The sequence below is a fragment of the Canis lupus genome, chromosome 27 (assembly GCF_011100685.1).
Source record: "Canis lupus familiaris isolate Mischka breed German Shepherd chromosome 27, alternate assembly UU_Cfam_GSD_1.0, whole genome shotgun sequence".
NCBI lineage: Eukaryota > Metazoa > Chordata > Mammalia > Carnivora > Canidae > Canis > Canis lupus.
The window spans coordinates 44,173,152-44,304,726 of NC_049248.1; the positions used below are offsets into that span (position 1 = coordinate 44,173,152).

Below are 131,575 nucleotides of genomic sequence, written 5' to 3' on the forward strand. Positions count from 1 at the left end.
CTTGCAATGTGCGCACCCCCTTGTTCCCCTCTGTCACCGCTCACCTGACATTTGCGCAAAGCCAAGTTCTCCCCATTCTCCGAGCAAGTCTACCACACTACACAGGACGGCTCCCTCTCCCCAGGCCTCCTTTCCCCACCCCCATCTGCCCCCATTCATGCTCTGCTACCCCACTCACTGACACCCTAGTGGGCTTCCCCTGCTCCCTTGTGCTCAGCAAGTCCCTATTTCCAAGGCTCTGCTACCCCTTTCTTCCTCAGGGGTTCTCAAACTCAAGGGGACATCACCCTCACCCGGGAACTCTGGGTCCCTAACGTGCATTTCTATGAGTGCCCAGGTGATCCTATGCTGCTAGTTCCAGGAGCACATTCGAAGACCACAGGGCTAGTGCCTCACTGATCCCCATCTGCCTCACCTTATACATCGGGGGTATTATATATAGGCTTTGAGTCTGTTTTTCAACCAGAATTTGAGCTGGTCTAGGTCCCATGAGAGGAGAAACTGAGTTTCATGGCTTTATAGATATCCTAGGCTGCCACGGAGCTCTCCTTTGTCCAGCTTCCGAGTTGCATAGACTTACTCTCCTACTTCTACCTTGAAACCACTTGCTCTGCCTCCTGGAAACCTTCTCACACGAAGCTCCCTGGCTCTTCCTGCCCCTCTGACCACCCCCCATCCGTCTGCACTGATTTCAGGTTTGTCCAGTTTCTTTCCTGCTCTGTCCTCACTGTGTCTGCAGCCTGGGGAGTGTCCAGTTTTCCTCTGCTTCAGACAGGGAGGTCTCTGAGGGCAGTAAAGGCAGAGGAAGGAAGAAGCTCTAGGTTTGGCTTGCTCCAAAAAGTCCCACCTTGTCGATGAAGGAGGCGAACTTGTTGTTCAGAGCCTTGATCTGCTCCCGCTCCTGGGTGCGCACTTTCTGGATCTCGGGGTCCAGCTCCACGTTGAGGGGGGCCAGGAGGTTCTTGTTGACCGTGACCTGATGGATTCCCCCCGGAGGGCACACGGACGGGCACACGGGCCCCAGGGCCACACTGCCAAACATGCTCCCAGCAAAGCCACTGGCCCGGCCTCGACCTAACCCATAGCCACCCACCCGCCCACTGCCGCTGGCCATGTTGAGGGAGATGCTCCTGGTGCCCCCCAGGCTGTAGAGGCTCCGGCTTCCAAAGCCTCCGCTGAGCCCTTTGCCCCCTGCTCGGTAGGAGGATGAGCTGCCCCCGGAGAGCACTGCCGAGCAGCCGCTGAAGCCCCCCTTGGAGGCAGCTCCCGACTTGTAGGTGAATTGGCGATTCATGCTGGGGAGGCCAGAGAGATGGAATAAGATGCTAACCCTTAGCTGAGATGCAATTGACCAGCCTACAATCACAGGCTCCCCCTTTATAGGTTCAGGAGGGAGCCACTGCCCTAATTTGTGGGTTTAGTTTGCCTGGGAGCAAGAAATCATTTTCTCCCAGCAAAATCAGAGACACCAGGTAAATAACTTGAAAACCTCCAAAATGCTGGGCTTGCAAGCCTTGCTCATGTAATTTGAGTCTTATCTAATTAACATGGGATAATTAGGCTGGCCAAATTATCCCTGGAAAGATCTTGGCTGAGAGATTTGTCACAGCCTCAATTGCCCTTCCGCAGGGAGGGGGGAGGCTGCATTGCAGGGGGTGCAGAGGAAGGCCTTTAATTGACAGCCTCATCTGTGAGAGATCTCAGGACTCTACCAGCATCAGATCAAGGACCCGGGCTAAACTGCTTTTATGTGGTTAAGAAAAGGCTCTGTAGACTGGCTTCCCAGGGCTCCTGGAGACAGGAATCCAGGGCCTCTGCTGGGCCCTTCCAGACAGCTCTTCTGCTCCCCTGTGCACCCGGGCTGCCCAGCACACACCAACTTCTTTGTTCTTGTGCTCTCCCACCACCTCTCCCTTGACCTTGAAATACCACCAGACATGATAGCCGACACTAGTATAGCACTTTACAGCATTGCAAGAGCTCCTTGCACACCAAAGCTCGCTTAATGCACTCTGTCAGCCTAGGGAGCAGTATGATAATCCACATTTCACAAAGGGGAAAACAGAGGTTCAGAGAGCTGAGGAGAGCAAATATTTCACGAGCCCTCTTTTTGTATGAGTCCCAGAGGATGCAAACACCCAATAAAATGAAGGCCTCAACATTGAGGTTCTCTAGGCTGGTCTTCTGACCCCACATACAAAGCAATGAAGGCTGTATTTGCCCATCTGTCCACTGACCTATGCATTCTTTCATCCATCTTTCACTTAAGAGCCTTCTGTTAAGGGCTGACTCTGTCCCAGGTACTGTGCCAGTCTCTGGGGTCATAAAGACAGAAGCCTAGCTCACAATTCTAAGAGGAAGGGCAGACACTTGAATTTCATTAGAGCCTTGTCAACACCAAAGTATGTGACCCAAGTGTTTCACAGTTTCCAAATCCCAAATATATTCACCATACATAATACCCTTCACAAAAAGATGCAATTATTTCACCAGAGTGCTTGAATGAAGTTTGCCAATCTCACTTTTCTATTTCTGTCCAGAGATTGTAGCCCTATTCTGTATTCTGTATTATAATACAGCAGTATTTTATGCTTCTACTATAGAACGAAACAATTGCCAAATTCAACCTCCCCTGCTCTTTTTATACAAAACAGCTGTTTTCTAGTTAAGAATAATCATTTTCTTAGATGGTCTCAATTTCACTACCAGCAACAACACTTGGCACAAAGTTTTTAGCTTTGCAATTTCTTCATCAGGCGTGATGAATGAAGACCAACAAAGCTGTGTTGTGATGAGAATGCAGAGTGTTTCAGCCAGAATCACTCCCTAATTGACTCCTTTCAGCACACCAGCATCAGGGTGAACATGATTCAGACCCATGTCTCAGCAAAACTACAGACTGCTGTCACAGGCCCTGAGATCACTCCCTAGAGCTGACAGTCAGTGGTCACACTGTAAATGCCAGCTCTGCAGTGCAGTTGTATGAGTGCTAATGCACAGCCAGCCCTCACTCTGCAAGGCCTTCACTACCCCTCTCCCAACCCAGGCTTTCTTCCTTGTAAACCTGCCATATGGGCACCCCAGGAATCTTCTCTGGTCACATCTCAATCCAACTCTCCTCTCTGGCCAGCATCCCCAAAATGTACCTATTTTTTTCTCTAATTCAATGTTTCCTGTGTTTTCAAGTGTGTGCCATTCTTCTCCAACAGGCAGAAAGTTTCCTAAAGACGAGACCCACACACTACCTTCCCTCTTCACTGCCCAGAACCACAGGAGGGAGGGACTCTCAGGAAGTCATGGAGGGACAAAAAGATTTTTTAGTGACCCTTGAAATCATTCCCTCTAAGGACAAGATCCTTGGTATCTGTCTTTAAAAATTCCCCTAAGTGGGCCCCTTATATTTCACATCCTGCCACTGCTTTTGCTAGAGGAAAATCTGATCTTCACCCAGTTGCTAAATCAGCCCCATTTCCCACCAAAGGCCAGTGCTGCCATTAGCCTTTGCTTAGGCCTCTAAGCAGGCATCTATGATGGGTTCAGCACACAGAAGGCAGGAAAGCAACCTCCCATCACACCCAGAAGCAATAAAATCATGCTGTAAAAGAATATTTAGTATTTGTCATCCAGGAAGTTAGAGTAAACCTACTTTTCCCTTCTTTTGACACTGCTTAGCAGAAGAAATAGCATGAACGCTATTCTTCTACTTACTACAACTAAGAATCGAGATATTATATATAAAACAAACATAAGAAGACTCTGAAAGGTGGAGAGGAAAAGTCACACTGGATTGGGATCTTAGGAATGACATGGTGGTGAGTTCCCTGGGTTTCCTATTTGTTTCATATATCCCAGACTTAGGGCAGACAAATGCAACAGCCTGGAGGGTACAGATTTTTCAGAAGCTCTACAGAAGTCTAACCTTTCCAGCCAAATATCTAGGAATGGGGAAACCTAGAAACAGAAAACTTATAGACAATAGCCACTCTACTCTAGCCAAACATTACAAAAAACACTGAGGTCCTTTACCCACCTACTCCAGCAAAAGTTGAGCAGGAAGCCTAGACTCACCAGATTATAATCAGGCACCCTGGGTGATGCCAGAGAAGGCCAAGGCAGAAGCTGGGACTTTTATCCCCACCAGCCAATTGTCCCAGATCCATCCAACCACATGAGGAGCTCTGACTTCCACTTCCACCTAGCAGTAACAGGGTGGCACCCAATCCTTTGCCCTATTAGGGCAACGTCAGAAGAAGATGGATAAAACAGAAGACTAAAATAAGATCCAGAGTCTTATAATAGCCAAAATTCCAGGTTTTGATAAAAATTACTTATAATACCAAGAACAAGGAATATCTCAAACTGAATGAAAAAAGACAATCAATAGATACCAACACTGAGGTGACAAAGATGTCAGAATTATCTGATGAATATTTTGAAGCAGGCATGATAAAAATACTTCAGTAGCAATGAAGAGCATACTAAGCAGATGGAAAAATAGAAATCTCAAAAAGAAATAAAATATCAAGAAGAACCAAATGGAAGTTTTAGAATTGATAAATACAATAACCAAAGTAAAAACCTCAAAGGATAAGGTTAACAGTAGAATAAAGGGGCCAGAGGAAAGACTCTGAACTATACGATAGAACAACAGAAATTACTCAATCTGAACCATAGAGAGAAAAGTAGAATGAATGAGAGAAAGAAAGAAAAGAAAAAGAAAAGAAAAGAAAAGAAAAAAGAAAAGAAAAGAAAGAAAAAAAGAAATGAACTGAGCATCAGAGACCCATGCAACTATAACAAAATATTTTACATCCATGTTATTGGAGTTTCATGAGAGAAGAAAAAGGACTGGCTGAAAAAAGTACCCAAAGAAATAAGAACTGAAAATTTCCCAAAGGACAAAAATCTAAACATTCAAGAAGCTGACAAATCCAAACAGAAAAAAATTCCAAAACATCCACACCAATTCTGGTGTAGATATATCACAGTCAGAATTCTGAAAACTAAGGATGAATTAAAATTGTGAAAGTAAAAAAAGAGGAACAACACCTTACTTATAAAGGAAAGGATTTCAAAGGGTAGCCAAAGTCTCATTAGAAGCCACAGAAGTTAAAAGGGACTGGCACAATATTGTTCAAGTGCTTGAAGGCAAAAACAAAAAACAAAAAACAAACAAAACAAACTGTCAACACGGTTTCCTATACCCAGCAAAATTATCCTTCAGGAATGAAGGGGAAACCCTAACACTCTTAGATGAATGAAAACTAAAAGCAGCATTTGTTGTCAGCAGACCTACCTTAAAATGGTGAGAGGAAGTTCTGTAAACAGAAAGGACATGATAAAAGAAGAAACCTTGAAACTTTGGGGAAAAGGAAAGAACATGGTAATAAAAAACAAGGGGAAATATAATAGACGTTCCCTCTCCTCTTGAATATTCTCTAACTGATGTTTGATTGTTGAAGCAAAAATTATAACACTGTGGTGGTTCTAAATGAGTTTAGGGGAAGTATTTAAGAAATTATACCATAAAGGAGGAGGGTAAAGGGATGTAGAGAGTAAGGGTTTCTTCACTTGCACTGGTCAAATGGCAATAGCGGTAAACTGTTAATGTTCCTATGGCAGCCACTAAAAATGGTATACAAAGACATATGCTCAAAAACACTATATATATATCAAAATAGGCTCTTAAAAAGGTTTAAGCAGCCACAGGAAAGCAGGAAAACAAGGAGAAGTGAGAAACAGAATAGGTACAAGAATTAAATTACAGACTTATCCCTTAACATATTAAGAATTACATTAAATACAATCTAAATACATCTGTTAAAAGACGGAGTTTGTCAGGGCTTATTAAAAACATTTAAAAATAATAATAAAGATTTAAAAAATAAAAAGTATTAGCCCAAAAATAAAATAAGTAAAAATAAAAAAACATTAGCCAACTATATGCTATCCACAAAAAAAAAAATGACTCACTTTAAATATAATAATATATGCAGGTTAAAAGTAAAAGGACAGAGAAAGATAGCATCATGCAAATATTAATTAAAAGAAAATAGGACTGGCTATATAAACATCATATAAAGTACCTTTCAGAGCAAAAAAACCTATGAAACACAGAGAAACATTATAAAATATAAAAGGCCTGATACACCAAGAAGACAGAGCAATGCTAATGTGTATACACCAAATGAAAGAGCTGCAAAATATGTGAAGCAAAAGCTGATAGAACCAAAAGAAGAAGTAGATGAATCTACAATTAGAGTTAGGGACTGCAATATTCCTCCCTCAACAATGGATAGAACCACTAGAGAAAAAAAATCATCAAGGATATAAAAGATCTCACTGATGCTCTCACAACAGGATCTAATTGGCATTATAGAATTCCCAACAAAAAGCAGAATAAATATTCTTTTCATGTTAATGTGCTCAGAACAGTACCTGGCACATATTAAGTGCTGGATACATGTTGCAAGATCAACCAACACTTATTACAGATAACTTTTTACAGAAACTGAGACACAGAGAGGTTAAATTCCCTGGGCAAGAAGACCACACAGCTGGAAACTGGGAATGGAAGCCAGGCAGCCCACTGCAGAGCCCATGATTTAACTACGACTGCCTGAAATCTTTTTAAAACAACTCAGCCCTATGAAACTAGACCACTCTCTTTCACCATACACAAAGATAAACTCAAAATGGATGAAAGATCTAAATGTGAGACAAGATTCCATCAAAATCCTAGAGAAGAACACAGGCAACACCCTTTTTGAACTCGGCCATAGTAACTTCTTGCAAGATACATCCACGAAGGCAAAAGAAACAAAAGCAAAAATGAACTATTGGGACTTCATCAAGATAAGAAGCTTTTGCACAGCAAAGGATACAGTCAACAAAACTCAAAGACAACCTACAGAATGGGAGAATATATTTGCAAATGACATATCAGATAAAGGGCTAGTTTCCAAGATCTATAAAGAACTTATTAAACTCAACACCAAAGAAACAAACAATCCAATCATGAAATGGGCAAAAGACATGAACAGAAATCTCACAGAGGAAGACATAGACATGGCCAACATGCATATGAGAAAATGCTCTGCATCACTTGCCATCAGGGAAATACAAATGAAAACTACAATGAGATACCACCTCACACCAGTGAGAATGGGGAAAATTAACAAGGCAGGAAACAACAAATGTTGGAGAGGATGCGGAGAAAAGGGAACCCTCTTACACTGTTGGTGGGAATGTGAACTGGTGCAGCCACTCTGGGAAACTGTGTGGAGGTTCCTCAAAGAGTTAAAAATATACCTGCCCTACGACCCAGCAATTGCACTGTTGGGGATTTACCCCAAAGATACAAATGCAATGAAACGCCGGGACACATGCACCCCGATGTTTCTAGCAGCAATGGCCACGATAGCCAAACTGTGGAAGGAGCCTCGGTGTCCAACGAAAGATGAATGGATAAAGAAGATGTGGTTTATGTATACAATGGAATATTACTCAGCTATTAGAAATGACAAATACCCACCATTTGCTTCAACGTGGATGGAACTGGAGGGTATTATGCTGAGTGAAGTAAGTCAGTCAGAGAAGGACAAACATTATATGTTCTCATTCATTTGGGGAATATAAATAATAGTGAAAGGGAAAATAAGGGAAGGGAGAAGAAATGTGTGGGAAATATCAGAAAGGGAGACAGAACATAAAGACTGCTAACTCTGGGAAACGAACTAGGGGTGGTAGAAGGGGAGGAGGGCGGGGGGTGGGAGTGAATGGGTGACGGGCACTGGGTGTTATTCTGTATGTTAGTAAATTGAACACCAATAAAAAAATAAATTAAAAAAAAATGAAAAAAAAAAAAAAAACAAAAAAACAACTCAGCCCTATGATTCCTATTCAAAAGGTTTGGGATAGGGCCTGAGTTTATAGTTTCTTAAACTTCCTCACGATTTTTTTCTCCAGATACTGAACCCACTCTTGGGGGTCTGCCTTTTAAGGGCCCAGTCAGGAGCACAATATGATTCAACTCACATCCCATTGTCCAGAATTTTGTTTCATAGCCACAGCTATCTATAAAGGGGGTTTGAAAATGTTGCCCATAACTGAGTGGCCATAAACTCATCTGTAATTTCTATTTCTGTAGGAGAAGAGAAGAAAGGATATTGGGGGACAACTGGCAGGCTTAGGCACATTCTGTCTGCTAGATGAGCACTCTTGACCCTGTATCACTCTACTGTTAAACACCATAGGATGGAGTCCGAATCGCTTGAGGTAACAAAGCAGCAGGATGACCAACCTGGGACCGAGTGGGTTCTCAGAACATAGGATGCTCAGTTTTTGTTTTTTTTTTTGTTTTTGTTTTTGTTTTTGTTTTTGTTTTTGTTTTTGTTTGGATGCTCAGTTTTAAAACCAGGGATGTCCCAGGAAAACAGAACAAGCTAGTCACTCTGCCCAGAAAAGTCCTCATCAACCTCTCCTGCTACACCTCTCTCTCAGGTACACCAGACTATATTTCTGGGAGAGAGACTAAAGAGTCAGGCTTTTGTCAAGCTCTTTTTTTCAGTCCTCAACAAATCTTTATTAAGGACCTACTGTGTGCCAAGCACTGCTCCCATCTCCGGGAGATAGCCTTCTATCCCATCCCCCTGGCCAACTCTTCCTCAATGTTTAGGTTTTAGGGTTCAGTTTGAAGGCTCTTCATCAAGGAAGTTTTCCCCCATCCTACTAGTCTGAACCCTTGCTCCTGATAGGCACTTCCCCTAAACAGCACTTATATCCTGTACTCTGTACATTTTCTTTCCTGCCTTCCCAGTAGACATAGGTCTTGGCCATCTTTTTGTATTAGTGTCAAGGACAGAATCTACCATATAGTAGGTGTTCAATAAATGATTGTTGAATGAATGGATGGCTCTTTAGAAACCTAGGGCTTGCTCAGATGAGAAGCTATGCCTGTCCTCCCCCTGGTTGGCCATGTTCCCTCCTTTCAGCACTCCCAACAGCACTCATGACACAGGGAGCTGATGAGACCTCTCCTCCCAATCCCACACCGCTGGACTTCATGGGGTGCTATGCAAGGAACTACTTTCTGAGCCAAGTAGGAGACAAAGCAGCGGAGTTGCCCTTGTGAACTGAGCCCCCAGGCTGCTGCTTCCCACTCCACACCTGCTGGCCATGACCTGATAATAATTCTTGTAATGAGAATGATAATAAAACTATTATCCCTTAATTAGGCAGTAATGACACCAGCTTGGCTGCCAAGTAAGGCTGGAGGGCCTGCAGTTAATTTTTTTTTAAAGCAGAAGCTTTTCAATAAGGTGGGAGAAGAAGGGCCATTTTTGCCCACTTTCCAAAGCGAAGTAAAAATAACATGCACTTCGGTCAGCCCAGGTAAGTGAACATGGGGGAGAACAGAGGGTGAGCATGTGTTTGTATACCTACGTGTGTGTTACAGGATGGTGACTGAGAAAGAGCAATACTCAGGACCCATCTGGGTAATGCGTATTTTTGAAAGTTCCCAAACAAGTAAGTTTCTGATGAAGTTTATTGGAAAGTATGGGTGGGGGGCAAAGAGTAGGAAGGTAGAAGGAGGCAGCTCTTCAAAAGAAAAAATAGGATACACGATCTTCTCCTTAGATAGTAGGGCCCAGGGCTTCCACACCCCTTCTAGCCTAGCAGGTCACACTAGATATGTGTTTTTAACTGGACTTTACCTGGAGTGTGATCCTAAGATATATTTGCTTCTATTATATTTTTATCCTCATCCTTGGGAAAGAGGAAACTCATGAACTCAGCTGCTGTCATATGTACCTCCAGGTGATGATGCACACAGACTGTCTCAAAGGAGTGGGTCAGGTTGGCATGCCCACAGAGATCTTCCTCTCAGCTCCTCCCTTTGGTAGCTATCCTTTAGAGGTATAGAGGGGGGGAAGAATTTGTTTTGACCCAGAAGCCTGCCTCCAAATTGCAAAAAATTTAAAAATTAAAAGGTGGAGTACAGCCAGAGCGGGCATGTACACTGTGAAACACTCGGATTGATGGACACCATGAAATCAGGGCCAGATTTTATTTTGCCTCTGAGAGGGAAACCTACAAGTTTCTGTGCCCTGAGCTGGAACCCTGGTTAATCATTGAACTGGACTCCTCATTTTCCACACCAAAGCTGGTATCTCCAGAATTCCCAACTTGAGGTCTGGACCCGCTGGAGCTCCTACTGCACCCTGTAAACCCTGAAGCACCCACAGATGCTACACTGGATCCTCTGAGGATGTTGCCTCCCCTTGCAGAGACTCTGCACCCTGGGCTGAAGCCAGATGCAACCATACGAGAAGCAGAGACTATCTTGACACTACAGCTATGGGGAGACAGAGAGGAAGGCTTCAGGGCAGCTTTGGGCATCCCCATACACCTCCTACATCTCTGCACACCCATCTCACACATAGCATTGAGGGGCATCTTCCTGAAGTGGTCCAAGGAACAATGGCCATCAATGTTGTGCTCTCACCCCACCCATTCTTCTGGACCATCTCTCCACACCAGATTCAGGGGGTCCTGATGGCAAGATCTCTGCCTCCCCCGCCTGGAGACAAGCATGAGATTCTAGACACAAAAGGAACCTTGACCTCCTCTGCTCAAAGCCCCTCCTGGTCTTGTGGCCTGCAGGACAAGACGCAACCAGTGCAAGACTGCATAGCCATTGCCCACATAGTGAGGTCATGGCCATAGGTCCCCAGTCTCCTAGCTAAGAGCTCATCCCTCCTTATCTCAGGAAAGGTCATGGGTGATTCCTGACTTACCAGCAAAGGAGAACCCCTCATTACTCACAGCAGCTCACATTTTCGATGACTTCTCCAGATAGCCTGGTATCTAGAGATATCAGATATCAAAATAATCAGTAAATCTTCTAACAGGGGCTCAGAGGAGGATAATATCCTGAAAGAAGGATACCCTAGGTATGATTCATAAAATATGTAATTTAGTCTCACTCTGGAAAATACCTGGGCTCCAGAGCTGCATCAGTTCCCACCTGGAGTAACAAGGGCAGCTGTCCTCAGTTTCCCCTGACCACAATCTTGACTTTCGGTGGGCTTATTGCCACTATTCCTGGGATCTCACAGCTGGTCCTCTCTCTCCAACCCCCTTGTTGCTAGAGCCCCTCTCTACCCTTTCCCCAGCTTAGGCTCAAGCCAGCCATGCCTAGACTGAACAAAACTCAGGAAAACTCTTTTTCTTCTGTCTTTCTCAATGGCAGGGAAATCTCCCCATTTCGCCCTTTGGTCCACAGGTTCAGAAGGAAAGTTTGGAGGAGTTAGGGCTTCCAGCCTACAGGGCAGGGACCTGCACTACTCACATGCACTCTGGAAATGGGCCTTGACCAGATACCCCTCTTCGCCACCACTGACAAAGCTCAGGTGATGTTTCAGGAATAAATGAGTTAATTAATTGTCTATCACAGATGGAAAGGTGACACAGAGTCACCACTGATGGACACTCACACATTCTCTGCCCTCTGGGTCACCTCCCTGCTCTCTTCGCCCTCTAGCAACTTGTGGTAAGTGATGATCTTCATGTCCAAGGCCAACCTGGCTCCCAGCAGCTCCCAGTAGTCACCTAGCATCCAGGCCAGATCCTCCTTGGCCTGCTACAGGGCAGCCTCCACCTCTGCCAGCTTATTCTGGGTATCTTTGAGGGCCTCCTCACCCTTCTGCTCTGCCCCCAGGACGGTGTCTTGCAGGGAGCAGTGCGCTGCCAAAAGCCATCAGCAGATAGTAAGCGGGGCACAGAAGACCATTTACCTACCACCTTGCTGTACTTCTCTTTCTCCCACCTTCATAATTTATTATGGAACATATGCTAATATAGAAAAATAAAGAAATAAAATAATCTTTATTAACTCCATCCCCTCAAAAGCTACCACTGCCAAGTTGGTTCCCTACCTGTTTCAAAATTGGTGATTTCCCCTTAAAGTCTCTGAAAGGCACGGTTCAGCTCTGTGATATCCATCTTAGTCACTTTGAGGTCATCACTCTTTCTTCCAACAGTAGCCTAGAGCTTCTGCCACTAGAGCCAGGAAAAGGCAGCAGTGAAAGGTAGCACCACAAGGAAAGCCTAACCTAGAGCAACTTGCCCCAGACTTCTAAGCTTCACTCAACCAGGACTCGTGTGCCCTGCTTAGTCTGGTCATTGTGGTCGAAACCAACCCATAGAGGAGACACATTCCTATCTGCTGGGAAAGCAGGGTCTGAGTAAAGAAAGAAAACATTCCTACCCAGCATAGGTATGCAACTACTAAAGATCACAGAATCAAATTTGGGCAGGAATACACTTCTGATCTGTTCTTCCCAGCCAGACTCTGACAGGAGAGATAGCCAACAGGCAATCCACAGTAGGAAGAATGCAGCAACTATTTTATGTGTGGATCTGGAATCATTATTCCTGTTAAGAACTGCCTTCAACTATATTCCACTCAGGTGGGTATTGGGAAGATCAGGCTCCCTGAAGATGTGCCCCCACACATATGCAGGAAGGAAGGCAGTGGGAGAAGGTGCTGATAGAAGGAAGACAGCCTGGGTGACACACTGGCTACCATGATACATGGATTGAAGAGCTGGCTGTGCAGGTTTGAAAGCTACTGTGGTATCTCTAAACTCATCTGGGTCTTCAGAATTAGGTCAACTCCCCCAACATAGAAATGGCAAGACCCCAGGAAGCCAGAGCCCTAGTAACTTCCAGTAATGGCTGAGCCAGAGACTTTCACAGGTTCCTTCCCCCCTAATAGGACATATGAGGTCAGGTGGCCATATCAAACACAAGGCCAGGGAGCATGCCAATCTCTGTTGGCAGGAGTGGGGATCCTGTATGCTCTCTGGGCACAGCCCAGCACAGGAGAGTTCTCCAGGTGGGCACCTTGGCCTGGTACAGGGCCTTGGCCTCAACCTTGCTCTTCTGGGCAACCTCCTTGACACTAGAAAGGATCCTATACAGGTCCAGATGCCAGCTGTTGTCCATGGACAGCAGCACATTGGTGTCATTGACTGGCTGCTGTCCTGGGTCAGCTCCTGTGCAGCAGAACAGGAATAAGTCCTCTGGAAATGCTCAGTACCCACATTTAGGGGTTCCCAGAGCCACTTCACCAGCATCCATGCAGAAGCTCAAGGTTAGCCCCGAGGAAGCCTCTCTCTCTTTCTCAGTTTTCTAACCATCCCAAGAGCTCCCTGGGAGCTTAGACTCCAAACTAAGAGCAGCATAGAAGACCTAAATAACTCACGTTCCTGCTGCAGGGTGTCCACTTTGGCATTGAGGTCCACACTGACCAATTAGGCACTGCCCACATCCTGAAAGAAAGGAGGCAGTGCGCCCAGGAGCCTCAAGATTCCAGGGAGAGAGTGATATCAATAGGGTAGGCCCTGGGGGAGACTAACAGAGTGGGGACAATGCCAGGTGGATTCGATATCATTAAAAAGTTGAAAAACAGAAATTTGGAGCCAGAAATCAGGGTAGCCTTTATTCTTACTACTTCTTACAGTCTTGCCCACAGCCCAGCAATGACTTGGCAGTTAGTAGGGGCCAGGGATGCTTCACAACTGGAAACTGAGCCAGGTAGAGAGCAGACTGGAGACAGCACCAGAACCAAGACCTAGGGGACCTTCCTCAGCACCACAAAGTCCGTCTCAGCCTTTGTTCTGCTGTTGACCTCTACTTCGTATCTGCTGGCAGCTTGTGGATAAGGAGACTGTTATGTCTCAAGACATTCCCTTTTCTCTGCTTTCATACACTCTGAATGTACATCCACAGATTCACAAGAAGAAAAACAAACAGAAAAAGATCCCACAAGTTCCTGGAAAGAGAAGCCAAGTCTATGCCCTAGCACTGCTCTCACACCAGACCCGGGAGCCACACATATTTTGGCCCAACACCAACTGTTCCACCTTCCCCCACTACTCACTTCTTCTTGTATTCCTGCATGCCATCCTGGATGATCTTCAGTTCTACTTCCTGCCTCATCTTTTCTGCTGTGAATCTGTCCACCTGCCTCCTGAGGTTGCCAACATAGCTCTCAAAGTTGGACTCCAGGCTGGCAGAGCGGGTGCTGACACCCAGCCGCAGCGACTCCCACCTTGTCTCCAGCACATGGTTCTTCTACTCCAGGAGCCACACCTGGAACCAGTAAATCCAAGGGCTCAGCCTCAGGGGACAGCCACAGTGAGCTTGGGCCTGGCGAGAATGACAAGTAACTCCAATTAATATCAATTCTCAACATGCTATTAAAGTGATTAGTTAGCCTTATTATTTGAAGAGGTTTTAGGCATATCTATACAGAGGTCCAGATTTCCTAACATAGGATAAGGTCTGGGCCTTTGCATTTTACCAAGTTCCCTCCTTGATTTTTATTTGCACCAAAGTTTGAGAACCATTGACCTGCGTCTTTTGGGAGGGGGTGTCAGGAAGAGATTTATCAATGAGCCCACCAAATAACTCACTCTTAGGATAATTCTTTTATCAAATAGCTCAGCTACTTTATGTGGACAAAATGTCCCTTTTCCCATTCTTCTCTCTGTTTTCATGACATTGCAAGCGACAGTTGCAATAAATAACAAAAGAGAAGAATTCACTGATAATCAGTACCTTCAATTTGTTGAGTATCTTCTTGCTAAAGCTCATGAGACACTGTCCTCCTACAGTGAACCTCTGCCCCTACTCGTCCCTCAACTCCTTCCCCCACCTCTTAGCCCAGCAGCTCTTGCCAGGCCATGAAGGAAGAGCAGAGTTTAATTTTATCTCGAGCTGGAGCTTCAATCAAGCAGGAGCCCCATATAATTTCCCACATTTTCCTCAGCTTTATAGAGGTATAATTGAGGTATAATAAATGGTAATATATTGAAAGTGTACAACATAATGATTTGATTTATGTATATATTGTGAAAGAGCTCCCACAATTGAGTTAATGAACACATCTATACCTCATATGGTTATCGTGTGTGTGTGTGTGTGTGTGTGTGAGAGAGAGAGAGAGAGAGAGAGAGAGAGAGAGAGAGAGAAAGAGAAACAGAAACTTAACTTCTACTCTCTTAGCACATTTCAATTACACAATATAGTGTTATCAACTATAGCCATCAGGAAAGAACATAGCTACTTTAAAAAAAAAGATTTTATTTATTTATTTGGGAGAGAAAGAATGAGCATGAGTGGTAGGGAGGAGCAGAGGAAGAAGCAGACTTCCCACTGAGCAGGGAGTCAGTTGCGAGGCCCATCCCAGGACCCTGGGATCATGACCTGAGCCGAAGGCAGATATTTAACCGACTGAGCCACCCAGGTGCCCCAAGAACATAGCTCCTTAGTACACCGTCTACAGTGGTAAGACGGTCCTAAATCCAGAGCTCTGGGCACATTCACCAATTCTACTTTCCTTCTTACTGGCTTCTCCTTATTTTTTTCCCAGCTCTGAGTCTATGCAATAGTGCTAGTCCATATTGCCCCTCCCTAAGAAAGAGCACCCTGAGAAGGGTTGGGTTGGGCAGAACTACAACATTCCTCCCAGACAATCTTGAGCATTCCTTTGGCACAAATTCAACATGCATCCTTCCTGCCCACCTCACCTTCCCCAGGGCTACTCAGAGTAAGCCTCAATCCAAGGCTGCTCCAACAGCGCACTGTTTGGTGCAGCTAGTATAATAAATCCAGCCTCCTTTTGGTGCTAGGACTAGATGAGATCTGAAGGTCAGGACGTCTCCAGGCTGCTCACCACTCAGCCTGGCCAACAGAATTTGAAGCTCGTCTGATCAAATCATCTGCATTGGACTCATGCTTCTTTTCCAGACCCCATCAATTGAACAATATCTGGTTTTTGTGGTCTCTACTTACCGTCTTTGAGAGTGGGAATGCCAGTCTGCTGGAGAGAAACTCTGAGACCCAGAATCATGTGGCAACTTATGGGGAAGAAACCATTTGCCAAAGTCAATGTGTCCACTTACAAGATACCCATTGGCCATTTTGACTTCTTTGAGACTGAACCTATCAGCCTGTTCTGATTTACTATACATGCAGAATAAATCACTTTTATTTCTGGGTGAGACTATAAAGCTCTAGTTTGACTTGGTGGTGAGAGATAGCTGAGGGTCAGATCCAGTCTCCTAGGGAGGCTTGGAGAACATGAAAAATAAAGTGGGCGCCTTATACCGAGGGCCAATTTTAAGCGGCAGGGACTAGGCTAGTTGACCTCAGATAATCTAGACTTGCACTGTCCAATGTGGTAACCACTAGCCCATTTCCATCCTGGAAGAAGACTCACCTTGTCGGCGAAGGAAGTGAAACTGTCATCGAGTTCCTTGATCTGCTGTCACTCCAACTGCTTCACCTCCTAGACCTCAGGGCCAATCTTCACATCTAGTGGCTCCAGCAAGCTTTGATTCATTACAACTTTTTGGATGTTCCCAAAGCAGACTGCTGGACATACAACCTCAGCCCCCTGAAACTACCACCAAGGCCAAAGCTAACTCTACTGAGGCTGTCCACCCCATAGCTCCCCAGACTGTTGCCTTGGCCCAGACCTCCAGCTATACTGCCAGAGAAGCTCTTGCTCCCACCAAAACTAACAACACTCTGGCTACTGTAACCTCCCGGCCTGGTGTGGCCTTGGCAGCAGCCACCACTCTTGTAGACCAACGGCGAGCTTTCTGCCCCTCTCCAGCACCCTCCCAGCAAGATGGCCAAGCCATTACCAAAGCTCCTGCTCTGACACCTTAAGGCATAGACCCGCCTGCTCATGGTGACACAAGGGGCATGCGTGACACTGAAGAGGTGGGAGGAGGCTGTCTCAATGTTTCTCTGCTAAGATGCAGAGGGATCCCCTCATATATCTCCTGCAGTCAGCAGATGGCCAAGGATTGTTCTTGGTTCGACTCTCTTGAAGGTGAAAGTGACAAAACGAAACAGTACCATCTACTTGGGAATGGTATGTCAAATAATTATCATTTTTTAGCAGGGTTTTCATAGTATTATTTATCTATCAACTATCTGTGACCTAGGCAGCACAAAGTGTGTGTAATTATATCCCAAAAGCTCTCAGATAAGATGTTTTCTGAGACACTGGTATTTTAACATTTTAAAATTTCTACCAGGGTGATATTGAAACTTGAGGTACATCTTCCAGAGGCTTTAGACTGTGACACTGATGAATTAGAAACTGATCTGGAAAGAATGGTGATTCAGAGAGACCCATTCAATAGAGTTCTCTATAGTTGGTGGAAGTTGCTTCTGCTTCTCTACTCCTCCCAACCAAATATGTGTGTGTGAGTGTGTGCGTGTGTTTCCAAAACAGATGTTCAATAAAGAATGGAAAATAGTTAAATAAACTGTACCCGTAAATGGAATATTATATAGATAATTTAAGTGATGGTTAGAAGTTTTGCAAAAACATTACTTTTTTTCCTATTTTATTGTTAACAGAGAAAAAGAGAAATCAAAACTGAATAATCAGTACAACCGTGAAGTCCAAGGCACAGTAAAAGAATAAGATTGGAGATTGAGTCTGAATGTAGCAACATATTTTTTAAAACTGACTAAAGCTAAATACTTTAGAAAAACATGTTCAAAATATTATACATCTATATCCAAGTGTCAACAATAATTATTTCACTAATGAAATAATGGTGGTTGATTCAAAATTGTTTTACCTTGGGATCCCTGGGTAGTGCAGCGGTTTGGCGCCTGCCTTTGGCCCAGGGCGCGATCCTGGAGACCCGGGATCGAATCCCACATTGGGCTCCCAGTGCATGGAGCCTGCTTCTCCCTCTGCTTGTGTCTCTGCCTCTCTCTCTCTCTCTGTGACTATCATAAATAAATAAAAATTAAAAAAAATAAAACCCATTTCAAAATTGTTTTACCTTACTTTATTTCTAAGCTTGAAATAATGAGATATTATTTTTATAATACATGCAATCAAGTCCTGTAATGCTCCAAACCCCTCTGCAGGGAGATGAAATGCCTCTTCCTTTAGGAAATGCTCAGGCCAGCCAAGGACACTGATCCCTTCTTTTGGTCACCCCATAATTATGAGGGCAGCTGCCTGAGGGAAGTTTCCAGACTCAGACTCCTCTCACTCCCTATCATTCAGGCGGGGAAAATGAAGGTTACCACACTGACCAGTGGCCCCACCACTCCTCTTCCCTCTGAACCTGCAGGCCTGAGAGAAGTCCCCTGGCATCCCTGAGCATTCACACATGCACTGGCTGGCCTCGGTGATCTCTCCCAGTTGGGCTCCTACTCCAGATCCAAGCTGAGAAGCTGAGATGTTTCCCTCACCCTATAATCCTGTACCCTCCCTGCTCAGCCAGGCCTAATGGGAGGCCCCACCCACTGTACAAACACCCCTAATCCAACCCAGGCAAAGGAGGAAAACAGAGTGGGGTATAGTGGAAATGGTATGGGATGTAAGATCTCTACCTTTGATTCTTCGTTCCAGCTCCGTTACTTCCTAGTTCCATGTCTGTGGGCTTTTCAGCCTCAGTTTTGTCATCTTTCAAATAGGGTGACAAATGGGGCAAATGACATCTGTCCTTGCTACTCAACTAGGTTGTTATATAAACCATTCAAGAAAACAGAAATAGCTACTAATTTTCACATTGGAATTTTAGAAGGACAAGTGTGGAGTCCACATCTTTCTGCAGCAGCAATAGCACCAGCAGCCCTAACATGTACTGCCTAATTGCTGTGCTCCAGCGTGTGTGACGTGCTTTACAAAGATAATCTCATTTAATCCTCATGGCAGCTCTACGAGGTAGGTATCACCATTATCTTCAGTTTTTAGAAGTAGAAACTAAGGTTCAAAAGATTAAGGGCTTTGCCAAATACTGCAACTAGTGAAGAGGTAGAGGCAGGATTTGACCAATGCTGATTGATTCTAGAACCCAATATGTAAATGTTGAATTGAATCAGATATTGAATGGGTAAAACCTGTGGTGGCATGGATTGGGAGCCCTGCTGGGAAGTGGTGCACTTTGGCCACTCGACCAGCCTAGGCCCATGGGGAGAGAGGGGTTCTGAGGCAGAGGGGCTGCACTTCCCAGGTAGAGGCAGGACGTGCTTGCACAGTCCTGTCTGTGTTGTCCTCTTCCTTCTTCAGCAAGGCTGGGATTCTGGTGAAAGTCGTCACTATTTTGTAAATCATTTTCTTAAAAATTTTCTTGAGTACCCCAGGTGCATTTGACCCTGGACCAATCTCTGTGGAAGGTCATGAGCCAGAGAAATTGTTGTCCCAGTCCTCAGGAAGTTTCCAGTCAAAATCGGCAAAGAAAGTGTCTACAGCAGATTCTCAAACCCTCTTCTGCTCCCAGCCTCTCCCTCTGCACCTTGGAGCAGCCTCCTCTGAACCTCCCAAACTGAAACCCAATCCTTGCTCCAGCCCTTTTCATGGGGTCACTGGCTTCATCTCCCTTCAGACCATGCACAGAAACCTCCATGTTCTCAAGCTCCAATACAATGGATATTTGGAGGAATATATATCTTCTTAGTTTGTTTTTTTAATTATGAAAGAAATGTATGCTTTGTGCAAAAACCCAAACAACAGAACAGGATATAAAATACAGGGTAAGAAAAAAAAAAATACAGAGTAAGAGTCAACCCTTGTCACACCCTTTCACTCTCTCCTATCCCAGGGCCACTGCTAGCCCTTAGATCACATCGTGAAAATTAGACACCCCTTTCCTCCACAGCATTGTACAAATTCTCAGCAAAATAGCAAACTGAATCCAGTAGTATATAAAAAAGGCTAATATAGCGTGGCCAACTGAGGTTTATTCGAGGAATACAAGATTGGTTTAATGTCTGAAGATCAATCCGTGTAATTCACCACATTAAGAAAAAAGAAGAAAAATTATATGATCACCTGAATACATTTCAAAAAGGCACTTGACAAAATTCAATCCTCATTCCAGATTTTTTAAAACTACATTTAATATTATAGATAACAGTGAACAAATAAATCCTTCCCTGTATGATTGGGAACAAGGTAAAAATGTCCGCGTTGCTGCTCTAGTCAACATTACACTGTTGTGCTGAAGGTTCTAGCCATAGCAATGAAGCAAGAAAAAGAAATAATACCAATCTGAAAAAGAGGACACAAAATCATCTTTATTCATAGACAACATCACTGCATACATACAAAATCTTAAGGAATCTACAAAATAGCCACTGGAACTAATATATGAATTTAGCAAGGTCAGGGTCAATATATTTTTTATCGTATTTCTGTATCCTAGCAACTAACAGATAATAAACTTAAAAGTTTACATGTCATTTACTATAGCAAAAAAACGGGAAATACTTGGGGGTAGGTGTAACAAAATACGTATAAGATCCATACCTTGAAAACTATAAAACATTGCTAAGAAAAATTAAAGAAGATGTATTACTCACATGTCATATTTTCTGTGTTTTGACATCTGTAGGCTGAGGAGAGCCTGGTCCTCCTGAGCTTGGCCCAGAGCAAGTCTTTCATATGCAAACCAACCAATCCTGAGTCTACACCCCCTACCACCTTCTTTTTTATTTATTTATTAAAATTCAATTTGCCATCATGTAGTACATCATTAGTTTCAAATGTAGTCTTCAATAACACATCGGTTGCGTATTACAGCCGGTGCTCGTCACACCATGTGCCCTCCTTGATGCCCGTCACCCAGTTACCTCGTGCCCTCACCCACCTCCCTTCCAGCAATCCTCAATTTGTTTCCCAGAGTTAAGAGTTGCTCATGGTTTGTCTTCCTCACTGATGTTTCCCCATTCAGTTTCCCCTCCTTCCGTTATGGCCCCTTGCACTATTTCTTATATTCCTGGTATGAGTGAAGCCATATGATAATTGTCTTTCTCAGATTGACTTTCACTTATCACAGTCCTCCCCCCTTCCAGTTCCACTCACGTCAAAGTGAATGGTAGGCTCATCCTTTCTGACGGCTGAGTAATATTCCATTGTATATATGCAACACATCTTCGTTAACCATTCATCTGTCGAAGGACATCTCAGCTCCTTCCAGTTTTGCTACTGTGAACATTGGGGTGCAGGTGCCCTACCACCTTCTTATCAAACACTCACATGCCTAAGCCAATATTTCCTCTGCCCCAAATCATCCCAGGGCCAGGTACCAGCTGCACACCACCACTATGTCCGAAAGGCCACAGGAATCCCTCAAACTAGCCTCTCCGAAACTGTTTAATCGGCCCTGACTTGTGTCTCCTATGGAAGCTGTAATCCCATTGCCTTGCCTCTTCCTTTCTGCCTCCTGACTGACACTGGTGCCTTCTCCTGGGACCCTGTAGGGCCCACGGTGACCTCACCTCTGGGACCTGGGAATATAATCGACCTCTTCCTTCTAAGCTCCAGTCTTGTTTCCTCCATTAGGCTGGGAGGCCTACAATGAGCACTAACTGGCCAATGCAACAGCACAGATGGGGCTCTTATCACCTGAGCTGGAGAACTATGTAGAGATAATCTCCTTCTATCTCCTCGGGAAGAGAGAGGACTAGTCTGATGTTGCACAGCAATGCCCCCTAAGGTGGAGGGCAGGATTTAAGTTTCCCAACCCCTAGTGAGAGGCCTTCCTCTCCTCACAGCAAATAAGACCACAAGTGTCCCATTCACACAGGCTTTCTGGAAGGGGTGAACTGTCCAAGGACTCTTATTTGAGTTGACAGGGAAGAAAGAGGACAGTAAAGGGGTAAGAGGAGGAGAGAAGTTCATTTGAAGTCATACCAGGACTCACAGGCAGAGAAAAAGGGAGGGAACCGCAGAAGGGAGGGTGTCCCAAATATTCTACTCATCATCAGGATGTAAATACTTAGCCCAGTTCCCTATGAAAATGGAGCTTGCAAAACCCTTCTCCCTGTGCCCATGTCCCTTTTGAAGCCCAAGACCTGACAAGTCAGTTAGTTACCAGATTTGGTGGAAGAACAGGCAGAGATAGGAAGGGTTTGACCCAGACTCTAGACTAGTCTCCTGTGACACTTAGGAACAAAGGAGAATCCATCCCCCAAAGCTGGCCCTTCATTCCTTGACCTGCTTAGAGCCAGTCTTCTTTCAGGCTTCAGGCCTGTGAGCTCTGAGCTCATGTACAGGCTCATTTTGCTATTGGAACCTAACACAAAAGTAACGTGTGTCTGAGTAGATCTGGATTAAAGGGCTTCATCCCAAGTAGAGCAGAAGTGAGGAGTGTGAACCACAGAAGGGGTTGGAGACTCACAGCATCCATAGTCCCAGCAATGAAGGTAGCTGGGGATGAAAACTGCCACCTTACCTGCCTTACCTCCCTTCCCCTCAGAACATTATCAGAAGAGCACACCCTTCCTGAGGCCTTTAAACACTACGTGAATTGGGGAGTGGAGGCCCAGTTTCTGTGTCCATCTTGGACCTTATCTGTTTCCTTACCTAAATTGGGGATTCAAAATGACTGATGCTAAAGCTCCCTTCAAGCCCTAAATGCCTGGGATACTAGACCGTGTTTAAGGCCGCGTTCATGCCTGCATAGTAAATACATTCTAAGACAGCCAGCCCCTTACACCTCGCCTTCCAAGCTGGCACCCCTCCCCGTGGCACCTCCGCAGACCTATCCCACCAAACCAAGGCTGGGGCATCTCAGGGCCCTTCTCTGAGCAGCACAGCACCCTTGACTGGTCAGTCTCATGTACGGTCTGTCACCTTGCTGCCCACAGCCTTCAGAGCTCTTTCTGTCCCACACCCTCAAACCTGGAGCCAACAGGTCTAGGATCAGGTGACACCATCTCTTCTTATTAATGCCTCCTCTGAATTGTTCAAAGTCATCTCAACAGCCTCTAGTGATGCAGAAGAATCTCCCAGACTCAACTAAGGCCTCACCAAGGTTTTTTTTTTTTTTTTTTTAAATGTTTATTTATTTATGATAGTCACAGAGAGAGAAAGAGAGAGAGGCAGAGACACAGGCAGAGGGAGAAGCAGGCTCCATGCACCGGAAGCCCGATGTGGGATTCGATCCCGGGTCTCCAGGATCGCGCCCTGGGCCAAAGGCAGGCGCCAAACCGCTGCGCCACCCAGGGATCCCCTCACCAAGGTTTTGAAGCTAAAGTAAAATGAAAGGGAAAAGAATCCCACAGGACATTTTTTTTTTTTAGTTTTTTTCTAATTTATTCATGAGAGACACAGAGAGAGAGGCAGAGACATAGGCAGAGGGAGAAGCAGGCTCCATGCAGGAAGCCCAAGGTGGGACTCGATCCCAGGATCCCAGGATCATGACCTGAGCCAAAGGCAGAAGCTCAAGCACTGAGCCACCCGGGTGCCCCTTTCTCTGAGTTGTTTCAAGCCACATCTGCTGCATTGAACACCACATACATATAGCTTGACCTGACCCAACCAAATCTATCAACTCCCATTTGGGCAACTCTGGGCAGTCTAATCCCAACCCCAAGAGCCCAGTCCTTCCTGAGCTCCAGGAAGCTCCAGTGACATGACAGGCCTTTGTGGGGAAGAGGCTGAAATTATCACAACCACAGGGGAAGGCTGTCCTGATTGGGATGTCCAGGGCTAGAGGGTCCCAGAGGGCTGCTGGATGTGGGAGAAGAAAAGGATCCATTATCTGCTAAATGGGTTAAGGAACTTCTCTGATGGAAATGTGAAAATAGTGGGGTTTTTTATTTTGGAGATCACTTTATAGTCCTCCAGAGACTTTCCCAGATCTTCTCCTTCAGCCTTTGTTGAGAACTCCTGCTGGGATCTAGGGCTTCCAGGATACAGTGTCCATAACCTCGGTTGAGCTAAGGGAATTCCATCTTGGAAGCTCAGAGCTACGGGCAGCCTGGATGGAACTCAGGGGGGATCAGCTGATCTGCCCTGAGGAGAAGGGACCTCAGATCAGAGAGAAGAGGTCAGATCAGACAGAAGAGGGTTGGAAGAGGGGGTGGGGGGAGGGACATCTGTGGGAAAAGCTTTTTAACAAGGGTGGCTTTGATTTTCTGGGAAAGAGAATTTTCCACAAATCCCCCTGTCACCCTCCTGGCATTATCACAGTGCCCAGATCTGGCAAATACTTTCTGAGCAAATCACACCCACACCCTGACTCCAGGGCTAGCCCCTCCTGTCTCTGTTCTCAAAGACTTCCAGAAAAAGTACCCTTGGCTTCTCCTCAGGGCAACATGGCCCTGCTCCAGGAAGCTTCTCTTTTATCATTTCCCAAGCTCTCCCTTTTCTGGTATCTCAGATTCGACGGCTCCTGGCTACCCATTTCTGCCAAGGCTTGACATTAAACACACATCACAGGTTATAAATTGCAAATGAAGTTTATTGTGCAGACACCAAGACCACAGCGCTTTATATGCAGAGTCAGAAAGGTGGGCTATATACACAGAAACGTGTTTCCCTCGGGGCAGGGCCACCAGAAAGGTGCAGGCTTTGGGATGGGGCCCTCAACAGAACAGTCGTCTGGAGAAGGGACCCCAAATGTGTGACGCCAGGAGGGGCCAGGAGAGGGGGCATGGCTGGAAGTGCAAGCCTAGGCAGCGCAGACGCTTCCCCGGGGCACAGAGGGTGTGACTGGCTCCAACGAATTGGTTTGGAGAGAAGATATTTCAGACACAGTATGTGGGAATCCCTTTCCTCCAAAACACCATCAGAGATGGAAGACAAGGTTTGATTTTCTGTCGATTTGGATGAGTAGACACAGGATTCTACGTTCTAAAGCAGAAGAGTCAAGGGTGGAACTGATCCTTATCTAAAAGAGAAGGTCACACTGGAGCCTGAGCCAGAACCACCCTTTTGGGAGCTGAAACCTCCTCTAGAGCCACCTCCAGAGCCATAGCCTCCTCCAGAGCTGGAGCCATATCCTCCCCCAGAGCCAGAACCTCCTCTAGAGCCACCTCCCGAGCTATATTTTCCTCCACTGCCACCTCCAGAGCCAGAGCCTCCCCTGGAGCCGCCGCCAGAGCCGTAGCCTCCTCCACCGCCACCTCTGGAGCTCGATCCTCTGCCTCCAGAGCTGTAACTGCCACTTCCAGAGCTGAATCCTCCTCCTCCAGAACTGGATCCTCTACCTCCAGAACCATAGCCTCCAAAGCCGCCCCTGGATGTCATGCTTGAGGACATGGAGCTGCTGGTCACAGCTGCAGAGAGAGATGGCATCGCCATGGAAGTCCTGGGTGCCTTGGCCCGCATCCTCCCGACACACCACCCGCGGGAACCGGAATAACCCCACTACTTACAGACAGTCACGTTGCTGCTGAGGTCTCCAGACATCCTGTCAGGGAGAGAAAGACTAGCTCACGGCTGAGCCCTTGGGCTCTGACTGCGGGTTGTTCTACAGCTTTCGGCCTGCAAACATGCGCTTCTGCCATCGGCCACCAGGGCCTTCCAGGGCCCACTCACTCTGCACTGGCAGGTCACAGACGTGGGCAGGCCCCACATTTTCCCACATGGTGTAGCATCCCGATTCATCTCGATTTTTTGCTCAGATGAAAATGATCAAAAAGCAAATTCACTTCTGACCAGCAACCCACGTTTGTATTTCAATCTATGTGAGGGAGTCTGATATCCCAAATCCAAGCCATGCGAGAAATTTTGAAACGAGGCCACACCGTCAGCATTCAACTCCGAAAGAATTGCAGCTCTGTACAGCCTTCCCATCCTAGCCCTCTGCCCCCGCCTCCTCTGCTCCATCTGAAGGCTTTGCCACTTCTCCCTGCGGGCCGGGGGCGGGGGCCTGGCCTCCAAGACAGGTACGGAGCCACAGCCGAAGCAAAGCAGCTCCTTCTCTGTCTCACTGGCTGGCTGGTGGGTGACCTGGGGGAGCTTGGCCCCTTCCAGGTGCTTCAGCCTGATGAAACACGAGGATGCCGCTAACGCACACAAAGGGCTCAGACAGGGCCTTCAAACAGAGGGAGGACAGGTTCCCTTGTGGAGGGTTAGCAAATGATTCCGCTTGCCAGGCCGGAAATCTGCAAAGAACCAGGTCTGGCACCTGCCGCAGGTGAAGGGCCAGCCAGTCACCCCTCAGCCAGTCAGCGTGATCCAACACGTGGTCCCCTAGTTCTGGGTCACAAGGTGGAAGGAACAGAAGCTGTGTACCCCACAGACCCAATGTTTCAGCTATGGAACAGAAGCTGTGTACCCCACAGACCCAATGTTCAGTAAGCCAATGTTTCAGGCTCTCTAGGACTAGCCCGTTTTCACGACATTTGATTTTCTCTTTCAGAAAAGATAAAGATTAGCTTATTGCCTAATTTAATTTAATTTACTCTGGCTTGGTAGTCATTCCATATTGATAAATCTAATGCTTTGGGTCGAGAATGGCTGCCTAAGACACAGAGTGATACCAGCTTTCAGGTGTCAGAAGGCCCTGATTCACCTCCAGCTTTCCCTGCCTTCCTTCCAGCCCTGGTTCTAGGGGACAGGGGAGGGCGGACCACGTTACCCTTATGCTTTCCAGTGGCCCCCACCTGCACTCCTCGCCCTCCAGCAGCTTGCGGTAGGTGGCGATCTCCACGTCCAGGGCCAGCTTGACGTTCATGAGCTCCTGGTAGTCACGCAGCAGCCGGGCCAGGTCCTCCCTGGCCTGTTGCAGAGCCTCCTCCAGGTCCGAGAGCTTGCCCTGAGCATCTTTGACTGCGTGCTCTCCCTTCTGCTCAGCTTCTGCAATGGCTTCTTGCACACTCTTACACTGGGAGAGAAGGAGAAAAGGTTCCTGGGGGGGTTCCGAGTGGAGTCCTCTGTGGGAGCAGATGTGTTCAGGGTATGGGAAGCCAGCCTGGCCCTGGAAGTGTTGGGTCCCTCTGGAGTTAATGTGAGTCGCAAACAACGATGCCAAGACTCGCTGCCATCTCTGGGGCATGGTCTTCCAGTCGCGTCTGACTGGACCCTCGTGCTTTCCCCATAGTGACCTTTATCCTCACAACACAGGGCCTGAGGCATTATCCCACACTCCCATACACTCCCGTACACCACGTCCCACCCACCCAAGCCCCAGGCGACCCCTGGAGCCGCGCAGCCCTCAGGGTGCGCCCACCTGCTTCTTCACGTGGGCTATCTCCCCTTGCAGCCTCTGGATCATGCGGTTCAGCTCGCTGATCTCCATCTTGACCTCCTTCAGGCTGTCTCCGTGTTTCCCTGCAGTCACCTGGAGCTCTTCATACTGCCCGGGAAGAGGAGGACATTGACAGCTTGGAGGAAGCCTGGCTTGAGCCTACGGAAAGTCTAATACAGGGGGAGCCAACCAAGCTGCCTTCGCAAGACGTGGGGGACTGTCTCCCATCCCCAGAAGGACTCAGTGCCATTCTCAGTCGAGGGCAGCTGTGGTGCTGCGGACACTCTTGCTTGGGAATGGGCCCAACTTCCATGAGACAAAAGCACCAGCCATCTCACTGGACACTTTCTGGCCAAAGTGAACCCCAGCTTGTGAGACAGAGCTGCGGCTCTCTCTGCTCTCCTCCTACTTGCCTTGCTGTGGTAGAGAGCTTCGGCCTCAGCCTTGCTCTTCTGGGCGATCTCCTCATACTGGGCTTTGACCTCAGAGATGATGCTGTCCAGGTCCAGGCTGCGGTTGTTGTCCATGGACAGGGTGACATTGGTTTCGCTGATCTGAGTCTGCATCTGGGACAGTTCCTGCAACACACGAGGTGTCTGGCCCTGGCTTTCCCGCCCACAGCCAAAGGCCGTGAGGAGCATCCCCCTCCCCAGTGTTAGGGAAGCAGACTCTCAGACCAAGCTGGGTGGGCTACAATGGGCGGGATGCAAGCAACATAACCACCAATCCCAGGCCTCTGCCAAGGATGTCTAGAGAATTATGAGAGGAGAGTCTATTCCTGAGCCTCCTGCTGTATAGCCCTCACCATTTATGCAGTTTTGATGTGTTTGATGCCCCCAGAAAGAAGCCTGCCGATGACAAATGTTCCAGAAGATATTTGCACACATGGGCATGGAGGGGAGGTCTGTTACATTTTGACCTCTGACGTACATTAGACATAGGAAGGGGAAAAGGACCGGTCTCTTCCTAAGGGGAGCTGGACATTTGAGGAATGGAGTGAAGGGAAGTGGTCTCCGTGTTTCCTGAGCCTCACTTCTTGTGACATCAGAGGAGATAAGTTCCTCTCCTCCAAGACCTCAGGGCCGCAGAAAAGCCCTCGAGGCCTGGAATGGTGGCAAGTTGGAGTCAGCCAGTCCATAAGCCCCATTCGCCCCACCTTTTCTCCAGCTGGGAAAAGACTGGTTTGGTGGGAAGGGTGGGATGCAAGGGTCTACCCAGGAGCAGCCTCCTTACCGCATCAAAAAGGAATTTAATGAACTCAAGCTCCTGGGTCAGCACATCCGTCTTGGCCTGCAGCTCCACCTTGGTCATGTAGGTATTGTCCACGTCCTGCAGAAAACGTGAGGGGCTTCTAGCGAAACCCACGCACTGCTCATGTGAGGGCCCCACCCTCTCCCTGTCCCTCTCTTCCACTCAGTCCCTGTTAGCTGCTCTCCAACAGCTCAGGCACCTCAGTGAGCCATGTGTCCCTGGGCGTCATTTGGCGCAGAGTCCACCATGCGCCTCGACTAGGGGGCTCATGCCCTTGTTCACTGCTCACATTCCCCCAAAACCAGCAGAGCTCTGGTGGGATGAGCTCTGTCAACCGTTCCCTCCCTCCTGCTTGAGACACTGTGGTTCCCGCTGCGGGACCTAATGGCCTCTGTGGCTGTTAGCAGTTCCTCAACTCTCCCATCCTGTCCGTCCAGCCCACCTTTCCTGAATTTCCTCTGGATTTTACACCAAAGCTTCTGCAGGAACCAGGCTAAGAAGCCACACTTCGGGCCTTCTAGCCCAAACTTGTCAGCACAACCAGCAACACCTTCAAGCCAGCTTTCTAAGGGAGGTCCAGCCCTTCCTCAGCTCTTCAGAAGAACACTAAAGTGCTTCCTGTGTTTGCATCTTGCACGGCCCAATATAGGCCTTAAGGAGATTATTGATGAAAATGCTCTAGCAAATCTGCAGCCCAGCTCCAGAAGCTTGAACTGTAGAGACCCTTCTGTTCTCAACAGAACCAACCTATACGGCTGGTTGGACATGCTCCCCCCCCTCCCCTGGTGACTGCTGTTTCCACTCAGACCTGTTCTCCAGCCTGTCTGCTGGCGCCCGGTGGGCTTCTGCAGCCCCCTCTTTCCCACCCAGCCCTGACACCCTCCTGCTCACCTTTTTAAGTGTCACAAAATCATTCTCAGCAGCTGTGCGCTTGTTGATTTCATCCTCATACCTGTGGGGACCCGGGGACACAGCTGTTAGATTAGCTCTACTTTGTTCACTTTTTTCTTTTCCTTTTCCTACTGGACTCACCCCCAAACTCCCCATTCTCTGAGAGTATTAAACACTCCTTCGCTATCTAAATTGTAACTACAAGGTCCCAAATAGGTAGATTTTTCTAAAAGCTAAGTCTCAAGCAGGTGAAAAAGCATCCATGTCTAAGGCTCTGAGATGTCTTCCTCATAAATAATCACCACACAAATTATCACCACAAATGCGACAGGGACACAAGTGGCCTCCTGGGGGGACGATCAGATGGCTACGATCAATATCTTTCCGGCGTCTACTCTGCCACCTACTTCTTCTTAAAATCTTCGACAAGATCCTGCATGTTGTTCAGCTCTGAACCTTGCGATGTTCGTTCCGCAGAAAGCGTGTCCACGTATTTCTTCAGCTTGGCGATGTACGCTTGAAAGATGGGCTCCAGGTTGGTAGTGCGGGTGCTCACATCTAGCTGCTGCAGCAGCTCCCACTTGGTCTGCAGCACCTGGTTCTGCTGCTCCAGGAACCGCACCTACGGGGACCAGGGGACGAGCCCGTGAGCTCTGGATTGCCCTTCCCACCAGCCGGCCACACTCGGCCGGAGCCAGCTCTGATCCTGCTTCGGGGCATGAAGAAGTCTACGCGGCTTTGTGCTCACAAGCTGGATACTGCATCCAGCTCGGGCTCCCTGCCTCCACACGTGGAAAGTTCTATAGACTTCTAATGTTACATCTGGCACTTTCCACACAGAGAACTCTTTTTCTATTTCACCGCCTACTATCTCGTTTGCAGCTGCTCCCAAGACTCCAGGCCATTTCCCTCTCCCATCCTAGTTGGATTCCCGGCCAAAGTCCCACAAAGTCTTGAGCAAACCAAAAATAGGCATCCACTGGCACTGCTCCTAAAGGTGCAAGCGTGAGAGCAGTGCAGGGCAGGGCTCCTCAGTCTGATTTTTAAGAGCCTCATAAATTTCTTAGGCACGTTCATCGGCCTTGAAGTAGGCTGAGACTCCGTAATGCTCAAAAATGACACCAATAAAAGATTTTACGGGTCACAAAACCGAGAATGCTTCTCTTGAAGGCAAGAATTTCATTCATTCCCAAGCAAGTTCAGCTTCCCAGAACTGAAGAGAATAGTGACTCCCAGGGAAGGAAAGACTGTCTCAGAAGATGTCTTACCAATTTCGTCTAACACCTGCTGCCACTAGGCCTGAACTACTCCATTACTTGTCTATATCAGTTTTCCCATGATTTTCAGAGCTTTCCATAAATATTACTTATCTGGGCTCAAACTATAAAGCCAAAGGCATACGTAACTCCTAACTTTGGACTGTTTCAGAAGACGCAGCCCTCAAAGCTAGCATCTTTCCCATTTGGGATATAAGCCAGGCTGGTTTGACTACACCAAGGGCTCCTACAAGAAACGAATCTGTGCCACTTGCTTTCCAGTGAGTTGGAAGTAGGGCATCCTGAGCATCAGATGGAGCCAGCTTCTCGGGACTCACCTTGTCAATGAAAGAAGCAAATTTGTTGTTGAGCGTTTTGATCTGCTCCCGCTCCTGAGACTTCACGTTCTGGATCTCTGGGTCAACTTTCACGTTGAGAGGCTGCAGGAGACTCTCATTGATGGAGACTTCATGGATGCCTCCACCAGGGAATCCTCCGGGCCCAAAGCCACCAGGACCCCCAAAACCTCCAAGACCACCACCACCTCCAAAGCGGCCTCCGCCAAAGCCGCCTCCACCGAAACCACCGCCTCCAAAGCCGCTGCCTCCTCCAAAACCACCGCCTCCAAAGCCACCTCCACCGAAGCCGCTGCCTCCTCCGAAGCCGCTGCCACCTCCAAAGCCACCTCCTCTGCCACCAAATCCACCACCGGAGCCAAAGCTTCCGCCTCCTCCAGCCACACTAATGGAGATGCTCTTGGTGCCTCCGAGGCCAACAAGACTCCGACTGCCAAAGCCGCCACCGCCGGCGCCCCCTCCGCCACCGCCGTGGCGGCTCAAGCAGGAGAAGCTACGGGTTGATCTCCTGCTCCCACCGGAGACCACGGCTGAGCCACTGCTGAAGCTCCGGAATCCTCCTCCTCCTCCTCCTCCTCTTCGAGATTTACATGAGATCTGACAACTCATGATGCCTTTGCCCAGTGGGGAAAATTGAGGTTTCCGAGATGAGTTGAGGCTGGAGACTGCGCTCTGCTGTTGGGAGACCGTCAGGGTCCCCTTTTATACCTGCCAACTAGGTGTTGGAGCGCATGGGCGTGGGCACACGTAGGCATGGGTTTGGTCTGCCTAGAAGCTACGCCTGGTTAGTGATTATCAAGCTAATAGCCATTAAAAATCTACTAATCAGCTGCATCCCAAAACTTGCTTGGACTGCAAACCTCTCCTGTTTATCTGGGCATCTGTCATGCAATTCGATTTTTGTGAAATCATCAAAAGAGGAGATCAGGCTGTGGGTTTCTCAATCTGAGAAAAAGACCTTCTGCAGAATGCTGTTCCCTGCTCTGGACCAACCCAAAGGAGGGCAGCTAGCACCGGGCCTGTGCAGGCTTGCCATCCCGGCGAGGTTGATGAAAGAGACGACAGGTCTGGAGACTACAGGGGCCCCTCGGTGGCAGCTTTAGAGCCCTTGCTTCTCCCGCTGCTCCAGGAAGAGGGTCCACGAGGGCTCCTGCAGAGGGCAGATGTAGCGTGGGCAAGGATACATACTCTTACAGGAAGAAGTTGGCCTAGGATGCTCCCAAAGAGTTGTCATTTTTTCAAAGTATCTTGACTCCTTCCCGTGCCACACCAGGAGTACACGATAGCCAGTCACTGAGGAGAGGAGAATTTTCTTTCTTGTAACGAGAAATCCTCATAGTCCTCAACTCTTGTCATTTTTTGACATGAAAACCCAGAGGATGAGGGGCTTAAGGAAAGCATCTCTATTCCTGGGTCTGACTCTGGGCACCCAACAAGAGGTTGTAATCAAAGGCTTTCTAGAACTCCAATGTCTAAGTGTATATTGATTTAGCCAGTCATTAATCACATATTCTTGGGTGATTCTACTAAGCAGCCGGGAAGTCTGACCCCTCGATGACCACCAGCGACAGACGAGTATCAGAGAACCCATCGAGTCACCAAATGCACAGAGCACCCACTTGGCAGTCCTCCCTCTGTCTGTGTGGCCAGGCGCGGGAGCGCTGGAATGGGATTTAAGGGTCTAGGCGTGAGTCCCAGTTTGTGATTTCCTGGCTCCGTGACGTTGAATTAAACGTTGAATTAAACTCTGTACTCCTGGCTACAAAATGGGAAATCCACACCAAGCGTTTTGAAAACCGTGACACGATACAAACGTTCGGTATCCCTACTCTTTTGGGTGAAGCAAAAGTATCTCCTCCTCCGTTTGGCGCTAAGACCTCGCATTCCACGTAGGCCCTGTGAGTTATAGAACCAGGGCCCAGGACAGAGGGAGCATAAAATGACATCGAAAACTTAAGTTTCCGGTTTAAGTCTCAGTTTCATTGTATTTTAGTTAAACGACCCTGGATTAGTTCAAAATGTTTTTTGTTTTGTTTTGGTTTGGTTTTGGTTTTTTTTTTTTTTTTTTTTTTTTGAGCCTGGATTTCCTCGTTTCCAAAAGTGAACAAGAAGAAGAAGATGGCTATTGTAAGAACAGAGCATGCTTCCGACAGCTCCCAGTTAGTAGCAGACACTCAAGAAGTGTTGCTTCCCGCCTACCCTCCACCCAGTCTCCCAACCCTGTGCCCTAACTACATGGCCAGAGTGGGGAAGAGGGTGAAGAACGAACAGGGAGCCGGCTGTTGGTGCGACTTGCTTTGCAGTAAGACAGTGCTGAGGAAAGCAACCCCACGTGTCTCCTGGATCCCCCCTCCCACTCTGGCTTATATAAGCATGATCATGCAAATCAATCCTAAGGCTGAAAGCTTTGGAGAGAACCTCAATCCAGAGTCAAGCGCGTCGTTATCTGTGGATATCTGAACAACGCCCTAATTGTCCATTACTCTACCATGACTATGCCCAGGCCACGCCAGCTTCGGGAGCGGCTCTGTCCCCCTGTGAAGGAAAGGCCTAAACGTCGATGGAGCATCCACTCTGCCCCAGGCCTGTGCCAGGCACGCAATGTGCACGTGCCACGGCTCTAGGAGTCTGCGTTTGCTCCAGGTCTCCTTCCCGTTCTCCCCACTGGGCACCCTCCCTTTCTGGACCCATCTGCCAGCTTCTGAAAGTCAAGTGGAAGAAGGGGAGCCCTCCTCTTCTCTTGAAATGCGGAGGGTGGAATTAACACAACTTAGATGTCGTAGACCGGGGATCCCTGGGTGGTGCAGCGGTTTGGCGCCTGCCTTTGGCCCAGGGCGCGATCCTGGAGACCCGGGATCGAATCCCACGTCGGGCTCCCGGTGCATGGAGCCTGCCTCTCCCTCTGCCTGTGTCTCTGCCTCTCTCTCTCTCTCTCTCTCTCTCTCTGTGTGTGTGACTATCATAAATAAATAAAAATTTAAAAAATAAAATCTAAAAAGAAAAAGATGTCGTAGACTGTTTTACTTCCATTATTTTTAACTTTACCTTTTCCATAATCTCCACGTGCTTAGATATTATACATAACATTTTATTTCCAGACTCTTAGACTTTACCTTTTATATAATCTCAGCGTGCTTGTCCAGAGAAAATGTTCCTCATTCTCTTAAGGAGTGAAGTGGGAATTAACACTAGACTCGGTTCTGGCGGTTATTTTTTTTTAAGATTTTATTTATTTATTTATTCATGAGTGACACGGAGAGAGAGACAGAGACACAGGCAGAGGGAGAAGCAGGCTCCATGCAGGGAGCCCGACCTGGGACTCGATCCCGGGACCCCAGGATCAGGCCCTGGGCTGAAGGCAGGTGCTAAACCGCCGGGCCCCCCAGGCTGCCCCTCTGGCAGTGATTTTGCAGCTGACTTCCACTGTGATGCTCAATGTCTTCACCTATAAAATGGGGACACTTACCCTGGATCCCCACTATACCATAAGGATATTGACCCGTTGGTATAATGGGTTTTAAACTTTGCTGCCTCTGATAACAGAACAGGGATCATCCTGTAGGACAAACTCCTTCTTTCAACCAGCTGCTGGCAGGTGCAGGCCCCCAAGCACTTCCCCTCACAAGCTTTCAAAAGCATCTACCTTGGCCAGAGGAGCAGAAAGGCAAGCCCCCAGTGTGAAGTGAACTGTTCAGCCAGTGGGAAACACAGACTCTTCTGGCAGGAATGAATCCCCCTGCCCACACTCCCTTGTATCTCTCTCACAGCCTGTCACAGTCCTCCTTGTGCAGCAAGGAGCCTTGGCTCTGGACGCGAGCCAGGGTCACATTCAGCTTCACCCCAAACCTCCAGCCCCTCAGCCCAGAGCAGTTGCTCAGAGAATAAGCCCGGGATCCAAAACACATGATTAGGGCTTGGGATTGGGAATTGGCAGCCCTCCCAGACACGGGAAGGTGACGCAAGCGGCGCTTGCGTCTTCGCAGCCTGCCCTGCACCTGTTCCCCAAAGATCCCACCGGGACCCTGTCTCAGGTGTCTGACTCACCCCCTGCCGGGGAGGGGGTCCCCTCCACGGGCCAGCAAGGTCAGTCTCGCCTTCCAAGGACTCGACGCATTGCTGAACAAAGCGGCTGAAACTAAGTGTTTGGATTTCAAAAGCAAAACAAACAACAAACCCTCCTGTCCCAGCCCCTGCTGCCGACTCCAGGGTGCTCTAGGGGTAAGAGCCACGCAGAGCCCAAGAACATCAAGAAGTTCAGGAAGCACGCCGGCTGGAAACAAGCCATCCACAGGCCGGCCTGCAACGGAGACCTGTAAAGGCAGCACATGTCTTGCCCTGTCCCCGCACTGAATGCTAAGCGGGCGCACTCCGTCAGTGCCTAGACGCTGCTCCAAAGAGCTCGTGGCTCCAGGGGCCAAGGGCAGGTGGGACAGGGGACTCCCAGGCTCCCTGCAGGAGGTGCTTGCTCAGGATCTCCCCTGGGGTCACTTCATTGTGAGTGATGATCTTAACCCAGCTCACTCAGCCCCTAGTCCCAGGATCACCTATCACAGGCCTGAGCCCCTCCTTTCTTACCTGATATGTCCTTTTTTATTGTTTTTTTAATCTGAATCCTTTTTTTTTTTAAGATTTTATTTATTTATTCATGACAGACACAGAGAGAGGCAGAGACACAGGCAGAGGGAGAAGCAGGCTCCATGCAGGGGTCCCGATGCAGGACTCGATCCCAGGACTCCGGGATCATGACCTGAGCCAAAGGCAGACGCTCAGCTACTGAGCTACTCGGGTGCTCCCCCTTCCTTTTTTTTTTTTAACCACGAACTCCATGGCTACTGGTTTGAAGCTGTCCTGGCCAAACTGGTTGTAACTGAGAAGCCACAACAGGAAGTGCCCATCCCTCCACCGTGTGGACGCCACCATTCTGCAATGCAGAGTCTCTGGAACGTGCTTCCCAACAGGCTTATCAGGAAATCGGAGTGTTCCCACTGCTGGGAAACAGCGCAGACCCCAGAAATGGAAGAAGGATAAGGACAGGGACGCTGCCCAGGACACGGCAGGGCCGCGATGCCTGCTGATTGAACCAGTGACGCGCTCCAGAAATCAAGAGACGAAGCCTTCAGCGTAGTGCCGCACACACAGAGGGCAGGCCAGGGACGCCTCATGTGGTTCTCATTATCTAGTGGAGAATTTTCTAATTCCCAGAGACCGGGCCAGGCTGTGGGAGTCATCCACCCCTGCTCCGTTCTCCACGGGGTCAGCCCACGGCTGAATGAACTCAGCTGGACCACGTACAACCCACGGCGCGGGTGCCTGGGTGCTCCACGCTGTCTGGGTAATGACTCCGCTCCGTCGCATCTGCCTGTGGGTTCCCACCTGCAACATATCTTCACTCACAACAGAGAGAGCCAAGAAATGGATCTTCACGGAAAAGTCTTGCCATTCCCAGCCCCAGCCCTCGTTCCTGCCTGTTTCCCAGACCAAGTTCCCCTCCTGCGCCGGCACCAGTGCTCTTACTCTTGGCCGTTGACCATATCGCCACCCCGGCATGGAAGGAAAAGACAACCATCAGATGCTCGATCCCATCCTGGATCAGGTGTCCCTCACGGTTCAGGGATTCCTCTGGACTCCCCCAAATTTAACGCTCCCACCTTCCGCCCCAAATTTAACGCTCCCACCTTCCGCCCCTGCCCCTCACTCTCTGGGTGCCCCCCTGCTGGTTCCGTATTCCACTGCAGGCATTCCCTCTCCCTGCCTCTCCCTGGACACCTGGCCTCTCTCGAGCGGTGCCCCTGCGCCAGGCGGTCAGCCCTCACCCGTCTTCCCACCCTCAGCCCGCCTCACCCTTCCCCATCACTGAAGCTGCTCCCCATGGGACCTCTTTTTTTTTTTTTCTTTCAAGGCTTCCTGTGCTGGGCTGGCTGAGGATAATGGTAGGAGGCAGCAGGTGAAGAAGCATCTCCCACCCCCTAAAAGAAAAAAAAAAAGGGAGAGAGAAAATCATGAAAACAAATGGAATTGTGGAAGACCAAACAAATCACCTCTTATTGTAAGATTCTCTATTTCAACAGATTCCTGCTCCTCAGTGTAGGGACAAAAACCCTGGGATGCCTCATTTGGAAAGAATGGCCAAGGGGCTTGCTTCTGGATGACCTGCTTGCTGCAGGAATTTTTATTAAGAAAAAAGAGAAAAAATAAAAAAACATAATAAAAAAAAGAAGAAAAAGAAAAAAGAGAGCTGTTCAAAATTCTCCGGCCAGTTTTTTTTTTTTTTTTCACATCAGAAACCATGGGTCTTTCAAACTCCTTTTTTAAAAGATTTTATTTATTTATTAATGAGAGACACAGGTAGAGAGAGAGGCAGAGACACAGGCAGAGGGAGAAGCAGGCTCCATGCAGGGACCCTGATGTGGCACTTGATCCCAGGATCCCGGGGTCACCACCTGGGCCGAAGGCAGGCGCTTAAGCGCTGAGCCCCCCAGGAGTCCCCAAACTCTTCTTTAAGAACCTTTTAAACCTTAAAAAAAAAAAAGGAAAAAAAGCAAACAAAATCGTTGCTAATTAGACAGTAAACGTCCAGCAGGACGAAGGCAGTCGCTGTTTCTGGCTGTGCTGCGTGGCTGACGCCGACTGCAAGCTGTGGGGGCCTCGGGCACCCTCGGAGCCTGTCGGCGGGCGCAGCTGCAGATTTGTTTCCCTTCAGCAGCACTTTATAAGGGAAGCTGTGTGACAAACTGGGAAGAGCCTGTGGAGTCGTGAAGGTCGAGTCCCTGTGCCACAAAGTGGCTGCGCGGTGCCGGCCGTCACCCTCTCGAGGGGTGGGAACCAGGACAGCGGGGCAGCATTGGACACGGAGTGGGGGTGGGAGGGGGCCTGGGTGGCTCAGCGGCCACACCCTGGCCCTGGCTCTCGAACCTCGGGCGGCCCTCAACCCCTCGGAGCCTTGGTTTTCTCATCGGCAGGATGGACGCGTAGAAACGGCCCGAAGGGTCCACCCAGCTCGAGGCAGCCAGCACCCCTGAGGCCGCGAGAGGGGAAGGCCCAGGGCAGCCTGGAGAACCAGGGGCCTGCCCGCCCCCCCTCCGCCTCGTGGGTCAGCTCCTCGCAAAGAAGGAAGGTCGGAGGGAAGGGGGAGGAAGGGCAGGAGGACGGGAAGCCGAGCAAGGAGAGCCTCGCCGGGCGCCCCTGCAGGTGCGGGGCCCGCACCGCCCTTCCCCTGCCCGGCTCCGGAGCTCATATCTGGGTTTTCCAAGGACGCCGGCAGCCGCAGCCGGTAGTAAAGCTGTGTCTTTGAAGCAGCCTTTCACCACCTCCAGGCCCCGAGCACAGCAGCTAAGGCCTAGGCCTGCGGCTCCTCCCTCCACTCCCCGTCCTGGGTGTCGGAGCGCACCAGCACCCCTGGGAGCACCAAAGTACTTTGCCTCGTCTTCTGGGACCCCACATTAGCCAGTCAGAAAACCTTTAAGGAAAGTCCGTCTGTCTGAGCCTCGGAGCCCTGGGGACGTGACGTCTCCAGGCTCCCTCTCCTCCCCTGGGTGGAAGGACAGGTGCCGTTTCCGGCATTTGTGTAGGTACCGACTGGCCTGGGTGTGCACGGTCAGTGCTGTAGCTCTCCCACGCGGAGCAAGAGCCAGAGAGGGAAAAGTCCCGGGACGGCTCAACGAAGATCCTTGGGGGCGGAGGTGAGGGTGGAGAATCTGTATGGACCCCCACCTCCCTCCCCCGCCGGGGCCCAGACACCAGAGGACAATACACTGACAGTTCCCTGGGCCCCACCTCTCAGGGAGGACCCCAGGCAGCCACACCCTCTGGTCAAGGCCCGACCTCTGGAGACCCTTCACCATAGCCATGGAGCCAACGGGAGTCCCCAGGGGCCCAGGATGAGGTCTGTACTTCTCCTTGTAGGTTTAGCTCCATGCCGTTCACCATTAAGCAGAAATAGGGCTTCTCTGGTAAGAAATAAAGCTGAAAATGACAGAATTTTATGATGGGGCTGTTGTGGTAGGGTTGTCTGGGCAAGTTCATGAATTTTCTGTTGCTTTGCACCATGTGGACGCTCACCAGGCACGAGTCCTCCCATCCATAGAAAGCAGAAAGGAGGGCAGGAGTCACCAGGCAGGACTTCCTCGGGAGTAGTAGACACGGCAGCCGGAGACACTGACCCATGGAAAGGACAGGGGTGGCGTGTCTACCCTGTTTGGCCTCCTTGGCAGGACCTAAATATCTCCCATCTGCACAGCACTTGTACTAGGGGGACGCTTCCCATTCCTCCTTCTATTGGCCAGGGACATGGTATGAGACAAGGAAACCGAGGCAGGAAGTGCTTGCTATAAGGACACAGGTCTTGTGCACAGGACATTTGCTGTTGTTCATCACAGGGATTCCCAGGGTGTCTCCAGACACTAGCGGGCCACTGGATTGCAACAGCCACCGTCCCAGGGCTGCCCCGACACCCCCACCTCCTCCAGGGAGAGCCTGCTCCAAGTCCCCCTTTGCTAGGAAGCTTTTCTGATTGACCCCAGGCATGCCCCCATCAGCACCGAGCTCCCTCCCGCGGGGGCACCTATGCCTTGTACCCCTTACTTGCTTATTGCACCCCCCTCTCAAGCGGTCAAGCTATGTTCGCCAGTCTCAGCCCACGAACTCCCAAGCTGGGTTCTTGAACGTGAGTCTGTGGAGTTGTCCGTAGAGACTGTGGCTGGGCTCTGGGCAGTTCTTGCAAAACTGTGTTCTTACAAAACACCTGTACGGGGCTGTGCGGCTTCACTGAGGGAGACAGAGTAAGCTCTTTCAGAGTCTCTCCGGGGCCCGTGACCCAAATATGCTGACGCACCGCTGTCCTGAATTGGTCTCACCTCCTTGTGTCTCTTGCCACTTACCCCAGGCCTTGACTCCCAGAACTGGATTTGGCCCACGATGTTGCCTCCAATGTGCTGACTGACTCGTCCCTCTCAGGCCACTGCTCCCCAGCTGCACGTGGGGCCGCGGGGCGAGGCCTTTGCCGGGTCAGGATGGTCAGGGCTTCTGTTCACATTCAACGGGATGGAGATGCTGGGCAAGGAGCAAGGGGGGAGGGGACGTGGGTGTGGGGGAGCAGCAGCATGATAGATCATCAGATGCAGGGTGAGAAAGCGCGGTGGTCTCCTCCCACCTCCCAGAAGGTGGGTGTGTCTCAGGACGCATCTCAGCATCCTTCTCCATCCTCCACAGAGGGTGAGGTTCAGCTCAGAGCCCCTGTGCTGTGTTAGTGCAGGACACAGCAGGGAAGGACCAAGGGTCTCGCTGAGGACAACTGTCAGAGGCCCTCGAGCTGCTCTCTTTGGGCACAGAGGCGCTGTCTCCGCGGTGCTCCAGGAGCAGTGCTCGGGGGCGGTGGGAAATGAAGAGTCAATCAAGCATACACATGGGGAAGTGCCACCTGCACTGGATAGGAGCCACCGAACGCCCTGGCGGGATGGGTCCCAGCACCTGTGGGGAAGCTCGGAGCTAGAGAGCGTCCTGGGGACTGGAGGGCTGTCCAGGGACAGACACTGGGGTGGCCCTGACATGAAGGCTGAATTCCCCTGGGAGGCGCCGAGCGGGGCTGTAAGAAAGCAGGGAGTGAGGAGCCTGTCCTGCTACTAATCTCAATGCTGTTGAAAGAAGTGCCAGGCTGTCTACACAGTATTTTAATAGCTCCCACACCCTTGGGGTTTGATCTCTTACTCACCAGCCTCCCTCCTCCCATATTTTCCACTTCCCTCTTTCCCTAGAAAAGCAGCTGGGACATTGGGCTTAGCTTGACCCTCGGGACTACACTGAACCTTCCTAACCCTTGCTCCTGCTTAAAGTTCCTACATACAGCCCCACTCCCCCCACCCCCACCACACACACACACACCCCGGTGTGGGGCTGCTGTCCTGGCTTCCCTAGAAGCAAACTGCTTCCCAGAAGCAACCTGGAGCACATCGTAGTCCAGCTCTCAGCTTGCTCAGATAGTCCTGGAAAAGTAGGCTTTCCCTGTGCTCTAAAACCGAGACCACCACCTGCCAGGGGGAGCATCTCCACCAGCCTCTCCTGAGAGCTGGGAGGAGTAACGCCGGGCAGGGCAGGGCAGGGGAGGGGTTTAGGTCGTGCTGCCCATGAGGCAGGAGAGTCCTCACTGGGGTTTTAGCAACAGCACTGGGCTCTCTGCCTGGCGTTGGGGAAAGCAGCCTCCCCTCAACCTGGGCAGACCAGGGCCCTTCGGAGGACTGGGAGGGGGACACCTGGATGACTCAGTCTGTCGGGTAAGCATCTGCCTCGGGCTCAAGTCATGATCCCAATGTCCTGGGATTGAGCCTGCTTCTCCCTCTCCCTCTGTAGCCACCCCCTGCACACCCACTCTCTCTCTTTCTCTCTCTCTCTCTCTCTCTCTGATAATAAATAAAATCTTAAAAAAAAAAAAAAAAGGACAAGGAAGGCAAGCTCCTTATCAGCCTTTGTGGGGCTCTCGGCAGGGAAACGGCTTGAGAGGGAGCTGAGACTGAGTCAAGGCCAAGCTGCCCTGCTCTCCCTGGGTGGTAGAAACAGGCTTCCAGACCTGGGCCCTTGGGGGCTCTTCTTGTCCCTTCGGTCTTCTCCTCACCCTCTGTCTCCAGGGAAAAAAAATGACCACAGTCTCCCAACAGAAAAGATTCTGAAGGCTTCTGGGTTCAGGGGGGACCAAGCTATGATGACAAATGACCCTCACAGAGCGCCTTGTAATACACAAAGGCCGTGTCGCATGTGGTTACGGACAGGGAGGTGTGTCACACACCTGCAGTGACTCCCAGCCCCACTACTTACCAGCTCCATGACTTTAAAAGGGTGACCTACGCTTTTGAGGCCTCGATTTCCTCATCTGTAAAGTGGGCATGATGCTGCTCTTCACTTCAGAGCGTTGATAGGAAAATAAATGAAACAAGGCATGTTGCACTTAGCGCAGTGTCCAGCAGGAAGCACATGTGTCTGCTTTCCCATTGTCCACAGCAGTTGCAGACAATGTCTAGAAATGTCAACGTTGCGATAAAATAAAATAAATAAATAAAAAAAATAAATAAATAAAATAAAAATAACACCACCTCCTTGGCTGCATGTTGCCACCCACCCTACCTTGCACCTCTGCCGGAGGCTCTCGAGCCCACCCCAGTCCCCTGCTCCCTGCAGCTCCCTGTCCCTTTCCCAGGCAGGTCCCTGCTGGCTGTCGGGTATGAACCAGCCACTATGAATGATAATGGTTCTAGGATATGAACTGCCCCATGGACAAATATTTATTTTATTTTTTTTAAGATTTTTATGTATTCATTCACGAGAGACAGAGAGAGAGAGGCAGAGACACAGGCAGAGGGAGAAGCAGGCTCCATGCGGGGATCCTGATGTGGGACTCGATCCCAGGACCCTGGGATCATGCCCTGAGCCAAAGGCAGATGCTCAACCACTGAGCTACTCAGGTGTCCCAAAATATTTATTTTAAAAGGAAGACTCCTGAATGTTCCAAAACCCACAAGAATGTAGCCATGAGGAAGAATGAGGAAGAGGAATGCATCTTGATCCCCAAGGAAGCAGCCTTTTCCAGGGGCCCTAGCTATGTGGCTGCCCACCGTCCCCACCCCACACTCAAGGGCTTTCTCCAGGAAGAAGGACAGTGGCTGTGATGTGCCCTCCCTGTAACAGTTCTGCCCTCACAGATGTCGCTTCCCTTTCACAATCTCCTTCTGAAGTAAGTAGGGCAGGTGCTATTATGCCCACTTCACACACGAGCAAACTGAGCCTCTAAGGTAGTAAGAGATTTGCCTGAGGTCTCCAGGTGAGTAACGTGGCAGGCTTAGGACTTGTCCCAACGTCTTCGGGCTCCCCCACCCCGTGAGCTCCACGTCTGCTCACCCCCTTTTTGCCTAATGCCTGCTCCCCACGCAGAGATCTGGGGAGAGTGCCCTGACCCTCTGAAAGGCTCCCTGCTCGTTCTAGTATCTGGATTAACAGTTCCGAAACATGTTAGAGACCGCTCCAACTGATGCCTTCATCTGCAAGACGAAAGGGAGTTCGGTGACTTGTCAAGTTTGCTTGACAGAAGAAGAGCCCAGCCCAGCAGCCCTGCCACTGAACCACCTACCCCTGACAGCAAGGAACTTCCAACCAGTAAACCAGCTGTGAGGGCTTGATAGATACCACAATCAACGCTCAATTACCCACAAGGATGGAAAATAGGAAGTAAACAGGAGTTGTGTCCTTTCCAGGCTGTTAAATCTTTCATTGCGACACTTGCCCCAAGGCTGTGAAGGCATCCAACCACGTGCGCCTTCCTGTCCACACCTCTGTGGATGGTCCAGGAAGAGGCTAATAGGTTGGATCCAGGGCCAAGGTCGTCCAGTCCTCGCTCCATCAGACCTTCAATAACCACAGGCTGGTGATTGTCCGGCCATAGGATGGACTGCATTTCTTGTCCTGGTCCTGCCAGGTGCAGTCCTTCCTGTGGTGGCACATGGCAGGTGACAAGTGCCAGTGAGGTGGCATGAGACTCCTACCACACTGCCTTGCCTCAAATGCCGATGTCCTCACCATGGAAACCTTGTTTATGCATTATCAGGCCAAAGGAGAGGATTACTGAGGAGACGGCAGCCAAAACTGGGCGCTTCCCCTGGAGCCTGGAGGAGTTTCTCCAGCCCTGAGCACACCCTAGCAGCGAGCACACTGTGAGTGAAGGCTCTCAGATGTTAGTCTGCGAATGTTGATCGGGAATGGTTTCAACCGCAGGTGCATCTCAAGCTTTCTTCAGGGACACCGAGGTAGCACACTCTGTTTTCCGCTTGCCCGGAATGTTCTTCTAGTTCTATCAGGTGTAGCACAAAAGGGAATCAACTGTGCTGACAACAGGAGAAATTGAAGACTGGTAATAAAAGGGACCAATCAACTCCCCTGTTGGGTGCAGATAGGAATGAGGAGAATAAAAATGTATAGACTGTTGGATCCAGAAAGCTAAGCCAGAAACCTGCCCCTCCCTACACCCCTTCTCATCTTCCAAATAGCTGAGGTTAATTAAGGACACTCACATGTAGCTAGAGGAGGAGCAAGATGGCCTCACCTCAGTCCTTGCCTCATGCACATCTGGCCATGAACAACCCACGCTCAAGGATTGACTTCTGGCATTTTCTCAACTGAACAAGCAAAAATGGTCTCCAAATTACCTATCCAATCAGTGTAAACCAAGATCACACTTTTCTACTTTCTTAAATAATGAGATGAAATATTCTGGAAGTTGAGTCTGAGACTTGGGGGAGAAGAATATGGAAGATTGGGGAAGATTATGGGGGAAGGAAGAAGGAAGTCTTAAGGTTGGAAGTGGTTCCATTGACTGTTGACTCTCTCCTAAAGGACCCCGGCCTTGGGAAAGACCAATCTACTCATGTATCTCTGATGGAGATTAATTTACCACCATCAGACAGCTGGACAGGGGTGAGAGGTCTTCTTCAGAGAACTTTTGTCACTGCCAAGCAAGAACAAGCCTCACCCTCTTCCTTACAACACTGGTGTGGTCCATCCTCAGTGAAAGTGACCATCATGCCCACACTCGGTCATCTTTGGTCTCCTTTCAAGTCCTTCCTTTGCCCCAGTTCTTGCCCCTGAGTTCACACTAACTTTTCAAGGGGTCACTCAAACACTCTGAATACTCAGAATTGAGCTCCATACCCGAGGGGAGACCTTTTCCCCACTCCCAGAGACTCTCTGTATCAAGAAGGATTTAGCTGATTCCTTATGTCTTGATGAATAGCAGAACAGAACCGAGAAAAAAAAGTCTTTTTATTACTCCCAAGACTTTCTGAAATACTCAAATTACATGATATTCACCTTCACTGCCCCTGGGAATGATTGACTGCCCTGTGGGGACCAATACAGGTCCCATCACTGTGTAAAGAAGCCTTTGTACCAGCAGAGGACACTCTATACTGCTTAGACAGAGCTAATAGAGCCTATTGACAGATTGGAAACTGGGCGTGGGCGTGAGGGAGGGGTGGGAATAACCCAAAGTGATCTGGGAAGGTCATAAGTTGACTAAGACTGCTCCATTTTTCTGATAATGGATGGCAGGGAGTGCCACATTCCCTCCAGCAGATATGGGAGGGACAACACAGTGACACAGAGCATCCCAGGACAGCTTGAGTATCCATTCTTCCAACAATCACCAAAAATTGCTGGCGCCACCCAAATGTCTTGTGGGCATCTTTACCCTCCCTTTCATCTGGCACAAGACACCAGCAAACTGCAGCTCCAGCAATTCTGTAGACCACTTCTCTGGCCTCCCACTGTAGCTAGCCTATTAGCCACGTCCTCTTCTCAAGGGAAGGGGCTGGTGGTGCCCACTTCATCCCTTCCACCTGCCTGAATCCTAGCTATATCTCAGGCTCTTCTCAATGTGTAGCTCCTCCAAGAACCTTCTGCTCACACTTGACTTCTCTTCCTGGCTATTTCTTGGACTGTGCTCCTTCCCTCTCGGTTGCCAGGACATCATACTCCATCATTTCTCCCATCCTCCATGACTGCTCCTGTATGCTCTACTGATTTCTCTTTCTTTTCCGTCCTTAGGAAGAATGGTCTCAGGAGTCTGTTCTTGATTCTCCTCTATGTTTCCTTTTTTTTTTTTTTAATGGAGTAAGTTTCTTTAATTGCAAATGAAAGAGAAACTAGTGGGAACAGTCACACAAATCAGGGGTCCATGTTTGAGATGGAGATACAGCTTTTCCACAACCTCTCCCCCTCCAGGAGCATGCACACATGCATACATGTGCGCACACACACACACAGAGTACAGTTGGAATTATGTACCTATATTCTCCCCTGGATGCTCTAAAATGGCCCAACCACAAAGTGTCCTAAAGCAACAGTACTGACAGCAGCTCTTTCTTCCCACAGGTCCTGTCCCCCGTGATTTAATAAAACCACCATTTTACACCAAAAAGAAAGAAAGAAAGAGAGAGAGAAAGAAAGAAAGAGAGAGAGAAAGAAAGAAAGAAAGAAAGAAAGAAAGAAAGAAAGAAAGAAAGAAAGAAGAAAGAAAGAAAGAAAGAAAGAGAAAGGGAAAAAAAAAAGCAACAGTATTGCCCTAGAAATCTTTTGGCAATCTATGGAGTTGTTTTTTAAGCTTGTCACTGTGATTTGGGGGGCTGCTAGTGACCCTCAGTGAGATTATGCTAGACCTCCTGAATAATTTTTGAATGCCCCACCATTTATAATGACTCAGCCCAGAACTGGACTCCAAATCCCATACACACACTAAGTGGTTTTACTCAGCTTTCTGGTCTCAACAACTGGGTTTTTGAGGAATGCAACAGCTGTGTAAATCAAGAGAAAACTGTATTTTCTTTTCATTAGAAAGCTTACAGGAATTTTCACCTTTTCAGAAAATTGTGTTGGTCAATGGCAACGCTGCTCATAGTATTTATCTAGATTGCCAGTGTGGCAGACCTGCATAAGCCTGTATATGTAGCTGGATGGACACATGGCGATTCCAACTGTCAGCACAAACATCTAATGCTTCATTATGTTTTCTAATAGAGTCCTGTCTGAGAATTTAAAGTGAAATATAGATGATACGATCACTAGTTTTTTTCCTTTTTCTGTCTCCTTTATATTACAGTGAGGGCACTGTGCTGATTTCTTTTAATTATATGTAATAGCAAAGTTTACCATCTATGCTTCTCTTTTCCTGACAGTAAAGGGGTGCTATTTTAATTTTTGTTATAAAACTGAAAGAAGTGAGACTGATATCTTTAGAATAAGTGACCTAAAGAAAGAATATTCCTAAAAAAAACAAAAAAAAAAAAACAAAAAAAGAAAGAATATTCCTTTTCAAAGTATACTTTTATCAATGCCCATAAAGCCTCTGTTAAAAATTTCTGTGCATGTTTTTGATAGAACAGAGTAGTTGAATGAGATTTCCTCATAGCCCCTCCAAGGCACCAATAGAAGGTCCCCATTCTGATAAAGACTGTCCGGGGAGGCTATGGTTCCTAAAATTCCATATAAAGCCATACGCTCTGGATGAAGATCATATTTTGAATTTTCTCTCCCAAGGGTTAGTGAACAGCCCCTGAGACTAGTGAAGACCCTCCCTCAAGGGAGAGAATGGAGATAGAATTGAGCTAAACTGAACTAGGACCTGAGAATTTGCAGGCAGAGTTCCTGGATTCTGCTGTTTTCCCACGAGCACTAGATGGTTGTCTGAGGCCTGGAATCATAGGGGAAGAGGCACTTGGTGTGTGGGGAGGGGAGAAGGTAGAGAGACCATTTTTCTTCAGAGTTAGATGAGTCTCAGAACTCTACTGGGGATGTGGCTGTGTTCAAGCCACACAGTTATGGGAAGAAACTTTGGCCAGTTTAGAACTTTGGAAGACTGGTCACTGAACTGATGGCTGTGACACTGTGACCATTCAAAGAAGAAGAGTGGCCCAAAGGGAGCTCCAGGGGCCAAGGGAAGGATCCTGTCCCTCTGGCTGAAACATTAGGAGTGAGACACATGGATGGAGAGCCAGGGAGAGGAGCTGTATGCAGGCAGGGTAAGGGCAAAAGGCTGAACTTGGCTCAAAAGCTGTGTCACAGGCAGAAGCCACAGCCAGATTCCAAAATGCTTATCTGCTGAAGAACATGCAGTTCAAATCCCAAAGGAGACAGTCAAGTCTGGTGGGGAGTCAGGGGGAAGCCAGGGTGGCAGGATCTCTGAGATAAGAGGATAAATATATAGGTATATTTTTGTTTGCATATGCATATGCACACACCTTTGGAAGGGTGCCCAAGAAACTACGGTGGCCACAACGAAAGGACTCAGTGGTGGGGGTTAAGGGAATTTTTATCATTGGGTTTTACTTGTAGATTTCCATCCTTATGAATATTATTACTTGTATAAGCACCAAGCAATAAATCCACACTGGATGTACCCAAGGATGAAATATGGGAGTGTAAGATTTTGAGAGGTCATCACTAGATCTGGGGCACCCCACTGTCTTGGCTGGAGAGCCCCTGAAGAATTATGTCTGTTCTCATGGCCTTTACATTTTCTCCTTTTGAGCAAGCGCCTCCCATATCTGTTTTACTTTCCTACTCCATGTTCTCAGCAAGTTTCCCTCCACCCCTTCTTCCTGAATTATCTCGTAGTTCAACTTTCAGATTTCATTGAAGTTCAGTTTACGCCTCTAGCTCCAGTGATTACATGGATAGAGTGGAGGCACCTCAAAAGGACTAACTCATCATTTTCCTGCACTAGACCTCTTGCTACATTATCTGTCATTACCCAAGCCAGAAATGTGGAGCCATCCTCAACCCTTCCCTTTGCGCCACCCATCCCCAATCCATCACCAAGTCCTAATGATCTGAATCCTAACTACCAGTGGAATGCAAATCCTCACCCTCATTTCTGGCCACCCACCCACCTCTAAGGACCTGAAGTTAAGGTATAAAACTTTATCATCTTTTGTCCTAGGCCTTGCAATCATTCCCTGTCAAGTCTTCCTACTCCAGTATGGTCCCCTCCAATCTGGCCTGAGTGATTCCTTTAAAATATCCATCTGACCATACAAGGCTCCTATTAAATCCCTTCACTGGCTCCTTCTCACCTATAATAACTATTTCAGACCCTAAGTCCCTGGAAAAAATGGCATTTCCATGAGCAGATCTCCCACAAGCCAACCAGATTCCTCACAGAATACTTAAGTACAAGACAAACTATGGTCCGTGCTCAACTCTTATTCCACCAGCAGTAAAACAACCCCTTCGTCTCCCTCTCTCCCATCGTCCCAGTATATAGTAGGTTGCAATAAGTCCATAGGTCCAAAACCCCATCTGAGAACTTCTGACCCACAGACTAGAGTCCGGACTCCTTTGATGCCTACAAGGAAGGTCCTTTCTGAGTGGATCCGACGAAGCCTTCACCCTTACCTCTTGTCACTAACTTCATGCTCCTCCAGATGATCACACACTCCATGTAATTTCATTCTTCCATGTCTTTACCCATATTATTTCTTCTGTCTGGAGTATCCTTCTCTGCCGTCATGTCTTTGCCTGCCTGGTTTGCCCAACAAACTCTTGTTTATCCTCTAAAACCCTGCCATGCACCCTTCATATGTACCATTTCTATACCTTATATGTGTTTTTATCATCACATGGGTTGGGTTCATTGTAACTGCACATTCGCATACACCCCATTACCCAAGCCTCTGAGCTCTTTGATAGCAAGAGCCATGTGTCATTCATCATAGTATCCCCAGGTGTGTGGCCTTGTCCCTGACACATAGTATGTGTGCAGGAACTGTTTGCTGAACTGAATGGAATCCCAGATTTTTCCTCTGCTATCTCTCCAGTACTAATGCACTTTGGCACTTCATATTATTCAATTCTTCATTGTGTACTGACCTACACGTGGTTTTCATTTAGTCCTGTGACCTGACAGGTTTTGATAAGTTTCACTGTAAATTGTAGGGTCTCTGTTTCATATCTGACCTTACCAAGAAAACCCAAGTCCAAACAAGATGAACAAGAGTATCTTCCATGTAAAATGTAACTAAAGAAAGTTGTAACGTAAGAAAGGAGTTAGAAAGTGTGTGCCAGAGTACTAGAACATTCTCATGGGTCCATTCACTCAGTAGTATCCCAGGTGTTATATCTGGTGGCCCCAGAAGTCTTCTCTCCCATGGAGGAAAACAAACCATCTCCTCCAAGGCCACTCAACTCCCGTTGTTCTAAAGTGACAAGAACCAAGCCACCTGTTCTGACTAACTCAGTTTCCTTGATATTTTAATAACAGGGTGGGTAACTCTGGTATTTCAGACACTACATAGGTCACAAACTAATACATGGGCACTATGGTTTACACATCCATCACTTGCGTGTTTGCTTCACAAATATTAGTCCCCAGGAGAAGATTCAAATTGGGTGCATTAACAAAATCAATTCTATGTCACTACAGAGCTGTCACTGGGCCACAGTGACCATGCAAAGGCACTTCCTTCCTTGGTGGCCTTGACAGCCAGCTGTCTACTTCTACTTCTTCGTCATTGCCTTTTAATTTCATTTAACTACTTCTGTATAACACATTCACAGTGCACAAAACATTTCACATTGTGTATTTTATCCTTTTGATGTCCAGAAGCAAACAGTCTCACCCCCATTTCACCTACAAGACAAGTGAAACTCAGAATGGCCAAGTGATTTGTCCAAGGACCCACACATCCAGTGGGCTATGGATTAAACCCAGTTTCTTAAATATTGTGGTGGCTTAAACCCAGTTTCTCTGAATTGAAGTTTGTTCTTTTTACCCACCATAAGGCTTCTCTGACTTTCACATCAGTCCAGACAGGGTTTGAGAGGAGAGACACAGTTGACCAAATTGTCAACTTTACATAACACTCTTGTTGATCTATACTTTCTTTATTCTTCTCAGTTTGGGTTGACACTGGAGCTAGGAAGACTTTTCCCAATCGGAAGTTAAGAAAATGGATCTTTAGGAAAGTTGACTTTTTCATGGTCACAGACCGCCCTGGAAGCTGATGTTCATTGGTCTTTAGATCAAGTAGCTACTGATCTAGAGGCCAACAAGCAATGTTACCATAGCCAGATCAGCAGCAACAGCCGCATCATTATCAAAAATGGCACTTACCAGGTGCTTACCATGTGCTAAATCATTCATCATCTCATTCAGTGCTTACAATATTTCCCACAAGGAAGGCATCATCGTCCCCATCTTAGAGATAATAAAACTAAGCTACAGAGGGGTCTGTAACTTGCACATTACCACAGAGCTAGTAAATGGTGGTGGTAAGATCCAAACCCAAGCATATCTAAGTCCAGTTGCCCATGCTTTTGATCACTTTATTTTCCTGTTGTACTACTTCACAAGTATGAGCTATAGTCGCATGACTGAACTTTTTAGATTAAACAGAGCTCTGGGTAGGAGCCTGAAAGAGGAGAAATGGATATCTAGCTGTTCACTGGGGGTTCTTGAGCTCCCCAGCCAAAGTCTGCATTCTGGCCGTAGCAGCTGCTGACTCTGTGTTACCCAGACCCCTCCCATCACTGATTCTTGCACACAATTACTTTTCCATGGCCTACTTTCCTCTCGTCTCAATGCCAAACTCCTCCTTCCCAAACTGCTTGCCCTCTGCCCTTTCCAAGAAACACTTCTCAGATGAATAAAAGTTTCTCAGATGAATATTCAAGTCTCTCCATTTCTTCATGGTGTCTGCACACTTTAGGAAAAAGCGTGTTGTATTTAACTGTCAAATGCTTAATTTTTTTAATAATAAATTTATTTTTTATTGGTGTTCAATTTGCCAACATACAGAATAACACCCAGTGCTCATCCCGTCAAGTGCCCCCCTCAGTGCCGGTCACCCATTCACCCCCACCCCCTGCCCTCCTCCCCTTCCATCACCCTTAGTTCGTTTCCCAGAGTTAGGAGTCTTTCATGTTCTGTCTCCCTTTCTGATATTTCCTACCCATTTCTACTCCCTTCCCCTCCATTCCCTTTCACTATTATTTATATTCCCCAAATGAATGAGACCATATAATGTTTGTCCTTCTCCGATTGACTTATTTCACTCAGCATCATACCCTCCAGTTCCATCCATGTCGAAGCAAATGGTGGGTATTTGTCATTTCTAATGACTGAGTAATATTCCATTGTGTACATAAACCACATCTTCTTTATCCATTCATTTGTCAAATGCTTAAAGTCGAATGATGCCTAACCAGCCTCCCCATCTTGCCCTTCATGTGTACCAACTCCTCCATACGCCATGTGGCTCTGAGGTCTTCTTTCCCTCCCACAAAGCACCCATGCAGGACAGACAGGGCTATGAACAAAGGAGATTGAGACTTAGAGATAATTTCAAATGCGGTTTATTGCAGCAATACAAGGAAGCAGAAGTTTAAGATCTCTCCACAAAAGACAATCAACTTGCTCACACCTTCTGTACAAAACCAAAGCAACACAGAGCTTGCTCCAAGAAACTGGATACGAGGGAGTGTCCAGAGCATGTACTCCATGCACACAGCAAAGAAGCTGTGGTTCTAAACAGCCCTCATCGAGCTGACTTAAGGAGGTGCTTTGAAATGTAGTGTGTGTAGCCATGATTGGTGAACTGTTTCTCAGGCAAAGCACAAAGCAGGGTCGTAGCCAGAGAGACTGAGATTGCCACTGATCTAAAAACTTCTTGGGGAAGCAGAGAAGAAAGGAAAGAGCTGGGGAACTCGGGTGATAGCTCTTTTCTCCAGTGAGGCTTGGGGCAACTGACCTTGGTCTTGCCAAGCATATTTGGAAGTGATGGAGAGGGAGAGCTAACAGGATAGGGGACACCTCTTTATCTGACTGCTCTGGAATAGCTGGTGGAAACAAACTTCACGCTGGAACTGCCACTAGAGGTCTTGATGCCCCCAGAGCTGGATCCCCGGCCCCCAGAGCTCCCACCGGACCGGCTGCCCCCTCCAGAGCCGCCTCTGTGGCCCCCACTGCTGCTACTGGAGCCGTAGCCGCCGCCGCCGCCACCTCCGGAGCCGTAGCTGCCACCGCCGCCACCTCCGGAGCCGTAGCTGCCACCTCCAGAGCCATAACTGCCACCACCGTAGCCGCCGCCGCCACCTCCGGAGCCGAAACCGCCGCCTCCTCGGCCACCGCCTCCACTGATGGTGGTGTGGCTGGTGTTCACAGCTGCAAGGGGACAGTCAGTTATTGTCAACCCAACTCCCTTTCCAACCCAGCAAAACCTGCACGCGGCCCTGAGAAAGCGACTTGTACTTACATACGCTCACGTTCGGGGCACACTCTCCAGACATCCTGTAGGAGGAAGAAAAGCAAATCCCTCCTGACTCTCCAGCAGCACAAAGCCCCTCAGCCACCTCAGATTTGGGGCTCCCCCTACCCACTTGATCCAGTCCACTGGGCCTCCCAAACCTCTGCCATCTTCTCAGAGGGGACGCAAACAGGGAGAAATCTCCATAGAAAGCAGACAAGAGTCTTGCCGGGGTGCAGTTTAACTCAACAGGGCCATTGACTTCTAGGCCAGGTGACATCTGAGCCAGCCCAGATGGAGAATAAATTACTGCTTCTCAAAGCACTTGGTAAAGACGCTGTAGCCCTCCAAACTAAGTAGGGTCCCAAAGTGAAATGGAGTCTTTGCTCCTGCTCTATGTACTTTCCCCACACCCAGGACAAGTGGCTGCCCCTCAGTTACATGCTTGTCAGCTGGAAGCACCGAAAGAAGTGGCCAAACCGCCCAGGGTTCTGTCCTCACCTGCTTTCCTCTCCTTCCAGAAGGGTTCTGTAGGTGGCAATCTCCATATCCAGGGCCAGTTTGGTGTTCATCAGCTCCTGGTAGTCACGCAGCAGGCGGGCCATGTCCTCCTTGGCCTTCTGCAGGGCATCTTCCAGCTCGGCCAGCTTGCTCTGGGCGTCTTTGAGGGCATTCTCACCACGCTGCTCAGCATCACTGATGGACTGCTGTAGCGCGGAGATCTGAGAGAGAAGAAGCTCACACATTACACATTCTCCTATCACCTAATCCCACCCTGGCCTTCTTATCTCAGAGTCTTCTGTCTACCCCAGTGAGTCCAATAGAATCACAAGCTCATGCCTCTGGATAGCACATCATTGCATTGACTTTCTTTAAAAGCCTGAAATGGAATGCAGCAGCCTCTCCCGGCCCTGACTTGAGGGTTCTCCACCCTTTACAGACCTGACATTCTTCTAAATGCCTACCCTGAAACCTCCTGGCTGCCTTTCCTCTCCCTTACCACGTCTTTGCATCATAGCCTTGATCACTCATGATCATCACATCCATTTCTCAGCTAGGTCATTTTCACAAGTTTCCCCGAAGAGAACCCAGCATGGCAGCTGAATTGTGGAAACCAGAATAATCACCCAAGACTTGGAGGGGTTTGCCAGATTCAACATTAGGAAGGTGTCCTCCAGTTACCTGAGCCTCCCTCTCCAATGCCATGTAGCTAGCTGAGCAGTAGAAGGGGAGAACAAGTACCTGCTTCTTGACACTATCAATTTCGGATCGAAGTCTCTGGGCCACCCGATTCAGCTCTGAAATCTCCATCTTTGTACTTTTCAGATTGTCCCCATGTTTACCAGCGGTTATCTGGAGCTCTTCATACTAAAGATGGTGGATCAAGTCAATTACATATGGCAGCACACCATGGCTCACACATACAAATAGAAGAGAAAACACTGGACAGCAAGACCAGACATTTCAGGAAAACTGGCTAGACATTCAACTCATTCACCTTGGTCTGGTACAGCGCCTCGGCTTCAGCCTTGCTCTTCTGGGCGATCTCCTCATACTGGGCTTTGACCTCAGAGATGATGCTGTCCAGGTCCAGGCTGCGGTTGTTGTCCATGGACAGGATGACATTGGTTTCGCTGATCTGAGTCTGCATCTGGGACAGTTCCTGCAACACACAATAGGTCAGCAACTCTTACGGTGTTAAAACAAAACAAAACTTAGACAGCAGGAGGAGTCAGGAGATGGAAGATGTATCTTTGTTTTTCTGGGTAGGGATGGGTGCAGGCTCAAAGGCTGTCCTTTTGGGCAAATGTGGTTGCAAGCAGAAGACTTACTGCCTGGTAGAGTGTTGTGAGGAAGTCAATTTCCTGCTGCAAGTTGTCAACCTTGGCCTGAAGGTCCACCTTGTTCATAAAAGCAGCATCCACATCCTAGAGGAACAATGGACATCATAAAGTCACGTTCTTCCCAGGGCAAGTTCCTCTCACCAGCTATAAGGGGTTTCTCCAAGTAGAACAAGGTGTTTGGAGTCTCCTCCACACCTTCCTACCCCAAGTGGATCACAAGCTCTAGACTGCCCCATCCCTTAGAATCGCAATCACAGGACAGCTCGCCTGAGTTGCTGAGAATTTGTCTCCTCACCTCCTCCACGAAGGGCTGAGAGAACTGGAGAAGCAGAGGGCTTGGATAAACCCAGGTCTATGATAATGTAGGGGGAAAGCTCTGTTCGGCTGTTCATCAGGCCCCCCACCGGATTCTCCACATCATGACTTCCTTCTCCTTAGTAATTGGAGACCTTCTTCCATTCTTTATTTCAGATGTGAAGTCCCCCCTACAGATTTGCTCACCTTCTTGATGGTCACAAATTCATTTTCTGCATTTGTCCGCTTGTTTATCTCATCCTCATACCTGCAAGGAAATCAGAAGGATTTGGGTATTAAGAGAAGGTGAGACCTGAAGTTCAGTGTCCCAGACTGAGATTGGCATTACCTGTCATTGCCTCCTGTTACTAGTCTAAGACAGCCTGGCCACCCCTTCCTTCCAAGCAATAAAACTGCTAAGCTATTTCTAGTTTTTGAGAAGAGGGAGAATTCTGAAAATGCCAAATTGATTGACCTCTAGCCTAAGAAAAGATAGTACTAGCTAGCTACTGTCTTAGCTTAAGACTTATAGTCTTAGCCTGCCAGTTTCTGGAAATATTTTAGAACAAAAGTCAAGGATTGCCTGGCCAGTCCTCCTTACTTGTTCCGGTAATCTTCCACCAGGTCTTGCATGTTCTTCAATTCTGAATCCATCCGAGACTGGTCACTCTTCAGTTGGTCCACTCTCCTTCTAAGATTGCTGATGTAGTTTTCAAAGTAGGGCTCTAAACTGTGGGTCCGAGTGGAGGTGTCTACCTGCTGCAGCAGCTCCCATTTTGTTTGCAGCACCTGGTTCTGCTGCTCCAGGAACCGCACCTGAGAACACAAGCCCCCATTAACTACTGGTGCAGAGACGGAGAACGCTGGCCACTGAGTGCCATAGACTACCACCCGGTAAGACCCATGCTCATTGGGAAAAGAACTTGTTCTTTCAAGTCCTGTTTTCCTGGCCGTGGTAGAGAAATAGGAAGAAGACAAGTTAGCATCACTTTTCAATAACAAAATTTAACTCACTGTTAATTCACAGAAGCTTTCATTTCCCTGAGAAGAGTAATGATAGTACTGTTGCAGCTGGAAATTTCAAAGGGAGTAACTAAACAAATACCAAACAGCAAAGCCCTATACAAAATCACTGCAATTACACTTGAAATAGATACATGATACTTAAGAGATTTGCCTTTCAAATTTTTTTTAGGTAGATTACCATTAACAGTCGTATGCATTCCCTGAGCATGCACACACTCAGGAGTATGCTGAGGAAATCCAAAATTGAATTTAAAATCTATTGTGGATAACTTTGAGTTGACATTATTGAGGATTAAGCAAAAACTAAGAAATGGTTTGCATGTCTTTACAGAGCAGATACTCAGAATATAAGTATAAAAAACCTGGTACCACTGTAAAATTTTCAGAGAGCAGAGCTCCTCTCCTGAAAGCAAAAGATGTTTGGTGCTGACTCACTACATCCTTTCTGCTACAACATCACAGTGCACTCTGCTCACCCTCGGCTCCCTTTTTATGGTTAGGAAGACCTTTCCAGAGCTCTCGTTCGCACCCTAGAAAGCTAGGTTAGCCCCATTTCTATTGCCTTGGTTCACCACATGTAAGTCCCAAGAGCTGAATGCAAAAACACTTGAAGAGGATAACACATTGACCCACGCTTACGTAGACCACAGACAGACTCTTTGTTCAAGAGAGTTTAGTCAATAAAATCATTCACAAGAATACTTCTAACACAACTCCCAAAAGACAACTCCACAAAATACCCAAGTAGAAACTCGAGGCTGAAACCTAAGCAATCTCAAATGGACCAAGAGCAGCCCTCCCGGCACACTGAGCAGATAAACTCACCTTGTCAATGAAGGAGGCGAATTGGTTGTTGAGTGACTTGATTTGCTCCCTTTCTCGAGTCTTCACTTTTTGGATCTCAGGGTCAATCTCCACATTGAGGGGTTGGAGAAGGCTCTGGTTGATGGTGACTTCCTGTATGCCACCAGGGGGGCAGACAGGCCCAAAACTACCTCCGCCAAAACCACCTCCACCAAAGCCGCCTCCACCAAAGCCGCCTCCACCAAAACCACCTCCACCAAAACCACCTCCAAGGCCAAAACCTCCAGAGCCACCACCAAAACCACCACCCCCAAAGCCACCGCCACCATAGCCACCACCAAAACCACCACGTCCCCCTCCTCCTCCGGCCACACTTATGGAGATGCTTTTACTGCCACCAAGGTTGACAAGACTTCGACTTCCAAACCCACCGCCACCAGCACCCCCTCCGCCACCGCCTCCGCATCTTCCTCCTGAAAATCTCCCGCCACCTCCTCCACTGTGGCGCACAGAGCTGCTAGTGGTCCTGCGCTGGAAGCTGACCAGCCCGGCAGAGCCAGAGCTGAAGCCCCCTCCGCTCCGGAACCCAGACCTGGAACTAAAGTGTCGACTCATGCTGCCTTGGAGAGAGTTGGAGCAAAGTCGGGAAAGGAAAGGAGCTCGCACTCCTCTACCCCAAGCACAGAGACTGTCCCTTATATACAGAGAGCTCTCTTGGGCTTGGTCCTCGAGTCAGCGGGACGCAGAGCCTGTCAAGGGTTTGGCTTGCCGGCAGCCATACAAGATTTTTACGAGCCTCAACAATACGATAAACACTACACACCTAGCTGCCAGGATAGCTCTCAAAATTGCTGTGCGTGCAAGATCGCTCGTGTGGTAATCATTTTATCAGACAGAAATCTCTCTTCAACTGCTTGTGACTTTGGGAAAATAGGACCCTGCATCTGCCACCTGGTGCTTCTTGGTAGGATTTCATAATCTCCTGTCACAGAGATATGTGTGTTCCTATTCTTGCCTTGCCTTAGTAAGCTGCTACTGTCCCCTCAGGCCCTGGCAGGGACCATTCTCCACGCTCAAATCGGAGGAGGAATTCTCCAGCCCATTTCTGAGACTGCTCCCTAGAGCCCAGAGCTCACCAAGTCCTATCTCCTGACCCAGAGTAAGAGCTTTAATAAGTGAAAAATTAAAAGAACTTATTTTTTTTTTTTTACTGCATGTAACCTTGACAAGGGTGTGTGTTAATATTATAGGAAGAAACACTGGTGGAGAACATGGTGGATTGACAGGTGCTCTGGAAGGGCCAGAGGGAAAGACATGTTCTTTTCTCAGTTTGCTAGTGGTTCCTTCTCCTCAAAGACAGGCAGGGGCGGGAGACAGAGACACCAGCAAAAGGAAACTAGTTCAATGGAAGGCATGCAAATGCCAGTGGGAAAAGCCTAGAGCTGGGAGGTAACAGGTCGAACCTAGTCCATACATTTTGTAAAGCAAAGGAGTGGAGGTGAGGCTTCACTGGGGCTTCAGGCCTGACACCAGATGATGTGGAGAAACAGATTGGGAAGGGAGGACAATGGTGCAAGCCTGGAAAGCCTGATCCGAGAGATTAAAACTTTCCCGACAATAGTAATAGTAGTTTGCAATAGGAACAGGCATAACAGCTAAGATGTGTGAAAAACTGGCTCGGTACCAGGCCCTGTTCTGCAGCTGTGTATGTGTCTATCTCATTTTCACAGCAACTCTGAGACAGATGCTATTATGCCGCCCATGTTTTTAAAAGATTTTATTTATTTATTCATGAGAGACACAGGGAGAGAGAGAGAGAGAGGCAGAGAGAGAAGCAGGCTCCACGCGGGGAGCCCGACGTGGGACTCAATCCTGGGACTCCAGGGTCATGCCCTGAGCTCAAGGCAGACGCTCAACTGCTGAGCCACCCAACATCCCTATGCTGCCCATTTTTAAAACAGGGAAACTGAGGTATCTAAGCTCAAGTTCACAAAGATAGTAAGGCGCATGGTGGGGAGTTGAACTGAGGATGCTGAGTGACAGTGTGCAGGATGCTAACCAGCATGTTGTATGACATCATGGCAATGACTTGGGGTGTGCTGGCCACTGCATGTAAAGCCAGGCACTCAGGCAGCTTCCCCCGCAGAGAGCTCCGAAGGCCCAGGCCCGTTCTGACCCCATGGATCCTTGGTCCCGGGCACATGCAAGCACTTGCAAAGTGCCTCAACTCACTCAAAGAAGGGGAGGTTACGGGCACAGAGTTCAGTGGGGAGATTTTGCTTCCCCCCAGGTGCAAGAGTCGCCGAACTGCATGGCGACTGGCCAGGAATCCCCAGGGGCTCTCCCGGGGTGGGGGTTGGGGGGGCCTCCTTGATCAATCTTAATCCACAGAAGTGGTGTTGAGATCTGGAAGCACCTGAAACCCACATAGTCCTCGGTTCCAAGACTCCGTAGAAGCCCGGCCTGCTCCCCACACTTGCACATGAACATAGAATCGAAGACTCGGTGGAAAGCCAGTGCTAGTTCAGCTGGCTCTGTGCAGCTCTGAGTCCTAAATCACAGGCTTGTGGGGAGGTCTCGGCCGTGGGATACAAGACACACGGGGGAAGGGGAGCCTGCGAGCCCCTGCGGGCTGGGCGTCCCGTGCTTCTAAAGCCGCAGAGCTGCGTGTCAGCCCTCCCCAGCCCGGCGTCACCGCTGAGCCTCATCCCTCCTCTTTTCCCACGGTTTTTGCACACACTCTCCTCCAGAAAGTGCCCCTGACCTCTCTCCTGATCCCCTTCTCGCCCTTCATCTTCGTGACACTATTGTCTGGGACTCTGTCCTAACTCCTATCGCTAACCTCCTTGGGCTGCTAAACCGGCCATTGATACGGGGAATGAGTAATCCAGATCTTGTTCCTAAGTAGGAATGATGGGACCTGGGATGGTCTTGGCATGGTAATGACTGTTGCCTAACCATCTCTGACAGGCGATCAAAATTCTTGTAGTTCAGCACACTCCCTCGTGAGACATGTCACTCTGCACAGTTGATTCCTTCTAGCAGTTTGGAGGGGTGTGCACATGTGTGTGTGTGTGTGTACGTACAGGTGTGTGTTTGTTCTCTTACCTCTGCCAGCCAACCTCAGATCTCTCGGAGACCCGTGTGCCTTCCCCATCCCCAAACTGAGAAACTGACAGAAAAAGCCAAGACATGGACAGTCAGACAGCTGAGAGACAACTTCCAGAGCTGCAAGGCTTACTGCAGCTGCTACCGCGAAGAGGGGGAGTCACAGGGAAGACAAGACACGAGAAGGCACAAAAATCGCCATCAGCTGGCATTTGTGCCCTTCGCCTGATTCGCCTGACTGAGCACGGACCCGGACACTGTCCCCACGGGAGCCCCAAGAACTAAGCAGTCACACAGTTTCGACCCGTTTTACAAAGTGGAAAACTGAGGCTCGGGGAGACGAGGGGACTTGCTTAGACACTCCAGTCAGGAAAACACACATCTGGGACTCGAACCCGAGTTTCCTGGTTTCAGCTCAACGGTTCTTCCTTCTAAGCCTGCGAGGAGGCTCAAGGACAGGCAAGCGGAACTGGCTCTAGATGTGAGTGTCAGATGAGCACAGGATATTCCCATCTGCGGGACTCAGAGACCACACCATGCAATCCACTGATCACACGAGGAAGAAGGCAGACCCAAGGAAGTCGAAAAATCCATCCAAGTCAGGCAATCCGTTCCTGGGAAACTTCCAGTTTCTGAATCAAATTCTGTTCCCAGTGCTCGGCCGGCACCCAGCGGGGCCCGAAGCTGAGATGTTGCCCGCCGTTCAGGCTCATCCCTTCTTGCAATGTCCCCAGGACCGTAGTAGTAGTACGTGGTGATATTAAAAAAGCAAATGAGTGGGAAATATCAGAAAGGGAGACAGAACATGAGAGACTCCTAACTCTGGGAAACGAACTAGGGGTGGTGGAAGGGGAGGAGGGCGGGGAGTGGGGGTGACTTGGTGGCGGGCACTGAAGGGGGCACTTGACGGGATGAGCACTGGGTGTTATATGTTGGCAAATCGAACTCCAATAAAAAATAAATTTATTAAAAAAAAAAAGCAAATGTGGGACAAGGGCATGGGCCACACAACCTCCTTCTGGCTTCCCTGAGGACGCTGCATTTGTAAAATAAAGGGAGCCTGAAAGAGGAGAGAGGATGAGCACTGGGTTTTATTCTATATGTTGGCAAATTGAACACCAATAAAAAATAAATTTATATTAAAAAAAAAGAAAAAAAGAGGAGAGAGGCATTCACACCCACAGCCCCCCCTCCCCCCACTACGTGCTAGGAGCAGCATCTCATCTAAACATCACCCAAAGTCCACACGGTGGTGACTAGGATCAGCCCCGTTTTAAAGAAAAGACAACCAACATAGTCCCCTGGCGGGTAAAAGATGTGCCCCCGGCTGGGAACTGGCAAGCCAAGGCTGTCAAACCGTGAGAACACGCCTGCCTCCCGCCCAAAGGCCTCCTCTTGTCGTGGGCCTGGCCCCATGGCCTACAGCTTTCCTGCCGTCCACTCGCCACTCACCCTGCCTCGTGCCGTGACCATTCCACTCCAGTGCTTTGCCCATGATCTCAATTCCTGGGCGTCTGGGCCTGAACCCGGATTTGGCCCCTCAGGCCTTGACAGCAAATGCCCGCATCTCCCCTGCTCCACCAGGGAGTGCACAGGCCCACTCTTCCGGGGAGCTTTCCTTGATTAAAACCCCTTGGCTGCTCCATTGATTTCTTCTCCTTAACTCAATTGCTGCCAGTTTCAAGTGCTAATCCACGTGTGTGTGTGTGTGTGTGTTTGCTAGTCCCTCAACTGCTCTGTGAGCCCTTTGAAAGCAAAACTAAGTCCTCTGTGTCTTCGGGTGCCCTCCTAGCACCCCCACTTTCCCCACTCCCCCACGTAGTCCCCTGCACCTGAAGAGCACCCCCATCGGTGCTGGATGCCAGAGTGCACCTCCAAACCCAGGGAGCCACGCGCACACCCCAGAACTGATCACTGGGATGAAGCTGCCACAGGCAGGCTGTCGCCAAGGGCAGGGGCAGGCGTGGTGATGTTTTGAGTTGCGTGTGCGGGATGGGACTGAGAAAGAAGTTGGAGAGAGACGTGCAATGACAAGCCACCCAGCCCTGTGGGACTCCACCAGGGATGTGGGAGAAGGAAATTTCAGGGGAGTGGGGAAAGCTGAAGCCTGGGGGGCATAAGGAGAGTCACAGACAATGGGGAGGCGGGGTGAGATGTGGAAAGCCGGCAGCCAGCAGAGGAGGGGCCGAGGCTTTTTATGCAGGAGGGAGAAGTGCCCAAGTGGGCAGCCTGCCCGGGCAGGACAGCAGAGAAGGAGGCCCCGGCGGCTGCCTAGCGGTGCTGGAGCAGGAGAGAGGCCAGGAAGGAGAGAGCCAGGGAGGGGGGTGGGTTGTCTGAGCCACGGAGTCATCCAGACGCCCGCTCTAGACTGCAAGTTTCTGGCTGGGGGACTCTGGGTAGGAGCCTTACTCTCTCTGAGCCGGAGTTTCCTCAGAGGGACTGCATCACCCTACAGGGAAACTGAAGTGTAGCAGATGCTAGATAGAGGGAGTGGGAAGGGTTCTCTCCCACCATTGCATTTGGAAGGACCCAGAAGATGATACAACAATCAGGGAAAGCTTGGGAACAAGCCCTATTTCACTGGAAACTGAAAAGACCTTGGAGGGCAGCTTACGTTCTCACGATGAGGGCAAAAGCCTAGGGTGGAGGGTGGAGGGGGACATGAATCTAGAACAGGGAAGCTCCCCCCACCACACACACACACACAGGAGGGGATGCTGAGTGCACCTGCAGCCAGGGGGGCTGGGCTAGCTGGGAATCACTGCCACTGGGGAACACCTGCTCTGCAGGTGAGGACAGATCCCCATGGCTGAGCACGCTGGGACAGGTGTGGGAGCCGGAACGCGACCTCGGAGCCCCCGAAGCCCTGCAGGCCGGGCCCTGGGACATTCAGAACCAGTCCTCCATGCTCAAGTACCTCCCGGCATCCCAAGTTCCCAGCTCAGCCCTCAACAGAGTGTTGACCAACCAGAAGACGCAGGCTCCTGGACTGATCAGGAAGCCGATAAAACCAGGGCCGCGGGTCCAACCAAAGGATGGGAGCTTCACCGGCTTGAAGAGGGACTATGGGAGCTCACGGCTCACGCTTGCAAGATGCGTCCTGGGCCAGAGGTCCAGTAACCGAGGGTGAAGCAACTTCCTTGACAGGCTTCCTGATATCGAGGACTTTCCCAGCCCAGAGACACACCTTGTCCCAGGTCAGACAGAGTTAGAATTTTATTGAGCCGATGGTTGCTCCTCCTGTCACCATGTTCCTAGATGAAAATCTATGTAGATGAGGAGCTGGTGGAAATAAATTTAGATTCCCAGAGTGCCCTGCCCTGCCCCAGCGTCCCAGAGGGAAGAGCAGCTGGCAGACTCCCTGGGAGTTGCCTCCTGCCCTCCTCCCTGCTCCCTCCTCCCCGCCCCACTGTGGCTCTGCCCCTGGAAGGCCCACAGGTGTCCCCCCAGGCCTCTCCCAGGGCCCGTGGGAATCACGAGATATTGCAGGTGGATGCGTTTCGTACCTGTTTGGAGGCCTATGGAATTGCTCCTGGTTGTCACTGGGGTGCGCTGAAGTGGGGGGCATCTCACTGTCTCTAACAGGAGTATTGGTTACACCAGGAAGCCTCCTCCGGGACCTTGTGGCGCCAGCCCCCTTGCTCAGGCCCTGGAGTCCCAGACCCTCCTTGGCTGACTAACTCCTCTCCCCTTGCCCTACCTTTGTCACGTCCCTGCCTTGTGGAATCTCGGTTCCAATATTCTAGGATTCAGGCACGTGGTTCCCTGCATCTGTCCCCCCGCCCCCCGGTCCTCCATGATTGAGAAGGTCAAGGCTTCTGAAGAGAAAGCCTTTGGGGCTTTGGGGCTTTGGGGGGACAATCCCAATTCCCGCCCAGAAGAAGAAGGATGGGCAAGATGACCTCTAATCCACCTTGCCCTATGTCTGTATCCAGAGCCAACCTCGATCCCCGAAGAACATCATAAGCAAATGCATGAACCCAGGGATAATCAAACCCACGCCCTGGACTGGGTCTGATGGTATAAGGAAGCTTGGATTCGTTTTATGATCCTTGGCCCCTGTGCCCTTGGCCTCTCCATGACTTGATCCTTCCCCTGGCATCTGACCTTAATTTTCCTAAATATAAAATAAAGAGTAAAATGCCTTGTTTCTCACACTTCTTCACATGAAGTCTTAGGGCAGCAAAGAGATGAATGGCTGCCATGCACGTATTCCCACATATCCTTCCCCCCTCCCTCAACCTCCTGCCAGATAGTTAGCCAACCTCTGCTGGAAATGTGCCAACTCCTCACGCCTCTCCCGTCTCAGGATTAATAAAAAGTTGCTTCTTATACTGAGCCAAACCTGCTGCCGTTCCCACCTGCCCATCTGGGCCATTGGCTCAGATGGGTCAACCCCTCTTTGCCAGGGGAAGCTCTTCAAATCTTTGCAGTCCACAGTCACATCTCCCCCCCCCCCAAAGACTTGCAGGACCTTCCCCTGTACGCCTGCAGCCAGGTTTTGGATTACCCACGACCGCCGTCCCGGCCACCGTCCTCTGCCTGGACTTCTATTTAGTAACGTCCTTGGAGTGGTCAGATTACAGAAGAGCCGAAGTGGATTCAGCACACTGCTCTCCTCCTGGTCCCCCGCCCGTCCCCAGAGGCCACCAACCGCTGTCGGCTCATGTGCTGTCACTGTCGAACTAAGTCATGTTTATACCCACTGCTGTTTTCTCACTTCCCATCCCTGCCCTGTGCTTTCATTTTTTTTCCTTCAAGTGTGACATAGCGTCTGTCTACGGCCTCCCTCCCTCCTGTCCAGCAGCCCCTCTGCCCACCTCCCCTTTGCCAGCCTAGTCCCCCACCAGTCTGCTGCCCAGGTGAGCGAGGAAGACACTCCTCGGAAAGAAGGTAAGGGTTCGCGTGGGAACACGCTGTCTTATCAGTATGGGCTGCAGTCATATTTGAAGGAATCCCATATCCAGCTGCCATCTGTACTCCTTCGGGGAAGGAGAAAATAGGTCACCTCTTTCATGTGACTCCTTTACGCAGACTCAGAAATATCACATAGACTAAGATGGTAGCGTCTCTTGCTCCATTCTTGAGTTTCCGCATCTATGCTTCCCCCCAGAGGCATGGATTCAAGATGCCCCGGCCCAGGACCCCCGCTGGGTGAATGGGCTCAGTCTCTGGTCTCCCCATTTCATTTCTCCCGGGAGGCTGTCCCCTCGCACTCACACACATTCACTCTCTCTTATCTTTTATCTCTGGCAGACTAGTCCCCCGTCTACACCCACTTCCACTCTGTTCCCCAGTCCTGTTCCACTTCCCAGCCCTCTAGGAGGGCCAAGCTTTGGGGCCAGCCTTCCCTTCCCCGACCTTGGCACCCACTGCAGATCCCACTGCTCCTGCAGTGGAAGGTCTGCTTGTGTCCACAGGGCAGGCCTTGCTTTCATCCTCAGGCTAGAAGGTCCACAGGAGCACACGCTCTGGTTTGTCCTCCCTCTAAACATTCCCTTCCCCTATAATCTATCATTTGTGTTGTGAGCACCTTATGATTCAAAAAAACATGTTCATTCAACACGGTATTCCCAGGGCCGAGGCCACCGCCTGGCACACAGCAGGAGCTAACTGAATGTCTGCTGAACAAATGTGTAAACTGACCTCGGAATGGTCACCACTTTCAACACTAGTAAGATTATGTCTGCAAGGTCCTTTAAGATCAGGTGTCGCTTATGCAATACAAATTAATAAAAATAATGAACTTTACTTCCCAGATGTGAATAATTTCAGAGACCTGCAGAAATTTAAGAGGAAATCACTTATCTGACCACACCGCAGTCTGAGATCACAGAAAATTTTATTGTAGAAACACCAGAAATGTCAAGCCTTTCAAGGTACAACCTTCAACCAGGAAATGATGAAGTCACAGCACTGTGGAGCCCATCCGGATACCCCAAGAGAATCATGGACTTGGAGGTTGTGTTAGGATTTAGCAAGCAAGCGAAGGGGACTCTCCATCTTAGAAGCAAGGCCACCTTCCCCCTCTCAAGGCCTGCTCCTTGGCAGACGGCTTCCCCTTCCTGTCCCCTCCAGCACGTCTCCAGCGCCTTGTGTGAGGCCCGAAACAAAGGGTCAGACTTGCAGGAAGTGCTCAGTCACTGAGAACACGAGGCAGAGGGAGTCAGGAAAGGGCACTAAGCTTCCTTACAAATAACAGGCAGCTTCCGGACTGGTCAGGATTGAGCCCTCCCGAGACCCACGCCTGATCCTCCAACACTTCAGGGCCCGATCGATACCTGGACACGACAGTGCCGGGCTGCACGAGCTCAGACACCTGGACAATTCTCAGGAGGGCCATTATGGAGCAGAGTCCAGGAAGGTCCAGGCTGCCAAAGAGTGGAGGAGGCACAGGAGACACCAGAACTCGATGGCTTGCCCGCTGACTCCTCTATTCACGGATAATTAGTCCTCCCGGTGGACAAGGCCGCTCACACTCTGAAATACTCTGCTAACCCAGAGGACAATGCTTCTTAAGACAGAGAATCAGAATCACGACCATGACTCAGAGGTGTCTGACGAGGACAGCAAATCCATAGGATCCATTGGCAAGAAAGTGTGAGGCTAACAGACCAACAGCAGGAACGGGTCCACGGCACAGGGACTCCTCTCGCCAAGCTACTGGGCCCAAGGCCTCACTGTTGGTTCCCTACGGGATGGATTGTTGTCCATAGGGCAGCCCAGGTGCAAGAAAGGGAGCCTGGGGGTGAGAAATCTGGTGTCCTTAACATTTACTCCCGGCCATCTGCTTTCTAGATACTCTACAGGCTTTTCTCTCCATCGCTAAACTGGGCCCCGGGGTGTCCCCAGGGGCAGGAGCGGGCCCAGAGGAGTGGTCTGGCTGTGACCCTGCGCCCTGGGAAGACAGAGCTGCTGGTGGGGGTTATGCACCTGCTCCCCCCCCCTCAGCTTGGACTGTGTGGGCAAAGCTGCGGACACCCAGGAGGGAAAGGGGAGGGGGGCTCAGGGAGGGCGCGGGGGGGGGGACAGGAGGGGGGTCCCTCTACTCCAGGATTCGCCTGTGGGAGGTGTTGGTGGAGGTCTGGACGATCTGCACGCGGGAGGAGCCGCCGTACTTGCTGCTGCCCCGGCCGCTCCCTCCGTAGCCCCCTCCGCCCGCGTAACCTCCTCCGCCGCCCCCGCGGGAGCCGCCGCCGCCGCCGGCTGCGTAACCTCCGCTGCCCCCGCGGGAGCCGCCGCCTGAACCGCCTCCGGAGCCGCCCCCGTAGCCTCCGGAGCCTCGGCCCCCGCCGCCGCCGCCGCCGCCGCCGCCACTGCCGCTGACGGTCGTCTGGCTGCTGTGCACAGCTGCGGGGAGAGGGCGGGTGTCTGGCTGCTGTGCACAGCTGCGGGGAGAGGGCGGTGTCTGGCTGCCGTGCACAGCTGGGGGAGAGGGCAGGTGTCTGGCTGCCGTGCACAGCTGCGGGGAGAGGGCGGGTGTCTGGCTGCTGTGCACAGCTGCGGGGAGAGGGCGGGTGTCTGGCTGCTGTGCACAGCTGCGGGGAGAGGGCGGTGTCTGGCTGCCGTGCACAGCTGGGGGAGAGGGCAGGTGTCTGGCTGCCGTGCACAGCTGCGGGGAGAGGGCGGGTGTCTGGCTGCTGTGCACAGCTGCGGGGAGAGGGCGGGTGTCTGGCTGCTGTGCACAGCTGCGGGGAGAGGGCAGGTGTCTGGCTGCTGTGCACAGCTGGGGGAGAGGGCAGGTGTCTGGCTGCCGTGCACAGCTGGGGGAGAGGGCAGGTGTCTGGCTGCCGTGCACAGCTGGGGGAGAGGGCAGGTGTCTGGCTGCCGTGCACAGCTGGGGGAGAGGGCAGGTGTCTGGCTGCTGTGCACAGCTGAGGGAGAGGGCAGGTGGTGTGGCTGCTGTGCACAGCTGCAGGGAGAGGGCGGGTGTCTGGCTGCTGTGCACAGCTGCGGGGAGAGGGCGGTGTCTGGCTGCCGTGCACAGCTGCGGGGAGAGGGCAGGTGGTGTGGCTGCTGTGCACAGCTGGGGGAGAGGGCTGGTGTCTGGCTGCTGTGCACCGCTGGGGGGAGAGGGCAGGTGTCTGGCTGCTGTGCACCGCTGGGGGGAGAGGGCAGCCCGAGCCTGGGTAGGAGAGCAAGGCCCCACCTGCGCCCCCTGCAATTGGCCTCAGTCCCGCTGCCTCCTGCATCCTTAGACCCCCTCCTCCCACCCCCCATCCCTCCCACCACCTCACCATCCCCGCAGCATCGTATCAGACTTGCAAAAAGACACTTTGGAGGAAAGGATTCCCATTTTCCAAGCAGTCTCCATAGGACAAAGTAATGTCAGGACCCGTTTTCATGATCCATAAACCCTTACGAGTTCTAAGCTGCTACTGATTCGCAGGTCTCATAAAAATTAAGATAAATAAGAGCTAAAATCATAATAATTGATTTCAGTGCATTTCTCTGGGCTTTTGTGGTCAGTTTGCTCACTGGGGGTCATCGTGCAGGCCTGGAACCTAAAATGCTGACTGCGGTCCCTCTGGCCAAGCCTCCCGGGCCCCGCCTCCTGCCAGCCCCCCACAACCCAGGGTCTGGACCCTGCGACTTACAGATGCTCACGTGGCTCTGCAGCTCCCCTGACATCCTGTAAAACCAAAGCACACGCATCAGCCAGACCCACAAAGGCAGAGGGAAGGCACTTAACAGCCTGGAGACGCGAGGAGCAGAGATACTCGCATGAAGTGAAAACTGCCTCCAACCTTTAGGGAAAGCTGGGGGCACAGGCCGAGCCGTCAGGGAGTGTGGGGCGACACGGGGTTTTAAGCACTTTTCCGAAGCCTTTTGGCACTGGCTGCCGTGGCTTAGGTTGGGGCACAGGGACATTCTCAGCCTGGGCCACCAGTCGTCGCAGAAAAGGAAAATTGTTTTCTCTCCGAGTAGCCCCGCTGCTCCTGCTGCCGCCGGCGCTGGGCCCCCGGAGCGCCCCCCACCTGCTCTCCTCGCCCTCCAGCAGCTTGCGGTAGGTGGCGATCTCCACATCCAGCGACAGCTTGGCCCCCAGCAGCGCCTGGTAGTCGCGCAGCAGCCGGGCCAGCTCCTCCTTGGCCTGGTGCAGGGCGTCCTCCAGGTCCCCAAGCTTCTGCCGCGCATCCTGAAGGGCCTGCTCTCCTCTCTCCTCCGCGTCCGAGATGGCCACGTGCATCTGCTCGATCTGCGCGGAGACGGGCTTGAGGTCCGGGAGCCCCATCCCCCGGCCGTGGGGCGGCGTGTGGGCGCAGCCGGGGCGCCCTTCTCACCTGCTTCCTCACGCTGCTGATCTCTGCCTGCAGCCTCTGGATGGTGCGGTTGAGCTCCGTGATCTCCAACTTGCTGTTCTTCAGCTCGTCTCCGTGCCTGCCCGCTGACACCTGCAGCTCCTGGTACTGTGGTCGCAGGCAGCGTGGCCGTCAGCCCGCTGCTCACCGCCAGGCCCTCGCGGGGACGGTTCCCAGGGGTCCCCCTGCCCCCACTGGGGCTGTGATACCTGAATACACCTCGCTCCCCTACCGAACCCGCCTCATCTGAGCTGCGACACCACACACACACACACACACACACACACACACACACACACACTGGTCCTGGTCAAGCCTCCCTCCTCTCACCAGCCTCTGGGCCAGACCCGCATCCCAGACAGACGCAGCTGCTCCTGGCCGCCCTTTGCGACCTGCCTGTTCTGTCACCTAAGCCTTACGCCTGGCCGTACCCACACCGGGACCCCTTCACTTTTGCCACCACACCACATCCCTTCCACCCTTTTCCAGGATGGTTTCCCTAGCAGCCAGGACCTCGTTTCCCCAGAGGCCCTCAGCATGCCCCGTGATTACTCCCATTCTCCTGTCTCTGTCATTTCTGTATGTACACGGGCCCGGCAGTAGGAGCCACGGGCAGGGCTCTGGAGGAAGCACGGGGGGGGGGGGGGGGCTCAAGGGAAGCTCTGCCTTCTGATGCTTTCACTGTTGACCATCTGCCTCCCCGGTCGGAGGCGGAAATCCACGCACTCAGAAGGCCTGCCTGCAGGGCAGCGGGACGGAGGCCAGCCAGGAGTGGAGCTGAGAAAGCACGTCTCAAGGCTAGACGTTCCTGATGTAGGGACTGACCTTTGACCCTTAACTACAGTGATGCTAGATAGGTGATAGATGATTGATAGATAGATCTTCCAAAGTAAGAGAAAGATGATGGAAGTTCTGGGGGCGTGTGGTCTGGGGTACCGAGTCTAGGTGGAGGAGCAGCGGTGCTCACCTTAGTCTGGTACAGTGCCTCGGCCTCGTCCTTGCTCTTCTGTGCGATCAGCTCATACTGGGTTCTCACCGCATCGATGATGCTGTCCAGGTCCAGGAAGCGGTTATTGTCCATAGACAAGATGACATTGGTGTCGCTGATGTGGGTTTGCATCTGGGACAGTTCCTGTAAGGTGTCACCACAGGGTGACTCCCTCCACTCTTCTCCTGGGGCCTCAGTTTCCCCCTACCGTCCCCTCAAGTCTCTCTGAGGAAGCCAGAAGCCTGGGCCAGATGCAAGTCTTGGGGAGGGTCCTTTGAATAGTTGTTGCACCCCAAGAAGTACCTTAACTAAAGGTAAAGGCCCCCAGACCCAGTCTCTGGGGAGAAGAAAGGAGCATGAATTCAGAGCCCCTGTAGGCACCACCTGCCCGTTATGCCTCCCCTGTGCCCTCTCTCCAGGCCTTACTTGGCTTGGCCGCCGTCTTGGGTTGGGCCCTCTGACAGGCAGACTTGCTCCTTGAGAAATACATGAGCTCTCAGGGCAAGGATAGGACTCTCCTTGTGCAGCCGCTCACTTACTCTCGAGCCTGAGCTCTACCACTGACTAGCTGAGTGACCGAGCTAGTGACTGAGTTTCTCAGCTCTCTCAACTCCAGAATGGAAACCAAGACGTGGCAAAGCTCCTAGCACAGCATCTGGCCCAGGGTGGACATGAACGATAGTGGGGCAGGGCCAGGGGTGGTAGGAGCATATTATCCCTCACCACGGCAGGCCTCATCCTCCTTCTCTCTAGGATCCACACTGTCCTGTCCTAGAGGATTCCCCAATAGCCCCAGCCCTTCCCAGCACTGATGAAGAATTCTGGTCGGTTTTATCCCTGTATGTCCCGGGGATTAACCTCATTTCCAGGTAGAATCAAGGGCTGCTCCCTCTTCTCCTCCCTCAGGACTCTCTCTGCCTCCCACCTCGAGCACCCGCACACAGGAATCCGAGCACCGGGGGTGGGGAGGCTGTCCCCAGTCCCACAGAGTTGAGATGACTGAGGAGCGGAGTCCCTAGTGGGTCATGCTGGGTTGCAGGCCTCCCCCTCCAGCCGCCCATACCCCTTGTGACCCGTGAGGAAAGAGAAATGTTTCTCGCGAGGACTGAACTCACCGTCTCAAATAAATATTTCAGGAAATTGATCTCCCCGAACAGAACATTCACCTTGGACTCCAGGTCTACCTTGCTCATGTAAGCAGCATCCACGTCCTGAACAGCAAGCAGAAACAGTCTGATTTACTGCCTAGGCATCGCCTGCCACCAGCTCACTGGGAGACCTGGGCAAGTGGCAAAGCCTCTCTGGGTTTATTTCCTCATCTCACTCAAGTGAGGGACCTGCAAAAACCCTGGCTTTCCTGGCCAGAAGGAAATGTGACACCAAGCCCCTCAACCCAATCAGTGACACACAGCACCCCGCATCCCTCCTCGGGCCCCCAAGGCTGCACATAATTGACACTCAAAAGGCATCAGTTGATTGAACTTCATATTCGGGACTGTGGAGAGAGAAGCACGCAAGGAAGCCTCAAGATTCAACGTCGCTTTCAGCCTTAACCCCTCCAGGGCAAGGGCCCAGCATTCGGGCCACACCCTCCACAAGCTGCTGCCAGCGGCCACCTGTCCACCCCTTGGTCACACAGCATCCCCCAGGAGTTGCTCACTCTGCTCAGCCCCTGGGCCCCACAGTCCCCCTGGGACCACCCCCACCCTTCACCTTCTTCAGGACGACAAAGTCATTTTCAGTGTTGGCCCTCCGGTTGATTTCTTCCTCGTACCTGTGGGGGGAGGTAAGAAGCACAGGTGGGCTGCAGAGGCTGAGCTTGGGTCCTTGGGATTTCTCCCCACAGCAGGAGGCTTGGAATGTCCCCGACTTTGGCTCTCCCCTGCCAGGGCCTGCCACTCCCACAAACCAGCCGCTGGAGCCAGCTGCTGGCCTCCCAGGTCAATAGAGGTACAACAACCCAACGTGGAAAATGCAGAGCCACATCGGACACTCCCAAAAGGTCCATTTCTCTTTTGATGTTTTACCTTTGTAAATTCGTTGCACTCATTTTTAACAATTGAGAACATAAATAGCCACTTATACTAAATTGTTGGTTTGTTTGTTTTTAATTTAAGAGAGAGAAAATGAGCAGGAGCAGGGGGAAAGGCAGAGGGAGAAGCAGGCTCCCCATTGGGCAGGGAGCCCCACGCAGGGCTCCATCCCAGGACCTGGGATCCTGACCTGAGCCGAAGGCAGATGCTTAACCAACTAAGCCACCCGGGTGCCCCTACTAAATTGCTTTATTTTTTTTAAGATTGTATTTATTTATTTCTGAGAGACACACAGAGAGAGGTGGAGACACAGGCAGAGGGAGGAGTAGGCTCCCTGTGGGGAGCCCGATGTGGGACTCGATCCCAGGACCCCGGGATCACGCCCTGAGCTGGAGGCTGACACTCAACCTCTGAGCCAGCCAGGCATCCGCCTAAATTGCTTTAGAGAAGAAAAAGGTCACCTACAATTTCGCCCTCCAACACCTTCTGGTGATTGAAAGAATTTCATCTTTCCCTTTCTCGAGTCACACACTCTTGACTCTCTGGTTCGACAGAGTGATGGCAAGAGTAGCGCCCTGTACCCCTAGCCGGTGGAGGGAGAAGCCGCTCAGCTGCCGGCACGGTTCAGGAGCAGCCGATCTGGAATTAGACGAGTCTTGCCATCCCCACCCCTACGATGAACAACAGCTAGTGCTTAGTATTTGCAGGCACAGGCTGGAAACTCATTAAGCGGGATGTCATCTAAACAAGCGGTTCTCAAAGTGCGGTCCCCCGGCCACCGGCATCAGCATCCCGCGGAAGCCTACCAGAATGCAAACACTCTAGTCCGATTCTAGGCCTGCCCAACTAGCCTGCTGCACCCCGAAGTCTCAAAGCCCGGATCTGCCAGTCAAGCAACCCAACAGGGAGGGAGGGTGCCTGCCATCCCCACTCTACTAAGGTGAAAACTAAAGGCTTAGAAAGACGGGCTTGCAAGCGGCTAGAAAGTGGCAAAACCCTCTGGAACTTGGCTCCTCTGGCTCCAGCATCGTGAGGACAGTCTGCCCTTCTCCACCTACTATAGTTGACAGCTGACTGGCCCCACCATCCTAGCAGAGCTGCCACATGCAAGACGGTGCCCCCCGCGGTTGCACCGGGGGACCCTGGGCACCCCTCCCAGTGAACACTGGAGCAGAACGTCTTCCCCTCAAGCGTTTCCCTGCCGTGCTTCTCCCCGACCCCTTTGCCCTGCCCGGGGCCTCACTTGCTCTTGTAGTCCTCCACGACATCCTGCATGTTCTTGACGTCTGTGTTCTGGCGCATTTGCTCGGCGTTGAGAAAATCCACCTGCCTCCGCAGCTCACTGATGTAGTTCTCCAAGACGGGCTCCAGGTTATTGGTCCGAGTAGAGGTGTTTACTTGTTGCAGCAGCTCCCACTTTGTTTGCAGCACCTGGTTCTGCTGCTCCAGGAATCGCACCTACGAGCAAGAGACTTCCAAGTTCGCCCCCGGCTGTGGATCCCAGAAGCACCCCCATGGGTAGGAAGATGGGCAACCACACAGCATATCTGGGCCCAGAGAATTGAGGTGGCCCCTCTGGGGATCAGAGAGCTTCCCTTTCTGTGGGACCAGGACACACAGAACACGATGTGGTTTCTGATGGTTGACCAAGGGCTGTAAGGTCAACTTGTCTAAAATCACCCCTAATTTACTAAGCTAACTCTGGATTTGAAGGCAAACCACCTCCAGTGAGGTGCCCTCTCTCCTTCATTTACAGCCACATACACCACAGAGCTGTCTCTCCCACACTCAGCTTATCCGTGCCAACGTGAGGCAATGGCGATGCAGAGCATCTGAAACACTCACACATCCAAGGCTTATTTCTCTTTGTGGCTGAAATGCTTTATCTGATGGAGGAGAGGAGAAAATAAGAGGGAAGAAGGTATTTGACTTAGAATATTAAACTGATTTCAGAGCAAACCAGCCTGGGTGGCCCCGTCCTGCGGGCGCCACCACCTCCGCTGCCTGCCAGTGTGTGTTTCAGGAAGGTTCCCCCCCCCCCCCCCCGCCTCACTTAAATGCTGACTCAGCATTTTAAAAATAAATGTTCCCACTTTTTATTATTTTTTAAGATTTTATTTATTCATTTGAGAGACAGAGAGGATGGGGGTGCAAAGGGAGAGGAGATTTTATTTATTTATTAAAGAGAGAGAGCACAGGTAGGCAGAGCAGCAAGCAGAGGGAGCGGGAGAAGCAGACTCCCTGCTGAGCTAGGACCCCGAAGTGGGGCTCAATCCTAGGACCCTGAGATCATGACCTGAGCCGAAGTCAGATGCTTAACCAACTGAGCCACCCCGGTGCCCCTGTTCCCAGTTCTTAAAAATGTTATATGATGCCTGCCCATGCCCCCAAAGAAAGGACTTCGGGGATGTCCAGTGTTTGGGAAATACTCACGTTGCTATTCCCTTCATTAACATTCAATGACACAGAAAATGGAGGGAGGACATCATCCTATAGCCTCACTCTCTCTTCTCCTGAAACTGGGCACAAAGGTCAGGAACAGGGTCCAGAGAGCTGGCTGGCTGGCTGTGCAGACCAAGTGCATGATCATGATCAACCGTTACCTTCCCTCTGCAGGTTGCCCTCGGATGGAGCCTCCCTTCCCATGCCTTAGGTGAAGATAAAGGAGGCCTCTATGCTTTGCTCAGGTGCAGACACACACACACACACACACACACACACACACTCCAGGATCCTCCTGGGACTTGTGTATGGGGACAAACCCAATACTTTGTGCAGTCCGAACAGACCTGAAGACATTCCCCTACAATGTGGCACCAAGGAGGCTGCCCCAAACCCGTGGCCCTAGGACTGCCCTGCCAAGGGGCCAGCCCTTATTAACCTCCTTGGGATTCTGACTCTAGGCTGGGAGATGCGCCCGGTGAACACTATTCCCCATGGCTCATTTTTCGTTCACTTCATCAAAGCAAGAGCTAAGGCCGGCAGCCCTCACAGGTTATCTCAGCTTGGAACACTCCCATGGGAAACCCTTCCGCCTGGCTGAGTTTTGCTCTGGCGACACTGCCAGAAGGTGGACACATCAAATGGACACGGGGTCTCAGCTCTGTGCTCACTGCTGTGGGAACTGAAGGAAAAAGATCTCATGGGCCCACGAGGAATTGCCACGTCGAACAATGAGGGGCAGGTTAACCAGAGCACCTGTCCCCCCACGCACACGGCACCTCAGAGCACGTCGGCAAAAGAAACCTTGGTTCTTGTCAGGCCACCCAAACTGCAAAGGCAGAGACTGGCTGCAGGGAGTGCCAGGGAAATTCAATGGGATTTAATCTCTAGAAAAATCACTGAAAGCTGTTTGTGATTTTTTTTCCTGGGCCCCCAAACACTCCTGGGCTGTGTCCCATCAGCACAGATGAAACTTAGCATCATGCTGAGCTCACCTTACTGGGAAAAGCACACCCTTCCTCGGCCCCTCTCTCTCTTGCTCATGACCCTTCAGCCCCCAGGACCTCCTGCTCCTCCAGCAGCCCAGATCTTCCCAACTTTTTTGCCTGGCTAAGCCCTATTTCCCTTTTCCATCTCAACTAAAGTGGCACCATCTCCCTGGTATCTTGCCTTCATAGCCCGAGGTCCTTGCCCTGGAGCATCTAGTGTGATTTGTTGTCACTTGGTGCTGTTTGAGCACATCCGTCCGCTCCTGGGGGGAGCCTCAAGAAGGCAGAGCCATGTCGGCTTCATTCTCCTGTGGACACAAGGTGCTCAGACCCATGGACACACAGTGCCCAGCATAGAGAAGGCAGTTCATAAGTATCGTGGACTAACGCGAAGGAATTTGGAATTGCCTCGGAGTGTAGACAGCTATCTCTCTGAATACAATGGAAACTCCTGGAAAGCAGGGATTTTGTCTGTGTTGTTCATAATTGAATCCCCAACACCTAGAATGGTCCCTGCACATGATAATTACTCAGTTAATACATGGTGAACAACAAATTGAGGTATCGGGCTTGGACACTTAGTAGAAATGGATGCAAAGGACTTTGTAGAACCAAAGACAAGGAAAAGGGACCTCAGGAAGGAAAGGGATGGGGTCTATCTCTTCCCATGGGGACACCTTCCTGGCTTTGTCAGCTGAGCTTGAATGCCCTGTGCCGGGGGGTGAGTGGCCTGGATACTCTACACTCGGAGACATGTAAAATATATAGTGTGTGTCAAATGGCCTTAAGGACAATGGAGAGAAGTAATACAGGGTTGGTGGATATGGATGTTGATGTGGGGGTGCTAGTTCAAAAAGGAAGATCAGAGAAGGCCTCATAAGATAGCGGCATCAGAGAAGATCTGAAGGAGATGAGGGAGCAAGCCAGACCATTCTTGGGAAGGAGGAATTCAAAGCAGAGGGATTGGCAAGAGCAAAGGCCCTAAGGCAGGCATGGGGTGCTGGAGGACGCAAGGATGCAATAGTGTGCTGATAAGCAAGAGAGAAACAGGACAGGAGGCCCCGGGGGGAGTGTAGGGTCACTGCAGACAGACTGTACCCTAGGGAGCTAAACCCCAGCTCTGTCTGTTCACTAAACCTTGCAGCTTGAGAGCTATTCCACCCAGTGGTGGCAATGTTGCCTAATTCTCACAAATGCAAGCCAGGGGTGAGCAGCAGCTGTGGGGCAGAGGCCAAATCACACAGGGCCTTTTAGAATCTTGGCTTTTATTCCAAATGAGATGAGCAGCCAATGGAAGATTCAAACAGAGAAGTGATGTGATGTTTTTTAAGGATGGCTCTCGTGTGGTTCTGAGAATGGACTATATGGGGTTGAGGGTGAAAGCAGAAAACCAGATCAGAAACTAGAGTCAGAATCCACTGCAGTAGAAGCCTTCTCCCTTCCAGCCAGGCCAGAGTCCTCCTGGATGAGGGCTTTTTCCTCATGGTCATGACAAGCCATCCTCTTGGGGAGGGACAGGTTGCCACAGTCTCCTGCAGCTTGGCCTCTGCCCACAGGCCATGCCATTAGATGCAACAAATGTCTGATATTAATGGCAGAACCACAATCAAGTGAGTCCCGGGAGATTGGCTGTCAATAGCCCTTGGCCATTTCACTGACCTCAAGCCCTCCTGTCTCTCAGCTCCTCCTTAAGCTAAGTCTTGGCCTCCAGTGGAGTCTCTTTCACCTGCCACCCCCTTGCTCCAGTGAAGCCCTCCCAGCCCCTGCCAATGCCTGAGGTATGATGATGTTCAGCCAAATTTCCCATCCAAGGTGATCAGAAGTAGCCAGAAGCACTTTGCTCTATTGAACTCCTGTTTGGCTCTCTTTTGGCCTCAACACTCTTATCCCTCCTCCTCCGGCTCACACACTCTGTCCTCTCTGTATACCTCAGAGACTGGGTATACAGCCCGGTGGTGGGTTCCAGCCCTGATTGATCTGCTGTTAGACCACAGGTCAAGATCTGGCCTCAACACTGAATTCCTGTGGGTCTGAAGGATGGTCACTTAGTATCCAAGGGCCTTTATGCCCCAGGGTGCTTCCTACTACATCCCTAAGAGCAAAGAACTTCCTGGGAAGCCTACAGGGGCTACTGTGCCTCCACCTCTGGACGAAAGGAAATGCTGGAGGAAGGTCTTTACCATAGTTCTTTACCATCTAGAAGCCTCTGCTTGCTGATTTGGCTCTGGACTGGCTCTAATCTGAGGTTTAATTAGGGAACTAGGGAGAGCGGCTACAATGTCCCCATCTGGTCCATTCTTGGCCTTGAATGAACTAAAACAAGGAACTCTAATAGAATCCTACTGAGTATGCAATTCACTTTAGCCCTCAGTGATACGCTCAGGGCATTCGCCTAGGCTGTGCCGTGGCTCCTTGAGGACAGGACTTGTGTTCTAGTCACCCTGTCATACCTGGCACTCTATCTGACATATAGTAGATGCTTATTAAATGTTTGTCGGATGGATGGATGGATGGATGGATGGATGGATGGATGGATGGATGGATGAGTGGGTAGATGGGTGGATGCATAAGTGGGTAGATGGGTGGATGGACGAATGGGTAGATGGATGGATGGATGGATGAGTGGGTAGATGAAAAGTGAATAATGATAAATGAAAATGAAGTCACTACACCATGTATTTTTTTTTCTGTGGGGTATTTTCACATTTCTTACCTGGTTTCCTGCCAAAAGGAAAAGATAAAAATAAATCCCCTCAATAAGTCAAACTGAAGCCTAATGAGATGAATGCTTTCTCAAGGCCCCAGAACACATACTTGTGGAGGTGATTGTCAGCCCCAGACTGAGACAGCACCAGGTGGTAAGAGGTGGCAAAGCACAAGGCCCTCTCGGGTATTTGATCGGGGGCCAGAGACCCACCTGCCTTGAGGTACTCACCTTGTCAATGAAGGAGGCAAACTTGTTGTTGAGGACCATGATCTGCTCCCGCTCCTGTGTCTTGACTCTCTGAATTTCAGGGTCCACCTCCAGGTGAAGTGGCTCTAGGAGGCTCTGGTTAATAGTCACCTCTTGGATGCCCCCTGGGGGACAGGAAGGACCAAAGCCCCCAAGCCCAAAACTGCTACCCCCAAAACCACCTCCTCCAAAGCCACCTCCTCCATAGCCACCGCCTCCAAAGCCACCGCCCCCAAAACTTCTGCCCCCGCCTCCAAATTTCCCTCCTGCTCCCCCACCCTGGCAGAAACCACTAGCACTTCTCCCCACTAAGCTAATGGAGATGCTTTTATTGCCTCCCAGGTTGTAGAGGCTCCTAGAACCAAACCCCCTGGCGTGGCTCCCATACCCACCACCACCACCACCACCACCACCACCACCACCACCACCACACCTGCCCCAGACCTGACACACAGACCCCACAGCCCGACTCCCACCACCAGAGCCTGCAGAGGAGCCAGTGCTGTAAAACCGCCTGCTCCTAGAGCTAAATGCTGACCGAGAGCTAAATTGGCGGCTCATGGTTGCTAGAGCATCCAGAGAAGTAGCCAAAAGAAAAGTCCCAGCTGGAAGGAGGCAGAGACCCAGGAGGGAAAGAGCTAGGACTCCTTTGACAAGAGATCTGGCTCAGTCCCTATATATACATGTGCTGGCTGGGCTGGGCACTTTCCGAATCCTGGGAGGGGAATATTTATGTTTAGTTGGCCTGCCAGCAGCATCTGTTTAAAGTCTCACACCTATGAGTTGCAGAAATTGTACTGTAGATAAACTTCCCCAACTTGATCATTTATCATTCATCTCTTGCCGCTTAGAGATCAGAGTGCAGTGATCTCTCAGGACCGAGCTGCTGGAAACTCCTATACAGTTTCCCCCAAATCATTAGCTGATATAGCTGATACCTTCCTAAGAAACTCCACCATTGAGATGTTTGTCTAGGGGTGTGACCAGGAGATCTGGGGCGACGCTAGGGGTTGTCTAGCTGCCTTGTGCTCACAGCTGGGACACAGGTGGAGACATCTACTGCCATAGAATTACCCTGGTCGGATGAAAGTTTTGTTCTGGGCTCCCCTCCCCCTGCTTCTTCGCCCTGTTACTATTTATCACCACTATGTGCACCCCAACTTTTAATCACATGAAAATATGATATTGTGGTCATTGAGTGCAAGTGAAAGCTGGGGGACTCAGCCCAAAACTGTTCACATTTTGCTGGGTGCATCTTGTGCTGCTCTATGTGCCTCGGGCTCCTCCTCTACAAAGCAGATGAGGACCTGTGTCACTGAAGAGCTGTGGTTTCAGATGCATTGGGCTTCCACCGGGACTGAACATAGTCTTCTAGACCAAAAGGCAAACTATCGTAAAATCTTTTTTTTTTAATTTCCAATGTATTTTAGACCAATGTTTTTGTAAAATAAAATTTTTTTTTAAGATTTTGCTTATTTATTCATGAGAGACACAGAGAGAGAGAGAGAGAGGGGCAGAGACACAGGCAGAGGGAGAAGCAGGCTCCATGCAGGGAGCCCGACGTGGGGCTCGATCCTGGGTCTCCAGGATCAGGGCCCTGGGCTGAAGGTGGCGTTAAACCGCTGAGCCACCTGGGATGCCTGTAAAATAAAAGTTTTTAAAATTTCCCTTAAAAGGAGATTTTTTTAAAGATATACAATACACAAGCCTCAATTTTTATTTTTTGATTCAATAGATATAAAATTGTTCTCTTGTTAAAAGGGAAAAAATTAATTACGTTTCCAAATGGTTATTCTCAAATTCTGTATTTATCTCTTCTCAAACCTGTAACAAAGTGCCCATGGACCAGCACAGGTGTATGGACCCACATTCTGGAAAGCACCGCCAGCAAGCATGGAATGAAGCTTATTCGATGCACATCAGCATCAGCCAACAAAAATGTGTTTCCCTCTGGACTCAAACAGATTGTGGCTTTCACCCAAAACTTAATAATAATAATAATTAATATTATATAATAATAATTATCATTATTATTATTTTAAAATGTGGGGGAAATAGCCTTAAATGTCCAGACTTAGAAAAATGGTAAATGCACCATTTGCTTCAACATGGATGGTACTGGAGGGTATTATGCTGAGTGAAGTAAGTCAATCGGAGAAGGACAAACATTATATGGTTTCATTCATTTGGGGAATATAAAAAATAGTGAAAGGGAATAAAGGGGAAAAGAGAAAAAATAAGTGGGAACTATCAGAAAGGGAGACAGAACATGAAAGACTCCTAACTCTGGGAAACGAACTAGGGGTGATGGAAGGGGAGGTGGGCGGGGGGTGGGGGTGACTGGGTGACGGGCACTGAGGGGGGCACTTGAGGGGATGAGCACTGGGTGTTATTCTATATGTTGACAAATTGAACACCAATAAAATATGAATTTATTAAAAAAAAAGAAAAATGGTAAATGCTTGCCTGCCCAGATTCAGTTATTTAAAGTTATCTTCAAGGAGAAGATAAAGCATTGGTGAAGGCACTTATGATACAACATTAAATGAAGAAAGCTAAATACATGGGTGTCTGGCCTATGAACTCACGAAAATTAAGAATGCACAGAAGGGAGGCTTAAAAAGTAGCAAAAAACTGCATCAACTTATTAAGGATTACAGGAGGGGGTTTTTCCCTAGTATTTTAAATGTCCTTGTCCTTTGTATTTATGCAATAAGTAAATATTTTTGCAAAAGTTGGAGCTGAAACCACAGCTACCAACAACCGCAGAGGTGGGCAAGGCAGGTGGTGGGAAAGAACAAGAGAGGTGTCGGGGAGCCTCAGTGAGGAGAAGGCCCCGTAGGCTGGGAGGGGCTCTGTGGGCAGCTTCGGGCCTCCACACCTTACCTGCTCGGCAACTGTTTCAGTGACCGTCTCCAGGAGACCTTGTGAGACAGAGAGTGAGCCTGGAATTCAGTCACAGAAACTGGTTTCAGCTTCCAGCCCTGCTTCTACTAGCCTGTGACCTTAGGCAACTCTCTAACTCCAGAGCCTCAGGTCCTTAAAGGAATCAGAGCGATTCTTTCTCAAGGAAACTTCTCGATGCTATAAGGCATGTGAAAAAGCACAGAACACTGTAATACACTAAACAAGCATAGACGTAGTTACTCTCGGATCCTGGTAAAATGACCACGGGTTCCACTTTGCCTGGACTTTTAGTGCATGAACCAGGTTAGTCCCAGGTAAGTAAGGACAGTTGCCACCCTAGTTCTGGCATCTCAGAATTAGGTCTACACAGCCCTAGTCCTGACCTAACCCCCACCCCGCCCCCATGGGGGCTCTCGGTAGGAGAGGGAAGCCAAGGCTCAGCCCCTGGCCATGGGAGACATAAGGAGAAGACCAGGGGAGTCAAAGGAAGGAAAGGAGAGTGGAACTAGGGATTGGGGATGGGTCCATGTAAGAGGGGTACCTGAAGGCAAGGATTCTGGGTCAGGTAGAGGCAGATAGAAGATGTAGAGATAACAGAGGGGATATGAAGAAGGGATGGTAAGTCCCAGGCAGGAAGGAGCAGGGGTGTGGGGAAAAGATCCTTGGGTTCAGCTTTGAATCCTGGCTCCACCCTTCCCAGCCCCATGACTTGGACAAATTCTTAACTCCTTGAACTTTACTTCCCTGGTCTGTAAATAATAATAATAATAATAATAATAATAATAATAATAATACCAGATTCACAGGGTGATTATAATAAGCAGCTAAGATCAAACATAGAAGAGCATGTTGGAAATTCCAAAGAGTCATGCAGGGAGGGTTCATCATGCAGCCCTCCCTGAACACCCCAGAGCCTGTGAGCCCTCCCCTCTCTCACCCGCAACAGTGCTCTCTTGCACCACTCACTTTCAACCCCTGTCGTGAAGATTGCACATAATTAACCCTTTCACATGCGTCTCTCCCACCAACTAAATAAATAGGAAGCTCACCAGGGTTTATATTTACCCTTGCGCTGAATATGGGGAATTATTAAATTATAACAAATTGCTATCCCTAAAGGACACCCCTCAACCAGTTGGTTGGATGACAAAGAGCAGTGGTGGCTGAACTTGTTACACGTTGGGGTTCCCCTGCAGAGCTTCAACCACCACTGTTGCCTGTGCCTCCCCCAGGTCCCCTCACCCTAGACCAGGATTTCACCAGTCTGGAGTGTAGTCTGGGCTCTGGAATTTTTTCAAGGTCCCAGAGGGTTTTAATGAGCAGTTTGGGGATCACTGGCTTGGAGGAAGCAGTAGAACCAATGAAATGGCCTCTTGAGAGTCTATTCAGAACCAAAGAATAATACTGACCATCATCCTAATGGTTAACTGCTAATGGGGCGCTTTCAGCCGGCCGCGCTGCTAGGTCTAAAACGTGCAGAGTCTCAACCCAAAAATCAGCCTTATGAGGAAGTCCTTCTTATAATAACCCACATTTTACAGGTGGGGTAAAGGAGACTTGGAGAGATCTAGTAACTTGCTCAAGAACACGCAGATGAAAGTGCTGGCATGGAGATTTGGACGGCAAGCACCCCCACTCCAGAACCCCCGTGTATTGCAGAAGAGGTGGGGTCTCTGGTGGAAGAGGTGCCCTGTCGTCCCCTCCACGCTCTGCCCACCTGCCCCCAGCGCTCTCCTTAAAGGAGGGGCAAGTCAGTTGAGGGCTTCACCTTGCCCTGTTTGACTCCCAGGAACTGAAACCCAGGGCTGCCAAGAGGGTGAGGCCCAGGGCACTTATCAGCCACCCGATCACAGTCTCGGGCAGCAGCGGGAGGCAGGGTCCAGGAGGATCTGCTGGTGTGACTGGCAGGAGCAGCCCCTGCAGATCTGCTCCCCGTCTCAGCCTGCAGCTCCCAGGCCTGGAGGCGGGTATCAGCAACAGCACAGAAGTACAGCAGGGGTGTGGGGACCGAGAAAGGGAGGCACCAGCCCTGCCAGGAAGGAGTGCAGGTACCCAGGCCCTTAATCTCCCTAAAATGGGATTTGGAACCCCCTGGACAGCACAGGAAGGCAATGACGGGACAGGGAGCAAAGGCAGGCACGCAGTGTCCTGGACTGGATGGAAGCTCCTGGCCTTGGCCTCCGCGTCCTCAGATCACTCTTCCCCCTACATGGGAATGTCAGACCCGGATGGGCGACAGAGGCCGCCAGCCAGAGCCTTCATTTTACAAGAAGGAAATGGCTGCAAAGACAGCAAGGACTTAGTCAAGGTTACAGGGGAAATTGGGGGTGCAGAGAACCAGAGTTTGGGAACCCTCCCTCCCAATCCAAGAAGAACATGAGCCTTTGAAGAATTCCCACAGCCTCCGTGCTCCTGCAGCCTGGGGACAGGGACATAGGGGAGCCCCACCTCACCTCCAAAATCTAGCAGGCCCTGCTTGCAGGGGTGAGAGGTTGGGGCTGGGCATACAGGACCAGCTCCGAATCCCGGCTCCCCCACTTAATCTCTCTGTGCCTCAGTTTCCTTATTCGTAAAGAAGAGATAATAGCACTGCCCACCTCTGTAGAGATTAAATGAGTTCATTTGTAAAAAAAAAAAACTGCTAGAGGGACGCCTGGGGGGCTCAGCGGTTGAGCGTCTGCGTGATCCCCGAGTCCCTGGGGACTCCCGATTTCTGGGTTACGGTTGGCATCTGGGGCAACATCTAAGCCTTCAAGCTTCTCCTCAGGCCCCAGGTCAGCCAGGACCCCCACCTCCGCTATCCCTTTGACTAGAATCCCAGGGCCCCCCTGGAAACTCAGGATCGAGCAGTGTCTCTTGCCCTCGTAAAACCTAACAGGTGCTCCGGGCCCACAAGCCCTCGCGAGGTCTCAGAGCAGCCCTGCACGTTCTCATGGCCAAGGCCCAGAGATAATATTGTTCCAGGCACATGAAGCTCTTGCTCTTCCATCCGGCACGTTGGAAGTCATGACTATTTGCACAGCCATTCCTGAAGCTGGCAACTCTCTTGTCTCGGGGGCAGAGGGAGCAGCTGCACGGGTGTAGGCCCAAAGGAAAATAAGGCTGTGGGTGAGACTGGGGTTGACTCCCAAGAGAAACTCGGAGTCCCCAGTAGGGGCCTGGGGTTGTCTGGCAGAGGATCCTTCTACATGCTGGGTTAAAGGGGAAAATGGGAGAGACTCAAGGTCATAGGGCTAGGTAGTGGCGCGGTGGGAACCAGAATCACAAACCCATGGGGGATGGGGGGGGACATGAGACCTGTGGGAAACTCCCAGATCACGTCTCACCTTGCCGGTGGTGGGAGAGACACAAACGTTAGGAATTAACCATTTATCACCATTCCTCCTTCAACGAACAGGTGCGCTCCTGAAATGTTGTCCGTAAATAGTAATGACCCTTTACTGAGCTCTCACAGCGTGCCAGGAGTTAAAACAGGTGACGTCATTCAACCCGAACAGACTCATTTTATTGATGAGACTCAGCGCGGGGGGAGGTGCCAGGCGGCTTGCCCGCAGTGACCTGACTCGCCAGCGGGAAGCCCAGATCACACCAGGCACCAGGGCGGCTGCCTCCAAGCCTGAGAAGTCCCCGCTGTGCTGTATCGCTTTCCGCTTGGCAGAGGGAGTTTCAGGATGCGTTGGAGCCAGGCTGCTGAGCTCGAATCCCGGCTCCCCCACCTAATCGCTCTGTGCCTCAGTTTCCTTATTTGTAAAGTGGAGATAATAACACTGCCTGCCTCTGTGGAGATTAAATGAGTTCATTCGTAAAAAAAAAAAAAAAAAAAACTGCTAGCAGGGATCCCTGGGTGGCTCGGCGGTTGAGCACCTGCCTTCAGCCCAGGGCATGATCCTGGAGACCCGAGATCGAGTCCCACGTCGGGCTCCCTGCATGGAGCCTGCTTCTCCCCCCTCCTGTGTCTCTGCCTCTCTCTCTCTCTCTCTGTGTCTCTCATGAATAGATAAATAAAATCTTTTTTTAAAAAAAGTTGCTAGCAGAGCGCCAGGCAAATCCTAAGAGACCATCGGTCCTAACCAAGATTCCATTGCTGCACAATATATGCAAATTTCTATGAACACAAAAACTGTGTTTTCCACGCAGCTTCCCTTGACCAATCGGAATGGCACCGTGAGCAAGAAAACATGGTCCTGTGATATTTTGTAAGTCATTCGAAAGACGCAGAAAGTTTTCTTCTTTAATCGTCCTATTTAAAGGAATATGGCAATTTTTGCAAGTTTGCAACAAGCCACAAGGCTGAAGGCACGTCTCTCCAGGCCGCGTTCACCGGCCCGTTGCGGGGGGCGGGGGGGGCAACAATGGGTTTGCTTTTGAGAGCTGAGGCTGCAGGCCCATGAGGACGGGCTGCAATGGGACGGGCCCTACGGTTCCCTCTCTGTCTGCTCTGGCTCTTCCAGGTAAACTTTCGCTCTAGAGCTAGAACATTCTCTGTCCAAGCTGCAGCTGTGTGTTGTGTTTATCTAGCCTGGTGAGCATTTGGCTCCGTCGCAGGTGTGTGTTTACGTAGCTAAGAGTTTCTGTGATCACTCTAAGGTGTGTCTTCTGTTTATCTGACATCCTTTGTCAGTCCTTTAGGCTAATGAGGACCATGATTTATGAAGAAGGCACGCATGCACCTACGCATATGCTTGTTCACCTTTTACTGTGCTTCTCCCACCTATATGTCCCTGGTTTGAGACGGGCCACCCTGGCCCTGCACTAAACCTGTATTCTATCCAAGTACCCCTGGATCTGCCTTGAGGGGGGTGCTGTGTCTGGGGCAGGGGTGGGGAGTGACCTGTCATGAGGCCATTCTGAGTTCTTTGTCAGCTCTCATAACTCTTCATATCAGAAGGCTTCACCCTGCATCATATCAAACACGATGAAATATAACCCTCGGCATATATATTTTTTTTTGCTATAGAGTATTTGAATTTTTATAATTGCTTTTTGAAAATATTTGTCTCCCAGCAACTCGGTGGATTACAATGAGCTGCAACTAATGGACAATTTCAGACACACTTGGAATGACTGAAAAGCAAGGAAGTCTAGCCTACAACTTTTTTTCAAATATAATGAAAGTTTTATGAATCCAAATCTTAAAGGAAGTCGATCTGTATCATCCATTCCACCTGGAAGCCCTGCCTCTCTTGCCTGGGAGCCCTGGAACTTCCTCGCTAGAGTCTCCCTCCAGGCTCAGCCCCAGAACTCTCTGTGGGAAAGACACAGCCATGACCCACAGGCGTGGACATTAGAACCAGTGACCATGGAATGAATCCAGAATGAAAAATCTACCACCGTGTCTGAAACACAATGCAGTTTATTGAAGATAGAGCACAGAGAGTTCTTCTCTTGGAATCAAAAAGGGACAAGTACCACTCATGGGAAACCCGAGCACCAGCAGGAAGTGAGGGCCGAAGGGTCCCCGACTAAAAGATGGGGAGAGGGGTGCATGCAGGGGCTGGCTGGGGCTTTCCCATAAGGTGGTGGGGTGTGGAGCTGGAGCCAGGGCACCTGTGGGGCGAGGTGATGGAGCAGCCTAGCTCCTGAGCCCTGCCCTATCGCCTTGTGGGGACAGATGGCTGTTCAACCCAATTCTCCTTCCCAACAAATTTTGGGCTGTGGCACCAGTCGTCTGGAAAGGGGGGGCTCCAGGGCACAGATCAGAAGATGCGCTGGGAAAGGGCCCCACGGGGTGTGGAGTAGCGTGTGGAGCGGGGGTGTGCAGGCAGGTGAAGGGGTCCTGGGGACACCTGAGGCTCCCCGTTCAGAATTTGTGGTGGGACCGCTGGCTCTGGGAAGAGCTTTGAGAGATGCGGCCTGAGCTGTTGCTGCCGCCACCACTGACAGCACATGAGCCCCCAGAACCTGAGAAGCTCCCGCGTACCACCGAGGCCCCCAGGCCCCCGCGGGCCCCAGCGCCTCTCCCCAGGGCGCCCCCTCCCAGGGCGCCGCCCCCCAGGGCTCCGCCGCTGCTGCTGCCGCCACTGCTGCTGTTGTGCACCATCTCTGCAAAGGGCATGTGGGGTCAGGGAGCCTGCGGGGCGGCCTCCAGTCCCCGGGGCTACCCCCCTGCCCTCCGGTCTCCCCCGGAGTCCCACCCAGAGACTCCGCCCAGGGCGGCCCAGGGTGGCCCAGGGTAGCCCAGGGTGGCGAGGGCCTGCGGCCTGCAGGGGAAGGAGGTTGGCCACTCTGGGACTCAGGGCCACTGGGTCACCCAGCTGCCACCCACGAGTCCATCCCAGCCCCGCTAGGATGATCTCACACCAGCGCTGGCCAGTGATTTGAGAAACAGTCTCCAACCCCGTCCCAGAGAAAGGCCCCGGTTCTCACCGATGCTCACGGAGCTGAGGCACTCTCCAGACATCCTGCGGGAGGACCAGACCCCAGCGTCAGTGACCCGTGCAGCTCCTCCCTTCCCAGGGGCACTTTGCCAGGTCAGCAGCCACTGACGGTGACAATAAGTAAGGTGGATAGGTGCTCGAAAAATCATGGCGTGCAGCCTTTTTTCTGGGTCAATTAGTGCCTTTCCACTAGCATTCTACAGAGGAACCGCCAAGGAGCACACCTCGGTACCCAGCCTCCTACCACTCCTCGGGATCATCTTGATTCAGTAAATCCTATTTAAATTCACGTGGGCCAGGGGCCCGTACCCAGGGGGTACCAGGGGCCAGGCTGCAGGAGCCTACTCTGCAGAAACCTGCACTTAGGGCAATGAGAAAGAAATGCCCTAGAAATAAGATTCCTGCCAGGACTGCTCTTTGCAGACATGTGTTTTGCAGCTGAAACACAAGACGAGAAAGGTGGGGAAGCTCGTCCAAGATAGGCTCTGGTGTGAGGCTACTGCACAGGAGCGCAGCTCTCCGGCAGGCCTGGCAGCTTGCGGCCTGAAGAGAAAGGGGCTGGGCCTGCCAAGGGCCCACGGCCTCCTCCAGCGCTGAGCACACGCACGCACCCCTTGGCGGCAGGCTCAGGCAGGAAAGCCACCAGGCCTCTGGGCTCTTGGGAACCGCAGGGACTCCCACTAACCTGCACTCCTCGCCCTCCAGGAGGGTCCGGTAGGTGGCGATTTCGATGTCCAGGGCCAGCTTGACGTTCATGAGCTCCTGGTACTCGCGCAGCAGCCGGGCCAGGTCCTCCTTGGCCTGCTGCAGGGCGGCCTTAAGGTCCTGAAGCTTGGCATTGGCATCTTTGAGGGTCAGCTCCCCACGCTGCTCTGCATCAGCGATGGCCGTCTGCAGGTTGGCATTCTGGGGGGGGGGGGGGGGGGGGGGCAGGAGTCCAATTTAGATTCGTATACTGAGGGCCTGCCCTGTGTGCTTGGTGCCTACACGTGGGTCACCTGATATGGGGCAAATGAGGAAGCCGCGGCCCACAGAGGCTAAAGCCTGCGCCTCCATCTAGGTCCCAGTACCTGAAGGAGTGGGATTAGCGACACCTGGCCTCAAGGATCTAGCCCAGGCTCATGAGGGGTCAGACTCTTCCTTCACCTTTCCCCCCTTTCATGGTCAGAGACTGAGCATCTTCTGAAGACCTCCCTCCTCCAGGAAGTCCTCCTGAATCATCAGGGAAACTTTTCCTCTGCCCTAGCCCATCGACATGCGGGCTTCCTAGGCTACTCTCCCAATTCAGTCTTCACACAATCAGCTGCTTTCCCCGACCTCCCTAATCTCGCCGCAGTATTCAGTATTCCTGACCCGCGTCAGCCACCAGACTCCCGGGGGGCCAGGACCTTTGCTCAGCACCCAGCCCAGAACTGCACCTGCTCAATCCTAGCGTGCCTGCGTCTAGGACATGATTTCACTCCAGTAAGTGCTGGGCGCTGAGTTTTATGGTGCAGGCGTAAGCCCACGGTCTCAGACACATGCTCTTCCTCCTTTTCCCACCTGCTTCTTGATGCTCTCGATCTCGGCCCGCAGCTTCTGGATCATCCTGTTGAGCTCCAAGATTTCACTCTTGGTACTCTTCAGGTCATCCCCGTGTCTGCCGGCCGTGGTCTGCAGCTCCCCCAACTGTGTCCAGGAAAAGAGTCACCCTTCAGAAAGCCAGCGGGGGCCTTACGGATCCCCCAACCCAACGCTTCAGGTCACAGATAGAAACACCAAAACACTTGGCCAAGGTCACCAGGTGCTTCCTCCCCTGCATCAGGGGACCTGTCTTCTAGCACCATAGTTGTGTTTGTGCAACAGACACTTTACACCAGGGCCCTGTGCTTTACCTCATTATACTTCACAACCGCCTGATGAGAAAGGTATGATTATCTCCATTTGAAGGATGGGAAAACTGAGACACAGACTGCTTACATCCCATGACTAACCTCCTCCAGCTATGGAGTGAAAGTGCTGGAACTTGAATGCAAACATGTCAGATGCTAGAACCATCTTCTTAACCAGCAGGCAGAAAAGCCAGAAGAGTCAGCAATATATGGGCCAGTGTGTGCCCCATTCAGATTTAGGATGGGAAGAAAGGGACAGAATTCTTGGTGTCTGGGGTTCATTTGCTCAATCTCCTCCTCCTTCCCCCCACTTTTTTCCAGACACTGGCTTCAATCCCTCGGTGTGATCGAATCAGAGCTCATAATAAGGTGCAGATTGGTGGAGGAGAAATGCAAGTGGAAATGGAAAGCAATAAAGGGAATGCAGGCAGAGAGGGATTTCTCGACCTTGGTGCTACTGACATTTTGGGCAGGATGATTTTTTGCTGGGCAATGGGGTCGTGCATTATAGGATGTTTAGTGGCATCTCCGACCTCTACCTGCTAGACTGCAGTTGCACCCCCATCCCCACCCCAGGTGTGACAACCAAAACTGTCTGCGGACTTTGCCATATGTCTCCTGGGAGAAAATCCTGCCTTCCCCTCCTGTTAAGAAACACCAAATTAGAGCAAAGTCAGAGCTCACTGGTTAGGAAGGGAGATGCATGTGGGTGAGACCACACCAGTGTGGAAGGGAAGGAACCACCATTCTGGAGATATAGAAGAGAATGACTCGGAGGCAAGGGCCACCCAGATAGCTTGATGGGGGAGCAAGAGTCCCCAGAGTCTCATGATGGTGTCACCCACCTTGGTCTGGTACAGCGCCTCAGCCTCGGCCTTGCTCCTCTGGGCGATCGCCTCATACTGGGCACGGACCTCGGCGATGATGCTGTCCAGGTCCAGGCAGCGGTTGTTGTCCATGGACAGGACCACGGACGTGTCACTGGTGTCTGACTGCATCTGGGACAGCTCCTGCAGTGCCAGGCGGACATGCCCGTTCCTGAGCAGATGCACACCAGGAGATGGGGAGCCACCAGCTCAGGAGGCGTAGGGTTTGACTGAGGGCCCGGTGGGAAGGGGTCACTCTTGTCAGAAGCACAGATGTAACTCAAGTGCCTACTGATGAAGCTCTGGTGAGTGCCTTCTTCCCCAGGGGGTGGAAAGCAGGTGGGTCAGAGGCTTGAGGTGAGGGTCAGACTTACGGCATCGTAGAGGGCCTTCAAAAAGTTGATCTCATCTGTCACACTCTCCACCTTGGCCTCCAGTTCCACTTTGGTCATGTAGGTAGCATCGACATCCTGGGGGATCGTTTCGTCACCATCCCCTCCAACCCGTGGGCTGGCTCAGCCCTGGGTCGGGAACCTGCCCCCCCAGGAGTTCCCACTCAAGGGAAATGAGGCAGACATGTCCTAACAGGACTAAACCACTGTCTGGCAGGCTGGCCTGGCAAGGAGCAAGGCCAGAGATGAGCACAAGAGGCTAAGGCTGAGAGGGGCAGGGTGAGCGGGGCTGGGACCGCCACCCGGGGCCCACATGAGGAAGGTTTGTGAGGAGGGTCTGAGGGAGAATCTAAATTTGCAACACTCAAAGCTTCTCTTTAAGTAGCTCCTGGAACCGTACTCCTGAAGAAACAAAACCCTATTTCTTCTCTTTGTCCATTTTCTAATCAAAACCCAAGGCCTAATCAGCTTCATCAACCCCACGGGCCCACCAGGAAGGGGCACGGCCGAGGTCTGGCAGGCCCTCTATAGCCTGCCTCGGGAATCTTCAGGCCCTGCCCGGCGAGCTCCCTCTCTGGCCTCCGCACTCAACCGCTAGGCCTACAGGAGACCCTCAGCTTAGCAGGACTGAACTTGCACTTCCCTTCAACCTTCAAACTACTCCTCTTAGTGGGGCTTTGGGCTGGGAGGTGGGGGTGGGGGGGAGCCTCACCTTCTTCAAGAGTACGAAGTCGTTCTCTGCAGCTGTACGCTTATTGATTTCCTCTTCATATCTGGGAGAAAGAGTCCCTCGCTGATCCACCTTCTCTGGGATGTCCCCACGGCCCCCGAGCACTTCTCATAAGTAACATGGACTCAGTTTAGCTTAAAACATGTGTTACGGCAATGCACAGCCTTTTGGATTCAGGTGAGAGAGCTCATGCAACGGACTTTACTGAGCATCCACTAGGCACCAGGTACCACTTAGCGAGGGCCATGGTAATTACTGGGCACTGGAGTAATGGATCGCTAAGAAGGTGCCAGGTCCTAGGGACGCCTGGGTGGCTCAGTCAGTTCAACGTCTACCTTCAGCTCACATCATGATCCTGGGGTCTTGGGATCAAGCCCTAAGTCGGGCTCGGGAGCCTGATTCTCCCTCTCCCCACTGCCTAAATAAAATCGAAGAAGAAGAAGAAGAAGAAGAAGAAGAAGAAGAAGAAGAAGAAGAAGAAGAAGAAGAAGAAGAAGAAGAAGAAGGAGGAGGAGGAGGAGGAGGAGGAGGAGGAGGAGGAGGAGGAGGAGGAGGAGGAGGAGGAGGAGGAGGAGGAGGAGAATGTGCCAGGTCCTGCCTTAGGAATTATACTTGTATTAACTCATTCAATCCTCATTATACCCAATAGGGTCAACACCACCACTATCATCTCCATTTTACAGTGAGGAGACGGAGGCACAGAGAAGCCGAGGTGCTTGCCCAAGATCACAGGGCTCATAAGCAGCAGAATGGGGCTTGACCGAGGCACAGCAAGGTGTTACTCGCTGAGCGGCTTCTCGACAGGGGAAATAAAATTCCTATTTGGAGGGGAACTTGAAGGCAATCTAGGCCAGGAAGGACAGAGGATGTTTCCTGAGTCCGTGAGTTCGTGACTGAGCCTCAGCGTGTGTAGGTTATATCATACGTATGTACCCCTCCGTGAAATCCTCAAAAGGACCTCTGCCTCGAGCAAGCCGTGAGCCTCTCTTTTAGAGACTAGGGTGGGATAAATCCCTATTAGCTTCAGCCAGCTGGAACAGAGCTAAGCCAGAGCCCAGGCCCTCTGCCACCTGCCCCTCCCACTCTCTAGCCCTTCCTGCCCTCCCCCCCCAGCCCTGCAGCACGCACCTCTTCTTGAAGTCTTCCACCGTCTCCTCCATGCCCCTCACCTCTCCCTGCAGCTTGTCCTTCTCCAGATGGAGCCCATCCAGGAAAGTCTTGAGGCTGCTGATGTAGTTCTCAAAAAAAGGCTCCAAGTTGCGGTTGTTGGTATTAGAACTGGAGCCCTGCTCCTGCAGGAGGCTCCACTTGGTCTCTAGGACCTTGTTCTGCTGCTCCAGGAAGCGCACCTGCAGCCCAATGAGAAGAGCATCGAGGAGCTGTCTGGGGCCAGCCCCAGTCATGGCAGTTCGTGACTTCCCTAAAGAAGGTCCGGGGGGGTTGGTGGTTCCTGGTCTCTCCTGCAGGGCTGCTTTTTGAGTGCTGCAAGGGTTTAGTGTAACCCCCATGTGGACAGCGGGGTTGGCGTGATGCGAGGGAGACAGAGCCCAACTGCACCCAGAGATGACCATGGTCACACAAGTCAGTAACAAAACAGGACTGCGGTTTCCTGATACTTACCCTCGATGATCTTCCTGCTATATCATTCATTAATTCATCCATCCATCCCTCCATCATTCATGCCTCAATCATTCAGTATTTAACAAATAGGAGATTCCAACATCCTAGAGTGGACATAGTCCCTGCAAGGAGGTTTGCGGTACAGGTGGGCCCAGTGCACGTAGGTGGGAAAGAACAAATACTGTGGAGGAAATGGCATGTAGGCAGCCCCTGACCCAGGAACAGGGTCCAGGTGCACCCAGAGTCAGCCAGCCCCCTCTGTCAAGCCTGGTTAAGTGTAGGACTCAGCTGCGTTTACGCTGCACCGCTAGCTAGACGTGTCTCAAACTTCCATTCTACAAAACATTTCTGCACACAAGTTCAAGGCCAACTGCAGAAACATGTGGAACAAATATCAATCAATCAGCCATTCAACAAACACTTGCAAGGCACCTAGCTTGTGCCAGGCCTTATACTGGACACTCAGGACCCAAGAGCTAGGAATCCTCCTTGAAGGATGAGGAGAGCTGCTGCTGAGGTGCTCCTGGGCCCACCTTCTGTGGAGGAACAGCAATGCCACACCCTGTCTACGTTCCTGTGAACACTTTCTCTGGACACCCCGGTTTCTGCTGGGAACAGGCAGGTCGCTTGACTTTGAAGGGTTTCACCTATATAAAGGTGTTAAGATGTTTTTCCTCCTTCAGCTTAGCCCAGGACACTTAGGTAGGGTGATGGGACTCCAGATAAGCCCTACAAATCCTCTCTTTAAGGCCTAATATTGTCCCAGGATCACAAAGAGATTTCCCCACATCCTACTCAACAGTATGGTTGAAACGCTCAGTTAGCTGCCACCCAAACCTCATTACCCCCTGGTGACCACAAACATTATCATAGTGGCCCTTGCATGGAATACCCAAAGCACAGAAATCCCTAGAAAACATCTCAGCCTTGCTTGCACACCTGCACTTGTATACAAGTGTCAAATGGCCTCAACACCCACAGCTCCTCACAATGAAGTCTTCCTATGAGAACCACCAAGGAGGAGGTACCCCTCCCCTCACCCATCCCACCTCCCAAAACCTCCGTGCATCCCTCGCCTTAGGCTGATGGCAGGTGAACTCCTCTCTCAGACAAAACCAGCCTCGGCAGAGTCAGCCTCTCCTTCAAAGGGACGGAGCTCACGGTTCCCCTGGCATAGAGAGCGACTTCTGGGCTCGGGTGTCAGAGGGCAACAGTGAGGGGACATCCATGGTGGCAACGACCAGTCCCAGCAGTGCCTCTGACGAACCACAGTGATGGGGCATGTGGAGGGGGCAGTAACTTCATCCAATAGGGGACTGAGATATTTCCATCATCTGCTGTTACACCACCTGCTGACATGCACAGAGGATGAACCCACAAGTTCTTCCTCAGATTCACAATGAGGAGATCATCCCAGTTAGGCCAGGTTCGCTAATGTCCAGCGGTCCCAAGATGGGCTCACCTTGTCAATGAAGGAGGCAAACTTGTTGTTGAGAGTCTTGATCTGCTCCCGTTCCTGGGTCTTTACTTGCCCGATCTGGGGGTCGATCTCCACATTGAGGGGCTGCAGGAGGCTCTGGTTGACAGTCACCTCCTGGATTCCCCCGGGGAAGCCACCAGGACCACCAGGCCCACCAAAACCACCAGGGCCACCAAAGCCACCAGGGCCACCAAAGCCACCAGTTCCTCCACCAAAACCTCCAGCTCCCCCTCCAAAGCCACCAGCTCCTCCAACAAAACCCCCAGCTCCTCCTCCAAAGCCTCTAGCTCCTCCACCAAAACCCCCAGCTCCTCCTCCAAAGCCTCTAGCTCCTCCTCCAAAGCCCCCAGCCCTTCCACCAAAGCCCCCACCCATCCCTCTTCCGCCACCTCCAAAACCACTGCCTCCTAAACCTCCCCTGCTGGTGCCCCCAAACTCTCTGGCCTGGGAGCTGCCTCCAGCCACACTGATGGAGATCTTCTTGTTGCCTCCAAGGTTGTAGAGACTCCTGCTACCGAAACCTCCTCCCATCATGGCACAGGCACCAGACCCACCACTGCCCCTGCCTGAGCGGGACGTCGAGGAGGACCTTGTGGAGCCGACCCGGCTCTGGCCCGACACCACAGCTGAGCGGCCACTGAAGCCCTGGCGGCCGCCCCCGCTGGAAGATCTGCAAGATTGTTGGCTGTGGCTGGCCTGGCGACTCATGGTAGACAGCAAAGTATTCCAAAGGAAGGATGGATGGATGGATGGATGGATGGATGGATGGATGGATGGAAAGGCTAGAGGAAACTCAGATATCTTTTGAAGTTCTGGGCTAGGGATGGCCCTTATATAGGGCCAGGGAGCTTGGCCGGCTTATGGTGCCAAGCAACTAATTGAGGTATTATCAGCTTTCGTTTGCCTGGCAGCAAGAAGTTGAGTCCAAAATTCATAACACACCTTGGTAATCACCCCAAATTTCCAAATTCCTTTGTTTTCCCAGGGTTACTCACCTGAAATAAGCTCAAGTTGGGAGAGGGGCCATCCTGCAGGGCTGGACACTGCCCCTAATCCCCAAGAAACTTACAGCTCCCCCCACACACACCCTCGCTGCCCCCGGGTGTGACAGGTCAGCATTTTTCAACCTGTCCTGCGTCCCTGTGGCCACTTTGCCAGCCCATCCAGCCTCAGAAGATTATGGGGATGAGTGCAGGGCCCCAGCGAGGACCTGGAGGGAGGGAGGGGGAGGAGGGGCAGGGAGAAGGGAAGAGCCAGGAGGAGAAAGACTGAGGAGGTGGAGGGAGATGCAGAAGTCAGGGCAGGGGCAGCAGCTGCCTCTGGGGCTCTTGCCGTCCAGGGAGGAGAGAAGCAGGCATGCGAAGCACACACAGGGCAAGCTCTCGGCCACGAGGGCTTTGGAAGAAGAACTGGGGTGGGAAGAGAGAAGGCTCAGTCTGAGAAGCACAGGCACGTGCAATGGACGGAGAGGAGAGGGAGGAGCCTGCGGGAGGAGAAAGCTGGACGAAGGCCTATCCAGCCAGGAAGAGGGGTCTAGACCGCCTGGTCCGGGTCCGAGAGACCACCAGCCTTTCCTCTTCCAGGCTCATGTTAGGAAAATGAGTGCAGGGTTCCCAAGGCGGCCTTCCCTCGGCTCACCTGAGACACCGCCTTCCCCATCTAGGAACGTTGGGTTCCTCCGCAGGAAATTTTCAGAAGAATGAGAACATGAGAGACTCCAAACTCTGGGAAACGAACTAGGGGTGGTGGAAGGGGAGGTGGGCGGGGGGATAGGGGATGGGGTGACTGGGTGACAGGCACTGAGCGGGGCACTTGACGGGATGAGCACTGGGTGTTATTCTATATGTTGGCAAATTGAACACCAATAAAAAATAAATTTATTAAAATAAATAAATAAATAAATAAAAAATAAATAAACAAATAAATAAATTTTGGACATTTGGGGGGGAAAAAAAAGAAGAATGAGAACTATAAAAATCACCTCTGTTCTCCAGCCGGGCAGTGGCCACGTAACTCAGACCATATGCAAACGAAGGCTCTTTTCCATCATGAGTTTTCTGAAGTCCCCATTTCTCACCGTGATGTATTCTCCAGGGCCAGTTACATCGAACACATCATGGCCAAGGAGTAGATCTTTGTCCTAAGACTCTTGACATTTGCTCTTTCTTCCATGTGAGAGACAAACGTCTCCGCTGTCTTCGGACTCCGTGTTCCACGAGGTTGGAACACTGCGCCGTGTATCTCCCACCGGCCTGTCCTCATCTCTAATCCTTTTTCTAGGACGCCCTGCCTCAGGTTGTAGAGGATCACGTATGAGTAAAGCTCTCTGTATATCGTGTGCAGGGTGAGCGCAGGTCCCTCTTCTAACACTTGTCTTCGATTTCCCTTCAACAGCAAAGGCCAGTCTTGATGACTCTGCTTCCAGCAGCAAAGCCCGAGGTGCTCTCTGGAAAATGAGTCTCCACAGACGCCGTCCCCCTTTACCGTGAGCCTCCCCTCTTCTGTTCCCATCTGGCCTCCATGCTCAGATACAGGCTCCCCCCACCCCGAACCCTTTCTCATCTATCTCAGCCCCTCCTCTTGTTCACCCCGTTCACCTGTGGCCGCCACACACCTACTCTTAACACCAGGAGTGCAAGGAAACAGCTCCCCTACGAGCTCACTGGGGCGAGGACTGGTTTAAACCAGTGACCGGCCAAACCTTAGAGTGGCTCCAAAACCCTTCAACCACACATAGTCCAGAAGACCCTCAAGGAAGGCGGGCTAAGCAAGTTTGGGCAAGTGGAGGTTCTGACTCATCCAGCCCTCCCACCCTCGGAATTCAGATCCTCAGACCACCAGACTCGAGACCTGCAGAGACAGAGAAGCAAAACCCAGCACGTCTACATGCACTCTCGCTAACGCACTGTAGGACGGACTCACACAGCCACACACACTATCGTCCGTGCCCCGCCCCCCCCCCGCCGCCCCGGCACTCTCTCTTCCTTTAGGACACAGATGGGAGCTGCCCTCCTTGCCCCCTTCAAAACCTACGTGCCCCATTCCTCCAACGCCCTGATGCTTGCTCCAAGCATCTCGCTGATCTGAAAAAACCAAGACACCGCAACTGGGTCTGAATAGGGGCACAGGGTTCACTACCCAGGTGCTGTCTCGCCGCAGCCACCACCTGAGCCTTCTTCCTCTGCACAACCAGCACTTCAGACCCCAGCAGGGGGCTCACGTTGGACCTACCAAAGCCCAGGGTTCAAAGGATGTATGGGCCTGGGAGAAGGGGGCCCCAGTGTCCTAGCCTCGTTGCCTCCGCCGCCTCGGCCTGCTGCCATCTGTGATGCTGAGGACAGGGTCAGCCTGGGGAAAGCGGGTGGAGGGTGGGCTGGTGGCCAGGGGTTGTGCGGAGGCGACTTCGTAACCATGCATAAAGCCGCTCTCTTCGAAGGGCTGCGAGGCTGGTCCTGACTCCTAAATCCAAACACTGCTTTTCCGTCATGGCCCATGCCTAAAGAGACCCGGGAGAGCAAATGAGGAAATGCCCCACACTGGCTTCCTGCCCCTGCCTGCCGGGTTCTCCAAGCCTTGCTATGAAGGGAAGCACTTCAGAACAATTCAGTGGTTTCCACCCCTTGACAGTTGCCAACGACCTGGCCCAGTTTGAATATGCTGAGAAGTCAGTTTGCATTTTAAACATCAAGAACAAATTCCAGAGAAATTGGGGTGGAAGTTGGAGGCTCTAATGAGGGCCCATCCCAAATCCCTTCTTCCTGGCAAAGCCACTGCTAATCCCCACACCTGCGGCCTATAAAGCCTACCTGCACTCCTCGCTGCATCTTTGGGAGAGGAACCGAGTGTGCTGCTAACAGAATTAGCCCAGCTGGGCCCTTGCAGAGGGGAGGGCACAGGCGCTTCTGGAGACACACAGGGTCCCGCAGCCCTTCCTCTCCTTGGGCGTGGCTATGCCTCGCAGGCTGGTGCCATGACCAAGGCCCCCCTCTTCTCTGGGGAAGCTGGGCCCTCACTGGGGGAATTAGGGGCACAGAGGAGAAATTGCTCCTGACTGCAGGGAGCCCCGGCTTCTCTGGGAAACCGGACACTCAGATGCAGGCATTCAGGGTTAAGGACCAGCTTGGCAACACGTGGCACAGCAGGGGGTGAGTGGAGCTGGTGAGTGCAGCTGAGGAGGTCGAAGCCTGCACGGGCTGCATCAGGAAGCGGGGGGCACTGGCTCAGGAGGCCATGGGGTGGAGGGGGGGGGTGAGGAACTGAGCTCTGGTGTCGGGGACCAACTGCCACCCTGTGTCCTGCAATCAGAGGGACGCCACTCCCTAGGGAACTGCTGTCCAATACCAGGCGAGCTCTGAGCCAAGCGGTGCTGAGGAGGGACCAGCCTCGCTGCATCTAGAACTCTAGAACTGTAGGACAGGGCTCCTGTTGCCCGGGGGGTCTCCTCAAAGTGCCCAGACCCTGCCACCGCGGGGGCCGTCCAGCAGTGCACCATGGACAGAAAGGGAAAGCCCCGCTCCTGGGCTCCGGAGCCCCTGCCGGGTGGCCAATCACAGTGGAGACAAGAAAACCCTGCTCCAAGCCTGGAGCAGAGCGGCTGGGGGTCGGAGGTGAGGTCAGTGCAACAAAGGGCTTTGTTAACTGAAGAGCAATGTGCTGTGTTAACGGAGGGAGAAAGGCAAGAAAGGCAAGCCTTGGCATGCTGGCCAAGGGGCGGGCTATGATTGCCCTTTACAGACCTCTTCCCTTCCACCCGCCCCACATCCTATAGGGAAGGGCCCGTAGCTCCATTTCACAGAAGAGGAAAACTGGGACTCAGCAGTTACATCGCTTGTCCGAGGGCCCACAGACAGTAAGCGGCCCGGGTGCAGCTCTGTCCCAGTCGGGAGCCCATGTCTGGGGAGCAGCCATGCAAGACTCAGGCCTCCGGAAAAGCCTCCCTTCTGGGGACCCCACAGGATGCTCTGTGTTCCCACCCAGAGCCCAGCTCACGGAACAGGCCCTGACTCTGAACAACTGACTCGGACTTGACCAAGTTTGGGAAATGGCAGATGAAACAGAGTGCGGAACGAGGAGAAAAGGCGCAAACAGGACCCTACTCTTTCTAAGCGTGGTCGCCAGCAAGGGCATTTGGCATTGGTACCCCAGCAGAGGGGAGAGTTTGTGCTCCCCGACCTCCCTTTTTCCTAGTCAGGGTCACACTCCCAATCTGCAAGCCAATGGTCCACAGGCCAGAGCCACGAACCACGAACCACCACGAACCACCACGCTGACACTAAGCAGCTCACAGCTAGTAGCCCCGCCTCTAACCGAAGCCCTCCTGTGAGGCTCCTCTGCCCTCCCCCTCACCTACTCCCCAGCCACCCTTCCGGAGCACCTTGCCGGGCTGGGGACTCTGTTGACCTCTTCTGAATGGTTCCTCCTCTGTCCTAGGGACCATGAAGGGTCCTCTGACTTAAAACCGCCTCCCCCTTTTCTTTACACCCAAACTGACCCATAATTTAGGAACAAGCAAGCAGCCCAGCCCCACAGCGATGTCTTGTATGAATAGCCTGGCCCCTTGAGCTCTTGTGTCCTTACAGCTCCTGAGACACCGTTGCCCTTACGATGCCCAAAGTCAAATGAGAATGTGTTTCCTCCCCTCAATCAGTGGGAAAGCCCATGGAGGGCAGGCCCTACTCTTGGAACAGTCCGTCTACCCCCAGCAGCCAGCCAGCCTTGTACAACTTTAGAAGCTCTTGTTTCCAAAAAGTGCCAAGCCCCAGCCTCGTAAGTATATGTGCCAACACGTAATAGCATCTGACATTTGTGGAGCGTCTTCAACTTTTTAAAGTCCTTTCACTTATTTGAACTGACAGACAAATGGGCAAACATGCCACACACAGACACACACCCTCTCATGACTCACAGACGGAATGCTTTCAAACAACCTGTAGCCCCAAATGAAAATGACAAGTGCATTAAGCATGAAGTAGGTTTGAAGACAGATACAGTCAGAAGGCAGGAGCCATCCCAGCCTACCCTCTGACTCTGCTTTCTCCCAAGAGGCTTGAAAACCGGAGCTGGAAGTGCGGGTCAGGCTCAGTGCTCGGAGAACCCAGACAGAAGTCTCCAGCCCTTATTTCCCCTGGGACTTCAACCCCCCTGAGGGATACATCAAGGACCACCATCCCTTCGGTCATCTCTCCAAACGTCCACTCATTCCCTCAGCAATCGTTTGTTAAGCACCTACTGTGTCAGGCACCAGGCTACCCAATGGGAACATGATGCTGCACAAGAGAGAGTCCATCATCTAGAGAAGCTCACAGTTGTACTGAAGGAGGAGACAGTAATATCAACAACTCTTATATCACACCAGGGTCCGTGTTTTTGACCTCAGTAGTACAGGCATAAGAAGAAGAAAGGCTATGGAAGGCCTCATAGAGGAGGTCATTGTGAGTGAAGTATTGAGGGATGAGTAGGAGTGGGCCCAGTGGTTGGACAATAAGAGAAAGGCATCCCTGCCAGAGTGGAAAACATTTCAAATACAGGGGAGGGAGAGTGTTGGTGAGAGATCCCGCATGCTTGCAGAGTAGGGAACGTGGCAGAGGAGGACAGCTGATGCAGAAGGAGCTGAAGGTGTCAGTGGAAACTGATCGTGATGGTCGATCTGTGCCAAGCTGCAGAATCGAGAGTCTACTCTGTGGGCAGTGGCCCCCAGTGCTGACTGCACATCAGGACCTCTGGGCAGCTTTTAAGAATCCAGATCCTCAAGCCTCACTTCTGACCTCCTGAATCAGGGTCTTAGAGAATGTGGCCCAGGCACTGGTATTTTTTTAAAGCTCCAGTTTGCTGATTCTAGCATTCTAATTCCTATAACATAAGCAACCACATTAAAAAAGGAAAACTTCTACATCTTTATGAAAGGTTCGGGGAGCAGTAAGAGAGATTCACCTGTCTTCAGGTGTCCTGAATTCAGATCATATAGAGACTTCTACCTAGTCCAAGAGGCTGGGCCAAGCAGCCAGCCTTTGCCATAGGTGCGAATGCTGAAGAATGTGAGGCATCAACCAGAGTGCAGGGAGCTTCGAAACACATCACTGAGAAAAGGCAAGAAAGGGCAAACCACAGCCTAGGGCATACATGTATCTGATGAACCTCAAAAACATCATGATGAGGGAAAGAAGCCAGATACAGAAAGAGTGTGTCTGTATGATTTCATTTATGTGAGATTCTAGAAGAGGCAAAACTAACCTATAGCGACAGGAAGCAGGGCCCAGCCTGGGCCTGAGGGCTGGCAGGTGATTGACAGCAAAGGGGCATGGGAGAAAATTTTGGAAGATATCCTATATTTTAATTGTGGCTGTATTTACACTGCGATATACCTTTGTCAAAACTCATTGAAATGTGCTCCGGAAATGGCTGCACGGTCATTGTATGCAAATTACACCTCGGTGAAGTTGAGTTTTAAAAGGGGACAAGAAGAGGAAGAAGGAAAGACTGAACACTCATGTTGAAAAGAACCTGAGTGAGCTCTGAGCTATTCTTTGGAATGGCTATTCTAAGGACCTTTACTGCAATTCTTTGTCACCATATATACCAGACCGCAAGTCCCTTAAGGGGACAACCCTGTTATATTCATCTCTGTGGCCAGCAACGTCAAGGTACATGGACTGAATTGGCGCTTGATGAAATTTAAATAAATAGATGAATAGGATGGAAGTAGGCAAACTGACTCTGGAAGACTGTGTAGCATGAAAAGAAAAGTGGATCGAAGAGGAAATCCAGGGAAATATTAATGCTTAAATATTTTTTCACTTAATTTTTTATTGTAAAATACTTCAATCATACGGAAAGCAACATAGCAAACAACTGTTTGCTTACCACCAAGACTACCCAGATGGACGTCTCTCTTGATGATTGAATGCTACAGAACCTCCGAACTGATGTATGTATGGGGGGAAAGATACACAAAAGTCAACAGCAGATCTGAACATGAAAGGTAAAACAGGGCAGCCTGGGTGGCTCAGTGGTTTAGCACTGCCTTCAGCCCAGGGCCTGATCCTAGAGTCCTGGGATCAAGTCCCACATCAGGCTCCCTGCGTGGAGCCTGCTTCTCCCTCTACCTGTGTCTCTGCCTCTGTCTGTGAATAAATATGAATAAATAAATAAAAATGAATAAATAAAGATCTTTAAAAAAAAAAAAAAAAGAAAGGTAAAACAGTAAGCCTTTTGGAAGATCCCAGAGAATGTCTTCATGACCTTAGAGTACAGAGCTGAATACGAGACATGAAAAGCACGATGCAAAAAAAAAAAAAAAAAATATATATATATATATATATATATATATATATATATATGATGAATTCATAAAATTAAGTGACTCTGTCAAAAAGTTCCATTAAAAAGTGAAAAGGCAACCCACAGAGTGGGAGGAAATCTTCATATATCTGACAAAGGATTCATATCCAGAACATATAAAGAACCCTTACAAATTTTCAAGAAAAGAACAGACAACCCACTAAAAAATGGGCAGAAGACTGGCATGAGAGAGGGTACTCAAATGACCAGTAAGCACGTGAAAAGAATTCAACCTCCTTAGCCACTAAGGGATGTGCAAATTAAAGCCACAAAGATAGACAACAGTACCCCCTCCAAAAAGGCTAAACTACCAAAGAAAGGAAATATTAAGTACTAAGTGTCATCAGGGATGAGGATGGCTGCTTTGGGAAAGTGTTTGGAGTATCTGGTATACCCCTGAACACACCATACCCTGTGGGCCCAACAATTCCACTGCTAGATGTACACAAACCATTCAGCGTATTCATGTATTCACCACAAAACGTGTACTAGAGTATTCATTGCAGGATTGTGCATAATAGCTGAAAACGAGACACAAACCCCATGTCTGACTGTAGTAAATTATGTAAATACCTGGGTTTAACCACACAGCAGCACACTAATGAGAACAAAAGATCTGCAACCACCTGGTTGGTTTTGGAGGAATCTCGCTATATCATGTTAGGCAAAAGAGTCCAGACACAAACTGTATGATTCTACTGATATATTCTTATAAAATACAGAAACATTTAAAACTAACCTACGGGAGGGATGGTTGGAAGAGAGAACAGGCTGGGGACTTCTGGGGTAATGAGAATGTCTGTTTCCTGCTTTAGGTGCTGGTTCCATGGATGAATGGAGAAGGTGGAGGTGCTCCGGGCTGAGGGGTGGGAAGTGAGAGGCACACAGGTGTACTAGAGGGTAGGTGGCCATGGCAGGTGGTGAGCAGGTGAGCTCAGCTGTGGCAGAGCTGACATAAGGAATAACAGCAGATACATTCTTCTTTTCCTCCAGCTCCAAGAGGTGGGAATGTGGGAAACTCAGTAATGCCTTTGTTATATGGAGACCTATTTTCCCTTTGTGTGAGTTTGAATCATTCTGCTTTGTCCTAAGGGAAGTAGTTATGCAATCTCAGGAGCAATATTTAACCCAACCTCAAGGGGAAAAAAATGTGTAAGATACTCACAGATGCACTTAGAGTTGTGACACACCCCAGACATCCTGCTGTAGAAAGGAAAAGAAAAAACAAACATAGAGCCACCTCCTACTCCAGGTGACTTAAGAAATACCCCAAAGATTAGAGACTTCCAAAGGTCTCTTCGGAAAGATAAGGACCATGAAGATCAAAGAGGAGGTGGAACCTGTTCAGTCACACGGTGAGGACAGGTAAACCCCAAATGATCACTCAGCAATAGGTAGGGCTCCTATCCAGTGTTCTCTCCATGGATCAATCACCAAATGTCCAGGCTTCTTTCTCTGGAGCCTCTCATTCAGTCTAGGCCCAGCACCCCGCCACCACACCTGAGGCCCAGCTCCGCTGCTGCTGCCTTACAAGGCAGATCTGGTCCCCAGACGGAGGGCTCTATGGGAACAGGGACCACGCACCACCTCCTGAGTCACAGAAGCCCCAGTGCCTAGCACAGGGCCAGGCTCAGACTAAGCACTTGATATACTTTATCATTATGCACATTTTAGTTAGTATATTATAGGAATAATAAGATAATTATTAGGGGATCCCTGGGTGGCTCAGTGGTTTGGCGCCTGCCTTTGGCCCAGGGCGCGATCCTGGAGTCCGGGGATCGAGTCCCACGTCGGGCTCCCTGCATGGAGCCTGCTTCTCCCTCTGCCTGTGTCTCTGCCTCTCTCTCTGTCTATCATAAATAAATAAATAAATAAATAAATAAATAAATAAATAAATAAATAAATCTTAAAAAAATAAGATAATTATTATTAATAATCTGGTTTCTGGGCCTTTCATCAATATGAATTAATAATAATTCATTAGAATTCATCAATCCTTTGCCAGACACTGAGCCACCCAGGTGCCTCCTGATCTTGAAGCTCTTTTCGGTAAAGCTACATAAACACGTGCTATAGCCCTGGTGGAAATCAGTAAGAATGCTGGGGAAGTGGTACAATTTGTCTGTTGTAGGGAATATTTAGTATAACCAGGTAGACTGCCTTCTAGCTCTGCACCAGCCACCAGGATTTGGCATTGACTTTGCAGTGCAGACTACTACTCCCTAATCGTGTCGCATTTCCGAAGAACAAGGTTATGTTGTATCGTGATCAATAAAGAAGTCCATCTCATGTCCTTTTCAATTAGTTCACTATTGGATAGTGGAGGGTGGGATGGGGGGAGAAGATGCAGAAGGTGAGATGCAGCCTCGTCCACTGAAAGCTCCCCATATTGACGAAGGGAATGGGAAGCACACCTCGGACGTTGAGAGACACAGGCCCTGGTGTGAAAGCAGAGATGGGAGCCTCAGGATACGAGATCAAGATACGTTTGGGGAGATCTTCACACACACACACACACACACACACACACACACACACACCATGAGACCTCAGGGCCAGCAAATCTTTACTGACACATTATGATGGACTAACTTTATCTCATTTCCATAGGAGCAGCTTACCCCAAAGGCAAGGGGATGCTTTGGGGTAGGGAAACAGGGTCTCAGAAAGATGTCAACTGGGCTGTTCATAAAACAGATGGAAAAATACCTGGAGGGAGCATAGCACCTGTGACACATCCATGCCCAGCTGAATCCCATTCTCTGATCTAGACAGTGCCCCCTAAAGGGATGCTCCATCCTCAGCCCTCATTCATTTATCTAGTGTCTGCTCTGGGTCCAGGACTGCCCATGTGCCACAGTCACAAAAACAAAAAATGGCTGTTGCCTGCTCTGGCCTCTCAGACTGCCGGGTCACAGTCCAGCAAGGGAGGCAGACATATCAATTCAAAATACCGCAAAAGACAGAGGTCTGTTCAGGGCCTGCTGGTGACACAGATGAGGGGCAGACATGGAGATGGAGATCTATCCACAAGAGCAGATGTCAGAACTGAAGGAAGATGGGGTCTCAGAGAGTATACCAGCCAAAGGCAAGCACGTGCAAAGGACTCAAGGCTGGACTAGCTCAGAGTATTTAAGAAAATGGAAGCATTTTGCTCACTGGTACAGGTAGTACACAAAAGAGGGTGGTGTCCGGGGACAGTGTTGGAGAAATAGGCTGAACCCCTTCGAGAAGGCCTGATATGTCATGTGAAGATGTCAGATTGCATCCTCAGGCGGTGGGGAGCATTAAAGGACTTCATGGGGGAACAATAAGGTAAGATTTGTTCTTTAAATGTAATCCAGATGCCCTCAATCCTCCAACCTCCTTTCCTTTAATAATCAACCAAAAGTCCAACCCCTGTTCAGTTCTGCAGGGGTTCAGTACCTCCCTATTCTCCACACGCCTTGGAGCCCTGAGCCAGATCTTCCCGAGTCAGTCTACCACACATCTTCTTCCTACCTGTTGGTCCCAGTCCCCGAGACTACTATCCTGCCCCCAGTCCACTCTGGCCCACAGCTGCCCTCTAGCCCTCTTCCTTTGCCAATGATGTACAGTAATGAGAGACAGTGTGGTACGGTCCAGGAATGACTCCACTTCTTTATATGGCATCCCTGTGATAGAAATGTCATCACCATCCCCTGAAAAATACTTCCCCTGGGAAATGCATCCCTAAATGGCCCCTACATGTGATCTCTTGACATTGCTGCAGGGACCCCTGTTCCTCCCTGAGCCCTCCTCACCCACCTCTTCTCTCCATGGTGCAACTCTGTCCTTCTCTCCTGGACCTCCCTTGAAAATTCAAAATCCCTCTAACTTTATATGCAGAGTAACAAATGCCCATTTTTCTCACCCTCCCGAGACTTCAGGGGCAGAGGGAGGGAGTGGATCTCACCTTTCAAAAGCAAAGAATCAACATATTCTTCAAAACAAAGAACCATACCGATACAGATGTCTTAGAATAGCTGAAGTTTAGAAATACTCGCCATTTGCTCTGGAGAATACAATTTAACTGCAATTCTCATATAATACAAAATGGCACAACTAGTTTTAAAAACAGTTTGGCAATTTTTTATAAAGTTAAACACACACTTACCCTATAACCAGAAATCCCATTGCTGGGAATTTACCCTAGAGAAATAAAAGCTTACGTTCACACGAAAACAGGCACATGAATGCTTATAGCATCTCCATTTATAATCACAAAAATTGGTAACAATTCAAACATCCTTCAAGACTTGAGGAGATAAACAAACCATAGCACATCAATTCCATGGAATACTCTTGGCAATAAAAAGAAGCAAACTGTTGATACAACAAATTGGATGAATCTCAAAGGCATTATGCTGAGGGAAAGAAGTCAATCTCAAAAGTTTACCTGCTATGTGATTTGTTTAGATGAGATTCTCAGAAAGACTAAACTGTAGTGACAGAGAACAAATCAGTGGTTGCCCATGGTTAGAGGTGGAGGGAATGTGGCACTATACAAAAATAAGATGAGGGAGTTTTGTGGGACGATGAAAGTGTTCTGTACCCTGGTTGGGGTGGTGGCTTCATGAATCTATACATGCATAACTGTGTTAAAATTTATAGAATAGTTCACCCTAAAAGGTCCATTTTAATGGGTTATCATGAAATGTAAAGACAAAGGAAAGAGGAACATGTTGAACAATATCACAGCGGAAGGGTGGAGGTGGGGGGCCACTAACTTAGTAGGACACTAAAACCACAAGACAACTGACCAAGTTTCTTCAACAAATAAATTACAAGGAATAAAAAAGAGGGCTATGAACTAATTGTGATGCATGAACATTATTTGAACATTGAACCCTGATCCAAATAGGTGATTTTACTGAAAACATTCACAAGACATTATAGGAACTGTGAACCCAGACTGGATTTTTTTTTTTATTTTTAATTTGAATATAGTTGACACACTGGACTGGATTTTTTTAATCATATTAAAGAATTAATGTTTATCCTGTTAAGGGTGATAACATTAATATGGTTATATTGTTTAAAGAGTCCTTATCTTTTAGAGAAACTTTAAAAATGCGTATGAATAAAATGGTATTCTGTTTGGGACCTGCTTCAACATAATCTGGAGGGGTAAAAGGAGTGAGGAGAATAGAAATGAAACAGAATAATGAGTTAATTGTTGAGCTAGGTGATGGATACAGAAGCAAGCATTCATTGCATTATTCTATTTTTATATTTATTTGAAACTTTCTATAATTAAAAGATTTATCAAAAGCTACTTCCCTTAAGATTAAATATAACAACACCTTTCCCTTCTATTAAAAATAAGTCATTTTTCCTTTATAGCAGTTTCTCTTTCTAGTACACCCAAGCAAGGACAGCTTTGCATATAGCTCACATTTACAACTGGTCTGAACATGGTTGGAGTAATAAATTGGATGGCTTGATGGGCAATCCAAAAATAATTTGACAGGTTAGAGCTAGTGCCAAATCTAACAAGAAAGATTTAACAGAGATTAATGTAAAATAAAACCCTACAGATGTATTCAAGCAAAGCAGCTGTGTGGTTCAGCACCGGGAGACAGTTTCCTAATGGCTTGTATAAAATGGCAGCAGCTCAGGATGAGTCAGCGACAGGAAGGAGCTGCCAAACTCACCTACAAGGTTGGAGGTACACAGCAAGAAACCCCATGACCACCCTTTTCCTGGGCTAGTCTAGTCAGGCCACGTCTGGAAGTTTGGGTCGGGCTCCAGATGTCCAGATGATGCGATGTCTATGGGAAAGCACCCAGGATGCAGGGGGCGCCCCAAAGCAGAGTAGGAAATGGAGGTATTCCACTTGGAGAAGAAATCCAAGGAAGGGAAAAACCATCCTCAAACATTTGTAGATTGTCATGCACAAGAGGACTCAGAATTGTTCCTGATGGTCACAGAGGGGAAAAAAATACTTGGACCGATGAGCAGAATTTACAAGGTAAATGAAGAAGGATTTAGCTTCCATGGGAGGGTGGGCTGCTGACTGCAGAAAGGTGTTTTAGAGAAGACTTCAATATCTAAATGGGGATTCTTTTTCAGGGCCCCTGACGTCATTTCTAGCCTTGAGAGTCTGATTCTTTACAAATTAATTAACAAAAGTAATCCTTGAAATAATGGTGAAAAAAAAAGAAATAATAATGGTGATATCTCCCATTTATTGAGTACCTTTCTTGTTCTAGGAATTGTGCTGAGCTCTGGCATGCCTTATATTATTTAATCAGTCCATCAGTCAACAAGTAAACGTTTTTTAGTATTATATAACTTACAAATAATATATGACATAGTTCCTCTCTTTAAAGAGCTTATAATCTACTTGCTAATCAAAATTTGCATACATGTAGCACAATATATGAGTATTTTCATTTTATAGGATACTTTCACGTACATTGTTTCATGTATGCTTTGAAACATCCCTGAGAGGCAGATGTTATTTTTATTACCATAATACTAACAGCTAATATTTTAAATCACTCTCTTCCTCTGTGAGTGCCCAGTTTCCAATGTGCTTATCATAAGCCTAGCTCCAATCGAGAGAAGACTGTCTTCTCAATTTTCTTTATTTGTATTTCCATGCCAATAATAAGGGAGTTAAATTAAAAATAATAATCCAGGGGCACCTTGCATGGCTCAGTCAGTTAAGTGTACAACTCTTGATTTTAGCTCAGGTCATCCCAAGGTCATGGGATCAAGTCTCGAGATGGGCTCAGCACCAAGCATGGAGTCTGCTTGAGATTCTCTTTCTCCCTCTGTCTCTGTCCTTCTTCCCCCTTCTCACTCCCACTCTCTTTCATAATCATCATCATCAATGTGTTTAAAAAGGAAGCAAGTATTCTAATCATCCAATGAAAAATATCCCCCAGCAACTGAGACAAAAAAGTAAACATGCAAAATTATGTAAGTTTTATTATCCATAAAGATTTTGAGAGCACCTGGGTGGCTCAATCAATTGGGTGCCTGCCTTCGACTCAGGTCATGATCCTGAGGATCCTGGGATCAAGCCCCATGTCAGGCTCCCTGCTCGGCCGGGGAGCCTGCTTCTCCCTCTGCTCTTCCCCCTGCTTGTGCTTGTGCTCTCACTCTCTCTCTCTCTCTCTCTCTTTCAAATAAATTAAATATTTTTTTTAATAAAAAGAAAAGACCTTGAGACTTTTTTGTTGTTGTTCTTGGTTTTAAAGGTAATAAAACAAAATGGACAAGTCTGGGTCTTTTTTAAAGTTGAGCTTTTGAAACAAATGTTTACTTGATCTTAAACAGAAAATCTGGGAGCGCATGCGGTAGTCGGAACTAAAGGTGGGACTGAGAAGTCAAGTTTGGAGTTAGTGATGACAAGTGTCAGCCTCTTAAAATAGAAGAGTCCCCCAGGTATCTGGACCAGATTTCAGAACCAAGGACAGAGCAGGGATCTGCATAAAGTAAGCCTCTGCCTTCAAAGACCAAAGATATTCCACCCCCCAAATCTATCACAAAAAAAAAAGAACCACACATGTGTCATTAGTACACCATGCAAGTTACAGATATGGACTCTACGGCCCAACTACTCGTGTTCAAACCCCGGCTGTACCACTTGCTAACTCAACCATTGGCATAGTGTGATCTTTATGTCTCTGTGGTCCTTTTTCTCATCTGTAAAGTGAGGCTATCGTGCTTACCTCATAGGATCATCATGAAGATTAGATTATTTATGTGTGAAGTTCTCAAAACAATGTCTGAGCAGGTGAAAATTATTAAATAAAACTTGGTTTCATTTATTGATTTTCCAGAGCCTTGAGATCTCAGGATGTGAGAGGGAAAGAGAAGCAGAATCCTACAGAGTCTTGCTGGGAAAAGGGGCAAATGCCCCCGAGCCATAAGGAATGAGGACACGGGGGAGCTTCTGACCATGTTCTCCCACCACTGTGGTCCAAAACCCCCAAGGGAGGAGATAAAGAAAGGCTGCCCCCTGAGGTGACCCAGGCTGGGCAGTGCAATTACTTGGCTATCACTGAGCCATTTGGAATTCTTGGCAAGGATGACTGATGCCAGTATGAGAAGTGTTCCAGCCCCAGGGTGTGGCTTGCCCAGATATAGATACAGAAAGAGTGAAGCACAGCATGGCAGTTGGGCAAATTGTGAAGTCTGGCCCAGTTGGCTTAACCCCAAAAACTCCCTCAGCACCCTCATTCTCTCCTCATCTCTCACTTACTCCGTGCACAGCTGCTAACATAACTTCCTGCAGGCCACATTTTGAGTGTGTTTCCCTCTGATTCAGCAAACATCATGAGTTCCTATTATTCTGCAAAACTCAGAGTCAAATAGTCAAATCCATCATCACATATTGCAGTTTAATGAAGAAAAAGAAAGAGAGAGCCGAGAGGAGGCAAGGCAAAGTTTATATACAAGGGGACAATAGGTAGTAGTGGAATGTGTGATGGGCTCAGGGACAAACTCCTAACTTGACAATGTCTACCTGGGCCCCTTCTTGGTTTTGAGCCTCCAAGCGGATGACAGTATAGTATCACCAACCCTGGGGAGAGAGGAGTAATCGTAGAGAGATGTGGCTAAAGGCAGGGGAAATTTTTATAGTCGTGCATCAGGGCCCAGTCTCAGTATTTGATGCAGGCACGCTGGTCACTGCTGGCGGTGATCTGCACAATCTTAGCCAAGGAGGAGGAAGAGCTGCCCAGTCTGGGACTCTGATCCATGGAGGTGCTTGTGCTTCTGGACTGGATGCCTTTCCTCCCATTGGTGGACTCACTGTCTCCTCGGATGCCCTGGTCACCTCTGTTGCCCCAGATACCATTGCTGCTTCTGCTGCTGCTGCTGCCCCCAGGACTAATGTTCTTGCTGCTGGATGTGTGGTTGACCACAACTGCAATGAGAATGGGCTGCTCAGTGTCCCCCGTCTGTCTAAATGCCCATTGCATGCATTCCTGTCTGAAGAATGAGTGGCAGAGAAAACCAAAAAAGAGAAGGAGAAACCCCCTTCTCACGGGAGGGAGTTCTTTGTCTGAAGGCAAATCCAGGACATACACTCCACAGGACATTAGATAAGTCCTACCCAAATCTGGCTCCCCTTTCGCCCCCCCCCCCACCCTTTCTTTTACCCTGGCAATCAGGCTGTAGAAAAAAAAAATTTGTGGGTAGAAGAGCTGAAGCAAAGCCATGAGAAATCATCTCACACAATGGAAATGGAGTGCTTATGATACTCACAGATGCACACTGGGCTCTGACACTCCCCAGACATCCTGTGTAGGAAAACAAAATAAATATCATGGAAACCTCATGGTGGTTCCTCTCAGCATCTCTGTTCAGAATTATCCCCTGGGATGTCAGAGTACAGTAATATGAGCTGCAGCATCAGGGATTGAAGTTACCCATGAGAAGGGCTTCCCTGGGATGCTAGGATGGGGATGCAGAGAAGCAGAGAGATAATGTATCTCCGGATACTTGATTCTGCTATCGCCTTGGCCTGGGTTCCCCTCACTGGAAAACCTGGAATAATAGACTCATCAGTTTATTGAAAAGAGTAAATTAAACCATAAAGAATATCTGGCACAGTGCCTGGCCTATACCAAAAGTGATGCAACTCTTTTCTGTGCCAGAGATGGAGAGGCAAAGAAGAGTCACCGATGCAGAGGGAAGTGGAAACCAGTTTGGACAATAGGAGGAGCAAGCTACTAGGACCCACTGGTATTCATCTGTATCCTCCACTATATCAGGATTGGCTGACAATGGCCTTTGGGGTGCACTACCTGCCTGTTGGGAAGCTCTAAGCTTTCAGCTCTAGCAAATAAAGTTGGTGTCCCTGAGCCCAAAGGGGAGAGTGCTAGGTAGTATCATTCTGTTAATCAAGCATTTGTTGAGAGCCTCTTTGTCCCCTGCCACTGTGTCTAACCAAGGACCATACATACAATCCTTTGAAACTTGATTCTCAAATTGTCCTCCTTGCCTTGACCAGAGCCCCTACCCACCTGCACTCCTCGCCATCTAACATCTTCTGGTAGGTGGCAATCTCCACATCTAATGCCAACTTGATGTTCATCAGCTCCTGATAGTCACGCAGGAGATAGGCCAGGTTCTTCTGGGCTTGCTTCAGGGCTTTCTTGAGCTCTGCCAACTTGGCCTGGGCATCTTTGAGGGTCTGTTCACCCTGTTGCTCAGTGTCAACAATTGTTTCCTGCAAGTTGGTATTCTGAAGTAGGAGAAGAAAGATCAAATCTCTAAAATTACCTGGGCACATGGCAGGTGAGCATAGGTCTCCATCTGTCTCCTTAATGAAAACTTCTAACCTATGTGCTTCATAGTATAGCTACACTATTCTAGGAAATTCCAATGGTCATTTGAATCTTTGCCCAGAGATGTTGATCACCTGCTTCCCGACCTCTTTTTTTTTTTAAGATTTTTATTTATTTATTCATGAGAGACACAGAGAGAGAGAGAGAGAGAGAGAGAGAGGCAGAGACATAGGCAGAGGGAGAAGCAGGCTCCATGCAGGGAGCCCGACGTGGGACTCGATCCTGGGTTACCAGGATCCAGCCCTGGGCTGACGGCGATGCTAAACCGCTGTGCCACCCAGGCTGCCTGCTTCTGGACCTTTTAAAAAAGATTAACTCATGGTATGAGACCCCAAAAACTCAGTCCCACATATTTCATGGAGTCTTGGGGTCACAACCAATGACATGAGTGAAGACCATTCTATCTTGAAGATGATGGGTGGGAGTAAAGGTAACATATAGAAGCCATCACTCTGTATGGTATTACCTGGGGAGTTCCATTGTAGGTTCCAATGGGGACCAGAAAGACTTTCCAGCTTGCTAGGTTCAGGTGCCCCACTGGCACCTCAGAGCACCACTGTCATCAGAGTTACAATCTCAGGCTTTGGGGAGCCATACCTACCTGCTTCTTGATGCTCTCGATCTTGGCCTGCAGCCTCTGGACCATCCTGTTGAGCTCTGCAATCTCATTCTTGGTGCTCCTCAGGTCATCACCATACCTGCTGGCTGTAGTCTGCAGCTCCCCAAGCTGGTGGGTAAGAAGCAGACAGGGAGAAATTATCCCTAACCCTTGAATACATGTGTTTGAAAAGGAGAATAGAAGTGCAGTCAATCCAGAAAGTCCTAATATAGCATGGAGGTCCGTCAGGCATTTAGGATGGAAAGGATCGCTTAACTAAAAATCACAGTTGCCCTTAAACATATTAGGCAGTGGAATGAAAAACATTGCAAGTTATAGGTATTTGTGAAAGATAATTCAGTGGGTTCCCACTGAACAAAATGTGCATTATCTGGGATGGTGACAGGAGGGGCTAGCGGTGAAGGAGCCCTGGAAAAATCTTGTGAGTCTAGACAGATCCAGGGACACCTATTTACCTTGACCTGGTATAGCCCCTCAGCCTCAGCCTTGCTCCTCTGGGTGATCTCCTCATACTGGGCCTTGACCTCAGTGATGATGCTGTCCAGGTCCAGATGCCGGTTGTTGTCCATGGACAAGATGACAGACATATCACTGGACTCCGACAAGGCCTGGTTGTATTCCTACACACACACAAGGACACACCATTGGGCAGTGTCACCACCTCTCTAGGATGCCCTAAACCTTCCAAGCACTGGCTCAGGAATGTTGTGGGGTCTAGAAAACCAAGTCTTACTGTAGGGAAAGGAAGAGGACAAGACAGTGATCCAGAAACCAGGCAGCAAGAAAATTCCCAGCAGGCAGTGAGGGATTGTCCTTAACTCTCCTTTTACAGATTTCCCTTGGGATTCTATGCACATGGAGATTCTAAAGGCATGAACTGCAGATTCTGAAAACCTGGGGCCATGGGAAGGAGAAGAGAGAGAGAGCATAAGCAATATAAGTTAAGGAGGTGTAAAATCGAAGAAATGAAGAAGAAATAGGTATTAAAATGGGAAAGTGCTGCCAGATAGATTTCACAAAGGAGACTGACCCCCAGAATCAAGCAAGTTTTGATACCCCACATCACGGCTTCCACCCTAGAGGAAAATATAAAGGTCCTTACAGCTTCAAAGAGGGTTCTCAGAAAGTTTACTTCACTGATCAGACTCTCCATTTTTATTTCCAAGTCTACTTTGGTCGCGTAGGAAGTATCCACATCCTGAAAGTAAAAAACAGAGAATCCACCTTCTTAGCTTCAGTATTATTCTCATTAGACAGCATTGCATTTAATAATAACATTGATATCATGTTTACATAGTTGAGGGAGCAAAAATCACTTAGAGCAGAATTTATACACGCAGTAGAAAGTTTTGATAATTGAATTCACTTGTTAGAAAAGGTCATCATTATCCATTTTTGCAGCTTGAATAATGATGATGGTCGTTATTAATAGTTGGCAATAAACTCTGAAGTGTAAGGACTGGCTCCAAGCAGTTTTGCAATTGTTGAGCCAAACACACTGGAGAAATGTCTTAGCTACAGGGAAAACAAAAGATGGAAAACCCTTCGGGCATAGGCCCCAATGCCAGGCTGGCACTGTCCCGGGTTCTGGCCATCCTTCCTGCCCCAGGCAAAGTGTTATCCAGTCTCACATCCCTGGAAAGATGCTACCTTTCCCCCTTTCCCTTGTACCGTCTCCTTCCTGTGCTGGCTTGTTCTCCCCCCCTGGCCTGCTCACCTTCTTCAGAACCATGAAGTCATTCTCAGCCTCTGAGCGCTTGTTAAGCTCATCCTCATACCTATGAAAAAGGAAAGAGGTCATGCCTGAGGGTGGCTGAGCCAAGGGTACGTGCACGTGTGCCCAGGGAAAGGAGGTGGTACGTAACCTGGGGCAGAGCTGCAGGTGACTATTCCCTGGATACGATCAAAGATAAAGCTGGTTGAGTGGCAAGCTTTATTACCATGGTGGGGCCTTTAAAAGCACACCGGCACCCCATTTCTGACACTCCAGGATATTGGAAATAGGAGATAAAACATGTGGAGCATCTGCCTTCGGCTCAGGGCATGATCCTCGGTCAGGGGGTTGAGTCCTGCATCAGGCTACCCCCGGGGAGCCCTGCTTCTCCCTCTGCCTGTGTCTCTGTCTCTCTCTGTCTCTCTCTCTCTCTGTCTCTCATGAATAAATAAATAAAATCTTTATCTTAAAAAAAAAGGAGATAGGGATCCCTGGGTGGCGCAGCAGTTTAGCGCCTGCCTTTGGCCCAGGGCGCGATCCTGGAGACCCGGGATCAAATCCCATGTCGGGCTCCCAGTGCATGGAGACTGCTTCTCCCTCTGCCTATGTCTCTGCCTCTCTCTCTCTCTCTCTCTCTCTCTCTCTCTCTCTCTCTCTCTGTGACTATCATTAATAAATAAAAATTTTAAAAAAAAGATAAGAGATGTGATGGAATTGGCTCATAACTCCTGGTATCCTTGGGCAGCACACAGGTCTCTGGATTCTCCACTGCAGGGAATCAGTCCAGTCCTCATGAGCAAAGCCTGTGCTCACTCCCAAGGCTACCTCCCACCTATACCCGAAGGTCCCAGCTGTTCCCTTCTCCATCTGTGTCCTACCTCCCCTTGAATCTCCCTCATCACCCAGCCCAAACACATTGTCTAACTGGCAATATGCTGGCATCACCTGAGGCTCTGTAAAAGCTACCAATGCCTGGCTCCCATGCCCGGAAATTCTCATGCAATGAGTCATGAGTGCAACCTGGACATTCCAAATTCATAAAGCTCCCAAAGTTATTCTGGCAAGCAGCAAAGTATGAGATCCATTGTTGTTAAATGCCAAAGTGCCTCATATCTGCCTCTGTTGGAAGAGGGCCCCCGAGATGCCCACGCTGTCACAGATCTTATTCTCCTTGGCACCAACAAGGAGAGCAGATCCTCCTTTCATCGGACCCATAACCTGACACCCCATCCTGTGTCATCCTTGAGGACATGCACCAACAATTTCCCAGCTGGAAAGCCTCCACACCTCCTGACCTCCCCCACAATCACCTAGACCCAGTGGCTGTTTCCACAGCACCTCCATCACTCACTTCCTCTTGTACTCCTCCGCAAGCACCTGCATCATGCTGAGCTCTTCATCCAGCTGACCCCGCTCACTCAGCAGCCTGTCCATGTGGGCCTGGAGGCAGCTGATATAGGACTCAAAGAAGGGCTGCAGGTTGTTGGCAGTGGCCCTGGAGGTGGCTGACTGCTCCTGGAGGAGGCACCACTTGGCCTCCAGCACCTTGTTCTGCTGCTCCAGGAACCGTACCTGTGGTCAATCAGGGGGCAGGGGTCATGGCCTACCCAGCCTCTGGCTCATGAGCAGACACATTGCCCCAACCTAGGCCTCATGTTCCCAGGCCCCATCCTCACCAGGGGCCCTCACCTTGTCGATGAAGGAAGCAAACTTGTCATTGAGAGTCTTGAGCTGCTCCTTCTCTTGGGTCTTCACCTCCCTGATCTGTGGGTCGATCCCCATGTTCAGGGGCTGAAGGAGGCTCTGGTTGATGGCCACCTCCTGGATGCTGAGGGGAAAGCCCCCTGAACCTCCAAGGCCCTGAGCTCCACCAGGAATGCCTCCAAAACCACCACGTCTCCCCCAACTGCTAAAGTAGCCTCCTCCAGAGCCACCTCTCATGCCCCTTCCTCCAACCCCACACAGGCTCCCTCCAAGGGCACCCGAGCAACTCCAGGCTGAGCTCCCAGTCTGGGCAGCACCTCTGGCCACACTGAGCTTGCTCCCCACGAGGCTGTGCAGGCTCTGGCTGCCGAAGGCACCCCCTACCATGGCACAGGCTGTGGAGGCACTGCGTCCCCCAGAGCACGAGGCTGACTGGGACCTGCCTGGGCTGATACAGCTCTGCCCGGACACCACAACAGCAGAGCAGCCCCTAGAACCTTTGGTGGCCTGGGACAGCCTGCTGGACTGCTGGCTCATCATTTTCTCTGGCCACAGAAAGATGTCCTGGTTGAAGCCTCTGAGGAAAGGGTATCTTCTGACATAGGCAGAGAGGTGGCCTCTTTTATAGGTCCCAGTGAACTGGTTCATTAATTGGATGATTTCCAGGGTTTCAGTCTATGGCTACAACTAATCTCCATACCAATTTCCTTCGCTGTAATCCTGGAGTCTCCATTTCAAGTCTTTCCTGTAATTAGCCTCTTGTAGACTTTGTGCACTACCGAACCGGGGCCCTCCCTTAATGAATGAGCTTGGTTCCTGCCAGGCATGGCCCAGTCCCAGGGCCTCAGGCACCGGCCTCTCAGGAGGCAGCTGGTTCTAATAGGTGACTCTGTGGCTTTTTCATTCCCCCTAAACCCTGGGCGTCCACTGGTGTCACTATGCTGTCTACCTCCCAGAACCAACAAGGCTGGCACAGACTCCTGTATTTGGGAGAGACAGAATGGAAAATGGGCTCCCTCCTAACTGTAGCACCTCCAAGTCTCACAGTGTGTACCCATGGAACTCACCAGAGAGCCTCTGCTGGCTTGTCCCAAGCTCTGAGACACAAGCAGCCCCTCTCCTATCCCAGTCACAGAGGGGTAGATGTCAGGCCAGACGTTCCAGACTGACTCAGAGGCCTGAGTGAATGGACTAGATACTAGAGACATTTATCTGAGCATTGTTCACCATTGGGGTGACCAAGAGAGCTCTAGTGCCCCATCTCCCTGTGTTTCCTGCATGGTTTTATTGCTCCTGTTCAACCCACTGCCTTGGTGTCCCCCACATCCTCTATTTCACTCCCATACCACATCTCTTCCCCTTTTAAATATGCCTCCTCAGTCCCCTTTTCCAGGAAGCCTCCCCCTTTCAGACTCCCGTGGGTCCTACTGCCTGAATTCCCTTCCTTCCTCTTCTCTGCAGGAAGGCTGCAGCCCAGTCCCTTGGACAATAGGCTCCATGAGGGCCAGGTCTTATCTGTCTGCTCCAACAGTGACCCCATCATCTAGCACAGAGCCTGGCCTATGGTGGGCTCATAAGTTTTGTAGGATGAATGGTTGCCCAACTTGTCCTACTTCTGGTATTGCCCTTCTATGCCGGTCTCTGTGTGTGTGTCCCACCTCCATTGTCACACCGAACAAGAAAGGCTTGTCCCCTAGGACAATTCCTCCCACCAAGACTATCTCTTATCCCAAGCTTAGGACAGAGCCCTGTACCTACAAGCTCAGGATAATGTTTTAAGACACAGACTGATAAATTAGCTGCATTTGTGTGGATGACTTCCCTCTTTGCTATAAATGCTACCGGTGTATCAAGCCCATTTTAAGTGTACAGGAAACACAATGAGAAAGCCCATGGGTAGGAGAAGGGACTCAACTGATCAGAAGGCTTTGAACCTCCCTTGAACTCCCACAGTCTCTTACCCCTCGTTAGCACCCTCACATCCCACTTAGATGCTTGTCGTGGCAGCCTGACTCCCTCGAGGGCCTGGGAGAGAGGTTGCATCGTCCTCAATATAAAGAGAGATGATTTCATTAGGAACTCCACACTTGGGGTAATAGCAACAGCCATCCTAGCTACAAGGAGAGATCAGTTTCTAGTGAACACGGGCCAAGGAAAAGGACACACTACAGTGGGAGTGATGTGGAAGGCCTTCCCAACAGAAAGGCTAGGAGACCTGGAGCATTCCAGGCTGCTGTGGCATCTCCTCTGGAGGGAAAGGATGTCATGATTGAGTGTCAGACACAAGTCCACTACCATCTAACCCTGAGTGAGGGACTTGAGTACCTTCTAGTTACATGTGATGGAAGGAAGGAAGAAAAGAAGGTAAGGTGGGAAGGAGGGAGGGAAGGAGAAAGGGAAGGAAAGAGGGAGGCAAGCCCTGGTGTACTAGAGTTTACAGAGCTCTTCTAGAGCTTACACTGGGCTTGAAACACACATTTATTCACACCTGAGAATCTGCATGGACCTAACACCATGCCTTGCCTCTGTAGACAGCACCATGAGAATACCTCATGGGATGTCAAGTCAGTTCTCAAAGATTTGTGGGAAACATACTCATTGCAAGGCACCCAGGACAGCATGAGAGCTAAAGTTTAAGCAAAAGCAGGTCTATTCCAGCATTTATTGAGCATCTATTAGGTGATAGTACAAGGAGCTCAGAGGAAGGAGATGCGGTCTATACACCTATGTGCTCCATATACCTGTCAACACTCTCACTCAGAACAGGAGACAAGCAGGGACAGAGCCAGTAATAGCCACATGTCTACTGCAGTTACAGGAGGGGGCGGAAATGGGAACTGTGGCAGGAAGTTAGCCATGGAAGGCTTCCCAGAGGGAGCATCGTGAGCCAAATTGATGAAGAAAGCAAGCAGTACCACATGTTGTGATGAAGAGACTTGCAGGAACCAGGCTGTGCAGCAAACATTATAGCTTTGTTCAAAACAGGGTCGTCAGAAGCTACTGAAGGCAACAGAGGGAGCATGTTATATACACAGATGCAGGGGCGTGTGCCAGCCTGACCCATTGTGTGGGAAGAAATTATGCTGGTCATGGAAACCTGGCAAACTGTGGTGGGTCATGGAATTGGATGTGGTTCACTTCTCCCCCAGAGACTCACCGGAGCCTCTAGTCTCTCCTTGCTCCCTTCCACCCCTACATTGCTGCCAACATGATGTTATGCAAACACCACTTTCAACATGTCACTCTCCCATCCAGAAAATGACTAGGCTTCCTGTTATAGAAGAATGAGCTTCTCTCTTGACCTCCAATGCCCTTCCACATCTGCCCCCTGTTCCTCCCTCCCTCCCCAGCGTCCCACTTTAATATTAAAGCCTTACCACTCCCTCCGAGCCAATTTCTTGCTATTGTTTGGTAGGAGGTTGGGCCAAACCACTTCTGAGGTTTTTCCTACCCTTCGAGTTCTGGGATCCCATGATGCTGCCTGACTTTCCTTCACCATCATCCTTGGAGAGTTCTGCCTCTGAGAGTGAGACCCACCCCATATCCCTGCCTGAGGAGTGCCTAATCTTCCCAATTACACTCATCTTCTTCCTCCTCCACCTCGGCCACCCACTCAGGGCCATGCCCTGGATCATCACAAGGAACAATTCCCTCTTCGAAGCTTAAACCCCAAATCCCCACTCTCTGGCCATAACCTTTCATCCTTCAGCTTATTTTTGCCTACCTCTCACCACACCTGCTCTTGAGTCTTTTAAAGACTCCCGTTGTCTTCATCCCTTCATTTTCTCCTACTCTGTTAGTGCTCTCCTGGCCTCTTTTCCTGTTCTTCCCAACCTAAGTATTACTCATTCATCCAACAAATACTTCTTGAGCATCTATTTTGTGCCAGCCATTGACCCAGTGGTAGGGAGTGGCGAACAAAATTAATGCTGTCCCATCCTTCATGGGAAGAGTTTAGTGACCATCTGTCTGAACAACCTTCTCACCAGCATCCTTGATTTCCTTATGTTGCTAATTCTTCCATCATCAGCCTAACAAAGTCCCATGTCTAGGACAAAGCTACAACCTTCCTTTCCCCTCCTATCACAAAGGCTGAGCACTACTGGGGGAATCATGTAATCAGGGGGACAACAGAGTCCTGATCTCCACTTTGGCTGGGTGCTCAATCCCTCCCTTGTCCTGTCAGCTTCTTGTCCATGCCCTTGACTTCTGTCCCAAGTTTCTGCTACTCTCCTCCAGCCCCTTCTCAGTCCTGCCTGCAGAAGAAGATAACTTGGCTTCCTACTTCCCTGAGAAAATTCAAGTTGTCAGAAGTGATCTCCTTTGGTCATCTCTTCTGTGCCTTCACTCTTAGCTGCCTCCACACCCACCTTATTTTTCTTCCTCTTGTACAGGGCTACACAACAGCCTCCCCACCTGCCTCCTCTAGGTCTTTACTCAGTCAGTTACCCTCCTCCCCACCAGGTCCTCAATCTCTCCTCTATGCTCAAGTCTTCCCCATCTTTAAAGTCCTTCTCTTGACCCCATGACACCTACTCACTGTTATCCTGTCTGTCTCTTCCCCCTTCTCACCTCAAGATCTCAGTTAATCCAAATTCAGTGTCTATTTCCCCATCACTGGTCAACTCCTAAACCCTTGGAATCTTTCTCCATACATAATCCCTGTATCACGAGCACCACACTCCTGAGAGTACATTTCTTGCTGGCTTCCTAAAAATACCCTTATGGCCTCTTTCTCCAGATCTCCCAGCTACAGTTGAAACATGGTGTTATCGTGTAGCTACATATAAAGCATTGGTTTCAGTGTCACTTCACTAACTTTATATTAAAGTTGATATCTATATAATATAATAACTATACTATTATTTTTAATATCTTCATTCCTTAAAGGGTTACAATCCACATAAATAGGTTCCCAGTCTTCATTCTCATGTAACTTGGCAACTCTTCTTTGCTTGTGGTGGATAAACCATGGATAGAGCCAATGTGTCAGGATTATGGACAAAGCATTCCTTGCTGAAGAGAGCACACACCCATCCTTTGCCAGCTGAGGTGAATCTAAAGCCGTAAGATTCCATGGGACCCTGAGTCACTGGAGAGCAGGTGTTATTACTGTCTTATTCTAGAAAGACAGTGCCAACCCCGGAAATGGAAAGGTGCAGAGGCAGGCCAGCTGCAGAGACTACAAACCAAGGAGTCAACAAGAATTAGAGATATCTCCCCCACCCCCCAGATCTCAGAGCTCAGACACAAAACCACCAAGGCTTCCATGTACATTTGTGTGGGTTGTATCCTATACAAGAGTTCCAGGTCAAGAGTAAAAAGGCCAAAATCAGACCCATACTCTGGTCACCTATCTATGTGCTATGGCTTGGGCTATTAGCCAGAAATCGGCTAATAGGAGTCCAGAGTGCAGGCATCTTTCACTTTACACAAAGTGCTGTCCTCTGCCAAATCTGTGGAGTTGTATCTGCACTGAGTAGACACCTTTTTCCAATTCACAAAAAAAACAGATAGGCCAAGGAGACCTTGGAACATCAGAGTTGGGCATCATGAGTTTTGGGGCAAAAAAAATCCACTGCTAGAAAACCTTTTCTTCCCTTGTATCCTACTGGTCTTTGAGTCAGTCAAGCCATGTTGTAGTAAAAGTACCTGAGTTCAAATTATGACCTCCAGCTCCTAGTTACATGACTTTCATAAGTTGCTTAACATGCTACACCTTGGTTTCCATCAATAAGACAAGGATAACAATATGATCTCTTTCATAGTGTTGTTGTAAGGATTATTTTTTTTCAAGATTTTATTTATTCATGAGAGACACAGAGAGAGAGAGAGAGAGAGGCAGAGATACAGGCAGAGGGAGAAGCAGGCTCCATGCAAGGAGCCCAACGCAGGACTCAATCCTGGGACTCCAGGATCACACCCTGGGCTGAAGGCAGCGCTAAACTGATGAGCCACCTGGGCTACCCTGTAAGAATTATTTTAGAACAGGTCCTAATGAATAATAGGCATTTGGTACATATTAGCTCTTAGCTAATGGTGTCCTCCTCTGTACAATAACAGAAAATCATCGCTTGCATATCAAACAAATAACCTAACTACCTCTCACCAGCGTCCTCATCGGGTGCATATCTGTGTGTGGTAGGGTTTTGGGGTTTTGAGGGGTTTTTTTGGTTTTGGTTTTGTTTTGTTTTGTTTTGTTTTTGTTTTGTTTTGTTTTGTTTTGTTTTTGCTATCTGGAGTGTTAAAAAGAAAAATCACAGGCCCAAAATAGCATCATCTAAGACAAGTCAGTAAACTAAGACTTAACACCTAACTTAACTGCACTTTCAACCTTTAGCCAATCAATGTAGAATTTCCTGGTCAATACCAGGAAATTTACTGATAGACCCCCTTCCACTCCTCTTGGAAAGGTAACCTTGCCTGAACAATGCATTCCTTACTAATAAATCCTTTCTCCTTTTTTTATGCCTTCCCCCTGCCTTTAAAATCCTTTTGTTTGGGTCATTGAGCTCCCTTCTACTTGCTAGATGGGATGCTGCCCAACTCTTGAATCATTTAATAAAGCCAATTAGATCTTCACATTTACTCAGCTGAATTTTATTTTTTTAACAAGTGCTTCTCTGTTTCAAAAAGGCAAGCATGTGTGTGTGTGTATGTGTGTGTGTGTGTGTGTGTGTGTGTGTAGGTGTGTGGTGGATGAGGCAGGGATTACAGTCAGAAAACTCAGATGCATCAGCTATGTGCAGATAGGGAAATTGGGCAGACCCACTCAACTCTGCTAAAATTTGTACTTGGGGTGCCTTGCTGGCTCAGTTGGTTAAGTGTCCAACTCTTGATTTTAGCTGAAGTCACAACCTCAGGATTGCAAGATTGAGCCCTATGTCAAGCTTCATGTTGAGCATGGGGTATGAAGCCTGACTGAGCTTCTTGTTCTCCCTTTGCACCCACACTAAAAAAAAAAAAATTGCACTTCATTCTAACTGAACAGTAATAATTATTCGAAGTTGAAAACAACTGTTAAAAATGCCTCAAGTCCCAGGTTTTCTTTGAATTTCCATCATGAAGGATTACTGTTGGACAGATAAGACCCTGCATCGTAATTATTTTCTCAGAGCAAAAGGTACATGAAATAAATTTATGGGCTTTCAAATGTGTACTGTGTAGGCTTTGCATATGAGTAACTGCATCTTTAGTAAGGTGGAACCTGTCTTGAAACAACCAAAAGACTAGTCTAAACAGTAGCACGAGAAAGGAGCTTTAATGCACACCTTTGCCAATCGCTCTCCCCAGTTGCCAGTAAAAGGTAGATTAGGGGAGGTTAGCCCCAGCAGCCTAGCAGCAGGGAAAATTCTTAGAGGAGTTTATCTTCATCTCTTAGGAGCCAAAGATCAGCTAATAAAGTCTTGACTTCAGTGACCTTGGGCATCACAGTGGAATCCTCAGAAACTCAGCCATGGGTGGGGGGTGGAGTGGGGAGGGAATGTCTAGAATGGACAGACAAGGTAGGAGGTGGGCTGAGGAGACTGACCCAATCAGTTAGCACATCAATCAATCCCTGTCCCACCCACAGCTCAGCTTTTCTGAATGTCCCAGGAAAGGTTTATAATTAAGCAGATGGCAGCAAGTCATGGGACCTACTCCCTTCCAAATCCCTGCAGAATTTTGTCATAAATCTTTGGTATCAGCCATGAGCTGCCCACTGCCACTGGCTCTTCACTTCCAGGGTCTTCAAGGATCTCAGGGTCAAAAAAAAAAGGATCTCAGGGTCTTCTCTACTCTCCCCAGGAGAACTAGCTCTTGCCTGAAGAGAGGCATCCTCCTCATCCTCCTCCTCCTCCTCATAGATGGAAAACGTGGACAGAAAATGTACTGGAGTGCTTTTAGGATCAATGCTGTAGGGAAGTGAATAAAGCAGGATTAGTGTTGGAGGGCCATCCACAGCAGACCCCTCATCCTATGGGACTGATCCAGCTTCCATTTCTCTCTTAGCCACCCCGCCTCCCAACTTCATCATCTCATCCACCATTGCAGACATGATTTTAGAGGTGACTTCCCCCACTTGGAACTTGGCCCCACTTCCCTGCAATCCTGTCAGCCCCCTCTGGCTTCCCTGTACCTGGGCCAGGTTCTGCCTTCCTCACCCCTACTTCCCCCACAGGGCACTCATCCTGGCCCAATTAAGAATGTTGCCTAGATTCTAGCCTTCTGAGTGGCTCAGGTGCTATTGGAACCCTTGTCTTGGACGAGTAGATTAATAAGAAAACTAAAATGATCATCCAAAGAGAAAATGGACTGAATAAATGGAAACAATTTACAGAAAATGAAAATTAAATAGCTAATATATTTAAAATGTTAATAATTAAATAATATGTACCATATTTATAAGGTTCAATCTCATTAGCAATCAGAGAAATGAAAATCAAACATACAAACTCAAAATTTAAAAAGAATATCACAGGGGATCCCTGGGTAGCTCAGCAGTTTGGCACCGGCCTTTGGCCCAGGGCGTGATCCTGGAGTCCCGGCATGGAGCCTGCTTCTCTCCCCTCCTGTGTCTCTGCCTCTCTCTCTATGTCTATCATGAATAAATAAATAAATCTTTAAAAAAAAAAAAAGAATATCACAGAATGTACAACTGGAGAAACAGGAAGTCTTATATATTATTTGTAAAATTACTAACTGGTACACTCGTTCTGGACAGTAGACTGACAATATAAATCAAAATTTTAAAGTGGCTTAGCAATTCCACATCTCGAAAGTTACCTTAAAGAATGAATGGGACAAGTGTCCTGAGACATGTGTGTTTACTGCAGCAATGTTTATTACAGTGGAAAAAACATACACAACAAAATGTGTTACATCCACATAATGGAATATTCTGCAGCCATTAAGAATGATGATCTCGGCCACTGTGACAGCTGACGGGCTGTGGATCCTGGAAGTCAGTCATGGGGGCCGGGTGCAGAGTGCAGATTCGCCAGCCCTGGCTGCGGGGAAGCCCGCCGGCCAGTAGCCGAGGCCAATGGAGGCCGCAGAAGTCTTGGGAAAAGAGAGCTTCTCATCGTCCATCTCTTCCATCTCTGAAGGCCAATTTGGTGCTGTGGTTGGCTCTACCCAGGACGTTGTCATGGATGCGGAGTTCCAGGTACTGCTGAGAAACCTCATGGACAGATACTACCAGGAGGTAGAGAATGAACTCACCTACACACCCGCTTGTAATGAATACCTCTCTTTGGTAGAAAAGTACATTGAAGACAGCTGCTGGCGTGGATTCCCAAATTCAACAAGGTGGCTTCCATAGCAACAGCACAGCACCGTGAAGATGAGGTGGCCAATGACCTATTCAACATGCTGTTCACATTTACGGACTTTCTGGCATCCAGATGTTTCTGGACTATAGAGCAGAAAAAGAAGGCCAAGGGCTGGCCTTAAGCAGTGGTTTAGGAGTGACTTCATTGTGCAAATCATCTCCCATGGCCCCTTCCCCGGAGCAATCTCTAGCACCAGCTCCCACCTGCAGCAGTGGCGGCCTCCTGGACAAGGCGGGAATAAGTCAGGAGAGGCTTCTGCTCCCGGTGACTGGAGAACACACCTGGAAAGGCTGGCCCCATTCTACAGGGGTTATTAACACCAGGTATTGATGGGTCAGAACGATAATTTCCTGAGGCTCCCAGGACGTCTTCTTTTCCTCTTCTATTCAGTAAGCCCTAGTTCTCCTGCCAAAACAGACACCTCTCTCAGGTGCTTCTGAAAGTCAGACTGCTCTGGGACAAGACTATGTCAGGCGTTCCACCTAGAAGGCCCCTGACCCCAGAATACATGCTCCTGTGACAAGTAGAACAACACAATCACAAACCCTCCCTGTTCCAAGTACCACAGGCAGGCTTTGCATAAATCTTCCCCGTGCTCACAGCTCTGGTTGAGAGTTTCAGTCCTTCAAACCCAATGGCCCACCTGTATGGAGATTTTATTTAGGAATTTTGTTGCAATTGTTTTGGGTTTTTTTAGATTTTATTTATTCATAAGACACAGAGAGAGAGAGAGAAGCAGAGACAGGCAGAGGAAGAAGCAGGCTCCATGCCAGGAGACCGATGTGGGACTCGATCCCAGGACCCCGGGATCATGACCTGAGTGAAAGGCAGATGCTCAACTGCTGAGCCAGCCAGGTGCCCCTATCCTTAACTGCTTTCAGCATCTATTAAATACATAAACAAAAACAAAACAGAAAAAAAAAACATAAACAGCTGCCCTTGTCTTCAGATTTCTGAAACTCCTCTATATTCAGCCCACCATTATGGGAAAATCAGAACTAGTCTTGGCTGTGGGAATAAACTAAAAAAGGATGTCTTTTACCCAAAAGCTACATATGAAAATCAACTCCTAGACTTAAGTTTGCAGTTCTTTTATCATTTTCTTCTTCTGGTCCTGATGTCGTACCACTGCTGCAAAAGATCTTTTTTTTAACAAGAATCATTTTGGGGGTAAAAAATTTTTTTTCTTTTAAGTAGGCTTTACACCCAGAGTGGGGCTTGAACTCACAACCCTGAGGCCAAGAGTCACATGCTCTACCAACTGGGCCAGCCAGCCACCACTAAAAAAAAATACTTTTTGTAGATTAATACTCAGACTAATCTGGTAGGTTTAATCTTAGAATGTCTGTGATTGGGACGCGTGAGTGGCTCAGCTGTTGAGCATCTGCCTTCAGCCCAGGGCATGATCCTGGGGTCCCGGGATCAAGTCCCACATCGGGCTCCCTGCATGGAGCCTGCTTCTCCCTCTGCCTGTGTCTCTGCCTCTTTCTGTGTCTCTCATGAATAAATAAATAAAATCTTTTTAAAAAAATGTCTGTGGTTACCTACTTAAAGATCTAAGTATTAAATGGCTGTAGTTTTTAATTGTTGGTGCTATGAAGGCAAAAGTATTTTCTTCTTTGGAGTTACTGTTTTATTGGACACCAATGAATATATACTGTATGCTGAATATAAACTAAAGTTATCCTTTCCGTATAGCATAGTAAGTATTTATGCAGACTCACTTAAAATCCTTTCTTGTATAAATCAGCTTTTAGGTTTTGGGTTGGAATTAGGATGAGTTTAGTAAAAATGTGATTCTTCAAGCTGTGCCTTCCCACCTCTATTCTTCTCCCTGCCAAAGTGACATTCACTGGTCTAATGCAGTCTGAATGGAAGGGGGATTCCAAAAAGCTTTAATAATGCTCCTCTGTCTGGCTTAAGTTTAATTAAAATGTTTGGTAGAATATTAATGACCAGAAAATATGTATGCCACACCTCTACAAAGAAGGAAAAAGGGACACCTGGGAGGCAGCTGAGCATCTGCCTTCTGCTCAGGGTGTGATCCCGGGGTCCAGGATTGAATCCTGCATCAGGCTCCCTGCGTGGAGCCTCCTTCTCCCTCTGCCAGTGTCTCTGCCTTCTGTGTGTGTGTCTCTCATGAATAAATGTTTTAAATCTTGTTTTAAAAAAGGAAAAAATGTAGTTTAATCCCCAATGTGTACCTTTGTGGGGTTTTTTTAAGTAAAAATAAGAAACTGAGGGGCACCTGGCTGGCTCAGTGGGTAGAGGCATGTGACTTGATCTTAGGGTTGTGAGTTCCAACCCTATATTAGATGTGGAGCCTACTTTTAAAAAAAATAAAAGTCTGCACTGAAAAGTAAAATAATGATCTCCATCTATATTGGTTGTTGTAGAAAGATATCATTTGGTAAGTTTCTTCCCAGCCAGACTATAAACCCCATGAGAACAGAGATGACATATGTTCTCCTCTCTATTCCTGAGCCCAGCACAATATCTGGAAAATGATAAGCACTCAGTCTAGTTGTTGAATGACTAAATGAATGAATTCCACAATAGATTAGGTGAAAAACCAGTTTGTAAAGCAATATGTATTGTTAAACACTTTATTCTGTAAAAGAGGATACATCTGCCTGCACCTATCTCTACGTATGTGTGTGGGGGGAGGGTGTGCACATGCATACACATAGGGAAATGTCACAGGGAGATGGAATTATAAATCATCTTTTTATTTTACTTTGCTAAATTTTATGCATTTTTGCTACAGATATGTGTTGTTTTTATCATAGAGGAATGATATAGATCTTCCTATAGAGGAAGATCTTCAGAAGAAGAGGGAAAAAGTAAGAATAAAGAATAAAAGATAGGGGCGCCTGGGTGACTCAGTAGGTGAAGCGTCCAATTCTTGATTTCAGCTCAAGTCATGATCTCAGGGTCGTGGGATCAAGCCCCACATTGGGCTCCACTCAGCACAGAGTCTGTTCAAGATTCTCTCTCTCCCTCTCCCTCTCCCCACACTTCTCTCTCTCTCTCTCTCAAATAAATAAATAAATAAAATCTTTTTTAAAAAAAGGAAGAAAGGATAAAGGATAGAGAATGAAGAAGCAGTTGCCTCTAGGAGACAGATTGTTTAATCCTAAAGACATAACTGGTAAGATTTCAAGCTTCACTTTGGGAAGGCTCCTGTCACCCCTCTGGCCATTCCGTAAGGTAAATACCTATTCTGCATATCCTGGCTGCCTTCAAAAGCAAAAAAGTTGCCAGAGCTCTATCTTCACATGGGAGATGAATATGAGGGATTCTTAATGACTCAGAAAGCTCAGGACTGCCAGCTTCCCATATACTTAGAGACATTTGATTCTCTCCAGCCTCTAGCCTGGACCCAAAAATGAGGCCCTCACCTTGGAAGCTTCCCTGCTCCACCAGCACATGGTTTAATCCCAGCCTGTGTCAAGAATATAAAACATGATGCTAGTCCCAGAATTCTCCTGGTCTTTGGTCTGGATATCTCTTCTACAACCTTGTCCTTCCTCCAGGTTGCCCAGACTCTTCTTGCCAGGCCTGCTCCAGGCTTCCTCTCCAACACGCCTTGATCAACCCCCTTTCTTGATTCCAAGTATCCTGTAGTCTTTCATCACCTCCCTCTGTAACCCCCTCCACCATCTCTCCTCACAAGAGCTCATAAGAAGTTGCCAGGCTCTCAGTGTCAACTTTCAACTTCATCCTGCCTTGGAGTGTGGCCTATTCCAGGCTGCGGGGAGGGAGGTCTGGCTGTCATGACTCTCTTCATTTTTTCAGTTAAGTCCTAAGTATTCGCTGCATGCCCCAGGGCCCTGAGGTAGCACCCAGGAACAAGCTCTCCACACATGGAATGATGGAAAAGAGACTGAGCAACCATCCCCAAACTCTGCTGCTTCAGTCTGATGAGAGCTGGCTTAGTCCAGTGCACTCAGCCTCTACCCAGGAAGTTAGTTAGGCAACAAAAGAGCAGAGCATCTGGGGTGTCTTCCTAGGGGCTGGTGATGTTTCTTGTAATGTCTCCTGCTGGCTTGTGAGAGCAACAAACCAGAATGGCCTCTTCTGCTCCCACAGTACCCAGAGCTGTGCCAAGAGTAAATGGGAAAGGGGGCTACCTCCTGCCAGCAGGCCTTGAAAAGATAGGCAAGGATTTATTACACTTTCAAGGATAGGAACTTTAAAATTAGTCTCCTCCAAGGCTTGAGATCCAACTGCTGTATTTTGGAGATCAGATGAGGTGAGTGTAGGAGATTGGATCAGGCTCGAGAACATGGAGACCAGGTCCTGGCACTCTTCTTGGCCCATCAGTTAGTGTACAAATGACCTCTCATTAGTCCAGCTCTGATCTGACTTATGGGTGTGGGGAGATAATGTATGATACACAGTGACTTACGCACCAGAATGTTATCACGCTCAAAGGCACGAAGATGGGATTGAATTGGGGCGTGGGGAAAGGAACAGAGACTCCACCAAAGCTGTCCATTCCCCTGCTCCCTTCAGTGGCTGTCTCATTGTCCCTCTCCTCCCTAGGTTTGGGTTTCAGCTTTCTAGGAACAGCCAGGAAATGCCAGTGTAAGGGCAAGTATGCATCTTCCTCAATCCTAATTTTATACCCATTTGGAGTGAACTCCACTAGTGGCTCTCTTACTCTTTCTCTTTTCTGAAAAGCTAATTTGGAAGGGAGAACTGGGCATGCATAGTTCTGCCCCTCCATCTCTTAGGATCTGACTGTTCATAACAAGCTGATGTTCTGCTCTCCTATCTCCCATGAAGGGCCTCACCCCTTAGGGAAGGCCATGATGGCCCTATGTTGTGTCTGCCCGGGTGGGAAATCTAGCCTAATCCTCAGGTCCTGTATTCCTTTGTCTTACTTTTTAGTTGGCTCACAATCTGGTCAGGGAAAAGAGGGTGTTATGCATTGATCCCTCCAGACTCTAGGAGCTGTGTTTGCAGCAA

The 131,575-nt window shown here is 49.6% G+C and overlaps 6 protein-coding genes and 1 pseudogene across 7 annotated transcripts in view; 1 reads left to right on the forward strand and 6 right to left on the reverse strand.

Annotated features, from left to right (window-relative positions):
* The window catches only part of KRT73 (keratin 73), a 10,545-nt gene extending 9,210 nt beyond the window's left edge, over positions 1–1,335 (reverse strand). Inside the window, 1 exon segment of the mRNA NM_001346046.1 lies at positions 848–1,335. Coding sequence (NP_001332975.1) covers positions 848–1,294 — 447 coding nt within the window. The 5' untranslated portion in view covers positions 1,295–1,335.
* Positions 1,336–24,727: 23,392 nt separating this feature from the next.
* On the reverse strand, positions 24,728–31,398 carry KRT2 (keratin 2). Its single transcript, NM_001003386.2, is given in 10 exon segments — positions 24,728–24,906; positions 24,937–25,119; positions 25,219–25,253; positions 26,452–26,672; positions 27,018–27,143; positions 27,449–27,613; positions 28,269–28,364; positions 29,178–29,238; positions 29,585–29,799; positions 30,772–31,398. Coding segments are annotated over 10 exon segments (1,908 nt in total).
* Positions 31,399–52,130: 20,732 nt separating this feature from the next.
* Positions 52,131–57,142, reverse strand: KRT1 (keratin 1). Its single transcript, NM_001003392.1, is given in 9 exon segments — positions 52,131–52,477; positions 52,569–52,603; positions 53,061–53,281; positions 53,802–53,927; positions 54,058–54,222; positions 54,392–54,487; positions 54,905–54,965; positions 55,299–55,513; positions 56,549–57,142. Coding segments are annotated over 9 exon segments (1,860 nt in total).
* An 8,316-nt stretch (positions 57,143–65,458) lies between these two features.
* KRT77 (keratin 77) lies at positions 65,459–79,019 on the reverse strand. Of its 2 annotated transcripts, XM_038577742.1 has the most exons (10): positions 78,325–79,018; positions 73,202–73,416; positions 71,639–71,699; positions 71,041–71,136; positions 69,905–70,069; positions 68,920–69,045; positions 68,614–68,834; positions 68,233–68,267; positions 66,879–66,985; positions 65,459–66,833 (listed from the first exon to the last, which is right to left on the reverse strand). In XM_038577742.1, exons 1-10 carry the CDS (start codon positions 78,901–78,903, stop codon positions 66,681–66,683), a joined length of 1,758 nt encoding a protein of 585 aa, XP_038433670.1. In that variant the 5' UTR covers positions 78,904–79,018; the 3' UTR covers positions 65,459–66,680. The 2 variants fall into 2 exon arrangements, with proteins under 2 accessions (XP_038433670.1, XP_038433669.1); XM_038577741.1 differs by having other exon boundaries at positions 65,459–66,985; positions 78,325–79,019.
* An 8,030-nt stretch (positions 79,020–87,049) lies between these two features.
* LOC100683250 (keratin, type II cytoskeletal 3-like) lies at positions 87,050–95,293 on the reverse strand. Its single transcript, XM_038577928.1, has 9 exons — positions 94,568–95,293; positions 92,614–92,834; positions 91,468–91,528; positions 90,738–90,833; positions 90,343–90,507; positions 89,169–89,294; positions 88,312–88,532; positions 87,616–87,650; positions 87,050–87,291 (listed from the first exon to the last, which is right to left on the reverse strand). Exons 1-9 carry the CDS (start codon positions 95,291–95,293, stop codon positions 87,050–87,052), a joined length of 1,893 nt encoding a protein of 630 aa, XP_038433856.1.
* Positions 95,294–111,491: 16,198 nt separating this feature from the next.
* Positions 111,492–117,524, reverse strand: KRT127 (keratin 127). Its single transcript, XM_038577929.1, has 9 exons — positions 117,273–117,524; positions 116,935–117,155; positions 115,587–115,647; positions 114,972–115,067; positions 114,325–114,477; positions 113,852–113,977; positions 112,927–113,147; positions 112,166–112,200; positions 111,492–111,824 (listed from the first exon to the last, which is right to left on the reverse strand). The coding sequence occupies exons 1-9, from the start codon at positions 117,522–117,524 to the stop codon at positions 111,559–111,561; spliced, it is 1,431 nt and encodes a 476-aa protein (XP_038433857.1). The 3' UTR covers positions 111,492–111,558.
* Positions 117,525–126,312: 8,788 nt separating this feature from the next.
* On the forward strand, positions 126,313–126,931 carry LOC100683106 (annotated as a pseudogene).
* Positions 126,932–131,575: the final 4,644 nt, after the last annotated feature.

Bases quoted from the DNA above. Each gene is read 5' to 3' on its own strand.
- KRT77 (XM_038577741.1), bottom strand. From the start codon at position 78,903: ATGAGCCGCCAATTTAGCTCTCGGTCAGCATTTAGCTCTAGGAGCAGG. The intron at 71,137-71,638 runs GTGAAGGGTGGG...CTTGCTGTTCAG, and splicing joins ACTTTGTCGTCCTGAAGAAG to GACGTGGATGCTGCTTACAT. The intron at 68,268-68,613 runs GTGGGGGGCGCT...TTGGTTTTACAG, and splicing joins CTGGAGGGCGAGGAGAGCAG to GATGTCAGGGGAGCTGCAGA.
- LOC100683250 (XM_038577928.1), bottom strand. From the start codon at position 95,293: ATGAGTCGCCAGGCCAGCCACAGCCAACAATCTTGCAGATCTTCCAGC. The intron at 91,529-92,613 runs GTGCGTGCTGCA...TCTTTCTCCCAG, and splicing joins GTGGAAGACTTCAAGAAGAG to ATATGAAGAGGAAATCAATA. The intron at 90,508-90,737 runs GTAAGTCTGACC...CTGGCACTGCAG, and splicing joins TGAAGGCCCTCTACGATGCC to GAGCTGTCCCAGATGCAGTC.
- KRT127 (XM_038577929.1), bottom strand. From the start codon at position 117,524: ATGAGAGGTGGCTCTGGAGGAGGCTACTTTAGCAGTTGGGGGAGACGT. The intron at 117,156-117,272 runs GTGAGGGCCCCT...GATTGACCACAG, and splicing joins TTGCTTCCTTCATCGACAAG to GTACGGTTCCTGGAGCAGCA. The intron at 112,201-112,926 runs GTGGGTAGGGGC...TTTCCTACACAG, and splicing joins TTAGATGGCGAGGAGTGCAG to GATGTCTGGGGAGTGTCAGA.